The sequence below is a fragment of the Strongylocentrotus purpuratus genome, unplaced genomic scaffold (genome assembly GCF_000002235.5).
Source record: "Strongylocentrotus purpuratus isolate Spur 01 unplaced genomic scaffold, Spur_5.0 spur5_scaffold_12, whole genome shotgun sequence".
In the NCBI taxonomy this organism is placed as follows: Eukaryota; Metazoa; Echinodermata; class Echinoidea; order Camarodonta; family Strongylocentrotidae; genus Strongylocentrotus; species Strongylocentrotus purpuratus.
Window position 1 is genome coordinate 10272348 of NW_022145597.1, and position 144179 is coordinate 10416526.

The 144179-nt window shown below is 37.4% G+C and overlaps 11 protein-coding genes and 3 long non-coding RNA genes across 14 annotated transcripts; 9 read left to right on the forward strand and 5 right to left on the reverse strand.

The window, feature by feature from the left end:
- Positions 1 to 2517: 2517 nt before the first annotated feature.
- On the reverse strand, positions 2518 to 3903 carry LOC115922849 (ubiquitin-protein ligase E3A-like). The gene is made up of 2 exons (XM_030982581.1): positions 3804 to 3903; positions 2518 to 2921 (listed from the first exon to the last, which is right to left on the reverse strand). Exons 1-2 carry the CDS (start codon positions 3856 to 3858, stop codon positions 2641 to 2643), a joined length of 336 nt encoding a protein of 111 aa, XP_030838441.1. The 5' UTR covers positions 3859 to 3903; the 3' UTR covers positions 2518 to 2640.
- Positions 3904 to 4199: 296 nt separating this feature from the next.
- On the reverse strand, positions 4200 to 15158 carry LOC593161 (probable E3 ubiquitin-protein ligase HERC4). The gene is made up of 6 exons (XM_030982604.1): positions 14931 to 15158; positions 13860 to 13967; positions 8666 to 8790; positions 7207 to 7368; positions 5535 to 5767; positions 4200 to 4237 (listed from the first exon to the last, which is right to left on the reverse strand). Exons 1-6 carry the CDS (start codon positions 15156 to 15158, stop codon positions 4200 to 4202), a joined length of 894 nt encoding a protein of 297 aa, XP_030838464.1.
- A 7439-nt stretch (positions 15159 to 22597) lies between these two features.
- On the forward strand, positions 22598 to 23848 carry LOC115922850 (probable E3 ubiquitin-protein ligase HERC6). The gene is made up of 2 exons (XM_030982582.1): positions 22598 to 22790; positions 23576 to 23848. The coding sequence occupies exons 1-2, from the start codon at positions 22622 to 22624 to the stop codon at positions 23782 to 23784; spliced, it is 378 nt and encodes a 125-aa protein (XP_030838442.1). The 5' UTR covers positions 22598 to 22621; the 3' UTR covers positions 23785 to 23848.
- A 143-nt stretch (positions 23849 to 23991) lies between these two features.
- Positions 23992 to 30145, forward strand: LOC115922862 (probable E3 ubiquitin-protein ligase HERC3). Its single transcript, XM_030982605.1, has 6 exons — positions 23992 to 24005; positions 24260 to 24336; positions 26033 to 26263; positions 27003 to 27091; positions 27815 to 27936; positions 29905 to 30145. The coding sequence occupies exons 1-6, from the start codon at positions 23992 to 23994 to the stop codon at positions 30143 to 30145; spliced, it is 774 nt and encodes a 257-aa protein (XP_030838465.1).
- A 3390-nt stretch (positions 30146 to 33535) lies between these two features.
- On the forward strand, positions 33536 to 35479 carry LOC115922851. Its single transcript, XR_004063637.1, has 3 exons — positions 33536 to 33706; positions 34445 to 34629; positions 35385 to 35479. It is a non-coding gene; the product is annotated as an uncharacterized LOC115922851 (long non-coding RNA).
- Positions 35480 to 36186: 707 nt separating this feature from the next.
- LOC115922621 lies at positions 36187 to 38506 on the forward strand. The gene is made up of 2 exons (XR_004063513.1): positions 36187 to 36284; positions 38137 to 38506. It is a non-coding gene; the product is annotated as an uncharacterized LOC115922621 (long non-coding RNA).
- Positions 38507 to 44365: 5859 nt separating this feature from the next.
- On the forward strand, positions 44366 to 48896 carry LOC105440950 (probable E3 ubiquitin-protein ligase HERC4). Its single transcript, XM_030981803.1, has 5 exons — positions 44366 to 44485; positions 45343 to 45498; positions 45967 to 46141; positions 47022 to 47124; positions 47700 to 48896. Exons 1-5 carry the CDS (start codon positions 44388 to 44390, stop codon positions 47978 to 47980), a joined length of 813 nt encoding a protein of 270 aa, XP_030837663.1. The 5' UTR covers positions 44366 to 44387; the 3' UTR covers positions 47981 to 48896.
- Positions 48897 to 53696: 4800 nt separating this feature from the next.
- LOC591566 lies at positions 53697 to 59186 on the reverse strand. The gene is made up of 2 exons (XM_030981804.1): positions 59171 to 59186; positions 53697 to 56554 (listed from the first exon to the last, which is right to left on the reverse strand). The coding sequence occupies exon 2, from the start codon at positions 56491 to 56493 to the stop codon at positions 55642 to 55644; it is 852 nt and encodes a 283-aa protein (XP_030837664.1). The 5' UTR covers positions 56494 to 56554; positions 59171 to 59186; the 3' UTR covers positions 53697 to 55641.
- A 4233-nt stretch (positions 59187 to 63419) lies between these two features.
- On the forward strand, positions 63420 to 69660 carry LOC115922864 (probable E3 ubiquitin-protein ligase HERC3). The gene is made up of 5 exons (XM_030982606.1): positions 63420 to 63597; positions 66355 to 66562; positions 66838 to 66914; positions 68748 to 68963; positions 69623 to 69660. The coding sequence occupies exons 1-5, from the start codon at positions 63420 to 63422 to the stop codon at positions 69658 to 69660; spliced, it is 717 nt and encodes a 238-aa protein (XP_030838466.1).
- Positions 69661 to 74838: 5178 nt separating this feature from the next.
- LOC115922852 lies at positions 74839 to 76889 on the forward strand. Its single transcript, XR_004063638.1, has 3 exons — positions 74839 to 74922; positions 75468 to 75687; positions 76823 to 76889. It is a non-coding gene; the product is annotated as an uncharacterized LOC115922852 (long non-coding RNA).
- A 3686-nt stretch (positions 76890 to 80575) lies between these two features.
- LOC115922865 (probable E3 ubiquitin-protein ligase HERC4) lies at positions 80576 to 87147 on the forward strand. The gene is made up of 7 exons (XM_030982607.1): positions 80576 to 80803; positions 81155 to 81262; positions 82321 to 82442; positions 83644 to 83805; positions 84169 to 84343; positions 85168 to 85270; positions 86873 to 87147. Exons 1-7 carry the CDS (start codon positions 80714 to 80716, stop codon positions 87145 to 87147), a joined length of 1035 nt encoding a protein of 344 aa, XP_030838467.1. The 5' UTR covers positions 80576 to 80713.
- A 23153-nt stretch (positions 87148 to 110300) lies between these two features.
- LOC115918550 (ubiquitin-protein ligase E3A-like) lies at positions 110301 to 113587 on the forward strand. Its single transcript, XM_030982609.1, has 5 exons — positions 110301 to 110396; positions 111205 to 111366; positions 111753 to 111927; positions 112482 to 112584; positions 113313 to 113587. The coding sequence occupies exons 2-5, from the start codon at positions 111218 to 111220 to the stop codon at positions 113585 to 113587; spliced, it is 702 nt and encodes a 233-aa protein (XP_030838469.1). The 5' UTR covers positions 110301 to 110396; positions 111205 to 111217.
- A 5729-nt stretch (positions 113588 to 119316) lies between these two features.
- Positions 119317 to 126662, reverse strand: LOC115922853 (probable E3 ubiquitin-protein ligase HERC4). The gene is made up of 7 exons (XM_030982584.1): positions 126446 to 126662; positions 126111 to 126218; positions 125357 to 125478; positions 124399 to 124560; positions 123826 to 124000; positions 121997 to 122099; positions 119317 to 119637 (listed from the first exon to the last, which is right to left on the reverse strand). Exons 1-7 carry the CDS (start codon positions 126656 to 126658, stop codon positions 119363 to 119365), a joined length of 1158 nt encoding a protein of 385 aa, XP_030838444.1. The 5' UTR covers positions 126659 to 126662; the 3' UTR covers positions 119317 to 119362.
- A 5084-nt stretch (positions 126663 to 131746) lies between these two features.
- Positions 131747 to 141633, reverse strand: LOC105440956. The gene is made up of 10 exons (XM_030982610.1): positions 141452 to 141633; positions 140717 to 140930; positions 139308 to 139384; positions 137904 to 138119; positions 137389 to 137480; positions 135189 to 135319; positions 133554 to 134649; positions 133014 to 133192; positions 132553 to 132643; positions 131747 to 132043 (listed from the first exon to the last, which is right to left on the reverse strand). Exons 1-10 carry the CDS (start codon positions 141627 to 141629, stop codon positions 131747 to 131749), a joined length of 2571 nt encoding a protein of 856 aa, XP_030838470.1. The 5' UTR covers positions 141630 to 141633.
- Between the last annotated feature and the right edge of the window lie 2546 nt (positions 141634 to 144179).

Sequence of the window (144179 nt, forward strand, 5' to 3'; positions counted from 1 at the left end):
TTTATAATGTTAAAACGGAGACAGACTTATTATACGGCATTTACACATGGGACGAAATTACATACAAGACAAGTAATGTAACACACAAAGAGATTAATTTCTTGCAAGTCGGAGGCTTCAAAACCATTAATCGGAAATTGGGAGTTTTTTCCATAACAAAATCCATCAAGTAAGCAAATTTTGTCATTAAAAAAAAAAATCTTTGAATCTTTCCCATGCATAATGTCCCTTCAGAGGTGTTTTGATTAGCAATTTAGAGCCAAAATAAAAGTACGTAATCATAGGGTAGACGGGTCTTTGGTGGAGAAATTGCAACCCGTTATGTACCTTACTTTAATAAATTAGAAGATTGATTTAGCCTATCAATCTAAAAACTGTCATTTTGTGCATAAATATTATTTAATTTAAATATTATCTTCGGGGTTCGAAATAGCTCACAGGGAATAGGGACGTCATCACATCGTGACAGAGGTGCCATTATGATTTATTTTGTCTAGCATTACGAATGCCATCGCTAAAGAAAAGATTTTACAAAGAATTCGATGTTTGCACTCTAAACATTGCAAACTAAACATTTTTAAAGCAAATTTTATGTTCATTCATCAATTCAGTGCAACCATAAGTTGGATTCCAACCTTTCACAAATTGTTGGCACAAGTAGGTCGATTTAGTTTTTATTTGGAGGGTCTGCGCCTGACTAGGGTAATAGCAATTCGTTGTCTGTGTAACATACCCGTGCTATGTAGGATGGATTCCCATTGGTATAATTCACTGACTTCATTTTCAGCTGCTAGGTAGCCCTGAAACCTTTTCAAAATTGGTACATTTGTAATACTGATTATAAATGTCTGCTTTACAATCCTGTGATAACCGGGTCTTCCACATTTAGACAACAGGCTCTGTTTCTGTAGGCAATCTCATTGTTAGGATAAAGAAGTATCGAGGAAGAGACAGATCACAGTCGAGCTTCTTGATTAGAATATTGAGGCACCCTAGAAGCAGGTGATGCATTGGATTGCGGTGTAGATATGGGGGGGGGGGGGGTGTGATATCCCATTTATAATTTCTGTCAGCGGTAAGTGAAACACTATTACTTTCAGTCCTTGTCATCAAGTTTTTTTAAAAAAACTCACAAACTGTTTTTAGCCTCGTTGACAGTTTCTTTTAATTTTAAATTTCTCTTTTCTTCAAGGAAAATGTTTTGCGAAATTGCTAGTGCATTACACTCTCCCCATTAACATCGTGTTCCGATCCTGGAGAAGTGAAATCACAATTCAACCTTGTTGGTAGGGAATATCGAGTGCACCATCATCATTTCTCTATAGTTTAAACGTTATAACGTTAATTAAAGAGAGGAATTCGAACGTAATTGTGCTCCTGAATTCCACCTGTTTTATGATTAAACGCATTTTGAATAAGAATATAGCCTCAACAAAATGTTTTTTGTTATTATGGTTACGAAATAAAATAATTAGTTAAACGTTGCTATTCCGCTTGTTATCTCTCAAGTAACAAAGACACATACACATACGCACACACACGCACACGCGTCACACACGCACACGCACACACACACACGCACACACACACACATACACGCATGTATGCGAGAGAGAGAGAGAGAGAATGAGAGAAAGAGAGAGACATACAGAGAGAAAGAGAGAGATGAGAGAGAGAGAGAGACCGAAACAAAGAGAGAGAGAGAAAGAGAGAAGGCCAGGGAGAGACAAAGAGAGAGAGAGAGAGAGAGAGAGAGAGAGAGATCGAGAGATCGAGAGGGACAGAGATCGAGAGAAAAGGGAAGATAAATGTATATATAGAGAGAGAGAGAAAGAGAGAGAGGGGGGGGGGGGGGTAAAGTAAGGAGTGACACATGATTGCACATATCATTAATAATAATTCCAAACATAACATTTCATGACTAAACAGTATCATGAGAAAGCATCATTCTTTTTACTGCTACTTTGAATGCAAACTCTGAGTGAATCTTTCATTTGATCCAAATGCAGGGAATTCCGGGCCACTTTGTATTTATTGATAAATGTGCCGAAGCAGTTTTGGGATTGGATAGGTGAAATTTATTAGACTGTCTTGTTGGATAAGAATGTAGGTCTTTGTATATCTTTAAAAGGGCAGCTAGAGCAGGAGGCAATTGGGAGTGGTAAAGACGAAACATAAAGAGTGCATTCTGTAAAAATTTGATACCAAAATTTTGAGGGAATTCAATTTAAAAAAAAAGGGGGCGCTGTGATCTCTCATAGCGAGAACCAGTACAAATACGTCTTGACTCTTTTATATCCTAGAATTGAATCGTTTAGACATTTCGAATTTGCCCTTATTAATAAGAAAAACTGAGTATCCTATGTGCCTTTGTCACTCGCAGAAATATAAGCCTTTAATTATTTATATATTATCCACATTTCTTTTAGATCCCTTGTTGACCATACATTGCGATACAAACGAATATCACTAGCGATATTGTTTTCGATACTACATCCGCAATAAGTAATATATTTAGCATTATTCCCTAATTTCAGTTGGGTTAATACAGGGACCACCAGTTTCCAGTTGGGGATTGGTTTCAGGGTTTCGCTCAAACAGTCTCTCCCTCCAATCCTCCATCATCTGTATTCGTCACTGCTAGGCAATATGAAATGGGCAGTTGTAGAAAGACAGAATAAACATCAAGCGATCCTTGACGACCTCTTTACTCGTGTACATAGGAAGTTTCAGTGTGCGGTCATAGTCGTCGTTATCGCAGCAGTGGGCCACTGGACACAATCTCGACAACCTGTCTTCGCTAGACGCCTCGTCGTCGTGATCGTCGACGGCACGGTCTCTGGGGATCGGGAGTTCAACGATGGTGAGGCTGAGGTTCTGCAATCCACCGATCGGTACGCGATCAGACCCCGCCACAAACACTGCATGAAAACGAAGCACAGACATGCATTGTAATTTTGGGCCACAGACAAAACGTAACTTTGATTTTGCTTTAAAGGGAGAGGATCGACAGCCCGCCCCCCCCCACACTCAGTGTTATTTAGGGTAAGCATATGCATGTTCCCTCCTTTTGAAAACACCCCCTAAATCCGGTGTGTAAAGTCAATACGGGCCGGATTTTTGTGTACTACGAGCCGGACTTTCGTACGTGAAAAGTTCCCCTTTACCGGACATTTTGAGAACACGCATGGTCTCCTTCCGTTCATGGAGTGGGGGAGGGGGGGGGGGGGATGGGGTCGAAAGTTTACATTTGTAGAAGGTCGTAATTCGCCGACACCAGACTTTGTGGAAATATCATTAATGGATGTAAAAGTCTGCACATAGCATATTCGTACGTAGTCCATGAAGAAATACCACCTAGTCTCTCGGAGAGTGTATGGCTAAGGAAAATGTAAGATAATGACTTTTATGGGGAATGGGTGGAAAAAGACATAGCATTAAATAAGGTCTGTTATCATTATTATCATTCTCATTATTATTATCATTAAAATTAATACTGTGGATTTTTTAATTTTTGTTATTTGTTAGATTTTTTTTTATTTGTTTGGGTGTTGTTGTTGGTGATCCAACAGGTGTCGGCAACAGGATTTCAATGAGTTAAATGTTGGATAAACGAAAAGCACAACAATAGGTGCTCGGGAAGAGAGGAAGTCGGGGGGGGGGGAGGGGGTTGGGGGCTTCTAGTTTTTGTAGAGAGGCAGACGTTGTGGGGGGGGGGCAACATGTCTGTCTGTGATCTCGTAGCAGGAAAAGATGTGTCTGTAGCATATAGTATCAAGACTCAGCCAAAGTTTCCCTCTTACCTAGAAACTTTCTTTTCTGGTCATCGTCTAGAGCGTGAAAGACTTCCCAAAACATCTTGATGGTTGAATGCGAGTCCGTGTAGGGCGTTATATAGCTTGTAGACTGGAGAATTTTAAATGAAAAAAAAATAACGCTTACTCTTTTTACCTGGAAATTATCCATTTCAAACATTCTGAAGCATTCAAAGTTTCAGGTCTCACAGTAATGCGTAAAGCGTATGGTCTACATGTCACGTGTTCGAAAGACTTTTTGATATATCAACTAAGGGCAATGTCAACACCCCGTTGTATTGCCTAAAAAAATCGTGTAATTTCATATTATTGTGATGTTCACATATTTCAATAGATGACGCATAAGGCTATACCGAAATTGGCCAAGGTTAATATTGAGCAAATCTAGGACATCCTGTTCTGCATTGTTGTCTCCTCAGTTACTAGATAGCAAAACCTAAGGATTTAAATTTATAACAATTTTTAAAAATAAAGTGCCTTCATTCGCCGTTCTCCCCGAAGATATATAGGGTAATTAAATGATGTGATCTTACAACTGACAAACTACTGGGTAAAAAAGTGCCATCGATAGTAATTATATTTTTCCCCAACTTTAGGTATGGGAAGTAAATATTCTATATTTTGGCCCCTAATTGGACAAACATTTACCCTAGTTGTGTAAAAAAAGAAATGCCTATAGTTGGTTGGATACGTAATTAACCTCGTGCCGGGCAATTTTGTATCCAATTACTTAGGAGTGATCTTTGGTTTTGGAAAGTGGCAGATCCATGCGTTTAATTTAGCTAGCCATTACTGACATCATACGAGACCGACAGCTCATATCATTGACAGCCCACAAGACCAACGAGAAGTCAGTCTTGTGTCAGTCTCGTAGGCCGGCCGTCACCTGTGAGAGTCTGGTAACTTCGGCTAAGAGCGATAGACTTTCCTCTCAGAACATACCGCTTGAATTCATTAGAATTCAAGAACGGGACATCGTTCTTTTAATAAGGGTAGAATAGAGGACCGTTGTAAAATAGGCCTATAATAATTTCAAGTTTCCACCTTTAAAACATTTCACAAAATACAGTTGGTTATTGTGTTTTGAAAATATATACATCGTTTTGCATACGGATTTATGTTTATGGTATCGTAGGCCTCTCTTATGGAAAAATCACAGTGTTACCACATAGTGAACCACACTATGTACCACATAGTCAAACACAATGTGGTACCACAGCGTGCTACCGCATGTGGGCCACATGTGGAAATATGCTTGAGGACCGGTTTAATATCAAATGGTCCAACTGGAGATATGTTATCAGTCAGTTATCGACTGGTCCAACAGGAAATAAGCTCACAGACTACGTGGATATTATTTTGTGGTAAACCACATACATGCTCTCAAATTCTCACACTGACAATATACTGTGATCACAGAGTTTGCACATAGTTAAATACAAACCATACTGTTGTAAATATGTGTCACGTTGTGTTAAATATGTACGACTATGTGGTAAACCACATGATTTGAACCCCAAACTGTGACTATACTGTGAACATAGAGTTAATACATAGTTCAATACATATACCACTGTGGTAAATATGTGGTACTCTGTGTCAAGTATGTCAGTTTATGTGGATATTATGTGGTAAACCACATGGTTTGAAACTTCACACTGTGACAACAATGTGAACACATAATGCCCACACAGTTTACACATAGTGGACTATGGGAACTTAGTGTGGCAACACTGTGATTATTCCATAAGGGCTGCCATACTGCCATACAGCCTACCTTCTCAAAGGCAACCCAATCGAAGTATTTCTCGCCATTGACGAGGGCCTCGAACTCGACAGGACTAAAAGTACCCAAGACTCCGATGTCACAGACTTTGTTGAACCCTTGTTGGAAGGCGGCAAATTGCGATGGAGCAAGGTAATCTCGTACCTTCTTCTTCACATACAGGTGTCTATGAGAAAAACGAGGCAGATCAGATGTTAAAGGTACTTTGTCCCATTTGCAGGCCCCAAAAATGAAAAGGTTAAATTCCAATGGCATTTTAAAGATAATACTAATTTAGAAATCCCCTTAAACAAAAGGGGCTTGAAAAGGTCTTTAAGTGGGAAAATAACGACTATTAGTTGTCAAATTGACTTAGGAGCTATAGAGCCAATAAGTTATAGTCTTGATTTCAAGACCATTGTACCGCATGGTCGTACGTTATATGCTGCGCAAAGATTCAATCAGTTTATTTTTGGCCATTACAAGAAGTGGGTTATTGATGTAGACAAATGCTCACGTACCCTTACAGCCCATTTTATGTATGTTATTACCGAAGAAGAAAAAAAGCCAGTCAGTCACTCAATAGTGTCTGGCAGTGAAGTCTAGCAAGTAAACGGGTTTCCTTGCATAATTCGAATATTAGGACACTGCTAACGTTTAAATTTCAAAGATAGGACATACATGACATATTCATAATTCCTTCAAAGTTCTACAGAATTTGAGGGTGACTGCAAAAGGGACATAGTATCTTTAAAGGAAACCTCACCCCAAAAAATAACTTTACTTATTCTAGATTTATTATATTCTTGCCCATTAATCTACAAAGTGTATGGGAGAGGCCTGAAGCAAGAATAATGTATAGTTTCTCAGCATTACATGGGCATCGACATTTTCTTGATAACGTGACGTACTATGTAAAGTCGTTTATGAAGCAAATGCATCGACATTTATGGATGCTTCCTTCTCAGGTGTGTGTGGTGATCAAGCATTTCATTTACCTGCTACATGTATTATCCTTTTTACTACAATTGCCAGAACGCAAATTGCATACATAAGTTGGTGCTCTTCTCGGATGAAGGTTTCCCATAAATGAAAAAGATTTTCAACTGCTTTAATTAAGTTATTTAATGAATTAGTTACAATATTATTGTTTCTCTGTTATATATTTTCCACTAGTTGTAATTTCTATCTTGTCAGCTATGATCGTCTTTACGGCCTTACGAAGAGCAACATGGACACACGAATTCAACACGAAAAGGAACATTCGCAAGGTCTTCGGGCAATTTTTTGGCATGCCAAAGATTTTGCCACCGCTCACGAAGTACTGTTGCTCCTGGAGCCTGAAAAACTCCACTAGCGGTCATACGATGGCTTAAGATGCCCTCACGAATGGCCCGATGTTTTTACGGTCAGAGCCGAATTTGAACATTTCCTACATCGTGTGTCCATGTGGTGTCAACTTCGAGACTGTGGGACGCGGGCATTGAATGTGAAGTACAGAGCCTTTGCAGTATGCTGTCAGCCTAGTCTCACTGTGCAGACACTGTTACGCACAGCGACTGACATGAGTTTGTGGCTGCAAACTATTTGACACGGCCATTTACAGTGCAACCTAGGTTTTCTTACACATTTGCTTTGGTGACCTCGACTCTGTCTCCATTTTCTACCTGTAGCTCGTCACCACGGCAACTCCCAGACACCTCTTCCTCCGTCTCATGCAGTCGTTTCGACATTTGATCTGCGAAGTCCTTGTCCAGCTCTCTAATCTCCTCCATTTCTTCCTTGGGGCTTAAGATCAACCATTTAAATAAAGAAACAGGCATGCGTTATGTAAAGAACATATATATATTTCAGGACATTGTCTCAAAAAGAGTGTCGATTGGTCAGAATTAATTTCAAGTCCCCCAGTCAATACTAAACGTAGTTGCCATTGATATCTAGTTGCAGTATATGCAAGGCTGACTGTGTGAACAATTTCTTTTAAATCGAGTAATAGGTACCTGGAACAGTTTACCAGCTACAGGTGTTGATATCGATCAGTACCTTCAGTGGATTCTTTTCAGAATCGGCATGATAAACCGCGGATGAATGCTGTTTTTGTGTATGATTTTGATAAAGTTAGACTGGTAACTTACATATACTCATGTCACACTCGGAGTGCATTTCATACTGATTGGCCTCACCCCTTTCATGGTTGTTTTGTTCTTAGCTTCGATTTTCTATTGGAACCACACTTTCTCCTTGCCACATGCGAATATGCAGTGGAATTTGTTTCTAATTACTCGAGAGGATGAAGAAGCTGTTTTCATTCGAAGTGATCGAAAAACAAGCTTTCTACGTCTTCAAAAGCATCGTTGATTAAAGTAAAGTAAGTAGTAGATAATTAATGAGTGATTGAATTGAAACACAACTTCTTATTAAGACGGTAAACCCTAGTATTAAACAGAAGAAAGAATACTATAGATACTATATTATCTTGGTCCTCATTGTGTTACTTGATAGGAGCAATGTACGACACCAAGTTTTAAGCATTGTCTACTTGGGGGCGGAGAGGTGCCTGAATAAGTAAAGTTTAGTTTTTAAAACAGGCCACACCCCCATTCTTTTGCAATTTGGTTTGATTTGATTTGATTTGATTTTCTTCTGCATTCATGTAAGTGAACAGTTTTTTGATAACAATAATAATATATAGTACAATACATTTTTTTTTACAATGAATCATAAATAAGCAAATACATACATACATACATTATATATATATATATATATATATATATATATATATATATTGTTATTTTCAAAAACAAAATGATAAACTGTCATGAATATAAAATTACCTCAAACATTATGAAATTATTTGCGGAATAAGGACTGTCATTGTAAATTGTGAATTTGCCGCCAAGGCTTGAAATATCCCACTACTATTAACCTCACCTGGGTGGATTGTGGGAATCATGGCAACAGTTTCGCGGTGATGATTCGAAACCCACCATCTATGGTTCAAGGTACAGTAGCGGACTCATCCATTGACCACGACACTTCTTACAATTATTGTAAAATTATTTTAAAAACAAACTGTTCCTACCCTTTTCCAAGCAGCTTCGCATAGAGTAGTTGTGGGAAAGCTGGCAATGGTACAAGTGCGTTGTTGAACAACGACAGCCCAAACAACAGACCACACATCTTCGCTGTATCCTTGGTGGGACATTCCTGTTATATTCAAAAAATTATTATCTGGTATAAAGCAATGATTAAATTTAACGTGCATTATTGCACACAAAATGATACTGATTGCATGAAATGGTGTACTTAGTATTTAGAGCGATACTGAACTGATGTACTTTCTGCCATAGCGTACTGTTAATTGCACAGCGTCATCTTATAGTCAACGTTCATGGTCTAAGTTCACTGAATATGCAGTTGGTCAGGAAGATCACATTTTACTATTTAGTATATCCTATGATATTCTATCCTTTATCTATTTTCACAATTTTGAAGTACATAACAACATTTTTGACAGTTTTTGAAGACCTATGATTGTCAGTTCTTGGTTTTTGTTGTAATAACTTTAATTTCTTCATGATCTTGGCTACCGATCTATAACTTTATAATAGAGTAAGCCGTTATAAGTTTGAGGACGATTTGATAATCCCTTCACATATTTTGTCTGATGATATATAATCCTTGTTTTGTTACCTTGCAAAACTTTTCGTGAGGCAGAGTGCTTGAATATAGCACAGGCTTTAAATGCTTCTCTAAAGTAACATTTTATAAGACTGGATTGGAGGTTAATGGGGTTCGGAACCAAATGTGATGAGTTACATGTATATATCATTTTAAAGCTTAGAATGTTACCTTTTAGAACCAAAAATAAACTAGATTATCGTTTATGGCGACTTTTCAGTGGTTTTGTGGTGCCTGATCTTCACGATAGTTACATAATTATTTCTCATGAAATTATGGATGAGGTATATTCAATCGGATGCCACTAAAACCATTGACATTGATTAACACTTGAGGAAACTATGGCTAATTTCGAAAAAAATCGCGAAAATAGGTTAAGCCAAAATAGTTCAGTCTGGAATTTGAGCAAAGCGCAAATCAGGCATCAGTTGCAGTTAGCAATAATTGATTTCATCCATCAGTTTATCTTTAGCTTTACATCTGCAAGCGTGCACCCCTACCCCTCCCACACAAATATGCACTCACACGCACATGATGTTCCAGATCATTGTCTTCTGCACTGAATTTCCATTTTCCTTTAGCGTTCTGACAGAATGTAACACAGCACAGAAGATGTTACATATGGTTCCGATTGTTATAAAAGAAAGATAAAACGAATCATTTCCTTTGTTACATGTCTATCATCATACTTTCATGATGTGTTGCTCTCTGACGCATGTGGAAACATGTAGTGTAAGGCATGTCGATATAGTTCATATCGACATGTCTCTGAAGAAAACAAGGTACTACCTGTGTCAATTAATGTTTCCTTTCTTAACCCATTGCCTACTGGGACTCTATGGCAATAAATTAATTTAGTAGTCATTGGGTTAAATGCATCGTTTAACAATGTTAAATATGATATGCATGGCCCTACGTGTTATCAGTGTCTGTGATATGGTGTAATATCTGAGCCCTAAACAAATTGCGCTTCAAAATGATCAAGAAGTGCCTCAAAAACGTAATAATCTTTGAATAACCGGTTTTACCATACTCGTTTTGCCGAATAGACTTTAGTGTTAAAAATTGGTAACTCCAATCATAAATATCTTGATAATCAGACAGGCGATCGGCTTGTAAAAGACATGGAGTTCCTGACTGACCTGAAGGTTTATAATTATCATTGCAGCATTGCAGAATCTGAGACAAAGTTACGGATCCCTTTAAATTTCTAATTCACCTTGCACCCGGACCCCACTCAGGGTACGCATATGCGTGTTCCCTTCTTTTGAAAACACCCCCTAAGTCCGGTGTGTAAAGTCAATTTTGTGTATGTACGAGTCGGACTTTGGTGCGTGAAAAGTACCCCTATACCGGACATTTTAGTAACACGCATGCGGCCATTCCGACCCCGGAGGGGGGGGGGGGGGGGGGACTAACACTTTGTCTCTCGGATATGGTGAATTTTAAGATGAACTAGAAATTTAAAGAAGAAAATAATGTCAATGTGAGAATCTCTTCCTGTCCCTGCATTCAATCATTCCAACACTATCCAGACAAAAATGGGTAATGATCTCTCAAAGATCATCACCCAATAAACAGAACACCAAAAAGTAACCTCTTTTGGGAGTGTATTTTAAGTGATTTTAAAGTATAGTGCCTTTTGAACTAGATTTAAACGTTATCGACACGTGCCTTCATTTAAACAAAAAGGTACACCTGTTCACGTTTTCATCTAACCTAAAAACCACCAGTTTATCACGCGACTGGAGTAACGTGATTCCACTTACCTCTGTAAATCAAGTATTTATGACCAAATAACCACTTGACCAAGCCACGAGTTTTTTGTCAGTTAACCGATGGTGGCGATAAATACGTAATTAGTTGGTCTTGTAAGCACCTTTATTGATTGGTTTCATAGGTTATCCAAGGTTGATGGTAATAATCACGTTACTTACACCGGCTAATCGTCTTATTGTTCTGTCCGTGAATCTCTGGTTATATTCAACTAATAATTCTGAGGTGTCTTACACACCTCTTTAAAAGGTTTCAAAGTTACCATAAATTTCTTGGTTATGATCACGTGGCTCAAGCTGATTACTAATCTAAGCTGTGAAAACGTGATATGTAGGTGTGAAAATTATTAAGTGTTTTAAAACACCTTTTCAAATGTTAGTCAAAGCTGCCATAAGTTCCGCGGTGATGATCTCGTGACTCAAACGGATTATTGATCTAAGCTGGTCATACGTGACTTTTAGGTGTGAAAAATTAGTCATTATTAGGTGTCTTAAAACACCTATTTAAATGGTTTCAAAGTTACAATAACTTTCTTGGTGATGATCACGTAGTTAAAACTGATTACTAATCTAAGCTGTGAATCCGTGATATTTAGGTGTGAAAAATTAGTAATTATTAGGTGTCTTAAAACACCTATTTAAATGGTAGTCAAAAGTTGCCAGCAGTTCCGCGGTGATGATCTCGTGACTCAAACGGATTATTAATGTAAGCTGGGCATACGTGACTTTTAGGTGTGAAAAATTAGTCATTATTAGGTGTCTTAAAACACCTATTTAAATCGTAGTCAAAGTTGCCAGCAGTTCCGCAGTGATGATCGCGTGACTCAAACGGATTGTTAATATAAGCTGGATATTCCGTGTTTTCCATGTGTGAAAATGAGTTATTCTTGGGTGTCTTGATGGTTTTACAGTTACCATTTAAGTTCCGTGGTGATAATCCCGTGACTGTTGGCGTATTTCTATTTTCACCAGTTGATAACTGACTGTTGGCATATTTTCATTGCACCAGTTGATAACTGGAGTGTGCATATTTCCAGTTGCACCAGTTGATGACTGAGCGTTGGCATATTTCGAGTTGACCCAGCTGACACTAATTCATTTGCATATTGAATATGGGGTGCGTGCAGATCTATGTTTTTTAAACAATTTATCTGAATTTACAGCATATTTCTTAATTACTGATGATTTAGTTATATGCAATTCATTTCGAAAATACTACAAATATAAATTACCAGTTATTAGGACATTTCGCTACTTCGTATAAATAGTTAAACATGAATAAGGGAAACATTAACTGTGAACTAAAATAATTTCAATAAAGTACAAGTATACGATTTTTTTTCGATTAATTCAATTATGTAAGTCTACTTATTACCAATGCCCTTACATTGGAAATACAGACGTACCAGTATTGAAGTATTGTTGCTGTTCAACTGGTTGGAAGTTTTACCAAATGGTTCTAATGGCTCAGCTAGACCAGTTGAATTATAACTGGCCTGGATCAACTGGATCATTTAGCCCATTTCAATTTCCAGGGTTACCAGTTGGCATTAAATGGTTCATCAACTGGACCAGTTGCAACTAGCTTTCTCTTCTGGGATGTTTGCACCCCCCCCCACCCAACCCCCTCTAATCCCAAACTGCTTCCGGCGCGCCTGGACGTAATTATGGAAGATCCCAGACACGATGTTCAGAAACGGGATGAGAAACGTCATTATTTTGGTTCATTTATTGTGTAACATTTGCGTAATTATTGGGTTGAACGCGGGTTACAGTAACAAACTTCCTCTTCGACGTAAATTTCACGTGAATGAAGAACATGATTCATCTCAAGTCAGCCTCGTAATATTCACGTGAATTTCACGCAGATATTTTGACTGAAACTATCACTAACGCTTCACGTGTTTCTGTGACGCGATAATTTCGTGTATGAAGATGTAATTTCATAACCAAACAAACACGGGAGTATTAGGTTTACAAACCATGGTCTCCAAGGTAGGGATAATCACGTTATCATAATGGTGATATTGCAGTGACAATTGCGTGATTCAGTGTACGTGTGTTTCAAGTTACCTAATGCAATAAACGTATTAACACATTTACGTAAATGTCCGGTGTTTGAAGAACGTAACTCTCCTCAAGTCGATACCTTGATATTGACGTGATTTTCACGTGATTTTGTTTATTGGGCACAGAGATCATTACCCATTTTTTTCTCCAACAGACTGTTGGAAAGATATCACAAGCAATGATAGTGGTGACGGGGGCAGTGGCGTATCCACTCAGCAAGGGTAAAGGTAGCTAGTGGAGTTCGTCCTTGTAATGAAGGATAAACCCAGTGCTATTGCGGCAAAATGAAGGGGCTACCCATTTACACTAACGGAACCCCTGCCCTGCATGTACTAGGTACAGTGTTTAATATCAAACGATAGTTCAAATCAATTATTGGTTGTAAACAGAATTTATGCAATCAATAAATGCCTGATTTGCTCTTTGATCCATTCCAAGGCTTTTTTCCGCAAACCAATTTTCGCGAGGTTTTCGAAATTAGCCAGTGCACACTCAAGCGTAAAATATATTTCCATACTTTTTGTGCCATACGATTGAATAGATCATCACCCATAATTTCATAAGCAAACTTCATACATATTATGCAGATGATATTACAATTTTTGAGGATATTTTCAAAGTGTGTATTTGTTTATACGCACTGTGCAGTGCAAAAATTGTTATATAACACACCAGTGCACGTATTAGAAATGTGTAGTGTCACGTGATACCTTCTCACCCAATAGGATGCTCTCTAAAAACAAACATTACCTCTCTGAACCAGACTTGTGACTGGGTCGGGTCATCTTCGTTGATATGTCGGAAAAGGACGCTCTTTTCCGGGTCCAGAAGTTCGTCAAACACGAGCCGGAAAAATTCCTAAAGTTTCAGGAAGGAAGTCAAAGTACACAATGCAAAGTCGTTTTTTTTCACAGAGAAAGAACAAATATGAATTTCATAACTAATTAAATGATATTTTCGTTCACCATTGGGTTATCTACTTTCATTTCATAATTTCTCATACTAGTTTTAATGCAATTTACATTTTTTACATTAAAAATTATTCAAGTGTGTATAATTATAATGATAGTGGTGGCACTGGGGATATCTTGACCAGATCTTGACCAGACTACCCCCCCCCCCCCAAAAAAAAAAAAAAAAAAAGCAGCACATACTGTTGTACAGTAGAACTAAAATATGTGAATGATTCAATACTCAATTTTGTTTGGTAGTCATTTTTTCTGTTGATTTTCAAGTTTCGGAATATTATGTGGAGGAATTTCATCGGCGTTATCAACTCGTATGTGTATGTTTAGGAAAGATATTATCACCTTTCATTTATCAAAATAGAATCCGGAGAAGATTTGTTTTACCTTACTAAACCTTTATAATACTAATCTCTTACAATATTGATATCTTTAAAATATTTATCACTTACGATGCCAATTTCTTACCACACCTATATCTTACAATGAATATCTTAGCCTACTTATCCCTCATAATTATCATCACACTGATAGTTACAGATATATACTTACCCCGTACCAAACTACTAATCCCAAACCACGCTAATCTTTCACCTTATATAAATATATGCTATATTAGTCCCTTACCATACTATTCTCTTACTATAATAATCAATAATCTCTATTTAGATTACCATACTAATCTATCATATTAATTCATTATCGTACTAATAACTCACCACATCAGTCATTTCAAAATTAATTTTTTACCATGCGTATCCCTCAGCACATTTATTTGTTACCGCACTTACCGCACTTATCCTTTACCACACTATTATTTTACCATATCCAATCTGTTATCCTACTAATTACTTACCACACTCAGTGCTCCCTCGTCAATGCCCCTTTCCCCTTCAAAGATAACCCTGAGAGGTTTCTGAAGGGTAGACTTGGGGAGACTAAACATCTTAGCGAGTTGCTCCCGGACACTCCTCCCGAAGATGTCATCCCGCTTTACCTTGAGCTTAAGGTGTGGATGAGACTTGGGAGAGGTGAGTGGGACGAGATGACGGAAAGAATAGTACAAGTATTGTTGCCATTCCATCCTTTTTCTTTCATGTTCCGTGGCAATCTGATAATTTTTATAGATATTAAAGGTAATAGTTTTAAAGTTAAAGTAAAAGTTGAGCTGTGTTCATATTGTTGCATTGTGAGATAAACGGTGTGGATGCAATTGGAAATTATTTTTGTATTATTATTAATATCTATAATTACCATTATTAATATCTATTATCATTATTATTATTATTGTAGTTATTATTGTCATTATTATCATTATTGTTATTATTACTATGATTATAGTTGTTATTGTCGTTATTATTATCATTATTATTATAATCATTATCATTATCACAATCGCTTAATAGACGTCGAAATACCGACTGATATGTGCCTCCACACTTGAATTTTGTTCATTAACGCCTACACTGTACCTTTTGCTGGCTCTTGTGGCTGCTTTCTAACAGATTTGCCTTTTCCTTCAGATCAATTAGGAATGGATATGACATCGAAGAAAATTCTGTCGTCTTCTTTGTGCATGTTTGATCGTCAACTCTGTTTGTTGCTACGACAAGCAGCCAGTGAAAACGAATTTGTAAAATCAAATAATGGAAATGCAAGCAGAACAGAACTTTGTTATTCCTGGCTCATTTTTCATCATATGAAAGGACAGAAAATACCGCCCGCCAAATGACGTTTTGGTTTCCTCTCTTCAAATTGTTATTGATCACTCATGCGTGAAATATGCATCATATGAGTTGCATCAAATAAAAGAGGAGATTCTAAACTGTACAAATATGTGTCATTTATTGATCATAATTGTGATTAAGTTATGATAAAACATCGATAATTCTCGCTTTCGTTTTTTCTGGGACGCAAAGTATAGGCCCTAAATTTGCTCCATCTTTTCAGAGGCAGTTAATGGAATACCTGTAACTAGTTTACTATAAATTTGGGCATGTCATCCATGACCGATGGCGTATCCAGTATGATTGTGCCAGTTTCCCCCGCCCCCTCTCCCTCGCCCGGCACTCCCGTCTGAATGCCTTTCCCTATCATGCCTATACTGCAAGATTTAGAAAGTACATCGGTTACATTAAAGGCCGGTAAAGACCAGTTTTAGAAACGCCCCCCCCCCCTCTCAAAAAATGAAATGGTAGCTCTTATTACCAATCATATGAAAAAATATGTTATGACTAATACGTGATGATACAAGTTTTGCCGAGAAGCCGCCTACTTATTGATATATTTGGTAAATTAGTTTATTTATTTGGACGTGATAGATATTACGCACGTGTCGGGCACGTATACATCTTTCTGTGTACAGTGCTTGTAACATTACCAAGACAGGGCCAAATTTCTTTTTATTTTGATGATTCCAGAACTTTCCAGTACACACCAATACTTATATGCTACATGATCAACCTTTTCTGATCGATTCCACAACGTTTCTTTCACAATGCAATCGCATGACCAGAACTGATCTTCATTTAAGCGGGATTGTCAAATTTACATTATATTACGCTACCTAACCCACCCCCTCCCCCCCCCCACCACACCCTCCCCCCACCACACCCGGACCGAATACTACCGTTTAACAATTTTAAATCTGAGATGCATTTCGATTTCCAATCATAAATATCTTGATATAATCAGACAGGTGATCGGCTTGTAAAAGTCATGGGGTTCCTGACTGACCTAAAGGTTTATAATCAATCATCATTGCAGCACGAGCTAAATCCAGGATTTTGTTTCAGAATCTGAGACAAAGTTACCCAATCCCTTTAACCACAGCTCCACCTGCAGTTCTGGACCATACAAAGGCCACTTTATATATATATATATATATATATATATATATATATAGGGCATTTGTCTACTCTCCCTTTAGAATCAATTCAGAATTATCTGATTTTGGATGTAACAAAAACATGTAACTGATGGTATCTAGACTGAAGCAGTAATTGCAAGGAACCTCAGCCGAATGGGTGACGTTTAAAAATCAAAACATGTCGTCTCGCTAAAAGTAAATTTCATGATATTTCAACAATACACAATGATATTAAAATGGTAAAATTTGGAATTTAACGTAACTCACCACTGAATTAGCGTTTCTGTGGCACAAAATTTTGCACTGAGAAGTAGTCAAGATTTGAGCTCTATGCTTTACGACCTACGTCTATTCCTCATTTCGGTACAGCAAAACATGTCCAAGATAATCATCAAAGTAGACCCATGAACGAATATGGTCGTAACTCGATGTTGTAAACCTGTTTTTCTCAATGATTGTGGATGGAGGTTTGGGAATTCCCACGTATTGCGAAATGTAGGCATACAAGTACTTGCAATCATTAGTGTTTACAAAGCAGTTATGCTCAGGAACTGGGGAATCCCCGCCTGCTCTCGCTCTCTCTCTCTTTCTCTCTCTTTCTCTCTCTGCCTCTGTCTCTATCTCCGTCTCTGTCTCTATCTCTCTCCATCTCTCCCTCTCGCTGTCTCTGTCTCTAACTCACCTTCTCTCTCTCTCTCTCTCTCTCTCCCTCCTCATGCACGAATGCGTGTGTGTGTACGTGTGTCACGTAGCCTGAATGCAGTCCATGTTCACATAGGTTTTCGTGTATATAATAATGTCCAAAAAAGAAGAAGAAAAACACCACTAAATTTGAAATCAACTTTGTCCACCTCACTGACATTTCAATCGAGTTAGGATCTCATGGTGAATATTTATCAAAACGCTGTTAAACGTTATAAATTTATATATGTATTTTCACATCTGTTTTTATTTGAAAGCACGATAATAAATTAGCTCCTTTATGGCATCCGTCTGTTTAAATGTTTTGCTACAGTGTGGTTTCGTGCCATCTAGAGTTTAATAGTGGTTTAAACGTCGGCATTCTGTTCGAGGAGGCACGTTTCCGTTTTAAACAATAGCTAAATATTCATCACTGCTTCATGCAAACTGGTGCCGCAGGAGTCTTACTGCAAATGTATGATCGTGCTTCTCGCCATTAAAATCATAAATCACCCCTAAACATGTCTATGGTAAATAGAATAAATGGGTTTCTTTCCGTAAACTGACAGTGTGAACAAGAAATGCAATAAACGCTATTACCAACTGTATTACCAGCTGGAAAATATGAATCTAGCAAAATTCACACCATTCAATTTCAATTAAAACAAAATCAACAACAACAAAAATCAGCCTCATGCCGTATATATTACGTTTCCATCGATTGAACCCACGTACAGTGAGTAATTCAACAATCGGGTTGAACCCTACTTTACAGCCGCAAAAGTGACATTTTTACCGAATTCCACGGGCCGTTGTGTAAAACGGAAAGGCGCCTCTTTGGGGGGGGGGGGGGTCGAGATAAATGCACTGTAGCGAGAAAGAGAAAGAGAAAAGAGACGGCGGGAGAAAGAGAGGAAGAGTGAGTGAGAGAGAGAGAAAGAGAGAGAGAGAGAGCAGGCGGGGATTCCCCAGTTCCCGAGCATGACTGTTTTGTAAACAGCTGTGCATTGCATGTACGTTTATGCCTACATTTCGCAATAAGTGGGAATTCCCAACGCTCCATCCACAATAAAAGCGAAAAACAGGATTATATCATAAAGTTACGTACCATATTTTTTCATAAGTATACTCTAAAATCTATATTGGACATGTTTTGCCATACCGAAATGAGGAATAGACGTAGGTCGTAAGCATAGAGCTGAAATCTTGACTAATTCTGAACGCAAGATTTTGTGCCACAGAAACGCAATTCAATGGTGAGTTTTTATTTAATTCAAATTTTGGAATTTTTGTTATCCTTGTATATTGTTGAAGTATCATGAAAGTGACTTTGAGCCAAACGCCAGCCATTTGGATGAGGTTTGTTGCAATAACTGTTCCAGTCTAAATACCGTCAGTTTCATGTTTTTTTACATTAAAAATCAGACAATTCTGAATTGATGTTTAGCGGAGAGTGGACAAGCGCCCTATGAGTGGCATATTTATAGTCCAGAAATGCAGGCGGAGCCGTGGTTAATATCCTCCAGTCCATTTTTTCAACTGGTAATCATCTACTGGTTTCCAACTGGTAATCATCTACTGGTTTCCAACTGGTATCTACTGAAAACAACTGGTCTCAAATGGTCCACTCTTGTTTTATGGGTTTAAAACTGGAATCAACTGGTAGTGTACCAGAAAGGCCTATTGTTTTTAACTGGTATTAACTGGTGTAACAATTTAATACCAGTATGGCTAATTGGTTTCATCTGGAATTAACAGCATGCCAGTAGGGTCGATGGGTTTTAACTAGGATATACTGGTGCATGTGAAGTTTACCAGTTGTATCAACTGGTTTCAACTGGTACCAGTTGAATCCAGTTGAAACCAGTAAAATAAACTGGCACATATCCGAGTTCCGTCAACTGGAATCAACTGGTACCAGTTGATTCCAGTTACTGGAGTTACCAGTTATACTTGTACAACTATACTGGATACACCATTATACGAAATTCGTAAATCTATAGTAAACTAGTTATAGGCATTACCTTCATTACCTGAAAAGATGGGGCAAATTATTACGCTGTACATGTGACATGTCAAAAACAAGCAACGAATGACAAACAAAATGTGCCCTCTTCCCGGGCCGGACAATTATGGACTCGCCAATGGGTGTGGGTGTGTGCATGTGCGGTTGTGGGGGAGGACAACCTTTGACCCTAGACATCGTTACCCCCTTAATGTAAATATTGCCTCACGGTCCTTGCAAAATTATGCCATGTAAATCTTTTATTTCCTCGAACACAAAAAAATCTAACAAAATGCTTAGCATAAAGGTAATACTATTGATGTAGGTAAGGGTGAGGTGAAAGTGAGTTTTTTTTTTAGAGGGGGGGGGGGGGGGGGGGGGTGGTCTAAGACCAAACCGATAATCTTTTTCTTAAAGGTAAAGACCAGTTATGGTCATGCGATTGCATTGTGAAAGAAACGTTGTGGAATCGATCAGAAAAGGTTGATCATCTAGCATCTAGCATCTGCAAGGCTCTGGAATCATCAAAATGATAAGAAATTTGGCCCATTTTTCGTAAAGTTACAAGCACTATACAAAGAAAGATGTATATGGGACTACCCTATATCTCTCACAGACCATGAGAGAAACAAATTTACCAAATATATGAATTAGTAGGCGGTTTCCCGGCAAATTTTTTATCATCATGTATTATTCAAAACATATTCTTTCACATGATTGGTAATAAGAGCTTCCATTTCATTTTTTGAAATTGGGGCGTTTCCAATACTGGTCTTTACCTTTAAGTTAGTCATTTTGAAAAATACTTGTATATTCTTATATCCTACAAATTATCCACCGCCATTTCCCTTTGAATACAGTGTTTCCCCTGCAACACGATCCCGAATACTTTCGAGAAATCAATTTTAAAGCCCCACTGTCCTACTCGTAGCTACTTGCTCCTTCTATATAGAAAACTTCCTAAATCGGTGCCTGTTGGTCCCCATGGTCCTCTTTTTCTTATGTTAGTTGAGAACTGAGTTAAGGAGATAGCCACCTGTCAGTGACCTCGCTGTGTGGTCTAATCCCTTCTGGCCCAGTAGTAATGACGGTCTTTAAGTAATTTAATAGCCTTGTCCATAACCCAGTATAAATATTGAATAAGCGTATCAATGTGAATCTAAATATAATTTCAATGGAATATGCAAGGTACTGAACCTGCCCTTGAGTCGAATATTCAAATGCCTCTGTCATTTTCTTCTATGGGAATTCCCAGCTGTTGTTATTTCAAGATTTATTGACATAAAAAGAGACTGTGGGCTGTACGTGCAGAAGATATTTCGTCTATAAATAAGTACATATTGTAACAAAAAAATCATGGTGGAGTAAACCGGTTGCGGGAAATATTACCGTTGGTTTATGATGCGACAACACTGTGCAGTTTTTATACATACATCCTCATTTTTTGATGGACTTCGCTCCATAGTTCCTATTTTATAACTGAATGTAAATTGACATTTTCAAATTGAATGAATGCATTGAATCATTTTTTATCAGTTTGAAAGACTTTGATATGTTCATTAGTATTTAGTTTGTTTATTCAAATGCTACATGCATTCCAATCAACGTTTATTATTAAACAAAGAATTAATATGTTTAATATATGCATATAACAATGTCGGTGTCTTAAGTGTGGATCTGTGGTGAGCCAAGATCGTCTATTTACTTTCTTTCTGCATTGAGCTTAGGACATTATATGAGGCTATTTTCGAAAAATGCAAAGGTCTATATTTCACCTGATTTGAAAACAAATTACCTTCTATACTTGCAATACGTAATTACTATATATAAAACAGTATTTTGTTGAAACAGTCCACACTTCTGAAGAGGATACCACAAAATTTGTATACATGTACATAATACTTTCTGTGTGTTTTCTTCTGTTACTGTTATGAGTTTATATTCATGATTGTATTGCATGTATTGCGCCTCCTGGAAGTCCACCTCTACTGGTGAAAATGTGCCGCCCTCTAAAAATGTCAGAAACAAATAAATAGAGAAATGAATGTGCATAATAATGTCTCAAAAAGCACTTGCGTTTCAGAATTTGTTCGACCCGCAAAGGGATATCCATATTTTGTCCCAATCCACGTTTTAATGGCATTATCCTTTTGTGTTTTCTTAATTTAAGGGTGTAATTTGTCGTCATAAACACGTGTCTTTGCTAATATCACAGACGTATACAAACGATATTTATGTAAATGTTGTTAACATAATTAAAGGTACACCTCGCAAGGGAAGCACATCATTACGATAAGGTTCGGCCTACAAATTATTTTAACTGTACATGAGAGGCAGTTATGAGTTTTGAGAGGTAGTTTTTGTGCAAAACTAGTGACTACGCAGGGAGTCAAAGAAAGCAACCGAAGAGTTAAACTTGTAGTTCACTAAGAGTGTTGGGTATATTGCTGCTAGAGTACACAAATCTGCTTTGCATTGACAAATAATCTGTCTGGTTGAAGGAGTTTTTAGCATCCTTTGACTTTTTAATTCCCCCCCCCCCCCAACATTCGCTTGAGCCAGATGTAGTCCCAGCGGAACATATGCCCGAATGAGAGAGACTGAATATTATGTCTACTTCCTATGCTGTTATCCATACATTTCGAATAATATTTTCTTTCTTCTTTTTATCAAATAATGATTATGACAATATTATTCATTCCTGAGAGAACATTATAAATTAATCTCATTGACTTTTATTTTAGATTGACCAGTGAAGTTCTAAGATCTAAACTTTATCTATCAAGAATAAGTCATAATGTTGTCCCAATTATTTAATGATAAGAGGTTAAGAGAAATCATTCTAACTTCATGAGCAACAGTAAATACTGTCCTCAGATTATCTATATGACAGGTGCCCTAAGTATAGACATACAAGTATTTAATAAAAATTTATAATAAAGATTATTGTAACGCGATTCTTATTAACTGTTCTCAAATTAGAAACAATAAAATGGCAACATCGGAGGATAGTGATGTTGCCATGGTGCTTAGGAGAGGACCTTTAGAGAAGACACCAATAAGAGATGCATGCAGTAACTCAGAGTGCATCGCCATGGTTACATCCGAAAGGCGTGTCTACGTATGTGACCTGACAGATGCTAGCAAACAACACAAATATGGTAATTAAAAAGATATTAGGAATAACGATGATGATGGTGGTGATTATAAAGTCAATGATAATGATAGTAATAGCAATAATAATAAGAAGATGAAAAACAGGAACAAAAACAAGAAAAAGAAGAACAGCAAAAGAAAAAGAACAAGAACAAGAAGATAAGAAGAAAAAAAAGGAAAAAGAAGAAGAAGAAGAAGAAGAAGATGGGGAGGAACAAAAACAAGAAAAATAAGAACAAGAAAAACAAGAAAAACAACAATAATAAGAAGAAAAAGAAGAAGGAGAAGAAGAAGATGAGGAACTAGAACAAGAATAATAAGAAGAACAACAACAACTACAAGAACTAGAAGTAAAAGAAGAACAGCAACAAAGAAGAAGAAGAAGAAGAAGAAAGAGGAGGAAGGGGAGGAGGAGGAGGAGGAGGAGGAGGGGCATTTTTTTTTAAAACCCAGGGAGGGTATCCTTATCGGTAGTATACTTCTCTCCCTGAAGGCTTGCAATTAGGGGATAATCATTGTTTTATTAAAACTGTAGTCGTTGTGGGTCCAGATTGGCTTTGTATTTGATACAACAATTTATGAAGTTCACACGAAATATTTCATAAAATCTTCTAAGACCTTTAATAGACACAATTATAAAGGACGAATATTCATGCTTGTTAGTGCTATTTTGATTACTACTTTTCGTTCAATCTGAAGGTAAAAGAGAAGGTTTTATGTTTTTTTAAGTGGCCGGACATCCAACCCCGAATCTACTATTATCATAAACCTATTTTTATCATTGATAAAGTCAAGGTGAATTTCACGACATCGGAAGGCGATGGCAAACCTGATGTTGACATCGTGAGCGTGTGTTGTGGTCGACATCACTTCCTTGCTCTCTCTGCCGGTGGCAGGGTCTACAGCTGGGGCAAGAATAACTACGGACAACTCGGAAAGAAGAAACAAAAACGCTACAAAGGGCAGGAAAGAGAAAAAGAAGCTTTAGAGCCAAGGTGAACCAGTTTGACCATAATTCATTCATTCATTCATTTATTTATTCATATTCCACGATTTATTCAAGTTTATGACAGGGGATGTTACTTGATTTGAGAAAAAATGTAGACCAAAACAAACAGATTGAAATCTTGAACAACAACGTTATCGGAAAATGTGAAGAGGTCTACTGAGAAAATTATAGTTTATAAAATCTACCCCCTGATCATAATGTATGTCTTGTCGTATTTTTTATATATATTTATAGATATTTATTTGAAAATATTTAAGTGAACAAATGCAAGATAATAGTATACAGCAGCTATCACACTAACTCTGACGGTATCGTACGATGTCTAATTGGGAGAAAGAAACATAAAGTGATCTCCAGAGATGTTCTTGTATCCTCATTGTTAATGGAACGTTCGTTCTGAATTCATTCGTTCGAGTCGATAGAATCCAGTTTTTTATTTTTAACTTCTCTCTCTTTGCCATGCAGGCTAATCACAGAACTATCAAGCTATGGCGTCATCAAAATCGCATGTGGGGATAACCACTCCCTCGCCCTCACTCGAGGTAAGTGTTTTTACCATGATTGCACAGTTATCACTGATACTGAAATATATATATATATATATATATATATATATATATCAGTGGCGGGTTCAGGGGTGGGCACAGGGGGCACGTGCCCCCCCCCCGGTAACAAAAAAGGGGGGGGGGCGGAGAAAGAACCTGAAGGGAGAAAGGGAGAACAAAGGAGGGGCAAATAAAAAGGAGGGGAAAAGACTGAAAAGGGGAGAGAGAAAGAAGAAAAAAGAGGGAGGAGGAAAAGGGGAGAGGAGAAAATGGAGGGGGAAAGGAAGAAAGGGGAAAAGAGAGGAGGAAAAGGAAGAAAGAGGGGGGGGGGGGGGGGGGGATGGAGGAGCGAAAGGGGGGAGAATAAAGAGAAGGGAAAAGAAAGAAAGGGGGCCAATTCGTTGGAAAATATTTAGCGGCGAAATTACAGCCAGCCGCTGAATAAGCGGGGGAGGGGTAAGGAGCACTCATTTGTTTTGCCCCCCAAAAATATAAAAATTCGCATCCCCCTTGAGGCCCAGGGGAGGGGGCCCGTCACCAAATAAAAGTAAAAATAACGTGTTTTTAACTGTTTTTCCCAGAGGAGGGGGCCGGGCCCCCTCTCTAGATCCGCCTCTGCTACACCCCCCACTGTAAAAGGTCTAGCGACGCCCTAAGCTTATAACAACACAGTTTATACGCTAGATAACAAATTTGCAAGTACTCCTGGTGAAGTACCAGACCACCGTCTTTGTGTATTGTGCAGCAACACAGCATATACTACGTTTCGCGACATGAGAGATCACTTTTCTCTAACTTCTAACCAACCAGAAGGCCTCGTTTTTTTCAGGAAGTGCCGATGGACATTGGGGTGGTGGACATTAATGCGCCAAATGTGGTTATCAAATTGCAAATGCTTCCTACTCAGGGAGGGGGTTCTGACACTGCTTGAGAAGAACAACAAAGTCCACCCAGTACAAGTAAACATATTTAGAAAGAGTCCAATACCACCATATCTTATAGATCTTCTTAATAATAAATAATTGGAATCATGCATTTTTGTATAATGTATATATTTACAATAGTTGAATAATATTTTCATCATTATTTAATGTTTAATACGCACCGAACTATGATTTAGTTTTAACGTAGGAGACTACATGTTTCACAAACCATATTGGAATATGTTTATCTTTGTACAGAGCTATAAATATATAATTATGTACTTACCATTGATGAACATGCAACATAGAGCAACATTTTGCTGATTTTAAATTTTCAATGAATTTTAATTGTAAAGGACACAGGTGCAATAATTTCAGCATAAGCTTTTTGACTGATTTATATATTATGTATTGTATTGATTATTATAACTATTGTTAATTTGAATGAAATGTAAATAGTATTATAGTATAGTATACTATAGTAAATAGTATGTTAAGTACTACCAATGCTGTTTGAATGATTGTAACAAATGAAATAAGATTTTACGTAACCATGCACAATTTAGTATTTTTGCCTTGAGGCATTGTCTTTCAATAAAATCCATTATTGAATTGAATCCATAATCTGTTTTCCACTCATATGGAATAAATTTTAATGTTCGAATGTAATACATTTTTAGTTTGAATATATTTTAGCTCTTTGTTTACCCCCCCCCCCCAACAAAAACAAAACAAAACAAATCTGTATATTTTCCCGTTGTTGTTGACAGATGGACGCTTATTTTCCTGGGGGAGTAACGGCAATGGCCAGCTCGGCATCAAGCAGGAGCGGAGTACTCGACACCACAACGCCGTACCGACTCAAGTTGAAGGCCTCGCAGATGTTACATTGCAACATATTGCCGCTGGGGGCGCTCACACTGCCGTTGTTTCCTTAACTGGTTCTGTCTATGTATGGGGCAGTAACTCGCACGGACAACTAGGCCTCCTAGTAACACAAGGTAAGGTCAATGGCTTATATGCTATACAGTGGGTGGAACTAGAGCCATCTAGGCATGTATGCAACAGTTGGACACAATATGGCGACTACTGCTTTTTGGGGCAAGCACAAAACAAAAGAATATATGCCGTGTTGTGACCCATTGAAACTAAGTTGGCCAAACTCTGTGTATAGATGGCTCTGTGTGATACCAGGGCGAAACGCCCCCAGCTTTTAAGAAACAAAACAAAACAAAACAATCGAACAAACAAAGTAAAATCAAAAGCTTTGGGGAAAACCATCATGCGCCGCTTATCCATAAGGCACTTAGGAAAAAATCTATAATAATCTGGTTAAAAGAAAGTTATATTCATTTTTTAGTTTGTCTCTGTAAAGAGGTATGTATGTTTATTTGTACCAATATTTGTTCCACCATATTCGTATTATTATGTATCCATCGAGGGTAGTCATGCTATCAAGATTTGCTTACTCTGTCAACCCTCCTGTTTGATGTTTTCGATTAGTTACTTTATTCAACATTATATTTTTCTGAAATGTGTACAATTTGCAATGTTTTGTTTGTTATATATTTGTAAAAATGCAAAAGAAAAAGGAAATCAAACAGAAATAAATAAATCAAATCAATCAAATAAAATAAAATCAAATGTGAAACAATAAACTGACACTAATATACTTTATCTCTTTGAAGACAAAATGAGAAGGCAGATAAAGATATTGTTACGCCATTTGTTTTGGTCTAGATGTGAAGATACCTTACAAGTTAAAGCTAGTTAGGGAAGGAGTGAAGCACATCTCTTGTGGAGAAAATTCTACCAGTTTCTTGTTTAAGGTAGGTTGACTCTTTTCTAAAAAGATCGAAACAAATTGTTTTTTTGTTTTTTCTGGTCTAAAATTATCAATTTAACATCAAGTGCGGGTATTTGGAAGCTATAAAGGATTTAACAGTGGGATTAACACTCATAAACTGTGGATAATAATAAATAATAAAAATAAATAAATTAATTTTGGCCTTTGTAAGAAGTGGGTTACTGATGGGGACAAATGCCCATGTACCCTGAACAGCTCAGTTTATGTATGTCATTACCAAAGACAAAAAGAATTCGGTCAGTCAATCAATAGTGTGTAACAGTAAAGTCTAGAAAGTAAAACGGGTTTCCTTGCATAATTTGAATATCAGTACACTGATAACGTTTACATTTTATAGATAGGACATAGGTGGCATATTCATAATTCCTGCAAAATTCTACAGAATTTGCTGTTGGCTTTCATTTCGTTATATAATTTTGAATAATAATTATTAAAATAATAATGATAATACTAAATGAGTGAATGTATAAATGGATGAACTAATGAATGTATGGATGTAGGAATGAATGTATGAATTTATGTATGGATGAAAGAATAAATGAACGGATGAATGAATAAATGAATAGATGTGAAACAAATTGATGTATTAATTAATAAAAAAAGAATGAATGAATAAAGGAAGAAAGACGGAGAGAAAGAAGGAAACATGCTACGACGTAAAAATATTTTTCTCATGTATTCGCAGAATGGCGAGCTGTATGTTCTTGGAATGGGTGTAGGAATGCATCCACACCAGTGGTACAAGACTGAACTGAGCCCGGGACGAACAGATAAAACTCATCTCTACTCATCCTTGCAATCATACGGGTGCGTCTTTGACATTTCAAGAAATGAACAGAAGAACAAATTTCAATATTCTAGGCATGTTGTATATCTTACAGATATATCTTCCTCAGATGATGAAATATGTCATTATGACGTCATTCGCATAGGTGATGGATAAGGCTATACAAATTGCGTTAAGATGACTTTTGGAAGTCCCGGGAATTAGTCTTATTTCACAACGCCCCCTATCGTCAGAGCATGGTAAGAGTCAGCAGCCTAACATGTTTGCCTATGGACGTTTTTTTTTTAAAATCGTTAAAAATTCATTTTTTGTACGAAAAGCACATCCACCCCGACGTACGTTATCACTAGCTCTTTCATTGAAGCCCTCATGTCTCATTGACTTTTGAAAGTTCACGCACCGTAATTTTTCAAAATAGGTTGCACGCTCGTCATTGCCTATTATACACATGTGAAACAAGTCTAACTTTGGACTCAGTTTACCAAGCGATTTGAAGATTATAGGTCGAGCACACGAAACATAAAAAGCATGAATTATCATAGATCACTTCTGCCTATTTCATTATGTCCATTTCATCCAACCCCCCACCGTAATTTTTCCATTTAGTAAAAGCAAACATTTTTCCGAGTTTAGCAAAAACATGAATATTCATGAACGGTCAGACAATACAGCCTTTTAGTACGTAACGTATAGTGAATGGGAATGGGCGATGATCCGTTCAGGAGGTAGAGGTCAGTGGTTTGTGCTGGCAATGTTCACGCGAGCGAAAATGAGACAATCGGAGCAATATGCGCGTCCTGTCGGGCGGTCGTGTTTCCCGACCTTCTGTGAAAACATGCCCCTTTATCCACGAAATGTTGGGGTTATTTTTGTTAAATAGGCCTAAACCCCTTTCATCTACAAGTGGTCTGGTCCAATTCACCAGACACTTTGTGAAAACTTTGCGGCAGATCTACAAAAGGTCTCGTCCTAAACGTGCATCTTTACATTATTTTCCGTTTTTGTTTCACGGAAAGTGGTGTAACGCGACCACCCGACCGGACGCGATGATCCGATGAAATCGAAGTAAGCCTGCAATAAAAAAATTGCGATTTATCCGAACTGAGAGCAAACTAATCCCATCAAACTTGCAACTCCCATCTCTTTTTAGTACAGAGTTGCGATTGATATGAAGTTATGATTGATATGAATCAATCGCAAATGTGGATAAGACGGGGCCAGATGGTACCAACAAAAGTAAACGTCTTCAACAATAGGTTTCAACCCATATGATACTTTATGTTCTAATGATTTGCTAATTTGCCTGGAGCAAATATTGATAAAAAGATAAGATAAGGCTAAAGTGATTCATGTCAGACAAAATATAAGACAAGAATTTAACAGATACATAAAAACAAACGTATTCAAATAATTTTTGTGTGAAGATTCATTATCATTCAATCTCATACGTAGCATTGACGAAGACATGCGAATTCATCTATTTTAAGTTAGGGTATAGGGGGATCCCGGTTAATCAATATATTTGTAGCTATTGTGTTATTGCTAAATTTATCAACAATATCATTATTGCTAAATATATTACTCATTGTGGATGTAGTATCGAAAATAATATCGCTAGTGATATAGGCCTTGTGCGTTATTGTTCCAATTATTGATCGAATTATTGACCGCTGCGCCGGTCCTCCCGTAGAGTATAGAACACGCTTGCTTACATTAGTTTTTATCACCTGACGAAGTGTTGCAGCGGCGCACGAAACGTCGTGATCTTTTAGATTCCTCATTGACCACATTGCGAGACAAACGAATATCACTAGCGATATTATTTTCGATATTATCATTATTGTCATCATTATTTATATTATTATTATTGTTATTATCATCATTATCATTATCGTGAAGAATGTTATAAAAATTATAATTGTTATGATGATGATTATGATTATTCCTACTATTTATTATTATTATTATTATCTATATTCTGCTTGCAGTCGCTATACTTTCGTCGTCGAGCAGTCCAGCGGTAGACCGTTTGTTCTGGACCACGGAGAGGTAGGCGATCTAGATCTAAACGGACCTTCCCAATACCTGCAACTCGATCCCCTGGAAGAAACCCCATTCGCTGATGTCTTTGGACTCCAATCGCTCCCGGAATGGCCTCCCAGATGGGATAACGTTGACATGGAACTGTATAAAGTTCAGAAGGACGGTACATTTGATAAAATGTTTTGATAACTTCAATTTAGTATTCATGTTTCATTCAGTTTAAAGGTTTGGAAACGCCCCCTCTCAAAAAATGAAATGGAAGCTCTTATTACCAATCATGTGAAAGAATATGTTTTGACTTATACGTGATAGTACAAATTTTGCCGGGGAACCGCCTACTAATTAATTTTTTTTCCGTAAATTATCATATCGATCCGGCCTGCATATAAATCGTGAATGCACTTTAACATTGAACATTTTGGCATATATTTCTGTTTTTTTGCTGAATTCAGGTTGAAGTATTACCATCTTAACCTCTGAAGGCAATATTTAAACAATATTGAATGGATATTTGGCACCCAAAACCCTTGAACCGCAATTTTACCACTGCCGGTCTATATCTTTAAAGTTTGCTTTTACCGCCCATGCCCACTTAATGCCAACTAAGATGATGATGCTGTTGTTGTTGTTGTTGTTAATGATGATGGTATTAATAGTAATAACAATGATGATACTATAACTAATTCACAGGGAGAGAAAGAGAGATAGCAGGAGTTTGAGAGAGAGAGAGAGAGAGAGGCAGAACAAGAAAAGAGAAAGATAGATAGATAGGTAGAGAGAGAGAGAGAGAGATCAAATGCTCAATGCGCACTTGTTCAATGAATTCACATAAAGGCATCTGCATATAAAACAAAAGACAAAATTGTAAAATAAAACATAACGAATTATGAAAGCGAACAATAATTTGTGACGAATCACGCAGATACGTTTTGAGATCTTTATTCCAATGAATTACTTGAATTTGAATTTAAATTTGCATTAGAATCAGCCGACATCGGAGCTGGTGTCGTTGGCAACCAAGACAGCAACAACGAAAGCAGGCGGCGAATTTTCATCATACAGCGCAAGATGGTATGTGTCATTTTTAAATTTTTATTATCGTTTTTTTAAATATATTTTAACAAGATCAGACTTTCGAGAGATCATCTTAAAAAACAACAAGAATTCTGCTCTACCAATTGCATTGTGAAATGTAGTGAGTGGAAGCAATGGGAAAAAAGGTTGATCATGCATGTAGCACAAAAGATTTTACTGTAAAGTTTTGGAAACTCGTCCATTAGTTTTGTTCTGGTTGGCCTTTGAACCACTTTTGTAGGGTTTGATTTCACTTCTGGCTCCTTGTCAGTCGGCTCACTTATAGTCCTTCTCATTACATTTCTGAACATTCTTTAATTTTACTTTTGCATTTTGTGTCGGTATTGTGGGAGGTCATTTTGGTACAATTAATGACCTTAATCTGCCCATGGGCACATTGTATCTGTAAACTCCCTTATTGTCATGTTACGTATTAATGGTTCTTAACATCATGTTTTTTCTTCTTCTAATGTAACATTTCGAATTTGTTTTTGCATTGTTTCACATATTTTACTGTTTGTATTAGTTTTGTGGAACTAAATCAGAAATGAATTAAATTTAATTGAATGAATATAGTTGCTGCTCTAAGATTATTCTACTCATACGTCCGTTATGCTCTCCTCGTCTTATATAACAGGAGAAACAGTTGAAGAGATCCGTCTCTGTACGAAGTGAGATGCCAACACTCTCAATCGAACTGCTCCAGGAGTTGAGCGATCTTGATGAAACTATCTTCAGGGGGATGAACAAGAACGCATCATTTCAAGAAGCGGAAATAATATTTTCATCAACAGTCTGTCTGAATGCATCCTTCCCAACGACAGGGTAACAATTTATCCCCCACCTCCCAAAATAACAACAAAACAATCAACAACAAAAATGACAACAAAAAACAACAACAACAAATATAAATCAACCAACTAACAAACAAACAAATAAACAACAACATAAAATGTAATGGTAACAATAACAATCAAAATAATGAAGATGGTGATTATGATATTTATTATGACAATGATACTGACTATTATTACTAATATTATTGTTGATAATATTAAAGATGATAAGAATTATAATAATGAAAGTGATAATGATGGAAATCATCGTCATCATCATATCACCATAATCAATAATAAACAATAAAAACATATACTATCACAGTATCACCACATTAGTAACCATTATCATTTTTATTATCATTTTCACTACTATTCTCATTGTTAATTGCATTATATTTTCATTATGTTCATAATCATTATTTCATACCTCTCTTTAGAAATCTAGCCATCTGATTGGTCGAAATTGAACTCGTGATTTTAGCCATGCCCGTAAGGAAACGAACAATGCCAGTAACGGTCAATAGTTCATGAAAAAGCTTCCGGGTACCGGGGAAAATGGTAAAATTTTGCTTAGGTCCCCATTGGATTACATGTTTCTTTGTGCGAGCGCGGATACCATATTAACATACAGTGTGTGTGCGATTTGGTCGCTTAGCGTGTGCGATTCCCGGATGATTGTAACATTCAGGCAATATTTCCAGCGAAGATTAACAGACAGTGTCTCAGATTTTCTGCGATGTTTTAACCAATCTTTACTCAAGAAAAGGATATGGCAAGAATTCTTTGTAGATTTTCTTGTGAATTCGGTATATAAAAGATATAAAGACTACTTTGACATTGGTGGCATGGCTGTTTCTATCACTAGAAACAGCGATGCCTCTCATAGCAGTCAATATATCTATATAATTATCATTATATTTTCCATCATTATCGTTGTGATTATTATTTTCATTATTATTTTCATTTTCATTACAATTTTTATTATGTTACTTTTATTATCATTATCATTATCATAATGATCATTTTCATTACTATTATTATTTCTATGTTCATTATTGCCATTATTGTTGTTGTTGGTATTGTTCTTGTTCTTTTTTTTTTAGGCCACACGAAGTCAATGACTTAAACATGGATCTGAAAGCAGCAAGAAACGCATTCGAATTGATCTTCAGAAAGAAGAGGCTCCTTGAATGGGTAATTTCTCTTATGTTTCATGAAATTGATCAGAAAAGGGTGGGAATTAGGAAGTTAGGGAATATTTAAATTTCCTTCTGCTCTTTTTCTTTAGAAGAAGGAAAAAAAATCATAGTAAAACTTTTTGCAGGTGATTTAGACTAATATATTACATGCTTACAAGTTTCGAGTAATGCTCCCTCCTAGGGCTCAGAAATACACTGGTTAAAACCATCTATGCCCCTGCCTAACCCTAACCTTAATTATAGCCTAACATTTAATTGCAATATTCACCCTATAACTCTGTAACTTTGACGAAATAAAATCCGGAGAAAAAGACCATTCTCATTAATGTAAACAAATTTATTTCATAATTCTTTGTTAATTGCCATGTTACAATTTTTTTTCTTAACCTGTTCAAATTTGATGCATTACAAAACGGTCCATTGGCACCGAAGCTAAATCGCGGGTCATTATGTCATTATTTAATAGATATCGGAAGTCGTGCGCATTGACCTGTGCAGTTACATTCAACTTGAGCATCGGTGTGACGAGGATCTTCGTTTCTACCTCATCCTTCTAGAGTGTCCGGTCTTCAGGTATCCTCATTTTGAGTGGTGCCGGAAGGTTTTGACCGCTATAGGCAGGTTGATGATACATGGTAAGGATTACTATGACTCTGCTATTTCCGATTCAAATTCACCTTTAAAACTCGCTTATTTCTAGCCATGTATGTTTTTAAATATTTCAGAGAAAATTTTTAAATCAAAGAAACACTTGCTGTTTTTGTTTTGCTTGTTAAAAAAATATAATATTTAGATTTATTAAAACAGCTCAATGATGTAAACTGCTTTCGTAAAAGAAATCAGATTTAGGCTAAAAATGTTAATTTTGGTAACAAAAAAGGACATATCGGTACAAATTTTATTAGCCCGATAAAAATATAAATTATTGCATATGTTTATTTAACGTTCATCTCAATTTATAAAAAAATGTTTTTATCTTCCCTTACTCAAAATCGTAATGCGTGCATTAAAATATTTAACGCAAATGTCGCCTTTATGCGAATTCCGTGATTTGAACTGAAATTATTACAACTTGCGAGTGGGCATCTTCTCACGAAACCGTCTTTAATACAAGTTCGCGGAAAATCCATTGGAAAAGCACGTATATAAATTGACACTCATTTCAATATGATGTCTGTGAACTTGTACTGATGAATGTTTCGTGAAGATATGCCCAGGAAGCCAATGACCTCAATGTTCGGGCACGTTTTTTAATTTTTTAATTATTTAGATACACGCTTTCTCAACATTTGAGTGACAAATTGATTAAACTGGGCGGAAAAACTTAAACCATAGATTAATTTTGCTATCATTTATCTAAACTTCATGCGGAGATTCCGGCAATGGGAATCATTTGAGCCGACTGGTCTGCTGGTGGAAATTCGAACCCTTGTCATTTCGCGAGACAGTCGTAACCTATCGGGAAGCTGTTGGCACTTTCGTAGAAATCCCTTCGCTCCTAGACCTTGAAAAAGATGACTTCAAGATCTATCTAGAAGTACTGCAATGTCTCAACCAGGTAAATACCTCTACAGTTATGGACAGTAACAACCATGATGACGTATCCAGGACTCTGCGACAGGGGGAATGGGGAGAGGTGCCCAAGTCAGTAAATTCTATGGCAAGCCAAAGAAAAAGGGCATCGGATTTTTATTGCGCGTTTGGCAGGCAAACAATAATATTAACAATAATAGCTCATATTTATAATGCGCCTAATACTTTGTTTCTAGGCGCTGCACGTATTATAACCCCGGTCATCGGATTCAGGCTTACCCGCAACTCAATCAATGCTGATTTTCCACTCCCTGGGGAGCATACCAGCCAGTCGACATTTTACAAGCCATTTCACAAACACAATGAAATAATCATTTAAAAAAAGGCCATATGCATGATGAGCACAATTTTTCCCCTCTGGCCTCTTTCCCCAACCTTTTTGTTTGATTTTTAGGGATTTATTTTTGGGGGAGGGGCACGTTTACCTAGCGCCCCCTGGATCAGCCACCAATATTTGAACATAAGAGCACAAGCAATACAACATTTATATATCTTTGAAAGTTGTAGTTACTATACAGTCACATGGAATCTTAAAATGGCCCATAATTGGCAATATCACTGTGTGGTAGTGGTGGACAACTCTCCAAATAGTTTAGGTTCCAGTACAAAAATATGACCGAAAAATCTTTTTTGTTCAAAATGTATGAGTCCTTCTAGGTGCAATGGCAGGTCGGCTTTATACGACAATATTTATATTTAGTTTGTCTTAATTTGCTTCAGATAAATATCCAGCATGACCTCGTTTCTATTAAGACGTTCTACATTACCGATCTGACATTCGCCGACCTTATAAGTGCATTAGATCACTTCATGCAGCCTCGTTGGATGGTAAGACTCTTTCGGGGAACTACGCCAAGTATTTTCTTATTCTGCCCCATAGATATGATCATGAGCCAAACGGAGGCATTTTGTTTTTCGGGAAAAATACATGTATACAGCTTAAAGTGGAATTATCACGATCGAAACTACCTATGAAAACAAAATCAATAATACGCTTTCATAATTATGATACATTGATCGAATAATCCATACCCATTTAATTGAGCAACATTGTTTTGTAAATGGCATGCCAAAATCGATTTGTGCAAGATTTTGTAAACCTTGAAGACGTAAGGATCACACGTAAACTTGACGGAAGTTTTACCAAAGGATATGCACGTTATCTCACAATGACGAATTTGCCTGACCATTTACCATAGCTTATTTATCTACAAAATTATATCAAGACGGCAATGCCAGAAATAAGGTATAAACGCCAATTAGTAAGACTGAAAAAGGGGATTCTTAGACTTTTGAATAAACATAGGTATAGCAAAAATTTAAATCAAAAGTAAATTGAACGACAGGGCCAAATCATTCAAGCTGGAGAAGAGAAGACAAAATAAGTTTTGATGCTGGTCTGACCGCCATAAAAATGTGTAGCACAAAGTTGTATGGAACCAGCGAAGGTGACAACTTGGCCAGTATGACGTCACACTTCGGTACACTATCCTGCTTCTTTTTACTTTTTTCGTCCCGTTGCAGCGATCCCAGGAATTGTCTTTGATGTCATATCCATTCCTCATTGATCTGAAAGAAAAGGCAAAACTGTTAGAATACAATTACAGGAGACAGCAAGAGGTAGGCGTCAATGAACACAATTTAAGTGTGTGTGGGCACATATATTTCAGTCGGTGTTGCGACATCGATTTAGTGATTATGATAATTATAATGATAATAGTAATAGTAATGATGATAGTGGTAATAATGATAATAATAATAAACATGATAAGAATGATAAAAATAAAAATGAAAATATATATTATACTAATTTGATTTGATTTGATTTATTGGTTTCTGCATCTTTTTTCTTTTTTCATCATACATTTTCATGAACATGATATGGTTTGATACAATATTTTAAGTGTATATAATTTAATACAGATAATAAATGAATTTAAACAAATATATTGAATGCATAATTAACATACATTACATCTACAGAAATAAGCAAGGTAGCTTGACGTGCCCGCAGCCCTCAACTTAGATACAACAACAATAACAAATAAAAATAGAAAAGACTGACTTGCAGAGAAGAAAAGGAAAGGGGAGAGAAGGAGCGTTGGTAATAATACAATAAATCTCGTACATCATGATTGAATGCAGGTTCATTCATGAATGGCTAAACGATGCTAGGTCATGGACGATTACACATCATTGTTGAATATACAGTCAATGTACACACGAACATGAATACAGAACAATTACACACGAAATGATCAATACTTAGACAATAACATAGTTTTAATAATAATACATAACATTTATTAGGCGCTTAATACTGATGTTTCTAAGCTTCGTGATTAACTGCCTTCTTAAATGAATACAACGTCCCAAGGTTTCTTATTACAATGGGCAGAGAGTTCCAGATGTCTGGGCCGGCGTGTCTTATGGATTTGAGAGCCAATGCGGTTTTTGGATTTCTTAAAAAAATGGAATTTTTCAGTTTGCCTTGTAGGGTAAGAGTGGATGTTTTTATTCAAATTAAACAATGGGGGAAAATATGAAGGTACTAGACCATTTTGTAAACGAAACATGAAAAGTGCTATTTGTAGAATAAATATATCATCAGCTTTTAGATTTTTTAGTTTTGAAAACAAGGGATTAGTGTGGTCGCGATAGGAAGAATCAGTACATATACGCATTGCTTTGTTTTGTAACAGTAAAATGGTGTCAACGTTACTTTTCGAATTTGCCCATATAAAGTTAAAATATGAAATATATGGCAGTATTAATGAATTATATAACATAAACAAGATATTTGAAGGGACATAGTATTTCAATTTACAGATAATACCAATATTACGTGAAATAGTATTAGAAATATATTGCACATGATTATTCCATCTCAGATTTTCATTGATAAAAACACCAAGGAATTTTGTGCTATCCTTTTTTCCCAATAATTCACCATCCAAAGTAATTTCAATGTGAGGAATATCATTATTTTTTCTGTTCTGAAAGTATATATATATTTTGTTTTCTTTAAATTAAGAGACAGTTTATTACTTCTAAACCATTTTGATAATTTTGGTAATTCAGCGTTAATAATTTTTTAAAGGATCTGAAAATCTGAATTGGAACAAAATGCATTGGTGTCATCAGCAAATAAAATATATTGTAGTGCATTTGATGAATTATAAATAGCATTTACATATATCAGAAATAACAAAGGGCCGAGGATTGACCCTTGTGGCACTCTACACGTTATAGATAATAATTCTGATTCATTTTAATCATAACGTACATAACATACATATTGTTTTCTAATGATAATAATAATGATAATTGTCTTGAAAAAAAATAGAACAATAATAGTAATAATGATGATTTCCAATTGCTCCAAACAGTCTATCTCACAATACAACATTACGAATATAACTAAACTTTAACTCTACAACTATTATCTTTGAACAATTTTAAAACTTATTAGATTGCCATGGAACCGGAAAGGGAAGTGATGGTATCCCTTATGGAAAGGCTATGGATGGAACAAATGTTCAACCCTTACATGAATTTGCTCCTACCCCCTCCAATGCCTAATCTACACCTTGAGCTCGTCGTAAAGCGGGATGACCTCTTTGGGGGGAGAGTCCGGGAGCAACTCGCAAAGATGTTTAGTCTCCCCAAGTCTACCCTTCAGAAACCTCTCATGGTCTTCTTTGAAGGGGAAAGGGGTGTTGACGAGGGAGCACTGAGTATGGTAAGTAATTAGTAGGATAACAGATTGGATATGGTAAAATAATAGTGTGGTAAAGGATAATTGTGGTAAAAGATTGGATGTGGTAATATATTAGTGGGGTTTAAAAATAAATGTGCTGAGGGATACGCATCGTTTAGTAAGGGAAGGGTAGTTTGTAAGGGAATGGTGTGGCAAATTTTTAGTATGGTAATGGCATAGTATGGCAAGATGTTAGTATTGTGAGAGATTAGTGTGGTAAGGGCTTAATATAAACGATTAATATGGTGCAAGACAGTGGGGGATCCAGGGGGGGGGGGGGGGGGAGGTGTGCACATTTTCAAATTTTCAAGGGCCAAACAAAAAAGATGTGCTCACTCCCCCCTTCCCCCCCCCCCCCCCCCCCACTGAGCGAATTTTCGGCCGGCGCGATTTTCAAATTTTCGGGAGCAAAACAAATAGAAAAATTGGTCGTGTTTGGTATTGTAATATATAAGTGTGGTAAAGATTATGGTAAGTGATTAGTAATTTAAAGTCATTATTTTTGTAAAAGGTAATAGTTAGAGTACGATAAATTTCTGTTTATATGAAGTGATTAAAGATGACAATGATATTTATAATGATAACGATGACAAAAATAATAATTATTATTATTTTCAATGATGAATATCGTCATTTGCAATAACAATGATAATGATAATGATAAAATGATAATAATAGTAAGGATAATAATATAGTGGACATGTAGCTGAGATACTCAAATGCATTGTGGTATACTATTATATTGGCATTAGTCCACCACAGCACAGTTGAGTATATTAACATGTATGTGAGCAAATGAGGAGGCATCTTAGTATAGTGGTTCATTCACTTGACCAATGGTTGAGGGTTCGAATCTCAGCTCAGTACTATCTTCCTTCGGCAAAGCATTAATCCACATTTGCCACCTCTTCACCCAAGTGTAAATGGGTGCCTGGCCATTGCTAGGGTACTATTTATTGCATTGCAGGGCAAACATCATCTTCATTATTATTTGTATTGTTATTATTATTGATATTGTTAAAGGTAAAGACCAGTTATGGTCATGCGATTGCATTGTGAAAGAAACATTGTGGAATCGATCAGAAAAGGTTGATCATCTAGCATCTAGCATCTGCAAGGTTCTGGAATCATCAAAATGATAAGGAATTTGGCCCATTCTTCGTAAAGTTACAAGCACTATACACAGAAAGATGTATATGGGACTACCCTATATCTCTCACAGATCATGAGAGAAACAAATTTACCAAATATATGAATTAGTAGGCGGTTTCCCGGCAATTTTTTTATCATCATGTATTAGTCAAAACATATTCTTTCACATGATTGGTAATGAGAGCTTCCATTTCATTTTTTGAAATAGGGGCGTTTCCAATACTGGTCTTTACCTTTAATAATGTTATTATCATAATTATTATTATGAACAACATTTTCGTCCCTTTACATCTCACAGTCTACTGTCATGTAAAATTACAATTATGCTTTTGTCATAAAACCCTTCTGTGGATTCTATTTCGATAAATGAAAGGTGACAGCATCTTTCCTAAAAATGCAAACAATAAAATAGGTAAAATTTCTCCACATGATATTTCAAAAGTTTAAAGTCAACTGAAGATATAAAAATTAATATAAAAGGAGATGTCTCAATTATTTACGAAACTGTTATGTAATAACTTATGAAATTCATATTGTTCTTCTTCCGCAAATATACGACTTTGCATTGTAAAATTGTATTTCCCTGCTGGAACTTTAGGAATATTTTCGACTCGTGTTTGACGAACTTCTGGACCCAGAAAGGAACGCCCTTTTCCGATATATCAACGAACATGACCAGTCCCAGTCACAAATCTGGTTTAGAGAGGTAATGTAATAAAGTCCGGTGTGTAAAGTCAATACGAGTCGACCTTTTTCTTTTGTTATACGAGCCTTTTTCAGCACCACCCCCCCCCCTTTTCAGCAAAAGTCCGGTGTGTAATGTCAATACGGGTCGACCTTTTTCTTTTGTTACGAGCCGGACATTTTGGTAACACGCATGGGGTCCGCCCGTTCTCGGAGTAGGGGGGGGGGGGGCGGGCCCTTTATAGAGAGCCTCACATTGGCTGAGGATAAATGTTGGTAATGAAATTATAAGTGATGTATTCAATCGTATGGCACAAAAAGGAAAGAGCATATTTTACGCTCAAGTTGAGTGTGCACTATCTATAATTTCGAAAAACTCACGACTTGGTGTTTCAGCCTTAGATTGGATAAAAGGTAAAACAAGAACAACCCCACTGAACAAACAGACGACATAAATGTGAAAACAATTGAATAGAATGACACGGGCTTACTTTTTATGATATATAAACTATAGCTTTATCAGTTTAATGAAAAACTTACATTAAATCAGAATTTCGAAAAACCAATATAAGTTTAGATTCAATAGCCTTGTGCTAACAGATTATATAATCATTACATAATCTGAATATGATTAGTAGAGGCAATATATTAGGCATTTGAAATGCTCTCAAGTTTTGTCTTAAAAGTCCACGCGATCGTGATCAAAATACTTCATTGTTCTATTAAAGCCATACTGTATTAGAACAATTACGCAAAATCCCATCAGGCCCTATAAATCGCTGCTTCCCTTCCTGCGCTGTTAGTTCGTTGGTTCTCACAACCCTTATCAGGACAATTACCCCCTGGGCAATCACCCCCGGAAAATTACCCCCCGGAAAACTACCCCCGTAGGACGATTACCCCCCGGAAAATTACCCCCCGGAGAATTACCCCCCCCCCCGAGGACAATTACCCCCCAAGGACAATTATCCCCCGGAAAATTACCCCCCGAGGACAACTACCCCCGAGTAAAATTACCCCCCGAGGACAACTATCCCCCATGGACACTACTGGGCATGGTGGCTCAGTGGTTAAAGCGCCCGCCTCATGAACGGGAGGTAGTGGGTTCGAACCCCTGCCGAGTAATACCAAAGACTTATAACAATGGGACCTTCTGCCTTCTAGCTAGGCGCTCAGCATATAAGATTGGAGAAGGATAGTAATAACATTTGATGATATACAGGGCCCGCTGGAAGAGCAGTTTCATAACTGAAGTGACTACCCTGGGTAAATAAAACGTTAATATTATTATTGTCATTATTACCCTCGAGGACAACTATCCCCCAGGAAAACTACCCCCGAGGACAATTACCCCCTCCCCCCCCCCAAGGAAAACTACCCCTCCCCCATTCGAGGACAACTCCCTCCCCCCGAGTAACCCCGGAGGACAACAACCCCCAATGACAATCAACCCCCGAGGAATTTATGACACTGTGAGGTATAACGAATTAAGCTTCTCTCCAAATTGCTATTTACAGAAAATTGCATAAACCTTCATTTTCTTTGTTATTTACGAAGTTAATTTCAGTCGTTTTAAATTATTCCATTCGATATGGGGGGGGGGGGGGGGGGGGGGGGGGGGAGGGTGGAGGTTGCCCAATTCCCCTGTAGTTTTGCTACGGAGTAAAGAACAGAAAATAAATTTCTTAGAAATTGAACAATACTTGGCGGCAGATGAGTATGCGTTACAGCCTCTCTCACCATCAATGGCACAACAAAGAAATTTGGATGTAAGATTTCCTTTATGCATCCTCTGTAACTTTTTTAATCAGCTGATCGTGTATTTGTCTTTGTATGTATAATGGGCCCTCAGCCATGCCATGATCCATAATCAGGCGCGTACGCAGGGGGGGGGGGGGTTTCAACCCCCCTTTAACATTTTTAATGTGTACGTTTTGCATGAACCCTCCCCCCTCCCCCTTTGGTTTAAAAAAATAATAATAATTTATTTAAAAAAAAAAAAAAAAAATTTTGGTAATTGGTGACCCAAAAGAGCAGACCTCACCCCCCCCCCCAATATCGATTTTCAAATTCTGGGACACACACACACACACACACAACACAATTGCTCTTACCCCCCCCCCCCCCCCCCCGCTTATTCAGCGGTCGGCTGAGTCGTAGCGATTTTTTTTTGAGACAAAAAAATAAATAAAAAATATGTCGACTTACCCCCCTCCCCCCCTCGCTTATTCAGCGGCTGGCTGAGTCTTTGCGAACATTTCGGCCCGATTTAAAAATGTGAACCCCCCCCCCCCTTCCACCTTGAACAAATCCTGCGTACGCTACTGTCGATATCTAAGGTTTTCTTCACGTTATCTATTTATTTATGTTGTCATGCTGAAGTATAATATGTTTTCGTGTACGTTAAATTATTTTGAAATAGAATTTGCCTTCAAGTTATATGTACGGTGCCATGTCACAAGAAAAAAAATATCCGCTCTCTGGTAATTCACCTCATTTGATTTTGTTACTCCAGCACAGCGTTTTTTAACCGGGGTGCCGCAAGAGAATAATTTGGAAAACGTTGATTTTGTAAAAAAATCAAATACCAGAAACGGTTAAAATATGTAATTAGATGAGAAAATAACAATTTGAAAGAAGATACTAAATTGTCTTCCTTCCTCGCTCACTACCAATATTTTGATAGCAAGGCAAGTAAGGGCAACGAGAGGCCCGAATATCCTCATATTTATGTAACAAGGTCATGACCGAATATATCACTTTTTATTTATGTACATTCGGCGGCAAGGTGCCCGCATACAGTACTTTAAATAGTTTCTAGTGTGTGGATTACAAACTAATTTTTTACCAGTTTGAAAATGTCTTCTCCTTTTTTTTCTTAAATGTGCCCATACGTGTGTGCATAGCACTTGACGAGAGCCAGAGTCGTGCAAAATAAATAGTCTGTAAAGACTTTGGGATTTGGGAGAAACTTTTCATTTCTTAAGAGGGTACCGTGACTAACAAAAAGTTTAATTAACGCTGCTCCAGAGAAATGTATTTCTCTATGCATTTTGAAAAGCGCTGGACAATTACCTAAAACTTACATCCTTCGTGTAAATTAGCAACCGCACTGGCGTTGCATAAATTATAATAAAAGGGATATGTAATGAGGAAGACAACGTGCTATAGTATTTGAAATAATATGGGTTCATGCAGGGGATCTTATGGGCTCGTAACCATCTCTCAATATGTCAGATCGTCTTTTGCTATTGAATCCTGATTGTCCTTGGGGGTAGTTGTCCTCGGGGGTGATTGTTCTCGGGGGGTAATTATCATCGGGGAGTAGTTGTCCTCGGGGGTAATCGTCCTCGGAGGTAATTGTCATCGGGGGGTAGTTGTCATCGGAGGGTAGTTGTCCTTTGGGGGTAATTGTCCTAGGGGGTAATTGTCCTCGGGGGGTAATTGTCCTCGGGGGGGGGGGGGTTATTGTCCTCGGGGGGTAGTTGTCCTCGGGGAGGGGGGGGGAATTCTCCGGGGGGTAATTGGCCTTGGGGGGTAGTTGTCCTAGGGGGTGATTCTCCGGGGGGTAATATTCCAGGGGGTAATATTCCTTTGGGGGTAGATTTCCGGGGGGTAATTTTCCGAAGGGTGATTGCCCAGGGGGTAATTGTCCTAGAACCAAAACAAGTCCTCTGTCTACGAAGTGGGAATTAGAAATTGGGTTACGCACTGTTGGTAAGTTGACCATGAGATGACGTTGTGCAATAAACAGTACGCTAGGGCAGAAAGTCCATCAGTTAAGTATCGCTTTCAGTTTTTACTAAGTACACCATTCCAAGCAATTAGTATTTGTTGGTGTGCAATAAGGCCTTAAAAAAAAAATGTTGTTTTGCTTTGCGACCGACCCCAAAATCTTGAAATCTACGGTCGGCTTTTAATTTTTTTTTAAACCGTTTTTTAGAAGGAAAAAAACAACATTCAAAACTGAGAAATATCATTCCAAAGAGGGAGTAAAAAAAAAGAGAAGATTTTCGACCGACCGACCGACCCTTATTTTGGCACCTATAAAGGGCAATACAATTTTTTTGTTAGAGATAATAATTATTTGTTTATAACAGGAATGTCACAACAACGATACACCGATTATGTGTGGTCTACTGTTTGGGCTGTCATTGTTCAACAACGCACTTGTACCATTGCCAGCTTTCCCACAACTACTCTATGCGAAGCTGCTAGGAAAAGGGTAGGAACAGTTTTTTTTTAAATTGTACAATAATTTTTAGAGGTGTCGTGGTCATTGGTTAATCCTTAAATAATTAAGCACTTTCTTCTGATAGTTCAAGATGAGCTCACTTTTATTTTCTTATGGCTTTCGTCAATTACCAATTTCCACTTGAAATTTGTTATTTCAATAACTATTTTCATTTTTTTTTTTTTAATTTCAAGCAATTTGTTTTGACATAATGCTTGTTATGCCAGGCTACAACATAATATTGTTTGCTAATACCAGGGTCACCATCTTAATAAGAATTTTGTTTCAATTCAATCGCTACTTAATTATCTACTACTTACTTGAATTTCATCTAACGATGCTTTTAAAGACAAAGCTTGTTCGTCGATCATTTGTAATGAAAACAATTTCTTCACCCTGGCGAGTAATTAGCATCAAATTCAACTGCATATTTGCTTTTGCAAAGAGAAATTCCCCCCAAAAAATGTGATAGGGGTGTGGCCAATCAGAATGAAATGCACTTCAAGGGTGACATGAGTCAATTACCCTACTGATTTATCAAGGTCGTACACAAATGCAGCATTCATCCATGGTTTATCGTGCCGATTCTGAAAATAATTCACTGAATGTACTGATCGATATCACCACCATTAGCTGGTAAATCGGTACCAATACTCGATTTGAAAGAAATTTGTTCACACACTTAGCCTTGCATATGCTGCAAATAGATATCAATGGCCTCTACCTTTATAATTGATTGCAGAACTTGATATCAATCCGGATCAATCGAGAGGGATTTGGAGACAAGATCCTGAAATACATTTACTTTACATAGCGCATGTCTGTTTTTTGTTATGCTTGATCTTAAGCCCCGGTGAGGAAATGGAGGAAATTCGAGAGCTTGACAAGGACTTCGCAGATCAAATGTCGAAACTACTTTCGACAGAGGAAGAGTTATTGAGTGAGCTGGAGCTAGAGCTAGAACTACGCAATGGAGACAGAGTCGAGGTCACCAAAGCAAATGTGTAAGAATTTTGTTTAATATGTAGACACGATCGCAAAGATTGTCGACAAGTCATCTTTGGGTGCTTTATCATATAGTTTGCAGGTATCAAATCCTTTTAGTCGTAACAGTGCCTGCCGTTACAGGCTGACATCATACTTAACGTTCTGTACTTGAGCTGAGACGCAGCCAGATGAACTGGCCTTTCAGTATCCTCTACTTATTATTATATACTATTATAAGAATACTTAACTGTTTCCAGAGCATGATAATTCTATACCAGTGTTGAAAGGGTTGCCCTTAGTGGAGCTAATCAAGACCAGAAATTGGTAAATATGCAAAGCCTTTGACATTTATTGCACATAAAAATACTTCGGTTGCGTCAATTGCTGATGCCGTCGTACATTCATTAGCGCCACTTCTGTATTAAACGGCCATTACTGTGCATATGTGCACCGTTAACATTTTATCTGCCTTGTTTTTCTCATAGACACCTGTATGTGAAGAAGAAGGTACGAGATTACCTTGCTCCATTGCAATTTGACCGTTTCCAACAAGGGTTCGACAAAGTTTGTGACACCAAAGTCTTGGGTATCTTTAGACCTGTCGAGCTAGAAGCCCTCGTCACTGGCGAGAAATATTTCGATTGGGTCGCCCTCGAGAAGGTAGGCTAATGGCAGAAAAGCAAGCCTCCAAAACTATAAACATCAATCCGTATTCAAGGATGCATATATTTTCAGAACACAATAACTAAGTAACTGTATAGTTTGATGAGTTTAGGAAGTTGAATCTTGAAATACTTGTTTACTGTGGTCCTACCTGTTTCAAAAGAATGATGGTCCCTTTCCTGAGTTATAAAGAATTCAAGCGGTAAATATCTGAGAGGAAACTTTATCGCTCTTATCTGTGTTAGCCGAGGCTCACCGCGCACTCACAGTGTTACTGCTCTCGAGACCAACATTCCACGAGACTGACAATAGACGGACATCGTCGGTCTAGTTGGCTGTCAGTATTATGAGCCGTGGGTCTCGTTTAGTGTCAGTAAAGGATAACTAAATTAAACGCATGAATTTGCCATTTGCCAAAACCATTAATCTCTCTGAAAAATATTGGTCATGAATTTGCCCAGCACGAGATTAATAAAGATATCCATCCAACCAACGTTGGGCATTTTCTTTACTCCATTTAAAAGTAAAATTTTGTCCGATTATAGGCCGAAATATAGAACAGTTACTTCCAAAAGTAAAATGCCTAAAATTGAGGGGAAACATAATTACTCTTGATGACACTTTTTTAAATCCAGTGTTTTTGCAGTTGTAAGTTCATATATTACGTAATCTGAACATGATTCTCTTAAGCAACACAACATGGTGTTGACATTGACCTAAGTTGATATATCAAAAGTCTTTTCAAATATTTGACATGTAGACCATACGCTTCACACAATTCTTTGAGACCTGAAACTTTGAATGCTTTAGAATGTCTGAAATGGATAATTTACAGGTGAAAAGAGTAGGCCTAAATTTTAAATTTCATTGTCTCCAGTCTACACGGTACAAAGATCCCTACACAGACTCACATTCAACCATCAAGATGTTTTGGGAAGTCTTTCACGCTCTAGACGATGACCAGAAAAGGAAGTTTCTAGGTAAGTGGGAAACTTTGGCTGAGTCTTGATACTCTATGTTAGTACATACACACCTTTCTCCTGTTACGCCATCAAAGGCAGGCAATATGCAGTCACCCCCCGGTCTGCCTCTCTACAAAACTAGAAGCTTGACTTTCCCCTTTTTCCGGCACCTGTTATCTTGCTCTCCGTTTGCCCAACGATTAACTCTTTGACATCTTTCTGCCGACATCTGATCAACACCACCAACAACAAACAAACACAACTATACAAAAAAAAAAAAAAAATAATAATGGTAATAACGATAATAATTATAATAAGAAGAATAATAATGATAATAACATGCCTTATGTGATGTTATGTCTTTTCCCAACCATTCCCCGATAAAGTTATTAGTTGTTAAATTACATTTATCCTCACCCGGAGACTCTCCAAGTGACTTTTGTGGCATTTCTTGATGAATGACGCGTATGCTTTTGCAGACTTGTACATCCATTAATGGTATTTCCACAAAGTCTGGTGTCAGCGAATATCAAAGCTACGTTTTTTGTGTGGGCAAAATTTACAATGCATGCCTGTGCTCCGTTTTCATGCAGTATTTGTGGCGGGGTCTGATCGCGTACCGGTCGGTGGATTGCAGAACCTAGGTCTCACCATCGCAGAACTCCAGATCCCCAGGGACGATGCCGTCGACGACCACGACGACGAGGAGGCTAGCGAAGACAGGTTGTCGAGATTGTGTCCAGTGGCCCACTGCTGCGATAACAACGAGTATAACCGCACACTGGATCTTCCTATGTACACGAGTAAAGAGCTCGTCAAGGATCGCTTGATGGCCACTTTGTCGTTCTCCAACTGCCCATTTCATATTGCCTAACACGACGAATACAGAAGGAGGGAGAGATCAACTGCTTGGGCGAAACCCCTTAACCCATTCCCTACTGGAAACTGGTAGTTCCTGTTAAGCCATTTGAAATTTGGGAGTTCAGCAGTTGACGGGTTAAGGATCCTTCATGATGACGCGGTAATCCGCTGTTTTTTGGTTCTTTTAAAAACATGACTTTTGTATTGGTCCGTAGTTGAAAGTATAATGACATATGATTCTGTAGTGTGGTATAATAGTGCCAGAAATAAAGACCAAGGAAAAGTAAAAACCATTGTCAAACAAGCAGCCTAAATAATGAATAGACCAATGGAATTTGATGAGGTTTGTAGAGACAGAGCAGTATGTGTACGGCTGTCAAGGTGTCAAGGGATTTAAGTTACCCCTGAATGAAAATTATGTCAGGTTAAGAAGTGGTAAAAGGTGGCAGTTGAAGAAATCCCGCTCTTCGAGGTACATGAAATCTTGTGTTCCGTACTCTATCCGTTTGTTGAATGAAATGTAAAATGTATATTCTTTTCTATTTTATTGTAGGAAATGATCACACATCTATTTGTATTCATGATAGGACAATTATATTTACTTTCTTATAATAGCCATCTTCAAGTTTCCCAAATGAAATGAAAAGGCTGTTTTCTATTTATACTCATAATGTCATAATATATTCCTTGTTTATTCATAATTATTTCATACTGACTTGAATATGTATTCATATTGCATACATACTGCACTGAGTGCACTCATATTTAGGTTTCATTTAAAGGGACAATAATTGTTGTGGATCTATCAGAATAGGGTATTGCATTCCCATAGAAGATATGAACATTATTTGTAATTTTCTAGGATATAATATACATGGTTATTTTCCCACCATATAGACAATAATCATAATAAATCTTTTTGATTGTTAAACTGTTTGTGGTTTATTATCATAATGATATAATGAGTCAAACGAATAATAATAACAATATACATAATAATAATAATATTGTTAATATTGATAATGATAATAGTAATAATATGTTATATTACTCTGGATATATGAACAAATATTGTCAATAATGTAAATTAAGAGGAAATATATATATATATGTAATGAGAATGTTATGTATGTGATGTATGTTTATTCTCTCTATATACTCGTTTTATGTTGTATGTATCATGTCACATGTACATTTTATTTATTTCTTTCAGTGAATAATGCATGTATACGCATCGAATTTCCTTTTGGACCAATACAAATTTGAATTTGAATGAATATGGCAAATATGGATAATATGTTATTTGTCTGCGAGTGGCAAAGGCCCAACGCGTATTCACTATTTCTAATAATTTAAGATTTAAAAATAATTAATGCATACACGCAGTTACGTCATTGTGAGGAAACAAAAATGTCCGTTTATCCGTCAAATGTGACAAACCCTTTTAAAGGGAAAGTCCACCCCCAAAATAAGTTTGTTTCGATAGAGGTAGAATAATAAGAAAATCAGGAGAGTGGAAGTTTGAGCAAATTCTGAATGAAAATAAGAAAGTTATGAATTATTGAAGTTGTGATCAATCAAATACAAATTGGCAACTCTGTGACTTATTATACGAGCTCTCCTTCATTTGCTTTGTGCATAATATTCCATAAAATCATGTTTTCTTCGTTATCGATGACGGAATATATATTTGTTCCTTGCAGGGGGAGTATAGAAACATATTTGCAATTATTATATTTAGGGTGCATGTATGCTTGAAATTTTTCTTGAGGGAAAATGAAAATTTTAGATTTTTTTAGTACTGAGCAAATGGAAGTTGAGCTCGCATGATACGTCATAGAGTTGCCAATTTGTGTTTGATTGACCACAACTTCAAAAATCCTAACTTCCTTATTTTTAATCGGAATTTGCTCAAACTTTCACTGACTTGTTTCTCTCATTTTTCTACTCCTATTAAAACTAACTTAATTTCAGGGTGGACTTCCCCTTTAAAGTTGGAGAGGCGCGCACCCCTTTTAGTGGGGGGCTACTCCCATAGCATGCATGACTGTAAACGCCTTTTATTTAATTACCTAGGTACAGCTAGTGACTGTCTCAGTTTACGTTCTTGTATTACATATATTGAATGTATTCAGCTAGATCATTTCACATTCGATTGCTTTCGTCGCCTCTCTGTCGGTCGCTTGTTTGCTAGACGTGCAATTTTGCACAAGTCATAGCCACCAACTGACCGAAGTAAGGCTATGCAATACCTTTTCAGGTCTTGATTGGTTCTATGAAAACCTTTTTAACACCGGTATAAATTAATCTTGCACTGGAAGCATTGAAACAATATTGAAGCCTTCGATATATCTATCTCACGATATAAATTATGGCACAGAGAGGCAAAGTTATCTGAAGATATATAAAGATGACTGGTTGATCCTATGAAATATATTAACTAATGTGAAATGGAGAGGATCTATAATTCCTCTTAGAAAAAAAAAGTAGATTTCTGTTTTATTTCTTCCAACGCTATTTTGAAAAAGACTAATGAAATTTAAAGTAAATACTGAGGCAAATTCTTATTTCATCGCATAAAGTGTCTAAAATTTTCGATGTTTGCACACAATTCCATCCTTTTTTATATCAGGAAAAATCTCTTACTAGTTGTCTTTTTTTCTTATACAAAGCAAAATACATATCTAGCGATGTAAGATCCCGAGTACTGATAACAAAATATATTGCTGCAATATTTATAGCATAAAAACATGTATGTGTATTGTATTTATTAAACTTCATTGATGTATATCAATACTTTGTTTATAAACATATATATAATATACCAATTTACAATGCAATGTAACAAATCAATATTCTGTTTGCAAACATTTATATTATATAAATCAATTTGCAATGCAGTGTATATAGCAAAACAGAAGGAAAATTATATACAGCACAAACACTCTTTTTGTTCTTGTAATAACATGACATAATATTATGCATAAAGTAAATAATATAATGTACCATAACTCATGCTATACAAGATAGGTAAATGAGATACATGGAATGCCCAAAATAAAGGACGTAGTAGTATATGCGACCTTTGGTAAACTTAAACCAAAAACATAAGATTGTAAATTTTTACTTTGTAATTACATAGTATCTAAAAGTAACCCTCACTGCAATTATGTTTTTGATGAGCGAAGAAAAACTATCTGTTAAATCTGTGAATACCTATTAGAGAAATATTTTCATGTTGAAATGTATTAATCACAACAAAACATACTTTGATTTGTGCGCTAGTAGTTCTACGTTGTATTATTTAGTTTCGAAATATTATGTTTAAATGACCCCGAAGCAGAATTATTTAAATCAAATATCACATCAAACAAGAAGATATCAATGCATTTGTGTGTGTATTTTTATGCACACTATACATTGTTTTGAAATACTCGAGATCGTGTTTCTCTTGCCTCTGCGTTGTTGAAAATCTTTTAAACAGACATAAAACTGTCCATATTAAATATTAACATGCAATAAATGTAGTCGTTTGCTTTAAACACTGGTTATCAGAAGACGGAGTTTTGTTTCATTTGTGAGTGCTTACTTCCATCTGTCGGACAATATTTTAGTATAGAAGAAGCAGAGCGTTTGATTGAGAACAATTAAAGGTCTTACAACGTTTTGGGATGGGGTCATGAATTTGGTTCAAATGAACATATTAGAAGCATATGCGATTTTACAATATTCAATGATCGTTGTCGCGGTTGAAATCGAGTCTAAAGTGATGAAACTGTAAATAATAAACTCTTTATGTTGAATAGCGCCCTCTCAAGACTGATATTACTTTAGCTATGAAACAATGTTTATTGACTACAATCGACCACCGGATTGCTTTTCCCGTTTGGAAATTATATATCAGAACTGCATATTCTCTGAGATTTTCATGGTCGCATCTACCAGTGGCCTTAGGCGCTATTTAAAATGTTTGAAATTTACCGGGAGCACCGGTAAATTTTTTATTATTCAATTACTCGAAAGCAGAAGTGTTTTAGGGGCTACATTTTCTAGTGATCATGATACATCAACAGGAGCATTCAAATATATCCAAATTCTAAATAATTACTATCAACCCAATTTTCATAATTTCCCAAACTTTGCATTACCTTTAAGAAGACGAGATCACAGATTGTTTCAGCGCGGCAAGTCGACTTGTTTAATTAGGTCGAGTAGAAGAATTGTTGAGGACGACGACAAGGCGTGATGATTAGTTGTTGAAGTCGACTTTTCTTTAACGAGAAAACAAGACTGATCTCGGCAAGTCGAGATGACGATATTATGAGCAAACCGATTTCTAGTCCAAACAACTCGTCACCTCGTATTCTCGTCCTATAAATAAGTCGACTTTAAAGACACATATAGAAGTGGGGTCTCATAACTACGGGTAGGCCTATAATCCGTCACCGTTCGGGTGTTTACCCAGCAACAGGAGTACAGGACCCTGTTTCATAAAACTTGATATCAATAAGAAGTTACAAGCTATTGTTATAAATACTGAAATCATGGCGTCTGATTGGCTGAGAGCAAATTTGTCATAGAAATTTAGCATTTGTTATAGATAACCATTAAGTTTTATGAAACAGGCCCCTAGTGTTGTATTTCTCCAGGATTAGCCTTCGGTTGATGGCCAACATAATATGTAATATGTAATGCTCTGCATGTTTTATCCATTCCCCCACCACCCCCCCCCCCCATATGGTAAAGTCGTTATCTTACATTTCTCTTACCCAAAGGCTCTGGGCTCATTTCTTGATGGGACTACGAGTTTGCTGTTTGTTTCGACAAACCTCCTTTTGTCTTTTACAAACCAAGGTTTGTAAAACGCGTGGAAACGCGTCGTATGACGCACATAAACCTCGGTTTGTCGACAAACCTCCTTTGTAAATTCGGGCCCTAGTGTCTGCGAATTGTGACTTTCTGCGCATGGAAAATGACGACCATCTCTCTTTTATTACCGAGTTCCGACAATTCGTCATCTCGTCTGTTGACTGTTTTTTTTCCTCATAATATCTTGTCCTAATTTCGGCACTTGTTAAGTTTCCATACATAGGAGAACCAGACGTGTTAGACAAAGTATCTGACATTGGCAACAGGCACATATTTGGGAATGCGATAATTGTGTGAAAGCATCAATTTTCTTCTTCTTCTCATTTTGTCTCCTCTTTGTTCGCTAGTAACTGCCCCCATTTCTTTCTCCCCCCCCCTTTCTGGCATTCTCTCCTTCCTCATTTCCCTTTTCTCCATCCCTATTTTCTTTCCTCAGCCTCATGGCCACTGTGCACTCCTTTGTAATACCTGTCTGATAATTCCCCGTTTATATTCACTACTCTGTCACTCTCTCCCATCTGATATTACGCTACTCTTTTTTTTCTGTCATGCGTTCCCCTCTTGGGTGTCACACTCTCCTTTTGTCTGTCTGCCTGCATAGCCACCCCCTCTCTCTCTATCTCACTCTTTCTTTCTACCTCTCCTGTGCCCCGTTGCATCAAACTTACCATAGATAGTGACTTTGACATTGATGGTAACTTCCATGGAAACTTTAAAGTGATGTTGCCATGGTAGTTAATATTAATGACAAAGTTACTATCAGTGACAAGTTGGTTTAATGCAACAGGGCCAACTCCCGTTGTCGATCCCTTTCACATTTCTCTTGAAATCACACACCGTATTTGAAGAAAAAAAATCAATTTAATTTCAAATTCGTGTTTTATTAATATAACTATAAAAGCAAATCAAACAAGATTTCACAATATACAATAATCTTCAATTTTTTTTTTATGGAATATTTGGGAAATGGTATTACACTTTAACTACAAGTAACCAACAATGTTAATAGGAACCTTATACATATTCATGCTTACATATGTTAACTATGCGCTTGATAGACGTGGAGATGAAGGGAAATTAATTAAAAGCACATCAGTCATAGTCATATGTAAAACTTGATTGGGTTGTTTTAATACTGTTGCTGCTTTTCGTGCGTAATGAAAGGCAGGAAGGTTCAATTAAATAATGTAGAATCAAATTGTGGTATATATGGGTACCTGTCTGGAGTTGAACCCGAGACTTGCCCTGGGACTTGCCCCGGACAACAAGGGGATTCAACCGTCATGCACTTCTAAGCACCCGAAAAGCAGCAACAGTATTAACATTTATAAAAATACCAATAAAAATACCAATATAAAATATATATATATATATATATATATACAGTGTATATATATAGTTCATATTGGTATTTTAACTAACCAAATAAAACAGACACTATGTTGGGTAAAAACCCAAGGCATTTAGCATTTAGAGAATATCCGAAGATTAATAAACTGTGTGGCCTAAAGAAGTTTTAAATGTGCCTAAAATAGTTGTTAAATCAAGCCAAGCAGTTCTTTATCTGTCAATAGAATAATTTCTTATGTACATATAGATGGATAATTGCGCTGCGTGCAAATTGAACAACAACGAAACACAAGTAGACAAGACATCCGATCTGAAAAATATGAACGATAGTATATGTATATTGCCAAACAATTATAACACACAATGTTAATTTGGTAAATTTATTCATAATAATTTTTAATAACAGATATTTTGTGAGCTTTCAGCCTCTTCTTTTATTGTCAGTTTGAAAGAAAATCCTGGTAATGTGTTCCTGAAAAGAATCGCTCTTCAAAAGCCTATCTGTTTTTTTAATTTTAAATAAAACAAATCAATTAAAATCTGATGTACAGAAATGAAACAGCAAAACACACCATACATTACATGATATAGGAGTATATTAGAAGAAAACATCTTCATGAGAAAAACAGGATCGACTTCTAGGCTAATTTAGGAAAATGGAGGGGGCCTTAGGGGGCCTTTTGCATTGTGTCAATTAATTTATAATAAGAACAAATTTTTGAGGCTTTAGCTTTTTTTTTCATTGTCAGTTTGGAAGAAAATCCTAGCAATGTATTCTTTGAAAAGGATTGCTTTTTAAAAGCCGTTTTAGATGGGTTTAAAATACGAGACAAATATTTGACCATAGTTAAAATGACCGCAATTTCTTCACTGACACTGTGCATTACATATTATAAATTTGTCATCATTTTTTTTCTGAGCTACACATAATACTGTATAAGAGCACCTATACAGAGATACTGGAAATTAATATTGGAAATAACCTGGTTCCCCTACATGAACATAGTCCGAAAGCATAGACTCTCATTTGAAACTTTGTCACAATTCCTAAAGTCTAGAGCGGAGCCTACATGTAGATACGTCAAGAGTCAGGACTGACTGTGTCTGGAGTATCTACAGTACAGAGCCAATTGTCTCATAGAGCAGACACTGTTACACACGACTGATGAGGGTTTTTGCCTACGTAATTAATAACATGCACTGAATAGCAGTACCTGTCAAATTCCAACAATAGATTTTGTGTGTATTCGTGGCCATTGGTGGATCCGTAGCATGGCAACAATATATTTATTAAAGTGTAGTAATTAACTAGTAATTACCTAACAACAAAAAATATGTATCACTAGGTGTATTGCCTGTAATTTTCTTTTCTTTAGCCCCTGATCTATCTGTTCCTAATAAAAATCTTAAACTTATTATCAATTCTTATGCGTAATCTCTTTTCATCATTTAAACTTATTGCAATGGATGGAATACAACAGGGGTACTGACATTACCCTCAAGTTGCTTTTCCAAAAGTCTTTGATATCCTAAGTTAGAAAAAGACCGATCAGGCAGTTTGGGATCTGTCTGGGTAGCTGCATCCTCAGTTGGGCATCTGTTCTTCTGTTTTTTAATGTATCTCACTGCGCCCACCGTCACCTCTCCTGCTGCAACCAGACCAGTGATAGCTGCTGCACCCCCAATACCTACGCCAGCACAAGCAGTAGCGGCTAATCCGCCTGCTGCTCCAACAGATTGCAGTACAGCCACAGCACTCCCTGCAGCGACTCCACCTCCGCTTGCAATGGCCGATGCTGACATCATGGATGCACCTATAGAGCCGGATGCAATGCCAGCTGCAGTAAAGCCCATGCCTGCTAGTACGAAAGGCGCTGCTACAAAAGTTCCAATACCGATGGCAGCTGCCCCTGCGGTAAACCCAATAACATACTTGGCGACTTTCTTGGCTTTAGCATTCGGATCTTTAGGAGCATTTGGACCTTTGCCAAAATTTCCCCCTGCCCCTCGATCTGTCCCTGAATCTCCGCCATGATCTGCTCCTGTACCTCTTCCACAAGGAGGTTGTGCTGATGTGCCATTCAGTGGCTTCTCATCCTCCTGCCTGCCTTGGTTTGTATCGGTGCCATACAGCAAGGGCTGATCTTCTTTCCCTCCTTTCTCGTCTCTTGACACGGATGCCTCTGGTTCTCTCTGGTGATTCTTCGCGTTCTCTGCTGCCTCCATCGATGCCAGCTCTAGCTCATCCTGACTTAAGGTCTGGGTCTGACAATCTCGAACAGATTGGAGTCCTGTCCAGGACGACATCTTTCCTGTACTTTCTTTCTTTCTTCAAGCCGCTAGATCACCAAAGGAATGTACACCTTCCCTGATGGAAAATTAAACAAAATCAAACAGTAGTTAATAGTAATTACTCAAAAAATTCTGATATTTTTGTGTGAATTATGACCTCGGAAAACTGAGTACAGGCAAATACATGTATGTACATGCACTTGGATTGGCAAACAGCAAAAATTGAAAAGCAAACATAATGCCCTAATTGTTCAATGCATGGCACTGTGTACAATATGTCTTGCATAGTCAACCTGCTTTTGTTCGACATGTTTTGTGTAAAGTAATGCCGTGGATCAATTATCTTCAAAATCCACCATCCAAAACGCAAACATATGAAATACATCAACAAAATCATTACCGGTATTTAAATATTATATATCTACAGCTTGTTGACTTTGCAGTATATTCTTAATGCTTTTGGCTTTTGTACACACTGCCACAAATGGAAGAATAACAACACTTTATTGACTGTGTGTTATTTGTTGTTTTGTATTTGCCTGTACCGGTACTCGGTTTTTCTGAAGTTGTACCTAAATGATGACAATAACATGTTCATCTGGAACTATAAACTGCGCTTTATAGTGCATTTTATGCATGTTATGCCCTACAGCCTTCATGGTCATACTCGGACACATTATGCATCATCTCCACTGCATTGTAGAGGTGTTGTGGTCGAGTGGATACGTCGCCGGACTGTCGATCACAAGGTCCGCGGTTCGAGTCCCGCCGCCGCGCTAATGTTCTTTGGCAAAACATTGATCTACATTTGCCACACTCCACCCAGGTAAAGTAAATGGGTACCTGGTAGGAATTGATTCCTTGAAATGCTAGAGCGCCGTATGGCAGCCGTGCTAAAGCCAGGGTAATAATCGGGAGCGCCAGGAGGGTCAAATCTGACTGACATGAGCGCTATACAAGAACCCACTATTATTATTATTATTATTATTCCTAGCTTTCTACCAACCATACGGCCGCAATGAGGCCATACAAAATGCTAATTTCATGCATCATCTCTACTGCATTTCTAGCTTTCTACCAACCATACGGCCGCAATGAGGCCATACAAAATGCTAATTTCATGTATTCACAATGGCTTTTGACATCCTACTCTCTCCTGGGTACGGAGTGGAAAATACACTAGGAAAATATAGATTAATTTAAATAAATATATTACCAGAGTACATCAGTGCCTAGTGTCTGCTTGGTGAAGTTTAAAAAAACTTACTTTCTCTTTTGACAAGGGATTTGGTGATGCTAGACGTAAAGTCTCAGCGGAACAAATCTCAAAGTCATATTATAGAAAATTGACTGAATTTTCAGTCTCATCAGTGGATCAAAGTATAACCGAATGCCATCAAAATTGGGAACATTGATTCATGTTATTTTAAATAGCATCTGTTGAACTTTTCCCTTACCAGACGATTATTTCTGTATAAATTTGTACACTGTACGTGTATTTTTTAATGATTGGACTAATTGAAGACATTTTATATGATCGATATATGATAAATCAATAATAAAACAGTCAAAAGACTGCAAAGTGCAAAGTGCAAAGATCAGCCCTACACTCAGTCTCTACAGCCTTTCCTACCTCAACTGTACATAGACAAACAAATCTGTCTGTTTGGAGGAGTTTTTTAATATTATGAGATTGGGTGAAACATTATATGTGTATAAATAAAATAGACAGATTTTGTTGGTCTACCACCACACTCCAGCGAAGCATAGAGAGTAAACTAATACACCTCAGCGAGGGCAATAGTAAGAATTACCCAAACGAGGTACCTTTGGAACAGTCTATATCGCCTCGGGCGTTTGGACTGTTTTGAAGGTACCAAGTGTGGGTAATTTTACTAATGCCCAAACAAAATGATGTGTATTATTTGTTTTATAAGATTATGTTTTATTTGTTTTATAAAATGATGTTTCCTAACATGATTTTGATAATTACCGGCCATTACCCAAATTACGCGCGATTACGGATTAGGCAAAATAAATACCTGGTCATGTTTTAGACAGAAATAACCGTCTGATATGGTTAATTTCTTTAATAAAACTGACATTTGTTGACATTCTGTAATCGGAGGTCTAGTGGAGCCAGACGTAGTCTCAGTGGAACAACAACGATAGAGAGACTGAAGCTTTTGGTCTAGTCATGTATATGCTTTCAACCAATCATTTGATTAGGATCCACGTCATCATCTATCAATGCTAATGCGTATTGACCTCTAGCACTGTACTACGTGCTGAGGCAGCAATTGCACACATGAATAGTCAATACACTTATTGCACACTAATGCAAACAATGAAGATGATGTGGCTGATCCCCAAGTTTAACATTAGATTTTCTAGACTTACAATTTGAATTTTTAAATTATTCTTTAATAACATCGGTAGACCCTAGTTGAAAAAAAAAATGGATTTTACTGCTCTTTAGATAAGGTGTCATCAATATTGTCACTAAGGTACCAATGTCTTGTGAAATCAGTTCAGTTTTGCACAATGGTGTTTGAAATGATGAGAATCAATAGCACATCTTTTAATACACATGCACAGTCAGAAAAGTAATGCAGCTAATACCGCCATGCACATGCGCCACTGGCACTGCTGCATTGTGTTGCCTGAGCTGATCTGAGCTGAGCTGACTTACCGGGTTCGACGTGTAGCCGTCCGGCACCGGCCGCTTAGAAATTAGATGCACCTCGTCCTCGGCACCAATAAGTTTGTGTCAGATTCTGGCGTGAAAACTCGTGGAATGTGCCCTGAGAATTTAAATTTTAGGTTAAATATAATCCTCTCTTGATGCAGAAGTCGTCAAACCAGTCAAAACTAACTGGATTTATTTTCTCGACACGGGCGGGTTCTTTGACTTTGGTGAGTTGACGTGCCAGTTTCAAAGGTTGCCTAGCTCCAGCTCCGCCACACTAGCTACGTGATTACGTTTGTTTGCATTTGCGCACACCCGGTACCGCAGAAAGTAAGTCCCTGGTTTTATAGACCCTGGCCTAGCGCTTAGCGGACGGTGTGCCGCTCTAATGGCCTTGTAATGCGTCACTTTTTCACGAAAAATCTCTAAACATGGGTCCATTTTTAACAAAATAAAATATCCATGGGCCGTTTTTTCAAAATTATGAAAATTGTGCTTTAATTCGAGAAAAAATCCCCCATAATGCCTCTGAAAAATGGGTAGGGGTTTCGAGGGGAGGGGGGGGGGGGGGGGGGGGGGTCCTATTTTTAAGGAAATATGCTGAAAAATGTATTCAAATTATGTCAGAATTTAGCCTCAAACAGCCAAATTATGCCAGACATAATGCCAAATGCTATAGAGGGTTGACCCCCCCCCTTGGTATTTTTTATGTGTATATTTAAATTGAAAAAAAAAAATTATACCAATGGCTGACCTAAAAAAGTTGACCTTACCCCCCCCCCCCCCCAAAGGAGCAAAATGTCAATTTTTCAAATTTCGAGACATAAAACAAAAATGTGTACTCTTACTCCCCCCCCCCCCCCCCGCTTGACGCTTCATTAAATTATTAGAGAAAGAAGGAGGCGTTGCACCGTTATCGCCTCTGGATTTTCAAAAATGTTTTTTTGTCTGCTCCTTTTCTTCCTACGTCATCCTACTTTTTTTTCTCTTCTCTCTCTCTCTCTCTTTTTGGACGGCGTTTGTTTTGGGGTGACCACCCCCCCCCCCCCCCACCGCCCCCTTTCCTGGCTACGCGCATGGCTTGAGCGGCACACCCCTGTCCAAATCAAATCTTAATACCGCACCCCCCCCCCCGGGCTTCATTTGGGATCATGTCAACGTCACTTCTGATAAATGGATTTTTAATGATAATCAGAGAATTTAATGTGCATCAATGAAGAAAAAGAAAATCAGGGTAATTTAAATACCCTATTGTATCGATAATTATATAAAAATCACTAGTTCTATTGTATGCCCGAATATCAACTTTCCAGATTGGAAAGCAAGAAAACAACATAAATCACAATGGCAAGGATATCTTATCAATATTATACAAATAACAATTCATAAAATGATATAGTCTACCCAAAATATGAAATATATAAAAATTTTGTTGGTCTATGTTACCCCCATCCAGGGCCGTAGCCAGAGTTTGATGTTGGAGGGGGGGGGGGGGGGGGGGGCACATACATGTAATTGACCGACGTCCTGGGGAGGTGTCTAAAAAAGTTAAACCGATCTTGTTTTTTTATGGGGGAGGGGGTATGTGCCCCCCTTGGCTACGGGCCAGCCCCCACCCCCTCCCGTTTTCCCGCACTATACGCCTAATGTCGAATGGCATGAGCATTCTCTATACACGATCAAGCATCAACCGAAATAAAGGGCCTGAATTATTAGACTAATAAATCACTTCCTGCCTGGGAATCCCAATGCGCTATTTTTAGCTTAAAAGCTAACCTTGAATTGAACGTTAGATATCCTGCATCCAAGTTGTTCCAAATATCATTATCAAGGGACGAAACAGTGTGATATTTGAAGATAAAAATAATAGCCTCCACTGCATTTAAAAAATAACTGATATTTGTGTAGCCACTCTGGTTGCGCTGATATACCCGGCATTGCTCTGTAGTAGAAAAATACACATTTCCTGCGCCTTTACACGAGGCGAACATTGTGAAGGCTGTCAGATGTGTTGTTTGTCGTGACGTCAGGGGGATTCCCCGTCTGGCCGCTACGTTGACTATAAAATAGCGGTACATGTGCTTATGTACATCGCGATATAGCAGACCCAAATAATTCGAAAATAACAATCAATATAATATTCGGAGTACTTCAAGTTCCCAATAACATCCTAGCTGGCTCATATTTGGGTAGCTATAGCGAATCTGTCCAAATCATTTTATGTGTTGTTCTGTGCATTTTATTGATGAAATATTCTTACCATAGTGATTTTTCTTTCCTTGTCAGCCAGACCTAAGATTATAATCTGGAATACCCCTCCCCCTAAACAAATTGAGGGGGACGTGTGCTCCCCCCCCCCCCGCCCCCGGGATCACCGCCACTGCTAATGTCGACTGGCATGAACCATCCTCTATAGAGTAAGGTCTGAATTATTAGACTAATAAGTCACATGACACCCTGTCTGGAAATCCCATAAAGTAACCAAACCTTGTTAACAATGATTGCAAAATAGATGTACGTGTCCTTACATCGCGATATTATCATTGCGCAATGTAAATGTAAAGAAATCCCAGTCCTTGTTTATCTCGAGTATGAATATCATGTTTCTGCACTGGATGTAGGCCTACAGGCAGACGCAGGATAGATAGGTTTCATTTGTGATTTGGCTTAGTACTCGATCAATTCTGACCGAAAAGTTTAATCTACAGATAAGGAGAGAGGAGACGAAAAGTGAGAGGTAAGCTAAAACAGGTATTTCAATCAAAATGTTTATGTTATTTATGTGTATTATTCTACTGTAGGGCCCCGTCTTGGTATATCGCAACTATGTTCATGAGAGATAGGAGACTGTAAACTTGCAATCAACTCTTTATAAAACAGGAACCTGACGTGGAGATAGTCATCCACTTATGTGGCATGACGCATTGCTAGCAGGTTACTCCGCTAAACAGGCTACTTATAGAGATGTCGTGGTCGACGGTGGATACGTCGCCGGACTGTCGATCACAAGGTCCGCGGGTCGAGTCCCGCCGCGGCACTAATAAGCGCTTTCGGAAAGACGACGGGAGAATTCACTCAACCGAGATCAATTATTATATATGCAGTTAGGATTCTGTTTATTGTAATACATGTACTATTATTTTGTACTCTTATCAGGTGAATGAAATAATGTGTATTGAGACACTTCACAAAGACTTGTGCATCAAATTTGGTTACAAAAAAAGTCATTACGAAAAAATCCTATTGTTAGGCGATACAGCTCTTCCGTAGTTAGGGAACGAACGCTTTTATGGCCGAGAACGGTCGTGAAAATCAACAAGACGGAGAAAATTCTGGTTCGCGCATTCGCAGATTGATTGTTTCGCTCGGTTATATACCCTCGTCTTTGCCTTCCGTCGTGTTTGCGAAAGCGCTCTATATATACAGGTTATAAATGAAGACGGGAGCATAGTACAGGACGATGTCGGTTGAGTGAATTCTCCCGTCGTCTTTGCTTCCGTCGTGTTTGCGAAAGCATTCTAGAGTCTTTTGGCAAGATATTGTTCTACCCTTGCGACAAACCCAGGTGACATAAATGGGTACCTGGCAAGAATTAATTACTTGAATTGCTAAAGCGCCGTATAATGCCCCCCCCCCGGCCTTATTAGGGTTAACACGTATCTTGTGAGGCCCCTCCCACTGTTTGCTCTGTACTTTCTTTCCTTCCTTATATTTTATAGCTGAACATTCGTAGGCCTATATTGTATTTCATATCCTACGGTTGTTTAATTTTCGTCTGCACTTACCAGCAACCAGCCCCTTGATCTCCTTTGTTGACTACCTACCTGATCTAAACCTTGAAGTTTAACGCTTTAAGTTATCCCTGTGATTTTAACCCTTTTCTGGGAGATGGGGATCGAGAGGGAGGGGGGGGGGGGGATACTGAAGCGGTGTGTCCGGACAGTTAACACAAATAACACCTTTACTATTTTTTTGCCCTTGGATTAATTCATCAAATAGCACTAATATTCATGAATATTCTGTTCTTTATCATGTCGTACATCATAATTCTAAAACAAGATGTAAGAAATGTCACTGTCCCTGTGTACTGTCCTCTTAGGTGCTGAGCAAGGAACACTAGTAGAGCTAGTATTTCATTAACAAAAAAAAAAGAATTGTAATGCGTGGTCTGTCGTCCGCAGGTTTTTTTATTAATCCTTTCTCGGTTTGAAGAAAACTTATGGTGCCACTTTGCTCTGCTAGAAACAAGACAATGGCTTCATCTGATCATTTGGATGATGGTGATGCTATCATGATGCTCAAGAGGACATCTTTAGAGGGCTATCCGATCAAAGATGTCTGCGGTAACCCTGAGTGCGTAGTCATGACAACCTTCAATGGGCGTGTCTATACTTGTGACCCGACGGGTGTTCGCAAGCAGGAGAATTATGGTGAGAAATTGATAATTACTGAATAATAGGCTTAATGCAAAGAGAAAAGGGTTCCCGGAGGCAATGGGTTAAATATTTTTTTTTATCCAGATTGTTTCATAATGGAGCTTTCACATATACACTCCGGGGCCCGTACGGCGAGTAAAAACAGACATTTTGGGAATTCTCGGCCGGCATCCGGCCGGTTGCCGTAAAGTTTCTACTGGCGCCGGGACAGTTTTTTTAAGCCGTACGGGCGCCGTGGTGCTGAGTTGGCTGCTCCCAATTCTCCCGGCGTTTTTATCTGTCCGTTAGGCCGTAGAAAGCCCGTAAAAGGCCCGTAGGGCACCTTACGGGTCCCATGCGGGCTCCGGACGGTGCCCGGACGGCCCCTCACGATTTGGGGGGTCAATTCTCATGAAAACAATTTTCGGGCCCCTTGCGGTGTTCAAGGGTTCCGTACGTGTACCATACGGCGCCCTCACGGGCCCCTCAAGAGACCCGGGTGATATGCACAACAACAGGCGTCTGCCAGCTGGGGGCCATTTAAAATGAATATTGCCCGTGCGGGTCCCTCACGGCGGTATCTCGAATTGTACAACGCATTTTTAAATACAGGAAGACACATACAGAGTGAGTCAGAAAAAATGTCCCACTTTTTAAAAGTTGTATTGTTTGAAGTATGAATATATAATCATGAGTTTCCTGATATGTCTTGATAGAGTTATCCTCCCAGTACATTTAGGTACCATTTTCATTTGAATATCTGCATGCATGACTGAACATCAGACAATCTTTAGAAGACTGCCAGATCTCACTTGCGCCAAGTTGCTAGGTGAGGAATAAAATCATGTTTTGAACAAAGACAGTCATTTTTTGCTTCAATTATCCAATTAGCCAGACAGACAAAGACACACAAAGACACACGCACACACACGCACACCACACACACACACTCACGCACATGCACACGCACACAAATGAGCATTCCATTCCCTTCAAGGCCCACCCAAACTGTTACTTTTTGTCGGGAATTCTTCTTATCGTACGAAAAGTTGAGTGGCCGCTGTCCTCTTGGTGCGTATTGGCGGATGTTGTGGTTCATGATGATGATGATGATGACGATTATTAAGATGATGACAATGATGGTGGTAGTGAATGTGTACAAAAGGGAAATACTTTAAGGGTTATGCCGCTTAAACATTCAGCGATCTTGATAAAAATTCAATGCTTAATCAGAAAAGGGGTAATTATGAAACAATTGTCACCGTGGGTGTTGTGTGTGTTGTATGTGCGTGTGTGTGGGGGGGGGGTGTGTATGCATGTGCGCGTATCTGACTGTCTTTGTTCAATGCACTGTTTTATTCCTCACCCAGTAACTTGGCGCAAGTGAGATCTGGCAGTCTTGTAAAGATTATCTGATATTCAGTCATGCATGCAGAAATTCAAATGAAAATGGTACTTAAATGTACTAGGAGGATAACTCTATCAAGATATATCATGAAACCAATGATTAAATAATCATATTTCAAACAATACAACTTTTATAATGTGGGACATTTTTTCTGACTCACTCTGTAGTACAGTGCACCGAACGGCACCCGGCCGGGCCCCGGCAGGGCACCTTCCGGGAGCCATCGGTTAGGCCCGTTAGGCTACCGGCCGGAATCGGCCGGCACCCTGCTGGCACCCGTACGGGCGCCTTGCATGTTACTCGACCAATTTTCTCCGGGCACCTCTTGGGCGCCGCAGAATATGTGACCACACATGCCGTAGAAATGAAAATCGGACGGTTCTCGTACGGTCTCTAAATCCACGGCACGCCGCCGGGTAGGGAAAACCGTACGGGGCCCGGTTTATATGTAACCTAGGCATTAACAAGCTCACAAAACTAGTCAAAAATCAAATAATGCCTGGATTACATTTGGCCTGCGATTAGTCTACGGAGCCCGTATCCTGCCCGTATCCCCTTTTCCGTGCGGCCTCTGTGCGGAGGCATGAGGCGACTGTGAGATTTTCGTACGGATTCACGGGCTCCGCAGCCCTTACGATTTTGTTTCGCGAGAAGTTAAACAAACTTGAAAAAAAATCGTAAGCCCGTAGCCTGTATACATGTCGTAGGTGGTATTGCACAATCCCCGCACGGGCATCGCCCGGAGGCCTCGCACTGATTGTGCAGCAAACGTACGATTTTTCGGTGAACATGGGGGCAAAAAAAAATCGTACAGAGATTGTAGACTCGTGGGGAATTCGCACGGCCATTGCACAGCTATCGCAAGGTTGCTGCTCGCTGCCCTTGCAGTATCCGTGATATTGAGCAGTCATCTTTGCACGGAAGATGCACGGGCTCCGTACGATTTCCGTACGGAGGCTGCGGAGACTGCACGGCTACTGTATTCAAATTGCACGATTTCCGTACAATCTCCGAGCAGCCTCTGTACGGATTTGCCCTGGCCTGCCCCCGCGGGCCAACACAATATATGGCACGATGCTCGTAGATAATGTAAACACAAACATCGTACCCCGTAGCCTCCTACGATGTCTACGAAAATTCTTTGACTAATTTATCGTACGGCGCCCGGGGCAAATGTAATCCAGGCATTAAGAGAGCTAGAGAGAGATAGAGAGAGAGAGAGAGAGAGCAATGATTTATCTGTTCTTCTTTTTTTGCGTAGAAGGAATTCGATACCCTTACTATCTTTATTTGCAACAGAGAGCCTGAAATTCACCAAATAATTTCATTTGAATATTCCTTCTGTCAACCTCCTCTTCTGCCAGTCGAGATGATCTTTCCGACATCCGAAGAGGAGGCTGGATCCGGCGTTGACATCGTGAGCGTATGCTGTGGTCGACATCACTTCCTTGCCCTTTCTGCCGATGGTCGGGTCTACAGCTGGGGTAGGAACGATGTCGGGCAGCTTGGCATTCGGAAAAAGAAAAAGAGACATCACAACCGGAGCCAAACAACACAAGACTTAAAACCAAGGTAGGTTCACTGCCTGATCCAGGATTGTAAATGTAAACTTAAATTCGTCTTAAAGTCAGGACATTCTACTCACACTATTTCAGATTTATGTATACTGCCATCTGCTGCTCACATCGTCCCAAATGGACAGCCATGTCCCACAATGCATCACCAACTGCGCGACAGGAATCAGAAATCGTTCTATTTGCCTTCACCAAATTGATGGCGCAATTGAAAATTGCGATGTCGGTAAAATATTCTACCTTTATTTATTTCAACAACATTCATGTTTTCAGATTGATCGAAGAACTCTCAAACTATGACGTCATCCAGATTTCGTGCGGAGACGATCATTCACTCGCACTCACTCGAGGTAATTAGTCTTTTCCAGTCGGACACAAGTTATTTCGGAGAACCGCTGACATGCACATTATTAGTAAACAGCGAATAACGCACACTACATATGAAGAGCTTGATTCCAAAAGGAGCTAAATCCATATTTTATCAAAATGGAGTTATTTGTCTTAAAATAATGATTTCCCACATGGGGACAAAATGCACTATATCAACTTCGAAAATTTTACCAGGAAGTATGAAAAAAATTAGGTACAATATCATGTTTCATTCCAAAAGGAGCTAAATCCAAATCGGTTTCATTCCAAAAGGAGCTAAATCCACTTTGAGTAAATCACCTTTTCCCCCTCCACTTTCCCTTTAGCAATGTACCTTCATGTTGTTATATACGTTAAAGGTGTCGCCCTGGACCAATAATATATGATAAGACAAAAAATCTACCAGTCATTTCTAATTTTTACTAAATTATAAGATTTTGTGGATTTAGCTCCTTTTGGAATGAAACATGGATTTAGCTCCTTTTGGAATGAAACGGATTTAGCTCTTTTTGGAATGAAAATGTGATATGTTGTCTACATTCGTTTCAAAAGTTTGTTTTAGTTGTGATTTCATTATTATTGATTAAAAGGAAAGGTTTGCTACTAAATTTTAATAAATTTCAGTGACTTTATTGAGAAAATATGAAATTTTCCAGGTACAATATCATGTTTCATTCCAAAAGGAGCTAAATCCACGAAAACAAAAAATTCAAAAAATTTAGTAAAATCAGGAAAAACTGGTAGATTTTTTCTTATCATATATTATTGGTTAAGGGTGACACTTTTAAAATATATAACAACATTAAGGTCCACGGCTAAAGGGAAAGTGGAGCAATAAAAAAAGTCGATTTACTCAGAAGTACCCAAAGTGGATTTGCTCCTTTTGGAATGAAACTTTTCATATAGAGCCCTCATCGTTTAATGCAAGTCAGTGTGTGTGTGTATAAAGATATCCAAGTGGCAATAAACCGAATTTGGATTGGATGTTGATACTTATGTTATTCTGGAAATTAATACTGTAGATATATTTATTTAAAATGTTTGTTATTTGAATGCTTCACGTATTGTGTATGATTACTCGTTCAAGTACTAAAAGGATAATTTAGACTCTTAAAATATCAAACCGAGTTTAAAGGGCATGCGTCATACATATAGAATGACTTAATCCTCCCTTTATTATAACGTCAATGTACTGCATCTGTCGTTATTTTGTTTTTGTCTAACTATTCGTCCTTTTAATGATTTAAAGTGTCCTTTACACTATATACAGGGCGTATCATAATAAAGGATATTGAAGTTTAATGACGATTTATATGAAAACTACTGATTTCATAATCAAGCATTTTATGTCTGTTGTAAAGGACAGAATGTCCTCTTGTTAATGACACCCCGATCATACTACTACTGTCACAGTTGACTGAATAACAAAGCATTGCTGTCCACCATGTGAAAGGTGCACTGTGCCAAGTTTGATAACATTTCCTTCTTAGACACATAATCCACTCATTGTTCAGCATTTCAATATGTCTGGGCTGACACAAACACTAATCTTTAGAATTTATCTGTGAATCATATGGTGGACAGCAATGCTTTGTTATTCAGTCAACTGTGACAGTAGTAGTATGATCGGGGTGTAATTAACAAGAGGACATTCTGTCCTTTACAACAGACATAAAATGCTTGATTATGAAATCAGTAGTTTTCATATAAATCGTCATTAAACTTCAATATCCTTTATTATGGTACGCCCTGTATGCGTGTGTGTTTACGTGTGTATTATAAAGATGGAACTGTTTTCACTGCCTTTTCGCTAGATCGTCGGCTGTTTTCATGGGGTTGCAACAGTCATGGTCAGCTAGGTGTAAAGACCAAGGGGCACGCGAAACCAATAGAAATCAAAGGTCTCTGGGGAATCCCATTACAACACATCGCCGCTGGCGGCGCTCATTCCGTTGCTCTTTCCACTACCGGGTCAATCTTTGTATGGGGCAGTAACTCGCATGGGCAGTTGGGATTACAGCAGCTGGATGGTAAGCTACAGTCATTGCTAATAATGCATCTTTGTTTCAAAAAAACTTAATTAAACGTCTTCAAGCAAGCAAGCAACACACAATCATGAAGAAAAATAAAGTCCAAAAATCTTTAAAAACTATGAAGCTAAAACCAGAGAGCAAGTGAGGGCATTGAGTACCAGATTGTGTGGTGGATATACATGCTATTTTATATCGTATTTTAATATGAATTCTTTTTTTAAAACGTTCAGTTTTTGACGTAACTCATCCTCCACCCCCGCCATTTTTGGATACACCCTTGCTTGATACCAAGAGGTATAATATCTTTCCATTGACCTATTTTTGTCTTCTTTTCTTCTTGTTGTCCTCTTACCGAGGTGTTTTATTTCACATATTTCACATTTCAAGTACATTTACATCAATTTACATGTTAACATAAAAAAGACAAAAGTAATGAAATAAATAGTTATAGCCTTCACATTTCTTGAAAAATTTCCTTCTGTTTCTTCAATAAAATCCTTTGTTTATTTGCTCTGTAGCTTGTAGTTTTAATTTGAAATTAATGAACAGACTTTTACTACTGTACTCCAATTGCATAAATTATGTTTTGATGGAAATATAGTATGCAATATTCTAAAATTAACTTGCTTTATCCTATTTCTTCCATTGACCTATAGTAAGTCTTATTGTCTTATCTTCCAACCATTATCTCTAGATGTGAAGCTACCGGTCAAGTTGGGTTCCTTATCACAAGACAATGTCAAGGTTGTCTCGTGCGGAATGTACCATACAAGCTTCCTTCAACAGGTAAGAGCACAGAGGTGTTGCAGTCGAGTGGTTTAAACACTGGACTGGAGATTCGAAGGTCATCGATTAAAAACTAGTATGACACTTATGCACTTAAGCAAGGCATTTTTCTGCATTGCTTCTCCCCACCCAGGTGTTCAATGGGTACCTGTACGGAGGCGAAAGTCTTGTTATTTGCTCAGCACTGCGACCTTCTTTTACATAGATAGTGGGGAACGTGCATACATCGATAGTGGGAAAGCCTTAATCCAATGACCGGGGTAATATTATTTCTGTAAAGCACATTTGGACATCACGAATATATTGAGCTTAATCTAAACACAGTATACTATCACTGTTATTATTAGGTGATCCGCGAAGCGTGTTATTTTTTGTTTTTCTTTTCTGTATGAATTTTATTACGTAGATATCTCATGAGTGGCATGATAAATGACCAAGAAGCTTTCATGTCATGTGGCATAATGATTATTGATCCCAACAAAGAGATTTTTCTTATTACTGATGCGTGACGTCATCAAGGCGCCATTTTGTTAATTTCTAATATTGGCCATATTTCATTCATACATTGTCATTTCTTAATGATATTTTATATGCAATACCTTTGAGGTCATGGGTAAAATTTTGATTACAACGATGTCCGTACGCGCGTCAAAATTTGAAATTGGTCGAATTGCTTATTAAACCAATTATTCTACACGTTTTAGACCTTTTTGAACATTTCAAAACTTTGAGCGAGCGGACGCATGCACACTTTTTTGCGCGTGCCGTCCGTACTGAATGTATTAATTCAATTTTGTTCATTTGCATTGTGTTGCTGATACTATTCTTATCATTCTGAAATCATTTTACCTTAATTTAGCTCATAATCAACGCTCCTTCAAGTACCTATTTTTTTAATTCGCTGAAACTCTACATAATTGCTATGTTGTATGCATTATGATTCAATCTTTGATCAGAAGACGACCGGCAACGTGGTTACAATTCCGATTAAAGATGAAAACTGCAAAATTTGCCATTATGGTTTCTACTTGTACAGTGCGTGCTATCTCCCATTGAGTTTGTGTTTTATTTACGGCATAGTCTGTACAAGACCAAATCTCCCATTGAGTTTCTACATATGTCTCGATCAAAGCGGCAGATCACCTAAATCGTCGCCGTGACGAATTCAATGTCTAGTATCGTGATCAGAAATGATCATTTCCTAAATGGGATGAGCTTTCATGTAGCCATTTATCTTTGTTGGGTACTATTTTTTCAGCAATGTCATGATAATTGTAGATTTAGAGTAAAGGATAGCATTTACTTGAACAACTCCCTGATTCTGATGACTCTTTGATTTACTCCTGATATAAGTGGAACTAGTCGCAAATGAGAGGTACTCCTAACTTCTTACTGTTAATGTTAATACATGTTACATTTGGTTACTCCTTAAAATATGAGATCATTCCATGATAATATTTCATATTCAAAATATGAACTTCAAATAATAGATCTCCGTCGAATCTTTAACAATAAGAAATGCCGATGTAGCAATCCTGAGACAGGTAGAAAGACCAGCCAACGCACCTCTTGCAAACGTTGGCGCTCACGCTACTTATTTTCGACTCCATACCAGACTAGTATAAGTGAGGATATTTCAGGTCTTCCAAAATGTAAATGATTGTTTTGTGATCGATCTCCTTGAGCTATAATTTTCTTTGATTTTGCGGTTTATTTTCCGTAGAATGGCCAGCTGTTAGTATATGGTAGGGGTGTAGACAGGTGCCCTTGTGACTCTGATGAATGGGGCGATTCTGAACTGAGACCTGGACGACCCAAACGGTTCCGCACGTTCTCTTTTCTACAGTCAACCAGGTGTGCATTTATGTATTTTGTTGTTATTACTTATTGTTGTGTTCGTTAATTTGTTTTGTTGGTGTTGTTTTTTGCTCTATAGCTTTTTAATGTATTGATTTTTTTGATTATTTCCACAAGATTACCATTATATCACCGCTTTTGATGACAAACTGATTTTATTAATCTGTTGATACTTTTGGAACTAGTAGATGGAACAGTATTATATTAATTCTACATTGTTGTCCACAATAAAGAATTTCCTTTATTGAAATCAGTGGCTGAAACGACTAGAATGAGCAAACGATTAACTTTGTCTTTGTGCTTACCAAAGAGTGTTTTTTTTCGTGGATCAAGACCCTTAACTTCCAAACAATTTCAAAAATACTAACATAAGTCAACATAAATAAGATAAAATAGTTCAATGATATTCTCTTGTGTAACCACCACTGATGACAAAGAAAAAATATACCGCAACATATTTCGACACCTTAGACTTCTATCTTACCGTTCCATGCAGTCGATGTACATATGCTGTTGATGATTTCACCCACGGGATCTTCGTTCTTGATCACGAGAAGGTCCAAACGGATGGAATTGTACAGCTTGAACACCTTGAAGGAGGTTCGATGATTGATGTGTTTGAACCTGAATCGTCCACTGATTGGCCACCCGGTCGTTACGTCTTTGACCCAGAGGTCTGGGAACCAGCAAGGCCTGTAGAGGACTACAAACATTTCGAAAGGTTCGAAGAAGGAACCCGCAGAGACGATTCCTTAAACGATTGTAGATTTGTTGCATTTCAAGACGACGGCGATGAAGATGGTGATTTTGTCGACTGCAGTAGCAGCATCGGTGACACGCACAGTGATGATGATTCCTTTTTGACTTGCGATGAGGATGATGTCAGTATTTCCTGTGATGCTGTTCATGATGACCCGGGAGTTGGGTGTGCCTATATTGATAACCAAGAGGACATGTCATGGAACCACGCAGATTCAGTTGAAACATCACCTAAGCCTGTCGCACAATTTTCCCACGGTACGTCTTCCGACGAACAGTACAGTCAACCCACAAAGGACAAAGAGAGAGCGCCTACGGACATGGATAGAACAGCAACTAAACTCCACTACCAACAGTCAGGAAGTGAGATCCCTCAGTCCAACTCTTGGTCAGAAGAGAGGATCGTGACACTTTCATCTGATGCTGCAACACATCCCACCACTCAAGTGGGTGTATCTCTAATGAATGAGCCTGCCTTTTATGCTGAACACCTTGCTCCTATTGAGGACGGCATTACTGATCTTTGTGCTGCATTGGATGCGATTTCAACCACCAAAGACCATGATTGTCCTGCGAGAGAAACGGTGGAAGATTTATCTGGAAAAGCTGGTGTTGGTCAGGAGAACAATCAAAGGCCTCCAAAAACCTGGCGCCGACTGTGCGCTGGACAGGAAAACATCTTTATCATAGAGCAGGACGAACCGATGGTAAGTTTACTTTAAGTTATATGTTGTGGCTTTTGTCGTTGTAGTTTCCTGATCAACAACCGAGGAAGGTGCAAAAAACGTGAAGGTTAGTTGGTCATGTTTATGGGGGCCTGTATAGACATTTCAGAGTTTGAGATGAGTTTCACGTACAATTAATATACGAATCGTCGAAGATTTACTTTTTGAAAAATAGAAAATGATACAGAATATCAATAACAAATAAAAGGCTAGTTGTTAATAATTATATTTTGTCCCAAACTTAAAATTTACCTGACGTACTTTTATTTAGTAATCATCTAAATCGCTGGTTATGTTGTCTTTTGATTTTGATAGCATTTCAAGTCTGAATATGAGCGGGTATTCATTCCTTCCTTTATATTTTTCACCCACAGAGGAAAGATGTCCATATATCAATTACCCCTGGAAGAGAGATCGATACACTGTCTGCCGAACTGCTGCAGAGTTTAAGTGACATGGAAGGAGACATCGCTGAAGAGGACGCCGTATTCCAATATGCAAGCATGGTGTTCTCATCTCCCGCCTGCCTAAATGCATCCTTCCGCCAAACAGGGTAAAGATGATGTTTTCCAAGGACAATCATTTCACAGGTCATACATATCGTCTTAGCATCTACATTTAAGCTTTACCACAGGTGGATTGGGTTCTTTAAAACCCGCCACACCCGGTGTTTGTCTTTGAATTGTTTTGGTGTAGACTGGTTTTATTTACGATCATAAAATATATAATACAAACATCTTAACACATACAGAAACCAAAACCTAATATATTCTACAAGGAATATTTTAGGAGGTTGAAATATTAAACTGAAAAAGAAAATCGATGGATCACCCGCTTCAGATCATCTGACAAAGTTCACCTGTTCTTCATCGGGGTCCCTAAATAACAACAATAAATTGATTATTCAATTAAAAACAATATTGTTTATTCATTTTTATTCATGAAAGTACATATAATATAATAGTAAAGATGTGACATAAAACCCAGGAGAGAGATTTAAATTACACTAGATGCATCTCATGTAGGGTAACAATGACTATACACAATAACAAACGGAAAAAAATAATCATATAAACAACACACATGAACCAGTGCGTGTACATATTAATGATTATCATCATTACAACAACTATATATTCCCATAAACTACACCACCTACCCTTTCCACCCCTACCTTAATTCAATTTCAGTTTTATTGAAGGGTCTATTTTCTGAAAATAAAATATACTATATTAAGATTGCAATTAAAACTGTTAGGCTACATAATATATTTAATGTTTTCTAGGTATTCATTTGTACTTCTTAAACAATTAAGTTCAAAGTTTTCTTATTTTCGAACATTATGAGGTAAGATATTGCACAATTCACCACAACGATATAGAAAAGTACGTTATCAATTTTGTTTGTGTTCGGTCTTGGTGAGTGCACTTTGTAGCCATTTCGTTAGCAGTATTCTAATCGTGTACAAAATATTTTTTTTACTGCAAATAATGTGGAGCATGTTCCAAGCGGTTTCTAATATCTCTGCTGACCTACAGTCGCATGGAATTTTCAAAACATCACCCAAATGAACTTTAATAGCCTTAAACTTGTTCCTTACCTCGTATAATGAGCGACAATACGGACGTCGTTTTTCAAAGGCGATATGATAAGGCATTAAAATCGTCCTTAAGTTAATTTCCTAGAAGTATTCGCGATGATTTAATCTAGTTTTAACGTTTGTACTTTATATTTTTAGACCTAACGAAGTCAATGGTCTGAACATTGATCTAAAAGCAGCGAGAAGGGCGTTCGGAGTGATCAGTAAGAACGACAAACTCCTTGAAAGGGTAAAAATGTTTATAGTTTTACATTGCACGTTAGATTTCGTCATTATATTTATATGATTTATAGCCATAAAGATTTGTACGGAACTCCATATTGATCACATCTTGCAGTTTTTAAAAGGATAACATTTATCAATCAAACGAAAATGTATTTATTCAGCAAGAAAACACACGTTTCCTAGGAAAAAATACGAACATCTATTTAAAACAAATTGTTTTGGGTAAACTCAACAGAGGAAGTTGATATCAAAAACAGCGATTTCCAGTTTCTGTTCTTTCGTGTTAAATGTTTTAATAATTTGATTATCTTGTCGGATGGTCGAAATATTATGATTTGCTGTAAAGATCAAAAGGATCTTTTTAAAAAGCGACCAAAGGTAACAACAAATTAACAACTACATACAACATGATTGAATTGAAATGTAATACACCTTACTCAGAAATGTTAAGATATCAGTTATGTTGTATTTTTTTAAAAACAACTATGCATATCTTTGCAAGTAATTGAGTTCTACAAAATAAGTTTTTCACATCATCATCTTCCACAGCTCTCCGATGTGATCTCTGTTGATCTGTGTACCAGCATACCCCAGTCGACACCCCACACCGAAGCCCTTCAGTTCGTATTTATTCTGATGGAATGTCCTGTCTTCAGTAACCCTCACCGCCACTGGGGGCGCCGTGCCCTGGCCGCTGCAGAAAGGTTGTTAGGATTCCTTCACACGGCATCGCAGGCCGCATACAACAATTCCAACTCGGCAACACCTGGTAAACAGTCAGACACAACTTCAGGAAAACCGAGTAACAGGCATCGGGGAAAATAGTGCAAAGTCAAACTTTTGTCAATATATGTTTATTGTTTAATGCTTTGGGCTAATTATCTTCAAAATCACTAAATGATTTATCATGTAAAATATTATTTTGAAATGGCAAAAAACATATGAAATAATAAATATCCAAAGCAAGATTTTATTAAATGACTTTGGATGAGTTTAAACATGCCTTTCGTACGGCGTACTGCCACTCATGATGAGAGCACTGTGTTTACTGTGAGGTTTTCCAAGTATTTGCCTTCACTCGAGTTTTCCAAAGTTGTTTCTAATTAATAAATACCTCTGTAGACAATTTCCTTATGTCATGTGATGTTTAGAAAATACGAAGCAAAGGCAACATGATCGTAAAAACTTAAAGAGAAGGTTGAGTTCTGGGAAGAGGTGAAAAATAATTTGTGAGCGTTATCATTGTATTATGCAAGTGTGGAAGGACATTAGATAAGACATGTTCCTTAAAAAGCATGGCTCTTCAAATGCCTTCATATTCTAAATATGTCCTGTAACATCGTAAAAATTCAGGATAGCATTTTTACGCCACGTGTTCGTGTAGTCCCATATACATCTTTCTGTGTACAGTGTTTGTAACTTTACCAAGACTTGGCCAAATCTCTTATCATTTTGATGATTCCAGAACCTTGCAATACACACATATTCTTATATGCTAGATGATCAGCCTTTTCTGGTCGATCCCACACCGTTTCTTTCACAATGCAATCGCATGACCAGAACTCAACTTCATCTTTAAGGGAAATCATCCTTGGACAATTTCAACAGCTAAAGCTTGACGAAAGCCTTTCGCAATGTGCAAACATTGTAATGCATCATTACCAATCCGAACGTGAATTTCTATAGGCGATACAGTATGTATTTAAATTCCCATAGAGTTTATTTCAAGAAAGTCATTGCGATCAGGTTAATTAAACGATGTAAATAAAGATTGCTAAGCGGGTTCGTATGACACGTGTTCCGGCAGCAATTTCGATATAAAACACTAATGTTATCCTTGATTTTAACCCTGCAACTAAACACCATATCTAACCGTCATTCTATCTCCATTTGCCACATTTTAGCTCGTTGGTGGAAGTTCGAACCAATGTCATTTCAGCGTACAATCACGGCTTACCGAATGTCCCTCACAACCCTATTCAACGACGGAGCACTATTGGAGAAGGAACTGGACAACTTTCGGAGCAACCTGAGAGTTCTGAGCTACTTAAATGAGGTAAGAAAGTTAATACTATTTGAACCAGTTCTGTTAGTTTTTTTTACGGCTGTTAGACACTTGCTCCTGCAACAATTGCTCTGAATTAATTTCCTACACTAACAGATTTCCGAACTTCAACCCTGGACCAATTTTAACGAATTGCATACAGGTCCACACCCACATACACCCACACCAGCAAACCCACACCCACCCACCCAAACACCCACACACACACATACACACTAACCCTACTCTAATTAGCTTTTTGAAGGGAATATTTCACATGTAAAGGGGTCAAAATACCCCCCCCCCCCCCCGCCACCATTCTCCTCTAGATCTCCCCATATCCGGGCCCTACACAAGGTCAGATCTTGAAAGAAGCCATGGATTCGCGATCTTTATTTCCCGACCGCCAACACAACCACCCTTGATGTGAGGATAATTTTCAACACGGTTAAGGTGTCTAATTAATCATATTCACTTTGATTATGTGTAAATGTTTTCAGAGTAATATGTTAATATGTCTTGTCAATACTTTTGCGTATCTATCGACATCTGTATTTCATTCAGCAAGAATATATGCCTTATATCTGTGTTATCCTTTATATTTTGTCTATATTAGATTAATCTCCAGCAAGACATCCTTTCCATTCAGACGTTCTACATCCAAGATTTAGACAAAGTCTGGAAACATCCACCTCCAGTAAGTAATACCTGTCTGATCGTCCTTTTCAGTGGAGGGGGAGTTCTAGTTTTGCCGAAGAATCGTTTTTTCCCTCGAAGGCTCTATAAAAAATTGCCACACAAGAGAGTTCACAATTCCGAAGTTGATGATATAGGGTTGTATTCTTTTCAGAATTATAAACAATCGGCATAGTGTGTCAAATTTATTATTTTTAGTTTTGTTTTGGTAATAGTTACGTACTTTTATTAAAATTAAATTTTTGTAGTATCGAACAAGAAAAATTGAACTTTCGGATTACCGAACATCTGAAAATGAAAAAGCGCCATGTATCACATCGAACCACCCTTGCGAACTTTTGCCATTGCAACCCCTAAATTATGGAACAGTTTACCTATTATTATTCGTCAATCCCCATCTGTAGAGTCTTTTATTAGGCAAGTCTGAAGTATTTTTTGTTTACCGGTAATAGTAATTGATAGGGCAGTTTTAATTATCTGTAATGTTATTAGTAGAATTATGTATTTTTTTGCTTTATGTTTATTTTACGTTGTACCTAATTACTTGTATGTTAAGCGCTTAGAAACATTTTATAAATGTAACTTGTTATTATTATTATTAACATAGTTGATATCACTACAGAACTGTCATGAGTAATGACTCTCGTATCCTAGCAAGGATAAAGGAAAGATCTCGAAGTGCTCATGATACATTTTTGTTTTTATGTGTATTTAATACATGCAAGATAAATAAATGACGAACATTTTCAATTGAATAATTGTTATGTATGGTTAAACTAACATGAAAGGAAAACAGAGCGTCCTTACAGTGATGCCATTATTTTAAAATTTGTTTTGCTTAAACGAAGTGCAGATTATGTCAATCCAATTTGCACCGTTAATGCATGTACTATTTGCAATGTTTGACACGTTCCCATAGAAAACCAATCTTTCCACAGTGTGGGCTATTTACCGTAAATTAATTAATTATTTATGTTCAATCCAGTGTTATTATAAACAAGAAGAACGGTAGTGTACTTTTTCTTGATGGTTATAGCCGTTGCAGAAATTCTCCTGGGCGTCGTATCCATTTCTCATTGATCTAGAGATGAAGACAGAGATGATTGAATGCCATAACATAAGTAAACAAGATGTGAGTATAATTTTATTTCTTTGTGACAAGTTGGGATCAGTGAACAAATCTTTAAACAATACACTAATACTAGACCATGTAAGCGTACAAAATGCCAAATCGTACTTTTTACGAATTCATCAGAATTCCTTAGCCTCTGGTATATTTTGTCTGTATTTTTAAAGGGATAGTTGAGCTTTGGTACAGAGGGCGCTACACAAAATATTCAAAACACTTAAAACGGCACAAATGACATAAGAGTAATAACCATGAACTTTAAAGGCATCTGCGGTCGTAACAAGAACTTAACTGCCCCTTTAAATGGTTCATATATTCCGTTTAACCAGTTCCAATTACATCTGTATTCTTTGCAAGCTTTAAATTTTTTTCATAATCAAATTATACGATTGAAGGCGTCGTGGTGTAGATAGTAGGAACTTTTAGATTGAGTGGATGAGAACGGCGTAGGCGTCTACAAATCATGCGTGTCGACGTAGTCAACTTCTACAGAAAGAGATATTTTAAATTTCACTCGTAGATATACGTCGACAGGAAGCAAGCGTGATAAAGTCATGAATGGCGCGCCAAATTTTAAAGGATATTCCACGCGCCCCTATCAAATGCAAAAAGTCACCAGCTGGTTGGGCGGTGCGAAGCGAAGCCCATGCACACTGCCACTACAGCCTTTCTACGGATGCTATAACATACCAATCAAACTTTCACAGTTCAAGACAAAAGAGTTGTAATGGGAATAGAGAGAATTAAGGATACCACAAAACTTACTTCAGGTTCGTGAAAACTGTGGTTACTCAAAGACAAAAATAAATCTCTGACTTTTTTTTCCCCATTCATCTTGAGGCTTGCGATGACGTCACATATGTGCAGAAACAAGTGCAATGTGTTCTAGAATTGGGACAACGGGAAAATCAAGGTGGACACCTTCTCGATTCTGATAGTCGACGACGGAGAGTGCCTTAAAATGACATTTCACGTAGCAGTCCACTGTGTCGATGTGCACATCTAAAAGTCCCTAGTACCTCGCCACCAAAGAGGCGCTTTCGCGGGAAAGGGGAATGCCTCCACTTTTTCAGGTTCCCCCATAGTGCCCCTTTTTTACTTTAAAAAGTGCCCTTTTCCATTGTTATAAGCGCCCTCTTCCCCTTCTGATAAGTACCCCTGTTTTACCTTTGATAAGCGGCCCTTTTATTTTGATAATTGCCCCTTTTCCTTTCTAAAAAATGCCCATTTCCCTTCTGATAAGTGCCCTCTTTCCTTCACATAAATGCCCCCTTTTCACCCCCAATAATTGCCACTATCATATTCTTACAGGAACCTCTTTTACTTTATGATAAGTACCCATGCTTTATTCTCATAAGTGTCCTTTTAACTTTGCAAAAAGTCCCTTCCCCTTTTCAAAAATGTCCCTTTTTACATTTGAAAATTGCCCCTATTAAAATCTGATAGGTGTCCTTTTCCTTCAACAGATACCCATTTCAATTCTCATAAGTGCCGTTTATAATTTCTGATGCCAGTTAGTGTCCTTTTTCAGGTGCAAGAAGTGCCCCATTTCACCTTTGATAATTGCCCTTTTTACTTTTACACGTGCATCTTACTTTTTTCTTCTCCCTCTCTCTTTCTTTCGGACCGTTCTTGGGGGAGGGGGGGGGGGTCGCTATCCCTGGCTATGCGCCTGCTGTATACTTCTGCAATATATTGTATTTTTGTTAATATTATGACAAATAGTTTTGCTTAATATTCAATTTCAAAGTTCTATTTTTTCCAACAATTGCTTTTTTTAAGGATGCCAATGAACAAACAATTAGTCTACACCCAGTGTTTGGATTATTTCCTGTCTTGGGGATTCCTCCACCACGTTTGTCTCTTCCTCTTAAAGTTAACCGGGATGACATCTTCGGGAGGAGTGTACGGGAGCAATTAGCTGAGATGCTGAGCTTCCCGAGGTCTATGCTTCAACTACCTCTCATGGTAAACTTCATGGATGAAATTGGTATTGACGAGGGTGCTCTAAGTATGGTGAGTGATTATCGGAAGCCTTGTAATGGCCACCGTTTTAATACACCTTGATAGAGAGAGAGAGAGAGACAGAAAGAGAGAGAGTGATAGAGAGAGAGAGGAAGGGAGAGAGCGAGAGAGCGAGAGAGAGAAAGAAAGAGTGATAGAGAGAGAGAGAGGGAGGGAGAGAGCGAGAGAGAGAGAGAGAGAGACAAAATATTTAGAAATGTTTAGGACAAAGGACAAAGTAGTGCACAAAGCAAGAATCGAACTCGGGATCTCACATTTGAGAGTCAAGAGCCTTCACCAGTTTAAAAAACACCACACTGCTCAAGCTTTAAAATGTATGTCTTCTTATTTGAACAAAAACAGGATTTTCTCCGGCTTGTGTTTGAGGAACTTGTTGATCCGGAAAAGAACGATCTTTTCCGATATGTCAACGATCTCGACAAGACTCACTCGCCTGTCTGGTTTCGGAAGGTAGGCAGGCCTACATCAATCTTTTTGGCATTTCTACTGTGATCAGAACCTGCATTTTAAAGACAATTTATTGGTGAATTTGAGTGAACATCTTCAAACTAGTAAATTATTTATAGGTTAAAGATAATGGTAAGTTCTGGGAAAAAAAGAAAATGAATTCTCTCAGGATCAAACCAAAATACACTGAATGTTCAAGATTACAAATAAATGTCATTTGACAAACAATTTTGGTAAACAATGTAGACTAGCTGAGAAAGAGCATAGAAAGATTATGAAATGAAGGTTAGTAGCCCCGACACCATTTGTGTAGTCCCATATACATCTTTCTATGTACAGTGCCTGTTACTTTACCAAGACTGGGCCATATTTAGTATGATTTTGAGTACCCCAAAACCTTGCAGTACACACCAATACTTACATGCTACATGATCAACTTTTTCTGATCCATTCCACACCTTTTCTTTCACAATGCAGTCGGATGACCAGAACTCACCTTTATCTTTAACTTCCATAATTATTTGCCATTGTTTATGTTGTATTTTGATACACACTTTAGATTTAGATACAATCCAAGTTTCACCTCTTTTGTATAGTAAAATATGTTCCAAACATACTTGGCCTATATGTTTGGACATTTCTCGTAAAATAATATTTCTAAAAGCATTGCATAAGTCAATTGCTTTTTTAGGGAATTTAACAGGTATCAAGAGAACGATACTCAAAATATGTTCTTGTTATGATTTAACTGATTTATTTGAAAATAAAGTGGAGTTTGATTTTGGGGGTAACATGTTATTGCTGCGTTTTACCCATAACAAAAAAATATTCGATCTGTCTTTTTCATTTTATTATGACATTCAAAAGTTTGGCTGTTTTTTGTTGAGGACTCATAGTGCGTTTGTATTGTAGTTATGCTTCTTCTTTTCTATTTCAGAAAAAGCAATACATTAATGAAACTCACTTTGCTTTGTATATAACATCAAATATGCATGTGCAATACACATTCAGTGGTACGAACTAAACCAAAACCACTCTTCCTGATAACCTTTGTAAAACAGGACTGTGAGGACTCAGAGCTGGCCGAGATATGTGGTCTCCTGTTTGCGTTTTCATTGCACAACAAGGCAATAGTTCCATTACCGTTCCCACAACTCCTCTACGCCAAGCTTCTAGGAAAGGGGTATGTTGCTCTTTATACATCACTACCACCACCACCAACAACAACAACAACAACAAAAACAATAGCAACAACAAACATTAACATTAACAGCACACGAAAAACGCGATAGCTCTTTCTCGGTGTGACGGAGGAAATATTGGCTCTGGATTTGATGAAGCACTTATTGGTCGTATCATTACATGTCACAACAACAACAACAACAACTGGTATCAAAACATATGATATTTAGAATCTGAAGAAAAAAATGTATTCATTGCAGCACCTTCTCTTTGGAATAATTTACCATTCAATTTGAATCATAACTTCCTTAAAGACCTTTAAATTCATGCTGAAATCTTTTTTTGTTTAAAAAATGCCAGTACTTGGCACTATGACACCCATCCAAACTCTCATTCTTTCTATTTTTGTTGTGCGCCTCGAGATAGAATTGTCTAGATAGACGGCGCTTTATAAATGCCTATCATTATTATTAGTGACACCACAAAGTGATCTCCAGTTAATTTTTTGTTGATTTTATCAAGGGCCTCGTTACATAAAAAAGATATCGAGTTTATACGAAAAAAAATTAAAATAATAATGCTTAGCCAAACGAGTAGTACTTCATGAGATCCATGGTAACTAGCCGAACTCACGTCGCCTTGTGTTTTGGAGAAGAAAACGAAGCGACTATCTGTTGAATTAAAATGAAGGTGATGTTTTTGTTATGACCATGCGATACAATCAAGCCTACACACACTGTGATCCCGAATGTCAGTGCATATAATCACATGTTTGTGTGTAGGCTTGATTGTATCGCATGGTCATAACAAAAACATCACCTTCATTTTAATTCAACAAAATTATATAGATGTTATGATATTTTGTTTCGACATCTAACGTGAGTTCCTCCTGTATAGAGGCATACGGTAGAGCAGTGTCTGTAGTGTCTATTGTCTAGAATCATAAACCCTCAAACTGGTGCCAGCGCTGGTCTATTATTTATCACATGTTTATAGGTTTATGATTTTATTTATTTGTTTATGTTTATATTCATATTTTATCTTTGTTTTATCTTTGTTTTATCTTTTTTATTTGTTATCTATTGTTTTTCTTGTCTTTTTTAATGTATAGATGAAGTTGTGTATTCATTTTTTCATGTCTCTTTAAGATATTGCTTTGTTACAATTTAATGAACTTATTTTGATTTCTCGTTGATTATCAGCCCTAACAGTAATATGGAGGAAGCAGCAGAGCTCGACAAGGAGTTCGCAGATCAGATGTGCGAATTACGAACTGGAACAGAAGATTACGTGATGGAGTGTTGCTATGGTGGTGAGGTTAAGCTGGAAGATGGGAGGAGCGTCGAGGTCACGACAGAAAACATGTAAGGAAAACAGGCCCAACGACGTCTGAAGGCAGCTTGATCTAAAACTGGGCATATAGTTAAAATGGCAGATTTGTCAAAGGTTCTTGGACGATTACCCCCTGGGCGATCACCCTTCTGCAAATTACCAGCGGGGAACTACCCCCAGGGACAATAACCCCCAGAAAATTACCCTCCATGGGACAACTATCCCCCCTCCCGAGGACTATTACCCCCGGAAAATTACCATATAGAATTTCTTACCACAGTATGTGCAGTCGACTTCATGCTTCTTTTGCATGCCCTTTCGTCAGTCCTCAGTGAATTAATGTTTTCTGATATTCTCAATCCTCCAACTATTATTTTATCTTCTTTGTGCCAAAGTGATCTCTACGTGGACAACAGGGTTCGAGAGTACCTGGTTCCGTCACAGTTTGCAGCCTTCAAGCAAGGATTCAACAGAGTCTTCAATCCCGCGGCCTTTGATATGTTCAGACCTATCGAGTTAGAAGCGCTTGTCATCGGAGAGAAATACTTCGATTGGAAAGCCCTTGAGCAGGTAACTTCACTAGATTTCTTTAAAAACCACTGAAAACATACTTCTACAACTCCTCTTAAATGGCTGATATACTAAGAGACAGAGACAGCCTTGTATCATTTGGAAAAGGCGCTATATAAATCGAATATTATTATTAGATATGGACCACACTAAAAATACATAATAGACCAGTTTAATGTATCAATGGCCGCAAATGTCCACAAATCTTTGAAACACGGGGTTGCACCATTGTACATTTAAATATATCTTATTGAAAAAAACACTCCCAAAATAATGAGACGCTTCATGAATAACATGAATTTGTTTCCCCTTTTATTTAATAGCCGAAAGCTTTTAAAACGGTGACAGAAACTCCACTGACAGGTCAATACTTCTTTACGTGAAATGGCGCGGTAAACAGCTGTATGAACGAACCTTACTCTGACACAAAAGGGTTTGGGAGTTAGTATAAATTTATACATTCCTACTTTTCTTAATGAACAATAATTTACAAATGTAGAAGTTTCCAAGCAAAACAATGCAAAATGTAAAGGTACATACATGTTATATTTTATATCCTGTTTTTTATAGTAACGAATCGAAATTGTAAAATTATATGACACTGCAAAGAAGTTTGCTTGCCATCGATCTTATAGTTAGAGCAATTGGTTTATCTGGTTATTGATTGATTGTTAGAGAATTGGAATTTGTCAAAAAACGTTTATTGTGTTTGACACTGAAATTGTGTAGTAGTAAATGAAAAACTTTCAACAAAATATGAACCACGTGGGAAATCTGCTTAATATTTTATTTTGTTAATGATTTATAATTTGATTTATTATCAGTCGACTCAGTATATACAACCGTATAAAGACTCGCACCCAACCATCAAGATGTTCTGGAAGGTATTTCATGCTCTAGACGATGACATGAAAAGAAAGTTTCTTGGTAAGTCTAAAATGTTAGATTTACCTATTGTTTATATGCTTAGCCACCCATTCAATAATGATATCTATAACGACCATTAAATGGAAAGGATACAGAAGGTCAGTGTTGAGATTCTAGATTTATAATAATGACAACTTGGTCTTTTTTCAGTATACCCACACCAATGGTAATACTGCTTGTTCCATGGGCACTGCAATTATGAGCACCCCATCAGTGTCAGATCCCTAGTACACCCTGGTTGAGAGGAACAAATTAATGTGGGCGAAACAACATGCTAAAACTAAGATGTAAGCACCGAGCAAGGATAAAACATGGGACCTCTCATATTAGAAATCACAGCCTTTACCAGTATTCAACAGTGCTCCTCAGAGGCCAATTAACAGAAATTGCACGAGGATAAGGTTCGCGTGGCCAATATTGCCCACCGGCAGGAATTTTTACGAGACTGAACACTTTTGTCTCGTTAATCTTGTAGCAACTAGCCAGTCAGAAGGTTCACGAGACTGAAGATCGAGGCCATCTTTGGCTTCATGGTCCTTCGGCCTTCCTTGGGTTTCCTGTAGCTTAGATTTCAGTTCCTGTGCTTGCATCCTTGGAACAGTTGTTTGCCCGTACTTGCCCGTTACTTCACGGGCAAATGGGTGCCTGGCATCGCTGGGGGTAGCGGTAATTAAATGGACCACAGGAAGAGCAGCGTTGAAACTGATTAATAGTGATTAATTTGATTAGTATTATTGTTATTACCATCACCATCATCTTATCATCATCATCATCATCATCACCATCACATGATTATTATTATTATCATTATTATTATCTGTAGAGGTGTGGTGGTCTATTGGATTCGTCGCAGGACTGAGAAATCTCAATCTACTTTTTCCACTCTGATCCACCCAGGTGTAGTAAATGGGTACCCGGCAGGAATTAGAAATTCCTTGAATGCTCGTGCGCGGTAGCCATGCTAAGCCGGGGGTTATAATACGATTGCAGGGCTTTCAGGGATACAGTATTAATAATGATTATTGATTTACTGATATTATCATTATGATTATCATCATCATAATTATTCCTAAAACAAGATCAAGTCCTTTTTTTTTTCTAAAATCACTTTGCTGTAACAAAAAGCACTAAGTGCTATTTACTTTATTTTCTGTTATACTCTATTGTTCTACTGTCCAAGAGTTTTCCCAATTTCTCGTTGTGCTCAATATAGCTATCTTATGCAAGTCGTAGAGTCGTAGAGTATGGATTTGGGAAGATCTTGGCGATGAGACCTTCAATGCCCTTCTTCACCATGCCTATGTGTCAGATGGTTTAGCCTATTGGACTCACCTCTCCTTTGACGTTCCCTATTCTCTTTATCTCTATCCTCAGATCTGTGTTATTAAGCCTTTTGTCTCTAGCTATCCTGGACTGCAATGTTGATGTCATGAGGGTTATAATTATTGTTTTTATTATTATCATTATCATTATTATTATTATTATTATTATCATTATTATTTTAATTATTATTATCTTTATTATCATTTTTATTAAATTATTTTTATTATGATTAATATTATTATAATATAATTCATAATATTATGATTTATCTTGTTACAGTATTTGTCGCGGGGTCTGATCGCGTCCCGGTCGGTGGACTAGGAAACCTAGGTCTCCACATCGATCCCCTCCAGGTACCCATGGACGATTCCGTGGACGAGCAACCGTGCGACAACGAAGACAGACTCACCCTGCTGATGCCAGAGGGCCATGGTTGCGATAACCATGGCTACCGCCGTACCTTGCGGCTGCCTATGTATACCAGCCTTGAACTCATGGAAGATCGTTTGACCGTCGCCCTGTCTTATTACGACTGCCCATTTCATATCTCTTAAGCCCCTTTCACACCGGATCTGCGTAGAGTTGCGTAGTGTTGCGTACCGACTACGCCGAAGTTAAGCTGCGTACTCATGAATAAATTGATGCTTCGGCGTAGTCCCTGCGTAGGCTTGCGTACGATCGGCGTATAGTTACGTACCCTGTGCGTAGGCAATTGGCGTAGGGTTACGTACGCTTGCGTAGGCCTGGCGTAGGGTTACGTAAGCTTGCGTAGGCCTGGCGTTACGGTTGCGTACGGTTGCTTACTGTGTGCGAAAATGCCATGTAAACATGCAATAGACGCTTTGTAGGAGCCGCGAGTATAGCCATTGGCGCTTTATAAGCATATATAATAAAAATAAAAAAATGTTAAAAAGACAGTTCAATTTATTGTATAAATGAACTGTGCAGTGTACAAATAATTGTACATGTTATTACATGTGAACATAACTTGATCTTAGTATAATAATAACATTCTGACAAACTGTGACATCCAAGGGGCAGTGGGTCTCTTTTGCATGCGTGAAATAGGGCTGAAACGCCAATTTGCGTAAAATAGTGAGTGTAGAAAATAACATTTATAAACCTGCCATAAGTTTTCATAGTAAAAAGGGGCATTTGGTACACGTTTTTGACCGTTAAATTTTCAGTTTTTTTAGTAGGTATTAGCAACTGCTGAGGTTATTTTGCAGTAATGTTAATTTGTTCAATATTTTATTTTCCAAAAAATGCAGACATTTTTGTTGATGTACTACATTATTGTACTATGTATCATTCAAAAGGGTAATACATGATTTTTCTTTTGATGAACATTGCAAGGTCACGTGATGTGATTTGAACGCCAACAAAAGAGAGCGCTTATTTTGATTTGTGAATAAATGTGGACAGAAGTCTGATATTTGTTGATCATATCCCTTTTTATCACTCATTTGTAAAATATCATTCCATAACAGTTTCCTGAAAGTTTGAAGACGATATCTGTTGTCCTTGGTCCGCAGCGTATTTGTGTGTGACAATGTAATGATATCAAATGTTAGTCATTTATTAGATTTAAAGAAATACTTCTGACATACACCATGGAGTTACTAATCTACACTCACTCAGTCTCACTAACAGAGTGAGACAAAATTATTTCTTTGCTCATTTCAATTAAACAAAATTATATTACAAACATACAAACAGGACCACAAACGTACACACAAGCAAACAAACCGACACAAATACATACAGATTTCCGCAAAACATAATAACATTTCGCATGAGGCATCAGTTTATGAATCTTATCTCTGTTTGTTATATCAACAGCCTGAGATGTCAATTATCACAAATTGAATAAACCATAACAAAACAAAACATGTCAGTCTGAAATACCTTGTAGTAGTACAAACAGAATTACAAGCAAGAATGATCAATGATCAATACCTGCCAAGTTTACATCCAGGTATATACCCAAAAAAATCTTTATACCATACGTTTTTAATGCTTCGTCGGACTGGCGTAGGGTAGCGTATTGTTGCGTAGGCTTGGCGTACATTTGCGTAGGCTTGGCGTACAGTTGCGTAGGCTTGGCGTACAGTTGCGTAGGCTTGGCGTACAGTTGCGTAGTAAAGCCTACGCCAAAGGTACGCGAAAAAAATTAAACATGTTTAATTTTTTGCGTTCATCTCGCGTACCCATTCGCGTCCCTCCGCGTACAGTTGCGTAGGGTTGCGTACGATCGGCGTAGGGTTGCGTACGATCGGCGTAGTCGCTACGCAACTCTACGCAACTCTACGCAACTCTACGCAAGGCCCGGTGTGAAAGCCCCTTTAGGTTTATAGGATATTTCTTTATCATATTTTAGTCGTGTATTTTGTATTGGTGTATTTTTATTCATTCATTTATTCAGTTATATGTCGTTTTTCTCATTCATTTATATATTTCTTATGTAATTAAAATTGCTGTCTTTCTTTCTTTCTTTACTAATTTACTTAATCATTCATTTATCATACTCTTTAATTCATGTATTCATTATTTCTCCAAGTTATTTTCACAGCCTCTTCAGTTTAAACGTAATATTATGTCACTATTATTTATTATGAAATAGCAGATATTCATATAAAAGTGATGCTACAGGGTCTCCTCGGAGCGCTTCATAATCATTGAATATTTGGCATGGTTGGAGTCAGCAAATATATACATTCCTTTTCAATCATTCAAGTGTGTTTTCCAGTTTGGATAAATATGTTTCATGATACAAATTATCTTTCTGGATGAAACAAACATCTAAAGAAGTACAATGAAGGGTCCTTACAAATCCCTCACACACGCACACACACACAAACACAATTGTGTATACATATAGTGTTTCTCAAGGATTTCTTAGCTCCACTCTTATCTTTGTTATATAAAAATGATTGCTTTATACTCAGAATACCTAATATGAAAGAGAAATATCCTAAATTTCACACGGACTTTTGGAAGCTACAAAGTCTGTATCATTACACACTTTTCAAGGTTCTTAAAACATACCCCGGATGGAGTAGCGTAATGACACATCGAAATAAAAAACAAGGGGTTGGTGGCACAATCGGTTCATTTCATAATTATATTATAGTTACTATCAGAAGATTCTTCAAACGCTGTATATCTATGGGGAATGTAAAGCTTAATATCAACGATAATGTATTTCGTGTCAAAATTACCGGATTTCGGAGTTTTTATCAATTGAAAATAGATCATAGACAACTACCTGGTATTTTAATAGTTTAACTTTTATATTTACATATATTATTTAATGCAAGAATATTGCTGTTGCAGTTATAAGTACTCTCTGTTTTTATCTTTCTACACAATCATACCCTTACTGATTATGCCTTTAAGAACGTTGCTTCCTCATGTCGTGCAATCAGAATAGGAATTCCTATGACAAGAAAATGTTTTAGTATTTGTTAACTGGAGGCTTGTCCAATGAGGCTACCAAATGTGAAATTCCTGACTCTAGTGAACCTGATGAATATCTTAATTCGTTACTAATTCTTCCTCTTGCTCCTGAAAGATGAAGTTGAGTTCTGGTCATGCGATTGCATTGTGAAAGAAACGGTGTGGAATCGACCAGAAAAAGTTGATCATCTAGCATATAAGAATTAGTGTGTATTGCAAGGTTCTGGAATCATCAAAATGATAAGAAATTTGGCCAAGTCTTGGTAAAGTTACAAACAGTGTACACAGAAAGATGTATATGGGACTACACGAACACGAGGCGTAAAAATCCTAACCCCGAGTTTTACGATTACATGACACATTTAGAATATGAAGGCATTTGAAGAGCCATGCTTTTCAGGGAACATGTCTCATCTGAAGTTTTTCCACACTTGCATAATAAGAATGATAACGCTCACAAATTATTTTTCACCTCTTCCCAGAACACAACCTTCTCTTTAATTTGACATTTTGTACTCCCCAAGAGAGTTTGATTCTTACAATTTTCTACCCTCACTTTTATAAATACTCCTACACATCTACGCCCTTCGTAGTGCCATATAATGTTATCAGTAGTCTTGTAGAGTGCATGAATTATTCTCCATTTTAGGGGGCGCTTGCATAAAATCTCTTTTAATTTGTTTTTCTTTTTGATTTTATTTTTGAATTTGTCAACAATAGAAATTGATATACAAACCAAGTCCATATACGTTATTAACAAAAGTTAAAATACATATTTAATCGTATTGGCCTTATCTTTCGAAAAAGAAAAAAAGCAGGAGATCACCTAAAGCTAGAGCTTGAACGTGATGGCGGCCTCATGAAAGGAACCTATATGGGCGACGAAACCTATAACACATAGTATAATCAGAAATAAAGTCGTCATAACGGCCACGTAATGAAGTACATTTTTTGTCTCATCAGGCATAACATATAAGATGCGTTGAATGTGTAAATGTGTATATTTTGTAAATGTATGTCTTTTGTGAAACTTAAAAAAAAAAATCTTTATATATGTACATGCGTAAGTGTTTGTGCGAGTGCTTATTACATTATGAATTGTAAGCTGATAATAATTTACGATTCATGGCAGCAATGACAGAATTTATCGTAGTACATGATTTAACATTTGGAGACTATTCCATAAGCCAGGGCCATAGTGTCGGAAATCTTTATGCACAGTTAGCAATTGGGGATTTATCAAATGACAGTTCTGAGAGTTTCGTGTCGGATAAGGGTGGATTGTGTTGTGTAGAATAAACAGGTTGTGGAATGTCGGACGAAGTAGGCTATTGGATTATTTGAACATAAACATTGTAACCTGCAAAATATTGATATTACAAAAAATGTTAACTGCCTGCAGCTTCTGAATGGGTAAAAAAACGAAACCGTTTTAGTGAATTCTTTAATCATTTTACAAATATAATTTCTACACTTTTAGATACAGATCTGTTGATATAATTTAGATCGGCATTCCACGTTAGACATTCATCAATAATCACTCCTTAAACCTAGAGTTACGCTCTTGTTCTAAGGGTAAGTTATCAATCAAAAAGCTAATTGTCATATTTGCAGTTCTGTATGCATTAGGGCGGTTGAAGTGTATCAAATGAGTTTTGTTTATACTAAGAGGTAACTTATTGCTCTTAAACTATGTGGACGCTTTTGGTAACTCCAATTTAAAGGTTTTCATTAGTATTTCAATGTTCTTGTGTGAGTAAAAAAAAATATGTATGTCGTATAGCAAAGAGAACCAATGACATAACATAATTATGATGCGTTCATTATATCGTTTACATACAAAAGAAAAAGAAGTGGTCCCAGAGCGAAGCCTTGAGGGACATCATACCTATTCGGTAAAAGACTAGAGTCAGTATCATCACATAAAACATATCGATGTCTGTTCGACAAGTAGTCTTTCAACCAGGATAGAGTTTGCCCTCCAATTCCATAATTATGTATCGTATGTTTTTGTATAAATATAGCATGGTCGAGCGTATATTCGTATTGTTCTTTTTTGCCATTGCACTGGTAATTCAGTCGTTTGTTTGTACAAGACCTAAATTTGTATAGTGGTTATTTTCTAAACCCGTATTTGTTTGGATTTAAAAAATTTGTATTAATAAAAAAAATCATGCAACCTATTGTTAAAAAAAAAAAAAAAATCAAGAATTGTTGATATACTTCAAAGTATAGATATTGGGCGATAATAGCTTATTTAATGTTTTATTTAAGATATGGACATACTCCTGTTGAAATCGATACGTGTGCGAACTAATGGGGGGTAGAATGAAGTATAAGATTTGTTTAAGAAGCGGGGTGCCAATCCTAGCATGCCCTTGTGGTTATATAATATTGTTTATTTCTGTTGAGTTCGTTGTGTTAAAGAATATAACCTTGTGGTTATATAATATTGTTTATTTCTGTTGAGTTCGTTGTGTTAAAGAATACAGATTTTTTCAAAAGAACTTTTGTAGTATTAATTTATTCTGCCAGGTGTGGGCTAATATTACTAAGAGGTAAGAGGACACTGTTTTGGAGGGGGGGGGGGGAGGGGGTCTCGAAATTTGAGAATTTTACATTTTGTGCCATTGGGGGGGGGGGGGGGGAATAAGGTCACCTTTTTTAGGTCAGCCATTGTCATGATTTGTTTATTTTTTTGTAATAAAAAAAAAAAACTCAAATGGGGGGGGGGGGGGGGGGGTTGCCAAAAAACATACACAAAACATACACAAACAAAAAACTCAAGGGGGGTTTACCCCCCCCCCCCCCCCCTGCGTACGCACCTGTTCCACATTACCGATGACACGGCAAACAAATAAAAAATACCAGCTACGTGAAACGTAAAACACCCATACAGCTTTTATATGTTTGCCTCTTGTATAAAAGGCGCACGAAACGTGCATTATCTAGTGCAGAGTAATAACATGTTTATCAACTAGAGTAGCTAAAAAAAAATTAGTTGTATTTTTCAAAAAGCAGTGGAGGTTAATAAATTGTTGTCCTCAAATATCATACGGTGTCGTCCCCTGATAATGGTATTTGAATCATCCTGGATGCAAGATATCCTATCAAGTTGAAAAATAGCACATTGGGATTCCCAGGTAAGGTTAATGTGACTTATTAGTCTAAAGATTCAGACCATTTATTCTGGTTAAAGCTTCATTGTACATAGAGAATGGTGCAAGCGAGTCGACATTATACGTAGGTGCGGGGGGTAAGAGAGAGAGAGAGGGGGAGGGGTAGCATACCCCAACAGTTTGAAAATGACTACCGTTAGAAAAATCAACCTCTAGGCCTTGTGCTTCACATAGGCCTAGCTTATATTGCATGCCCGAATATCAGCTTTCCAGAGTATAATTTTACGTTTTCCATGCACAAATACATAAATCACAATGATAAGAATATTTCATCATTAAAATACACGGAACAATACATAAAATGATTTCGGCAGAGTCGGTAGCGTCAACCAGAATAAAGGGTCTGAATTATTAGGCTACATCGCTACATTACACCCTGTCTGCGAACCCCAATGCGCTATTTTTAGCTTGATAGCTAACCTTGAACTGAACTGTTTTCACCCACTCTGGTTTATAAACCTCTATCTTACTCTGTATTAGAAAAACAAATACGTAACATGCTCCTTTACACGAGGCAATAAGTAAACACTGTCATTGTGTTTTACGTTGCACGTAGCTGGCAGCCTGGCTTTGTTTGTTGGTTTTGCCATTTCATCGTTAACGCGGGGATTCCCCATTTTGAGCGAAACTGTGTCGTAAAGCGAACGTATATGTTGGTAATATTCAACGTTGGTTACAAAATAGCTCTGTGTGTGCTTAGATCGCGATGTTATCATTGCGCAACGTAAACATGAGGGGAATCACCGCCTCTTGTTTATCGTGAATATGAGCATCATGTTTCTGCACTGGATGTAGTGCTACAGATGTACGAAAGGCTTCATTTGTGATTTTGCTTAGTGCCAATCACAGCTAACCAAAAAGTTATATCTATACAGACACAGAGGAGGATAGAGAGAGGAGTTGAACGGGAATAAGAGGTAGGCTATATAGAACATATATTGCAATTACGATTGTTATGTTATTTGTCTGTATTATTCTACGTTATTATTCTCGTCTTTTGAGGAGTTGATATCCTTTGCGATTGATATAAATCACAACTATTATGTACATCAGATATAGGAGACTGTAAATTTGCTATTGATTGGAGGACTTGCGATTGATTTGGATCGATCGCAACTCTTTTTTAAGAGTCAGGCCCTGACGTGGAGTCATCCGTGGCATAAGCGTTGGCAGTGGGTTACTTCGCTATAAAACAGGCTAATTATCCATGTTACCACGCATGGACTTAATTATAAACTAAGAAAGTCCATGTACGGATCGACCTTGTACTTATACTATAGTGGAGAAAACCTATGCTCAATCTCATTTTTGAGGTGGTGTGTCACACGTGCCCGTGTGAAGGAGAGTTAAACGCTAAGCACGTTAAAGGTATAGACCAGTTTTGGAAACGCCCCCCCCCCCCCCCTCTCAAAAAATGAAATGGAAGCTCTTATTACCAATCATGCACGTGAAAGAGTATTTTTGACTAATACGTGATGATACAAATTTTGCCGGGAAACCGCCTTCTAATTGATATAGTTGGTAAATTATTATATTTATCCAAACTGGATAGATCAGGGAGGTGGGAGGACACCCATGAATAGATATAGCGTAGTCCCATATACATCTTTCTGTATGTGTACAGTGGCTGTAACTTTACCAAGACGGGGCCAAATTTCTTATCATTTTGATGATTCCAGAACCTTGCAGTACACACAAATACCTAAATGCTAAATGATCAACCTTTTCTGATCGATTCCAAAAGGTTTCTTTCACAATGCAATCGCATGACCAGAACTGGTCTATAAACATTTTGCGCACTGGGCCCATGTGCGGCCGTCTTGTGTGCTGAGCAAGGAACACTAGCAGAGCTAGCAATAGATGTTGGATTTCAATTTTGTTTTAATGAATTTGAATGCGTGGTCTATCGTCCGCACGTTTTTTATAAACCTTTTTATCGGGTTTTTACTAAAATTATGGTACCACTTTGCTTTCCTAGAAACAAGACAATGGCTTCAGCTGATCATTCGGATGATGGTGATGCTATCATGATGCTCAAGAGGACGTCTTTAGAAGGTTATCCGATCAAAGATGCCTGCGGTAACCCAGAGCGCGTAGTCATGACAACCTTCAGTGGGTGTGTCTACACTTGTGACCCGACAGATGTTAGCAAACAGGAGAATTATGGTGAGAAATTGATGATTACTAAATAATAGGCTTAATGCAAAGAGCAAAGGTTCCCGGTGGCAATTGGTTTAATATGTTTTTTCTTCTCCAGATTGTCACATTAACAAAGTCACAAAGTCGTTCAAAAAATCAAGTAAAGAGAGAGGGGGAGAGAGAGAGAGAGAGAGAGAGAGAGAAATAGAGAGCAAAGATTTCTCTGTTCTATTCACAACTTGTGAATCAATAATATATGTCATACTGACATAGGCCTATCAGGTTCAAGTTTGATAGTGGTGCAGAATGTTTGTTTTTTTCTCAAGAAGAATTAACAGTTATTACAGATGATTGAATATCATGAGCATGGTGGGGAATAGAGAGAGAGAGAGAGGGGGGGGGGGGAGGGGGAGGGGACCACGGAGTCCTGACTACATGTTGTGTTTGTCATCAGCTCTGCGCCTTAAACCCGATCCTCTTTATTTTTTTACTTTTTGATAGCACCCCCTCCCCTCCCGTTTTTAATCCGTTTTTTCTATATTTCTTTATTTTGTTTTGTCTTGAAGGGAATTTTATCCCACTATCTGTATTTGCCTTAACTTGAAAACAGAGAGCCTGATATTTACCAAATAATTTAAATATTCCTTCTGTCAACCTCCTCTACTACCAGTCGAGGTGATCTTCCCGACATCTGAAGAGGAGGATGAACCCGGTGTTGACATCGTGAGCGTATGCTGTGGTCGACATCACTTCCTCGCCCTCTCTGCCGATGGTCGGGTCTACAGCTGGGGTAGTAACAATGTCGGGCAGCTTGGTATTCGGAAGAAGAAGCAGAGATATGATAACCAGAGCCAGACAACACAAGACTTCAAACCAAGGTTAGATTCACTGCCGTATAAAAGGATTCTATGGGGTCGGGGGGGGGGGGGTAGCAAGAGAGAGAGAGAGAGAGAGAGATAGAGAGAATGAGAGAAAGAGAGAGAGAGAGAGAGAGAAAGAAAGAAAGTATGCAAATTGTCATACACCTGCCTTTTTTGTGAATGTATTACTTAGGTTCTAAAAATAAATGTTTTGCTAAACAAGTTACCCAGTAGAGCAAGTATACAAGACTACTATTAGTATCGTATGTAACATGTGCCTTTTGGAATACGGAATTACCGCCAATGGGAGGGGGGCACAAATTGGAGCACATTCCCCTTTTAATATTCGATGTGTACTTGTTTCAACTTGGTATGGAATTTAAATTGAAATAGTTATTGAAATCAAATCCTGCCATACAGATAATTTGATAATCATATAGCCTATGCACTCAATTATCTATGTTACAATATATTTGAGAAATTTGTTATCCAATGTTACGAAAAAAGAAATTGAGATTGATCCTATTTGTTCGGATTTTAATCAATATAATTTGAATTGAGTTGAATTAAATTTATAAGCCGAATCGGGTTTGGCGGGGGAACAAGAGGAGGGGGAATCGGACCCCTTTGTAACCCATGCATTAAAAGACGATATTTCCTGAAAATATTAAAACTTTGGTTGCTTTCGTTGGCTCTCTACCTGGTCGCTCGTTTGCCACGCGTTCAAGTTTGCACAGAACAATAGGCTCCCATCAAAATTATTAACTTTGTCAGTAAGTTTGAAGAATACTTAAATAGTACTACGTTACTTTAGATTTAAACAAAGTGTAAATGATGATATAGATTTTCCGTTCCACTGTGAGATTGAAGTAATTTTAACTTATGAATCAGGAAATTAGTTTGGCAGCCTACATCGCTCGCAACATATTCATTGCATGTATCTACGACCCACAGTTTGATTTTGAAGTTTTATATATATATTTTTTTTGGTCATTTACACTCGATTCAGAAGTAAACAAACCCTGATGATTGGAGATCAAAAAATGATCTGTTATCAATTATTATTTCATATTTTGTTTCTTCAGCCGATGTTCAAAGTGTACATTTAAATTGGTCTTCAGGTCAGAGTATTCTACTAACACTATTTTAGATCAGAGCCATCTAAATACAGAGTTTGGTAAACTTAGTTTCACTGAGTCACAGCATGGCGTATATTCTTTTGTTTCGTGCTTGCCCAACATAGCAGTAGTCGCTATACTGTGTCCAAAACGAACCGGATTGGCCTAACTCTGTGTATAGATGGCTCTGCTTCAGATTGACGTATACTGCCATCTGCTGCTCACAATGTCCCGAACGGACATCGATGTCCCAGAATGCATTACCAACTGCATGCCAGGAACCGGAAATCGTTCTATACATGTACATGTATATGCTTTCATCAAAAGATGGCGCATTTGAAAATACAAATGGTGGCGATGGCGGTAAAATATCCAACCTTTAATTATTTTATCTTCATGTCTCATGTTTTTAGATTAATCAAAGAACTCTCAAAGTTTGACGTCATCCAGATTGCATGCGGAGACGACCATTCACTCGCACTCACTTTAGGTAATTAGTCTTTGTTTTCCAGTCAGACACAACTTCAGAAAACCGCTGACATGTGCAGATAATTCGAAAACAGCGAATTGCGCACATATAGAGCCCTCAACGTTTAATACAAGGCAGTGTGTGAATAACAAAATTTATGTGGCACATAATCTGAATGTTGATAGTTGATACAAATATTTTTCTGAAAATTAATATAATGGGGATATATTTTGTGTAATGTTTGTTATTTGAATGCTACACGTATTGTGTTTTAACTTCTTGTTCAAGGACTAAGATGATTATCAACAGCAGGTTGAATTTACAAGATTTACCCTTGGCTATGTCTTGACGATGAGGGCTCTACATTCACTCAAGTCAAGTGTTCCCTGTATTTGCCTTTTAGCGGTTTTTGGAACTTGTGCCTGACTGTTTACATTTTTTCTCTTGTCATCTATGATTCCTTTTGATTGCATCTTTGATTTACGGTAATGCTTTACTCAACACATATACTTCGAAACGTGTTATGAAACAATTACAAACCTTTGATGAGAAAACAAAGAGCAAAGCTTTTAAAACAACATATCTAAGTCGTTTATAGATTTTACCATGTTATTTATTTTTTGCCTCCATGATTCTGTAATCATTCCCCATCTTGCCAGTTGTAATATACTCTTATTAATTTTACTGTTTCTCTATCCCTCTCTCTTCCTGAAAACCTACAAATTAAAGCAGATCGTAAGTTTGTTTGTAGCTTTGCAATTATTTTTATTCTGTATATTATACGAGTAAGATTAAGGGGCGTGCGTCATACGTGACATGACCTTTTCCTCCCTTTTATATTAACGTAAATTTACTGCTTTCATTTGTGATTTATTTTTGGTCAAACTATTCGTGTTTTTCTTAACTATGTCCCATTTGCAGGCCAAAAAATGAAAAGGTTAAATTCCAACGACATTTGGAAGACAATACTAATTTAGAACTTCCCTAAAAAATGGGTGCTTGAAAATGTCTCTACGACTATTAGTTGTCGAATCGACTTAGGAGCTATAGAGCCAGTAAGTAATAGTCTGATTTTTTCAGACCATTGTACCGAATGGTCGTACGTTTTATGCTGCGCAAAGAATCAATCAGTTTAATTTTGGCCTTTACAAGAATTGGGTTATTAATGTAGACAAATGCTCATGTACCCTTTATAGCTCATTTTATGTATGCTAGTACCAAAGATGCAAACAGCCAGTAAGTCACTCAATAGTGTATTACAGTGAAATCTAGCAAATACGGGTTTCCTTGCATAACTTGAATATTAGGGGTGTACTGGTGTATGTGTTTGTTTGTGTGTGTATTATAAAGATGGAACTGTTTTCATTGCATTTTTGGCTAGATGGGCGGCTGTTTTCGTGGGGTTGCAACCGTCATGGTCAGCTAGGTGTGGAGACCAAGGGGCTCGCGAAGAGAGCAAAGCACCACGTGGAGAAACCCATTGAAATCGAAGGCCTCTGGGGAATCCCATTACAGCACATTGCCGCTGGCGGCGCTCACTCCGTTGCTCTTTCCACTACCGGGTCAATCTTCGTGTGGGGCAAGAATACGCATGGGCAGTTGGGATTACAGCAGTTGGATGGTAAGCGACAGTAATTTCTAATATCACATGTTTATTTTTAAATACTTCATGACTCGTCCTCAAGCAAACAAGCAATAAAAAACATGAAAAAATGAACAAGAAAGCAAAAAGAAAATTTTAAAAAGTCAACGAATCTCTGACAAGCGGGAAGGTAGAGCAAGGTAAAAGGTGAGGACATTGATTACCTAATTACGTGGTGGATATGGACGCTATTATATATCGCATATTTGTATTAATGTTATCTTCTTTTAACGGTTTACGATTTTTACGTAACCACCCCCCCCCCCCCTGCCTCCCCCCCCCCCACCCCGTTCGAATACACCCTTGCTTGATACCAGGTCCCGGTTACAAAGGGTTGCGATTGATGCAAATCAATCGCAAGTCCTCCAATTAATCACAAGTTTGCAGTCTCCTATCTCTTATGTACATAGTTGCGATTGATATCAATCGCAAATACGTTTTGATTAATATCAACTCTTTGTAACACGGGGCCTAGGAAGTATAATATGCATTTTTCCATTGAGATAATTCATACTGCCTTATCTTCTTACCATCTTTCTTAGATGTCAAGCTACCGGTCAAGTTGTGTTCCTTATCACAAGGCAATGTCAAGGTTGTCTCCTGCGGAATGCACCATACAAGCTTCCTTAGACAGGTAGGGACATGTGTATATAGGTGTTGTAGTCGAGTGGTTTAAACACTGGACTGGAGAGTCGAAGGTAATCGGTTCGGTCCCCAGTATGACACTTATGTACTTATCCCCCCCCCCTCAAAATAAAAAAAAAATAGGCACCGATCGATGGAATGATGATTTTCGCAACACTATAAATGTGTAAAATTACCAATATTCGGTCTTGATTAGCTCAACAACTTTATGTATTAATTGGAAACATTACAATAATCTTGTAGCCTATATATGGTATATCTATCCCATGATAGATACAATGCCGCACATGGAGATAATTTGTGAGGCATTTAGTAAAAGGGCAAGCCAAACGCCTGCTATCATTTTAAATTCTACGAAATCAGAAAAATAGGTTAAACCGAATGGTGAAAGTTTGATACAAATCGGACCAATACTAAAAGAAAATTTCGAATATTAGTACTATGAGATTTCCAATCGTATGCCAATCTCAAATTGGCAGTTTTGGCACTGAATTATCGTGACGTAGCTCCGGGTAACTTTCCTGTTTTGAGTGAACAAAAATGTCATGAACTACTGTTTTCACCTATATAAATGCCTTCTTCCTTGGGGCACTACTAAAAATGTATTATGGATAGGATGAATTTTTTGAAAAATATAAATTTTAGTCATTTTTAGTGTTCCAACAGATGGGAAAGTTGTTCGCCAATACATCACAGAGAAATTACCGATTCAGTTAATGTGCAGATTCCATACATACAGTGATTACAAATTTGTAATATTTTTTTTGTCCGATTTCTTAAAATATTTCTACCGTCTACTATTTTTATTGTCTCTAAATGTGGTTCGCTATCAAAGTTGGATTTTCCTGTAATATCATGTTTACCCTGAATCCCCTGTATATGTTGACCATTTAAATGCCTGATATAGTTTTAGTGAGGATATTTCAGGTTTTCCAATAAATATATATATATATATATATATATATATATACAAGTATTGTTTTCTGTTTGGTCTCCCTGAACTATGTTTTTCTTTGATCTCGCGGTTTCTTTTCCTCAGAATGGCCAGCTGTTGGTATACGGTATGGGTGTAGACAGGTGCCCTTGTGAGTCTGATGAATGGGGCGAGTCTGAACTGAAACCTGGAGGACCCGAACGGTTCCGAACGTTCTCTTTCTTGCAATCAACCAGGTATATATTTATGTAGAAATGTTTTTCGTTGTTTCAGTCAAACCTGTCTTAATGGTGGCCACCTCTCTTTACATGTCTATAAGGGCCATGTATTTCACCTCCCTTGATACAGAGATATGTGTTGTAGAATCTGTCTAGAAAGGCCACTTTTTTTGTTTCACTTGGATATTGCTTTCATTAAACTGTAGTGTTCATTTTGTTTGTCTGTTTGTTCGTGTATGTTGTTGTATTTTACAACATATTTTTAATGTTTTGTCATTTTTAATGAATTTTGTCATCAACCTAAAAACACCGACTTCGATGGCAAACTGATATTATATATATGTTGATATTTTTAAAAACGAATAGATGTACAGTAGTAGGATAATTCCGTATTGTTAGCCGCTTTGACTTACCTTGATTGAAATTGGTGGCTGAAACGACTTAAATGATCAGATAAGACGATAATTTTATCTATGTACTTAATACCAAACAGTACACATGATTTCGTCGTGGTTACTTTGTGGTTTTTGTGGATCAATACCACGAAATTTCATTTTCCTTCTGCAAATGATACTAAAATGAGTCAACATAAATTAGACAAAATCGTTTTAATATTAACATTCTCTTGTGAATCCCCAATTAAGAGGAAAAAAACATCGCACTATGTTCTGACACCTAACACTTCCTGGTAAGTCAAGCCTAACAAGACTTTATCTTACCTTTCCCTGCAGTCGGTGTACATATGCAGTTGAAGAAATCACCCACGAGATCTTCGTTCTTGATCACGATAAGGACCAGAAGGATGGGAATTTACAGCTTGAACCCCTTGAAGGAGGTTCAATGATTGATGTGCTTAAACCTGAATCGCCCACTGATTGGCCACCCGGTCGTTACGTCTTTGACCCACAGGTCTGGGAATCATCAAGGCCTCAAGGCGATTACGAACTCGTCGAAAGGTTCGAAGAAGGTCCCCGCAGAGATGATGTCGCTGACATCAACATTTTTGTCAGAGAGACAGAGAAGCAGGAGGAAACAATTGCAGAGGACAACCATGGTGATTCAGATGGTTGTACATCTGAAGCTCAAGACACCGCAGAGCATGATACCATAATCGATAGTGGATTTGGTGGATTTCATGACGACCGCAATGAAAATGATGATTTTCTCGACTGCGGTAGCAGCATTGATGACGCGTACAGTGATGATGATTCATTTGTGACTTGTGATCAGGATTTTGTCAGTATTTCCTGTGATGGTTCTCATGATGTTCCGGGAGTTGGATGGACGCAAATTAAAGAGCAAGATGACATGTCAATGAACCACGCTGATTCAGTTGAAACATCCCCTAAGCACAGCCAATCCACAAAGGACAAGGAGAGAGCAGCTACGGACACAGATACAACAGCAACTGAACTCCACAAGACTGTGCCTCTCTCATCTGATGCTGCAACACATTCCATCGCTGCCACCAATTCTACGGGTCAAGGTGCCCTAGACCTTGCAGACACTGCTCAAGTGGGTGTATCTGTAAAGGATGAGCCAGCATCACACGATGAACACCCCGTTCCTACTGAGGACGGCATCACTGATCTTTCTGCTACATTGGATGCAATTGCAGTCACCAACGACCATGACTTTCCTGCGAGAGAAACGTTTGAAGATGTATCTGGTGAAGCTGTTGTTGGTCAGGAGAACCATCAAAGGCCACCAAGAACCTGGCGCCGACTATGTCCTGGACAGGACACCCTCTTTATCATAGAGCAGGACGAACCGATGGTATGTGTACTTCAAGTTGTATGTTGTAGCTTTTGTTTTTTATTGCTCCTGTTGCCCGACAAGCCAGAAAGGTGGAAGAAAAAAAAAGGAATTTTTTAGTTGTGTGTAAAGTGTCCTGTTTATATATTTTTGAGTTTGAGATGAGCTTCATTTTTTGTTGATAAATTCATTTTCAAGGATGAAAAAAAAATTGTAAATGAAATATAAAAAATACATTTTTAATAGGCATATTAATAATTATGACATTTTGACCCAAAGTATTGAAATTAACCTGACATATTTTATTCAATAATGATCTTAATTGCAGGTTATGATGTCTTTTATTTTGATACCATTTTGAGTTTGAAAATGAGCAGGTATTTATTCCATGCTTCCATTTGAATTGTATTTTGAATTATCATATCTCTCGGATAATCATCTTTATATAAATATATTTTTAAAGAAATGTTAACTAGGTTTAAAAAAGACTATTTATTAATTTGAAAGTGTATTACAAAATTGCATATGACATTTAGAAAATGATAACAACATATTTTACTATTTAAACGTTTAAATTGCATAATTAAAACATGTATTATTTCACGATTGTTTGAAATTAGTTGTTTAGTTCATTAGAATCAGTAATTAATATTAAAAAAAGATTGCTAAAAGTATTGATTTTTTATTCTTGTATGTATTTATAATTTGTAAACTGAATTGTATGAGTCTCCGGACTTTTTATTCAGTATGTTTTTATTTACAATAAACCAGAATTGAATTGAATTGAATGCTTCATTTTTTTCTTACCCACAGAGGAAAGATGTCCATATCTCAATTACTCCGAGAAGGGAGATCTATACTCTATCTGCCGAACGGCTGCAGAGTTTAAGTGACATGGAAGAAGACGTCAATGGAGAGGTCGCCTTATTCAAATATACAAGCATGGTGTTCGCATCCCCCGCCTGCCTCAATGCATCCTTCCGCCAAACAGGGTAAATGGTGATGTTTTAAAAGGATAATGATTTCATAGGTCATACAACTCGTTTATGTATTTACATTTATCAGTAAAGCTTAACAACAGGTGGATTGGGTTCCCTCTAATCTGCCACACTCTTAGATTATCTTTTGATTTGAGAAGTGCCGTGGTCGAGTGGTTTAAGCACTTGACTTGCAATTCAAGGGTCGTGGTTCGATCCCCGATACGGCTCTAATGTCCTTGGCAAGGCATTAATCTTCATTTGCGACAATCGACCCAGGTGAGGTAAAAATGGTTACCTGACAGGAATTAATTCCTTGAAATGCTAGAGTGCTGTAATGACAGCTAGTCTAAAGCCTGTAATCAAAGCTAGTCTAAAGCCGGTGTAATAATTAATGGGCCTGGGAATAGAATTTCTAGATATACGGTGTCTTGGAAATGCCTATAATTATAATTATTATTATTAATTATACATGTTCCAAATGGACTAGTATCTTTAATATACTTCAGTTGCACGTACTTTTGTAAAAAATCAAACAAAAGCAACACCAATTTCCTTATACTTTCTGTAGGCGATAATAAACGGTATTTGAAATCTCTGTTTAATAAGCTTATTTCTTGAAAGCATTTGTGTTCGGTTTGTAATGTTTGTACTTCATATTTTCAGACCAAACGAAGTCGATGGTCTTAACATTGATCTAAAAGCAGCAAGAAGGGCGTTCGAAGTGATCAGCAAGAACGACAAACTCCTTGAAAAGGTGATCATGATAAGTTGATAACATTTTTAAATTGCACGCTAGGTTTCATCATTATTATTCGTATCATTTGTCACCTATTTAAGATTTGTACCAAATTACAAATTAATTAAATACTGCAAGGATAAAATTTATTAATCAAACGAACACGCATTCATTATTCAAAATAACACACTCAGGTTTCGTGGGAAGAAATACGACTTTTTTTTAAATGTTTTTTTTGGGAGTGAAGTCAAATTTAGCCATTTACATTATCCTTACTTACGTTATTTGTTTTTGACCATGTTAGCTATTTTTTAAATTATGTTATTTACTATGTTAAGTTAGTCATTTCAGTAGTTATAAGATTTGTACATTTACTTTTGTTGATTCCTTTTATGTGATTATATTTCTCGTCATTCATGCTTGTACAGCGCATAAAACTTTAAAAAAGCTTTATAAATATTGTATTATTATTATTATTATAGAAAATTGTTATCACACATCGCGATTCCTATTTATTTCTTATTAATATTTGTATTACCTTGTCTGGACGAAATATTATGATTTGCTGTAAAGATCAAATGGATCTTTCTAACACACAACCACAATTAACAACACATTAACAACTGAAATACCACATGATTAAATTGAAATGTTATACTCCATACGCACAAATGTTGAAGACATCAGTAAACTAGTGTTTTGGGGCACAATCATGCCATATCTTTACAAGTAATTGAATTGTCCCTAATAATTTCTTTATTTACAAAATCATTTTTCCACAGCTCTCGAATGTGATCTCTGTTGATCTGTGTAACAGCGTACCTCAGTTAACACCCCACGTCGAAGCTCTTCGGTTCATCTTTGTTTTGATGGAATGTCCTGTCTTCAGTAACCCTCACCGCCCCTGGGGGCGCCGTGCCCTGGCCGCTGCAGAAAGCCTGATGGGGTTCCTTCACCAGTCATCGCAGGCCGGAGACAACAAGTCGAACTCGGCAACACCTGGTAAACAGTCATATGAGATTTGTATTATGTATACATGGACTTGCAGAAGAACAGCTATTGGCTGAAGCAAGTGATCCGTGTTGAAATAAAATTAAATTAAATGAAATTAGACACAGTCAACTTCGGGAAAACTGAGCATTAGGCATCGGGGAAAAAAATGCAAAGTCTACCTTTGTTACTGCATTGGGCGAATTATCTTGAAAATCCATAAATGATTGGTCATTTTAAAAATTGTTTCGAAATGGCAAAAAACGTATAAAATAATTATTATCAAAAACAAGATTTTACAAATTGACTTTGGAGGAGATTAAAAAATATTTTAGTGCGTACTGCCTCTCATGATGAGAGAACTATGTCCACTATGGGGTATTCGCTGTTTTCCAAGTATTTGCCTGTACTCCGGGTTTCTCCAAAGTTGATAAATACCTCTGAAAACAATTTCCTTATGTGATGTTTAGCAAAAATTCAAAGTTGTGAAGCCAGTTTGTATGACATGAGTTGCGGCAGCAATTTCAATATAAAAAAACTATTGGAAGCCTTGATTTTAACCCTGCAATGCACCAAACACCATATCTAACTTTTATTCTATATCCACTTGCTTCATCTTAGCTCGATGGTGGAAGTTCGAACCGATGTCATTTCGACGAACAATCACGGCTTACCGACTGTCCCTGACAATTCTAATCAATGACAGAGCACTGTTGGATAAAGAACTGGACAACTTTCAGACTTACCTGAGAGTTCTCAGCTCCTTGAATCAGGTGAGATAGTTAATAGTATTTGAACCAGTCATGTGATTTTGTCACGGTTGTACTAAACTTGCTTCTGCGAGAATTGCTCTGAGTCAATTTCCTACACTCACCAAATTCCGAAATTTAACCCTGGATCCTACACTATATCTTACAACAATGCTAACCCTACATCTACCCTAACGCCGAATTACAACCCTAACCCTATACCTCTGACGCAATATAAAGCGCAGAACAATTATCGTAGGAGCAAATGTCGGGTCACTGTTAGAACATTTATCGGAATGCTCTCACCTCACTTGCGGGCAATGGTAACCTTACGGGTCGTTTGATTGATTCGCGTCAGCAAAGAAAAGGGAAAAGAAGAAGAAGAAACAATCAAAATAAAACACAAGGATACATTATAACCACTTGTATACTGGTTTACACCCACATTCAACCGCCCTATCACATCCATACCCACCCACCCACACATCCAAACACTCACCCACCAACCCACGCTCACGCACTCACCGGCAGCGTCTCATATTTAGCGTGACAAACTAGTTTAATCCTATTCTAATTGACTTTTTAAAAGGAAGATTTCACCGAGAATAAGGGCTCAAATTACCCTCTTCCCCCTTCTTCTCTACGCATATCCCCCAGACAAGTTCCGAGCTAAAATGTTACACTGTACTTGGAAGAAAAAAAATCATGGATTCGCGATATGTAACTCACTACCGCCAACACCATCACCCTTCCCGTGAGGATAATTTTCAACACGGTTTAGGTGTCTGTAATGAAACATATTCACTTTGATCATTGGTAATTTTTTAAAGAGAGTAATATGTCTTATCGATAATTTTGTGCATTCAGAAAGAGACCATGCATAATCTTTGTGTTATCCTTCATATTTTTTCTATACTAGGTTAATCTCCAGCACGACATTCTTTCGATTAAGACGTTCTACGTCAAAAATTTAGACATAGTCAGTTTTCAGCCACTGTTGTCAGAGTTGTTTGGAATGAACTGTGTACCTCCACCTCGAGTAAGTGATACAGGTCTTACCGTTCATTTTAATGGAGAGAAGGGGTGTACTTGTTTTGCCAAAGAATCGAAGGTTCTTACAAAAATTGCCATACAAGGGAGTTCACACTTCCGAAATGGATGATCTAGGGTTTCATTATATATGCTGAATTGTTAATAATCTGCATAATGTGCCCAATTAGTTATTATCATTTGTTGTTATAGTTACAAACTTTCTTTATATTTAATTGTTGCAGTATCGAACATGAAAAATTGAACTTTCGGATAACCGAACGTCTGAAAATAAATGAAAAAGCGCCATGTATCACATCGAAACACCTTTGCAAACATAATTGACATCACTATAGAACTGTCGTACTCTAGTACTCTAGTATGATAGCAAGGATAAAAGGCAGATCTCGAGGTGATAACGAGACTTTTTTGTTGGTATTTATATTGATTCATTAAACCTCATCGTCATATCACCAATATCTTACTTGAATAAAACATCAACACATATTTGATTTAATTTAATATCATCCAATAAGAACAGAGTCTCTCCATTGTGATGCCTTTGTTTTTTTTTTTCATTTTGTTTTTGTTTTAACGTGTAATTTATTATTCTCAAATTTGCAATGTTTATGAATTTCTTTACTACATTCGACACGGTCCCATCGTAAACACATCTTCCCACAATGTTGGCTTTTTACGTGCATGAATAAATTCGTTATCATCACTCTCGTGTCACTATAAACAAGAACAACGATCGTGTACTTTTTCTTGATGGTTATAGCCTTTGCGGAAATTCTCCTGGACGTCGTATCCATTCCTCATTGATTTAGAGTTGAAAACAGTAATGTTTAAACACCAGAACATTGATGAACAAGAGGTAAGTTTAATTTTATTTCTTGTGAGAAGTTGGGTCAACAGTTCTGTAAAACATTGCTAATTGACCGTGTAGGCCTACAAAATGCCAAATCATTTTGTTCCCAAATTTATCTAAATTTCTTAGTCTCTGAATTTTGAAAATTCTGCATTTTGTAATGGTTCATCCTTTAATCAGTTCTTAATTACATCTGTATTCTATGCAAGAATATTTTTGAATTTGTCATAATCGAATTGCAAGGTTCGAGGCGTGTGGTTTAGTCAAAAATCTCTTCGGACTTTGAATCACATGGTTCGGGGTTGGATCCTCTGGGGCGGAATGACGTCGGTTGTCAATTCAATGATCTTCATTACCACTCTCTACCCAGTAGATAATAGATACCTATGAGGGTTGACGAAAGCTAATGTGACTACTTTCGCCATTGTCCTAAATATATGTGCGTAAATCGTGCAAAATGGTAGAAAAACTACCAAATGAATGGAAATGGTGCACTCCGTTTGCGGGCTTGAAACACATTGATCAAGAGTAATGATAATGCCATTGTAATGCGCATTGAAGTATTAACGTGATGCTGGATACTAGTGTAATATATTGTCATATTCTTAAGATTATTGCAGCAATTTTTAGGTAATATTCTGTAATTTCAAAGTTTTTATTTTTTTCAACAATTCTTTATTTCAAGGATGCCATGGAGCAAGAAAGGAACCTAGACCCAACGTTTGACATACTTCCTTTCTTCGGGTTTCCACCACGTGTGTCTCTTCACCTTGAAGTAAACCGGGAGGACGTCTTCGGGAGCAGTGTCCGAAAGCAGTTAGCCGAGATGCTGTGTCTCCCGAGGTATATGCTTCAGAAACCTCTTAAGGTCCACTTTATGGATGAAATGGGCATTGACGAGGGGGCTCTGAGTATGGTAAGTGGAAACCTTGTAATAGCCATCGTTTGAATACACCTTGATAGAGAGAGAGAGAGGGATAGAGAGAGAGAATATTTATAAATGTTTAGAAGGACAAAGTACTGCACCAAGCAAGGATCGAACCCGTGATCTCACTTTTGAGAGACAAGAGCCTTCACTATGATAAAAAAATACCAAAGGGTTCCAACATTGATATGTATGTCTTCTTATTTTATTCAAAACAGGATTTTTTCCGGCTTGTCTTTGAGGAACTTCTCGATCCGGAAACGAACGATCTTTTCCGATATGTCAACGAACTCGACAAGACTCACTCGCCTGTCTGGTTTCGAAAGGTACATGAATCTTTTTGGTATTTCAATTGTGATCAGACCCTTTTTTTTAAGACAATTTACTGGCGAATTTGAGTACATCTTCAAACTCGGGAATTATTCAGAGATTGACTTTCACATTAGCCATTGTTTATGTTGTATATTGATACAAATTTGAGTTTTAGATAAAAACAAAGTTTCACCTCTTTTGTCGGGTAAAATATGTTCCAAACATACTTTATTTCTCGTTTAAAAGATTTTGCATGAAGGTATTGCTTTCTTCGGAATTTCGAATAACAAGTATCAATTGAACGCCACTCAAAGGAAGTTCTCAATATGATTCACTGAGTGGTTGTAAAATAAGTTTGCGTTTGATTCTTTTGGGTTGACATGCAATATAGCTGTGTTTAACCCAATTAAGAAAAACTCTAGCTATTCGATATGTATTTGTCTTTTTATCATGAATATTCAAGATTTTGGCTGGTGTATTTTTGGAGGACTCATAGTGCTTTTGTATTGTAGTTATGTTTCTTCATTTATATTTTAGAAAATGCAATGAATTAACAAAACTCACTTTGCTTTGTATAACAAAAAAAGAGATATGCCTGTGCAATACGTATTCATTTTCATGAACAAAACCAAAACCACTCTTTCTGATAACCTTTGTAAAAAAAAAAACAGGACTGTGAGGACTCAGAACTGGCCGAGATATGTGGTCTTCTGTTTGGGTTTTCATTGTACAACAAGGCAATAGTTCCATTACCGTTTCCACAACTCCTCTACGCCAAGCTTCTAGGAAAGGGGTATGTTGCTCTTATAACACCACCACCAACAACAACAACATCGTTACCATAAAGAACAACATATGTGAAAAACGAGAAAGCCCTTTCCCTGTGTTTCCCTTCTCGACGTGATTGAACACTTAAGGGTCATATCCTCACGTGTTACAACAACAACTACAAAACCACCACCTACAGCATCAATAATGACAACAACTGGTAACATAACAAATTATATTTAGAATCTGAAGAAGAAAATAATGTAATCATTGTAGTGACACTCAGACTTAGCTAAAGACCTAATTCCCTTTTTGTTGTATCTATACAGAGCATCGTTACATTGAAGAAATATCCGGATAAATAAGAGAAATAAATAATGATTTGCTAAACTAGTAGTATTTCAGAATATCAAGGGTAAATAGTCTAAATGATGCCGCCTTGTGTTTTTTATAAGCTTAACAAAAACCACACACGCCCATATGCAATATAGTTGACCGTGATTCTATCTCTACAACTAATTGACTTCATCCTTTATAGAGGAATACGATTAAGTAATGTCTGCGGTGTCTAGAGTCAGAAACCCTCTAACACTGGTGGCAGCGTTGGGATATAATTTCAGATACGTATATATAGAATCATTGTTTTATTAGTTTCTTTATGTATTTATTCACCTTCAGCTTTCACCTACATTTTTAATTATTTCCTTTTTATTTATTGTTTTCTTGTTATTTTCAATCATAGACTCACACGTTTATTCAGTTATTCATGTCTCTTTAAGACAATGCTATGTTAAAATAAAATAAACTTATTTTGATTTCACGTTGATTATCAGCCCTAACAGTGATATGGAGGAAGCAGCAGAGCTCGACAAGGAGTTCACAGATCAGATGTCCAAATTACGTACTGGAACAGAAGATGACGTGATTGGGAGTTGCTATGGCGATGAGGTTAAACTGGAGGATGGGAGGAGCGTAGAGGTTACGACAGAAAATGTGTAAGGAAAACAGGCTCAACAATGTCCGAAGGCGGCTTGATCAAAAGCTGGGCATATAGTAAATATAGCAGATTTGTCAAAGGTTCTTGGACGATTACCCACTGGGCGATCACCCTTCTGCAAATTACCAGCGGGACAACTACCCCCCAAGGACAATTACCCCCAGACAAATTAATCCACATAAAATTGACCTCCATTGGGTCAATCAATCCCCCCCCCTCCCGAGGGCAATTACCCCCAGAAAATTACCCTACATAATTTCTTACCACAGTATGTGCAGCCGACTTCATGCTTCTTTTGCATGCCCTTTCGTTAATTATCATTTCACTAATGCTTTCTGATATTCTCAATCTTCCAACTGTTATTTTAACTTCTTTGTGCTAAAGTGATCTCTACGTGGACAACATGGTTCGAGAGTACCTGGTTCCGTCACAGTTTGCAGCCTTCCAGCAAGGATTCAACAGAGTCTTCAATCCCGCCGCCTTTGCTTTGTTCAGACCTATCGAGTTGGAGGCGCTTGTCATGGGAGAAAAACACTTCGATTGGAAAGCTCTTGAACAGGTAATATGGACCAACCAAATTAGATGATAGGCCAGTTCGTAGTTTTTTAATAGCACAAAGTGTCAATGGCCACAAATGTCAACGGATCTTTTAAACACGGAAGTGTACCACTATGCATTTAAATATACATGTACACTATTGGTCATGAAGGTGGAATAATTTTTTTACCCCAATTTATGGAATGATAATGACAAGGATTTATTCCTAATAGATCTATTTGTATACATTATCATATTGTATTGAATAAAAGTGTTTGTTTTGCGTGACTGCTAAAGCATGTGTATGCTACTTTGTTTATCATAACTGACAGTAATGAGGATTAATGCCTCACAAAAGGGCACTAATATAAAAAGAGCACAATGACACAGTTTAAGAACGATTCGTTCTCCGGTTATTGACTGAATATTAGAGCATAAATATTTGTCAAAAATGTTTATTGTGTTTGACACTGTATTTTGTATAGTAGTCAATGACAAACTTCCCAAAAATTACAAACCACATTGAAGATTTGCACATTCTTTTTTTCTTATGATATATAATTTAATTTTTTTCAGTCGACCCAGTATATACAGCCATATACAGACTCACACCCAACAATCAAGATGTTCTGGAAGGTACTTCACGCTCTAGACAATGACATGAAAAGAAAATTTCTCGGTAAGTCTAAAATGTTTGATTTACCTTTTGTTTATTCCATAATATAGATATTTTGACTACTATGAGAGGCATCGCTGTTTCGATAGGCTCAAGGGGACGTTACATCCTGATATGACCCTGAGGCGCGCCGGGGTTGGCGGCGCCCCGAGTGGTCATATCAGGATGTAACCTCTCCGAGAGCAGGTATAGAAACAGCTATGCTTCGAATATTAAAGCAGTCGATATATAACTTTTATATACCAAATTGACAAACAATTCTACAAAGAATTCTTACCTTATCGTGTTCTTGGCTAAAATCACGACTCCAATTTCGACCAGTTAGATGACTAGATTTATTCAACATACTAACGAGAGGTATAATTATATTTGATGTATATAACGACCGTTTTTGTTTCTAGAAGGAATTTTTAAAAAAAAGCACTAAGTGCATTCAAGTGCACCTTTTTATTATACACTTTTATTGTAATTTCCAAGTGTTTTCCTAATGAGTCTCGCTGTGCCCAATATAACCAACTTATGCACGTCCGCAGTATGGATTCGGTAAGATCATCAGATCTTTGTTATTAAGTCTTTTGGCTCTGTCTTTGACTGCAATGTTGATGTCGTGAGGTTTATCAGTATTTTTCATTTCATCTTTTTTATTATTATTATAATTATTATCATTATCATCACTACTATTATTTTCATTATAATAATAACTATTATTATTATGATTTATCTTGTTGCAGTTTTTGTCGCGGGGTCTGATCGCATCCCGGTCGGTGGACTACGAAACCTAGGTCTCCACATTGACCACCTCCATGTACCCATGGACGATTTCGTGGACGAGCAACCGTACGACACCGAAGACAGACTCACCCGACTGTTGCCAGTTGGCCATGGCTGCGATAACCATGGCTACCGCCGTACCTTGCGGCTGCCCATGTATACCAGCGTTGAACTCATGGAAGATCGTTTGACCGTCGCCCTGTCCTATTACGACTGCCCATTTCATATCGCTTAGGTCTACTGTATAGGATATTTCTTTGTCATGTGTTATTTGTGATTTTTTTTATATTATTTAGTTATTCATTTATATATTTCTTATTTAATTTAAAGCGCGCACGTATCCGAAACATTCGATCAAGGCGCGAAAAAAATGAAAATGCAATTTACACAAAACAGTTTATTGAAAATTGAGAAAAGTAGGAGACCACCTGAAGCCAGAGCTTGAACGTGATGGCGGCCTCAGAAAAGAAACCTTTATGGGCGACCAAACCTGTAACCCATAGTATAGTCAGAAATATAGTCATCATAACAGCCACATAATGAAGTACATCATTTTTTGGCTGGAAAATTAGAGCATTATGGAATAAGGGGCCCGCCTCTCCAGTGGTTTAAAGGTTATCTTTGTAATAGATTTCAGTTTGTGAACTATCATGGACATAGCTCATTGAAGCAAATAATATCGTGTGGTGTTCCTCAGGGTTCCGTGTTGGGACCTACACTGTTTTTGTTGTACTTAAACGATTCGTCAAACTCAACAAATTATTTTAATGTTAGACTTTTTGACGATGATTCTAACTTGTTTCATACGTTTCCACCAAGAGAGAATTTGATTGATATAGATATAGTTAATATGCATCTTGATAAGGTGACCAAATGGTGTAAGGTGAATAAACTTACAGTAAATCTCTTAAATACTAATTATTTGTTAATAAGAGGGAGTAGGCAATCAGTAGTAACCCAAGGGGTGCTAAAAATAGCAGAGACTGAAATAGCCCAGGTTGATGTTACATCATTTGTAGGAATTTATGTAGATCAACATTTGACGTGGAAACCTCATTTCCAAAGGGTTAATAAGTGTATTAGGAAAAGAGTTGGTGTTTTATATAGATTAAGACAGTTTGTGCCAAGGAGTGTTTAGTTGTTACTGTATAAGACATTAATCCAACCGCATATGACCTACGGAATTGAGGTTTGGGGGTAATTATGAAATGAACATGAAGTGTTTATTATAAAGCCAAAAGATGGCACTAAGATTTATAACGTTTAGTCCAATTAGGACTCATTCACAACCGATATTCCTGGTGCTAAATTATTGAATGTGTATCAACTCCATAAATTATCTATTTGTGTTTTTATGTATCAATTATTGAATGATAAATTGCCACAGTCTCTAATTCAGTATTGCTGTTTCATAGAGCACAACTATGAGACTAGACAAAGAGAAAGTAAGAAGTTAAATGTGCCTAAAGTAAAGACAACGCAAGGTAAATTTCCAATGTCATTCTTGAGGCACACGCTATTGGAATGATCTACCCCTATCTGTACGGGAGAAAGCATCAGTGTCTTGCTTTTGTAGAACTCTAATGTCAAAAAAATTAATAGAATAGGTGTTTTTAACTTTGAACCAAGGCTCTTGCCTCTTTGTAAATATTATGTTATATAATTCTTTATCTGTTATTTAGTGTAAAATACCAAAGCTTTGTATTTTAGCACAGAACATATTTACCCTAGATGTAGAATAGTTTGTAGCTTAAGTATGTAATCAACAGTTATTCATATTTATTCATTACATTATCATTTATTGATGTGATACTTTTGTAGAGGTACCAGACACGATTAACATTAAATGCTATTTTTTGGTCCCATTTATCCTTTCAATGTTAATCATTCACATGTTATTGTTATATTGATGTAATTTTTGTTTTGGATAATAAACTTCAAACTCAAACTCAAACCCATTCACACACTTAAAGGCTTTTCTTTTACAAAGTCTCGAACTTTATTGGGCTTGTTCTATTAAATATATAAAGGCAAAACGTAAATTTACCTGATTTGGCGCCACGTTATGTAACTGACCTCTTTTTTGTCATTTTATAATTTATATTCTCATCTACAGTATGCTTGGTTTTACAATTATGAAGATTACTTGGGTTTGCTCTTTTCAACTATCTGCAGTTGAATCGTATGGTGCTTAACCTGGTGCCACGCTGTGTAACAGACGACCATTTTCGTGGTGTGGCCGAATTTGGCTGTTTTGTTCAGTTATGATAACTGTCTCAACATCGTTTACTCAATAACATACACATTTAATAGGTGACTAGAATATAAACCTTTTTTTTTTTAAAAAATTGTATTAATTTAGATAAATTTGTCGATTTCATGTAGGCCTTCTTTTATGCTTTTTCCGTTTATATAAACCAACCTACCAGGATTGACACGCATTCCTCAACTTTGTTAAATAACGTTTATTACTGGTGGTCTACATTTTCCCAAAATATTTGACCACCAACAGATATTTGTAATATCTCAGTTCTGTTTAGTTTATCTTAACAAACTCGACAGTTTTTTTTACAAAATAGACACTCCTAATAAATTGAGTCATTTAAACAAGATTTATTATTAGAAGAACGTACAAATGTTTTAAATGAACATGATGTGAATACAATACTATCATTATACAAAGTTTCCTCTTGTTAGAGAGAAACGTAACTCTTACATCACAAGAAACCCATGGATTATAAAAGGTATTATGAAATCAATCAGAACAAAAAAAAAAAGGTTTTTACAAATTACATACATGCAAAATCCAACAGACTTAACCAGCACACATTACACACATATCGTAATGAATTGACTAGAAACATTCAATGTTCTTGGAAGTTGTATTACTCTGAACAATTAAGTATAGTTAGCTCCAATGTTGGATCAACGTGGTGTGTCATCAACGAGACAATGGGGAAGAAAACCGAACCTCTACCAAAAGATAATATGACGCTAAATGATAATGAGATATCCAATACAAATGAATATGCTACTTCGTTCAATACATTCTGTAGTAATATTGGCCCACAACTAGCAAACAAAAAAGATGATACTACAAATGTTGATCTTACCATTTTTCTTCCAGGTATTTTGGAAACATCTTTTTTCTTTAAGCCAACATATTTACCAGAAATAATCAATAAGACAAAATTACTAAACTCCAGTATTAAATCAGAAGGTCGTGATAGGATTCGCACCGCACTTCTTAAACAAATTATATACTTCATTGTATCCCCATTTATTTAGTTCGCATATTTAAATTTTAGATTTAAACAGGATTATGTCCATATCTCCTTAAAGTAGCGAAAGTAATTCCTATTTATAAGAAGGACAATCCACATGAAATAAGCAATTATCGCCCAATATCTATACTCCGTAGCAAATATCAAAACTTCTTGATTTTTTTTTTACAATAGGTTACATGATTTTCTTAATAAAAACGAATTGTTGAATCCAAACCTATAAGGGTTTTAGAAAAACCACTAGACAGATTTAGCTTACATACAAATATACGACAAAATTACCAGTGCAATGGCAAACAAGAAAAAAAAGTACATGTAATATGAATATGTTTGGATTTAAGTAGAGCGATTGATACGCTCAACCATGCTATATTACATTATGCTATATATACGAAAACTTCGAGGAATTCGAGGGCAAACTCTATCCTGGTTTAATGACTACTTGGCGAACAGACAGTGATATGTTTCATTTTATGGTACTGACTCAAGTCTTTTGCCGATTAGGTGTGGTGTCCCTCAAGGCTCCGTTTTTGGACCACTTCTTTTTTTTTGTATGTCAACAATGTAACGAACGCATCATCTGTTATGACACAAATATTTTTACTCACACAAGAACATCAAAATACTTATGATTCCCTTTAATGTTGAGTAACCAAAAGTTTCCACATGGTTTAAAAGGAATACGTTATCTCTTAATATAAACAAAACTCATTTAATACACCTCAACCAACCCAATGCATACAGAACTTCAGATATGAAAATTAGCTAATTGACAAAAGCGTAACTCTAGGTTTTAGGAGTGATTTTTAATGAATGTCTGACATGAATGACCATTTGAAATATATTAAAAGATCTATATTTATATCCTAAGGTGTAGGAAATATTTGTAAAATTAAACAATATTTTTACTCAAAATATTTTGTTTCTTTAATTGCATAATACAATGGTATTTCCATATTTTACGGTATTGTAATATGGTTTGGCAAGTTATACGAAGACAAAACTAGATCCTTTTCATATGGGGCATTAAAGGACGTTTTTTTAATTTGTACCGGATCATCCTTGCAAATTCAGAACCCTTATTTCAGAAGCTAAAACATTAACAGTTTCTTATATCAATTCTTTTCAGATAGCAATCTTTATGTTCAAATACTCTAATAACCTTATTTTCCCCGGCATTCAACAACCTGTTTGTTATAAACAACACAATCAATTATTATCAGACAGGAATCTGTCAGGAATTTCATTTGATAAGCCCCAAAATTGAACTCAACTAATTGCGCATAAATCTATCCGACACCATGACCCCGACCTATGAAATAGTCTCCCAATTACTGTTAAATCATGTACTACGACTTATTTTTTCAAGGCTGTCATGAAGCTTAAATTATTACCAGCATACAAGTCATATTTTAATAAGAGCCCCAAACCCATGCACTCGCACACACATTTTGCATATGTACATATACATTAATAACCTCATTAACAAAAAACATTTTACATAAGACATACATTTACATAATATACACACTTACACTTAACGCATTTCATGTCATGCCTGAAAAAAAGATTTACTTCATTTATATGCGGCTGTTTTAATTACTATATTTCTGATTATACTATGTGTTAAAGGTTTGGTCGCCCATATAGATTCCTTTCCTGGGGCCTCTATCACCTTCTAGATCTAGCTTAAAGGTAATACAAAGTTTTGATATGGGGTCACGAATTCGGTTTAAATTAATATATTGAAAGCATATGCGATCCTACAATATTTAGTGATCGTTGTCGCGGTTTAAATCGAGTTTAAAGTTATGAAATTGTAAATAATAAACTCTTTATGTTGTATAGCTCCCTCTCGAGGTAAAGATATTAATTAAGCTACAAAACAATGTTTCTTGACTATAATCAACCAATTAGCTATTCCAGTTTTGAAATTACATATCACAGTTACATATTCTGATATTGTCATGGCAGCAACTACCATTGTACGGCCGTAGGCGAAATTTGAAATTCATCAAAATTTACCGGAGCACCGGTAAATTTATATATTCAATTTATCTCGAAAACAGAAGTGTTTTAGGAGCTTAATTTGTTAGTGCTTATAATACATCTACAAAAGCATCCAAATTTATCCAAAATTGTAAAGAATCACTATCCACCCGACTTTCAAAATTTACCAAAACTTTGTATTGCCTTTAGGTCTTCTGCTTTATTCTATTTTCAATGACGTGTTTTGTGTAATCTGAATTTTTGTCGCGCTTTGATCGAAAGTTTTGGATACTGCGCGTTAAAAATTCATATTATTCTTATTTTCATTTTTTGCTATTTTAATGTTAATACATGTACATCATATAAATAATAATAATAATAACAACATTTATAATGCGCACATATCCACCCCAAGAGATGCTAAAGGCGCCTAACAAGGTAAGGACATTAAACTTAAGAGAATAAAAATAATTAAACATAATTAAATATATTTCAACAACGTTAATTACATCAGATTGTGAGGTATAATACGCTTCACTAGAAGAGGCTATGAAAATAACTTGAAGAAATAATAAATACATGAATTAAAGAATATAATAAATGAATGAATAATCAAATACGTATTTTTTGCATGAATAGGAAATATATAAATGAATGAGATGAAATATATATAAATGAATAGATACAAAAATTGAAAAATTCATGAATAGAATATGATAATAAAATATCCTATAAACCTAGGCGATATGAAATGGGCAGTCGTAATAGGACAGGGCGACGGCCAAACGATCTTCCATTAGATCGAGGCTGGTATACATAGGCAGCCGTAAGGTACGGCGGTAGCCATAGTTATCGCAAACATGGCCCACTGGCAATAGCCATGTGAGTCTGTCTCCGGTGTCGCACGGTTGCTCGTCCACGTAATCGTCCATGGGTACCTGGAGGTGGTCAATGTGGAGACCTAGGTTTCGTAGTCCACCGACCGGGACGCGATCAGACCCAGCGACAAATACTGCAACAAGATAAATCATAACAATTTATTATTTATTATAATTCTTATAATAATAATAATAATACTGATGATGACAATGGTAATAAAGATTGTATCAAAAATAATATTAATAATTAAATTAAAAAATAATATTAAAAATAATAATAATAATGATATTAATACTAATAATACAGATAATAATAATAATAATAATATTAATAATAATATTATTAATAATAATACTAATTATAATAATAATAAGAATAATAATAATAACAATACTAATAATAATAATAATAATAATAATAATAATAATAATAATAATAATAATAAGCAATTAATAACCGTTGGTGAAGGTGATGGGCCGAACTATCACTTCCGAGGCGATCTTGATGTAGCTATCTTTCCGAAGCGAAGCTGGGGAAAGATAGCGTATACATTCTGATCTCCGAGGAAGTGATAGTTTGCCATCGCCTGAAACAAAAAGGTGATTATTTGCATTACATTTCACATCTGAAACAATTTCTCTACATAAGGAAAAGGACGTGTGTTCGTGTACATAAAAGAAACCTAGGCCCAAATTCACACCAAAAAAGGTAAAGTTTAACCCAACCCCTTGTGAGTACGGTGTGCGCATTGGTTATTTTATTGCGCTTTTGGATAACATAGTATACTACTATCTTAAATGAAAGTGCGTTGCACTGCGTAGATAGTAGTACTATCTACACAGTGTAACGAAATTTTCTTCTCCCATCAATGATGGGCGAACTATCTTTCATCACGTGATTTACTTTTGACCAATCGTAGAGCAATATTCTTAGTATGTGGAATATCATAATTATAATATAATAAATAACCCTCATGACATAAACATTGCCGTCCAGGGGGTGTCTCACAAAGATCCTAAGTTGAACTTAAAACTCATGCAATGCCGTTATCATCTTTGTAAATATTTTGTCCAAATTAGAGATAAGTTTGACTTAAATTCTTTGTGAAACACCCCCCTAGATAGAGAAAAAAAGCTAAATAACAAAGATAATTATGTTGGAACGTCAAAGGAGAGATGAGTCCAATAGTCTAAACCATCTGACACACAGGCATGGTGAAGAAGGGCATTGAAGGTCTCATCGCCAAGATCTTCCCGAATCCATACTCTACGACTCTACGACTTGCATAAGATAGCTTTATTGAGCACAACGAGACTCATTGGGAAAACTCTTGGACAGTAGAACAAAAGAGTATATTCGCGCTTGATAGCACTTAGTGCTATTTGTTAAAGCGCAGTCCTTCAAGAAAAAAATAACGAACTTGATCCTGTTTTGAGGAATGATTATGATGATGATAATAATAATGATAATAATATCAGTAAATGAATAATCAGTATTGATACTGTTCTCCATGAGGGCCCTGCAATCATATCATTACCCCTGTTTAGCATCGCTTTACCGCGCACGAGCATTCAAGGAATTCGTTCCTACCGGGTACCCATTTACTACACCTGGGTGGATCACAGTTCAGCGACATATCCAATAGACTCACCTCTACAGATAATAATAATAATAATATAACCATGTGATGATGATCATCATCATAACATGATGGTGATGGTATATACTAAAAATAAATAATCACTGTTAATCAATTTTAATTTTGCTCTTCCCGCGGTCCATGTAATAACTGATACCCCCATCAATGCCATGTACCAGTTTGCCCGTGAAGTAACGCGCAGGTATGGGCAAGCAACTGTTCCAAGGATGCAAGCACAGGAACTGAAATCTAAGCTACAGGAAACCCAAGGAAGGCCGATGGAACAGAGGGACCATGAAACCAAAGATGCTCTCGAACTTCAGTCTCGTGAACCTTCTGACTGGCTAGTTGCTACTAGGTCAATGAGACATAGGTGTTTAGTCTCGTAAAACATTCCTGCCGATGGGCCAATTTCTGTATTTGTCTTGGAATGCCATCGTATTCGTGCAAGTGATAACTAAACTGTTATGAATTCATCAGTGGAATTATGGGCAACATTGCTGTATACTTGTAAAGGCTGATTTTTCTATTCAGAGAGGTCAAAGATTTTATCCTTGCTCGGTGCTTACATTTTAGCTTGCACAAGGACTGGTGCTTCCCCACATTTTGCCCTCTCGACCCGGGATTGTGGGGACCTAGCGATGCCTGGGGTGCTCATGATATGGCAGAAAGAGCAGTGTTAGCATATTGGCGTGGCTATACTGCAAAAATAAGACCAAGTTGTCATTTTTGTGATCTAGAATCTCGACAATGGCCATCTTAAACCTTTTTATTTAATGATCGTTATATATATTATTATGATATGGATGGCTTAGCAGAACAACAGTAGATAAACCGAACATTTTAGACTTACCGAGGAACTTTCTTTTCATGTCATCGTCCAGAGCATGAAAAACCATCCAGAAAATCTTGATAGTTGGATGCGAGTTTGTATATGGCTGTATATACTGAGTAGACTGATAATAAATCAAATTATAAATCATAAGAAAAAAAGAATGAGCGGATTTTCAATGTGGTTTTTACTTTTTTAAAGCATGTCATTTACTGCTACACAAATGCAGTTTCAAACACATTCAGCATTTTTTTTGACAAATTCTACTTCTCTAATATTCAGTCAATAACCAGAAACCCAAACGTTTTAACAATTAGATCGCTGGAATACTCATATACAGTGTCAGATCAAAGCATAATTTGGATTCGTTACCATACAAAACAGGGTCTAAAAATACCATGTATGTAGGCCCCTACCTTTACTTTCTGCATTGTTTTGCTTGAAAACTTCTACTTTTAAAAAATGTTCATGAGTTTTATAATCTTGATTAATGAAATGCTGTTCAGTGATTGGTCAACATAGCATTATATTACTAAACATAACATTGTCATGATGTTACCGCTATGAAGAATGTTCTCTGAAGTGATGTCATCCATTGTATTATACAAATAAACCAAGCTGTGAGTAAGAATGGTGGAAATTATTTATCTGAGGAGGGACTTGTATAGTACTATTTTTTCCAAGGGGCGAAGCCTCGAGGAAAAATAATAACTATTGCTAGTCCCTCCGAAGATATATAATTTCCACTATTCTTACGAACTAAATGCTTGGTATATTTGTTTTATATCACTTTACGATCCGAACGTTTGATTTACATGAATGGCTGGCAAATGTTTTTTAACTTTATCCTTATTGGGCGGGTATTGGAGAAGTTTAAATTTGTCCTGCGCACAATTATATTAACGCGCATTTAATGAGACCCGCTAATTTCGCCTTACTTTTGACTGAACATGATAAGATGTCACAATGCTTATCTACCTGAAAATCTCATAGAGCATGCGCAGTTCTGCCCATGTAAAAATAGTGGAAAATATTCGGAGCTCTGGCACAGATTTGTTTCAAATAGTAAAACTATATTTTATTACGTGACCCCCAATTGACCAATCATGTATTTAGAAAACTCATGAATATTCATAGAAGGGATATAAAGTGCAATATACCATGGATGACGTCATAGATATTCAATCGATTTATATTCCTCGGTTACAGAAATTATTATTTTTATTATTATTATTTTCATGAAGGTTGGTTTGAAAAATATAAAACAAATATATCATGCGCTATTTCAAGCCACTCGTGAAATTATGGATTTCTCGGCGACAGAAATAGCACTATTTTCTTCGGGGCTACGCCCTCAGAAAATAGTGCTATTCTTGCCACCTCGATCAACAATTTCAACTAGAGCCTCTCAGTGCATGGTATATTAGTTTAATAGGAATGTATAGAGTTATAATAACTACAAAAACACTTTTGTGTCAGAGTAAGGCTCGTTATTAGAGATGACGCGGCAAAATCGCAGCTGTTTAGCGCGCCGTATTTTGAAAAGTGTACTTATAAATATAATATGCATACATTTAAATCATGTTAAGAAGTATTGAGCTGTCAGTGGAATTACAGCTACCGTTTTAAAAGCCTTCGGCAAACAAATTAGAAAACAAATTTATGCTATTCACGAAGCGTCTACGTATTTGGAAGTGTTTTTTAAGATATTAGATAACATATATTCAATAAGATTCGAATGCACAGGGGTACATCTCCGTGTTTAAAAGATCTGTGGACATTTGCGGCCATTGGTACCTTGTGCTAACTGTGAACTGGTCTATCATCTATTTTTGGTTGGTCCGTATTACCTGCTCAAGAGCTTTCCAATCGAAGTGTTTCTCTCCAATGACAAGCGCCTCCAACTCGATAGGTCTGAACATATCAAAGGCGGCGGGATTGAAGACTCTGTTGAATCCTCGCTGGAAGGCTGCAAACTGTAACGGAACCAGGTACTCTCGAACCATGTTGTCCACGTAGAGATCACTTTAGCACAAATAAGTTGAAATAACAGTTAGAAGATGATGAGAAAATCAGAAAGCATTAGTAAAATGAGGATAGACAAAAGGGCATGCAAAAGAAGCATAAAGTCGGCTGTACATACTGTGGTAAGAAACTATGTATGGTAATTTTCTGGGAGTAATTGTCCTCGGGAGGGGGGGGGGGGGGATGGTTGTCCCATGGAGGGTAATTTTCTGGGGATCAGTTTTTCTGGGGGGGGGGGGGGTAATTGTCCTTGGGGGTAGTTTCCCGCTGGTAATTTGCAGAAGGGTGATCGCCCAGGGGGTAATCGTCCAAGAACCTTTGACAAATCTGCTATTTTAACTATATGCCCAGCTTTGGATCAAGCTGCCTTTAGACATTGTTGAGCCTGTTTTCCTTACACATTTTCTGTCGTGACCTCGACGCTCCTCCCATCTTCCAGTTTAACCTCATCACCATAACAACACCCCATCACTTCATCTTCTGTTCCAGTCCGCAATTTAGACATCTGATCTGCGAACTCCTTGTCGAGCTCTGCTGCTTCCTCCATATCACTGTTAGGGCTGATGATCAACGAGAAATCAAAATAAGCTTATTTTATTCGTCCATAGTAGTAGTGTCTTAAAGAGACAAGAATACATAAATACACAACTGCATCTATTTATGAAGATGACAAGAAAAACAAACAATACGAAACAAACAAATACAAAATGGGTTAAAGATGGAAATAAATAAAAAGCCACAAACAATCATGACAAAAATATATCTATATCCATGCTATAAATAATATCCCAGCGCTGCCACAAATTTGAGGGTTTCTGATTATAGACACTACATACGCTGCCCTACCGTAAGCCTCTATAAAGAAGGAACTCACGTTAGATGTCGAAGAAAATATTATAAAATCTATTTAAAAAACAGTGATACAAGTAAAGCTTACACACAATGATGTGATTAAATGCACTCACATGGGTAATCACGTTAAACGTTTTGTTTGCACTTGGCAGCTTTTTATCTCTCTCCAAAACACAAGGTGACATGATTTGGGCCAATGAAGCTGTATCTCATGAAGTACTAAAGGTTTAGCAAAGCATTTTTCTTTTCTTTTTTTTAACTTGATATCTTCCGATGTTACGATTAAAACAAAAATGAACTATTGATCATTCTGTGTTGTCACCGCAATGATTTTTATCCAGATTCTAAATATCTCTTGTTTTGATACCATGTGAGGAAACGACCTATAAGAGCTTCATCAAATCGATCGAGAACCTACATTGCCTCACACAGAGAAAGGGTGTTGTTAATGTTGGCGTTGTTGTTGTTGTTGGTGGTGGTGGTGGTGTTTTAAGAGCAACATACCCCTTTTCTAGAAGCTTGGCGTAGAGGAGTTGTGGAAACGGTAATGCAACTATTGCCTTGTTGTACAATGAAAGCCCAAACAGAAGACCACATATCTCGGCTAGTTCGGAGTCCTCACAGTCCTGTTTTACATAGATATTCAGGAAAGGTGGTTTGGTTTAGTTCATACAAATGAATGCTTCATGGACAGGCATATTTGTTTTAATATACAAAGCAAAGTGAGCTTCATTAACACATTGCTTTTTTCTGAAAAGAAATGAAGAAGCATAACTACAATACAAACGCACTATGAGTCCTCCAAAATACACCCAGCCAAATTCTTGAATGAACATAATAAAGAGACAAATACATATCGAATACATAAAGTTTGTGTCATGGGTAAAACAAAGCAATATCATGTCATCCCCAAAATTCAAACGAAACTTTATTTTCAACCAATCAGTAAATCATATTGGGATCTTCTTTTCAGTGGCATTATCTTGATACTTGTTATTCGAAATTCCCAAGATAACAATTAACTTATGCAATAACTTAAGAAATATTGTGTAACGAGAAATGAAGAAAACACATAGGCGAAGTATGTTTTGAACCTATTTTACCAGACAAAAGAGGTGAAACTTGGATTTCTTCTAAAACTAAAATGTGTATCAAAATACAACATGAACAAAGGCAAATATGGAAGTCAACCTCCGAATAATGTACACTCAAATTCGCCAATAAATTTTCTTTAAAATACGGAAGAAGATTCATGTACCTTCCGAAACCAAACAGACGAGTGAGTCGGGTCGAATTCTTTGACATATCGGAACAGATCGTTCTTTTTCGGATCGAGAAGTACCTCAAAGACAAGCCGGAAAAAATCCTGGTATTAATAAAAAAAGAAGACATACATATTATTGTTCGAGCAGTGTGGTATTTTTATAAAGATTAAGCTTTCGACTCTCATAAGAGATATCCCGGGTTCGTTTCTTGATTGGTGCAATACTTTGTCCTTCTAAATATTTATAAATATGTTCTCTCTCTCTCTCTCTCTCTCTATCTAGGTTAAAAACAGTGGCTAAAAATACAAGGCTACCAATAATCACTTACCATACTCAGAGCCCCCGCGTCAACACCCGTTTCATCCATGAAGTTGACCATTAGAGGTGTTTGAAGCTTAGACCTCGGGATGCTAAGCATCTTAGCTAACTGCTCCCGGACACTCCTCCCGAAGATATCCTCCCGGTTTACCTCAAGGTGAAGAGACACATGTCGAGGATCCTCCAAGACGTAACTCAATCCAAACAATGGATGTTGTTCCATGGCATTCTTGTAAGAAGCAATCATTGAACACAAATGAGAACTTTGAATTACAGGATATTAGGTAAAACTAACTGCAATAATCTCAACAATAATTCAATACACTAGTTTACAACATTACGTACATACTTCAATACGCTTTACAATATCATTATCATTACTCATGGCCACTGTATTTCATTCAGGCGTGTACTATCTCCACTCCTTAGGTAGTAGAGGTGTCGTGGACGAGTGGATATGTCACCGGACTGTGGAACACAAGGTTCGCGGTTCAAGTCCCACCGCGGCACTAATGTCCTTTGGCAAGACATTGATCTACATTTGCCACTCTCCACCCAGGTGTTAAATGGGTACCCCGGTAGGAAAGCTAATGTGGTTAGATTAGCAAGTGTGCGCTTGTAAAAAAAGACACCTGCCTGGAATGCTTCCCAGGGAGTGGAGAATGTGCATACATTGTGTGCGGGTAAACCTGAATCCTATGACCGGGGTAATAATAATATATATATATATATATATCTGTAAAGCGCTTTGAGAGGGCCTTCGGTCCTGAAAAGCGCTATATAAGAACTAGCTATTATTATTAGTTTTCCATACCATTTTCGCGATTCACGCACATTCATGTATGGCAATGGCTAAAGTAGTCATACTGGCTGTCGTCAACCCTCACAGGTACCCATTTTTTCCAGGGTAGAGACTGGTAATGGAGATTAATGTCTTGCCGAATGACGTCATGCCTCCGTAGGGAATCCAACTCCGAACCATAAGACAGGACCACGACGCCTCCGATCTTGTGATTTGATTATGACAAATTTAATAAGATGCTTGCGTAGAAAAAACAGATGTAATTGTATCTGATCGAACGGAATACATGAACCATTTAAACATGTAGACATTACAAAATTCAAAGGCTAAGAAAATTTGATAATTTGGAAAAATACAATTTGGAATATTTTAGGCCTACATGGACTTGTATACCTGTAATGTTTGACAGATTTGTTGACTGATCCTAACTTTTCAAAAAGAAATAAAACTGTACTTACAACTTGTTTACTTTTGTTATAGAATTGAAGCATCTTTGTTTTCATCTCTAGATTAAAGATGAATGGATACGACGTCCAGGAGAATTTCTGCAACAGCTACAACCGTCAAGAAAAAAGTACATGAGCGTTTTTCTTGTGCATAGTAACACGAGAGTGAACATAACAAATTTATGCTTACACGGTAAAAAGCTCAAAGTGTGGGAAGATTGGTTTTCAATGGGAACTTGGCAAACAATGAAAATACATTCATTAACATTTCAAATTCGATAACATAAGCTGCAGTTCGTTAAAACGAAAATAAAATGACAAATAAAGGCACTAATATTGAGACACTCTGTTAGTTTAATCATGAAAAACATTTTTCAATTTATAAAAAGACTACTTATTAATTTGAAAGTGTGTTACAAAATTGCATATGACATTTAGAAAATGGTAGCAACATATTTTACTATTTAAATGTTATAACTGCATAATTAGAACATGTATTATTTCACGACTGTTTGAAATTAGTTGTTTAGTTCATTAGAATCAGTAATTAATATAAAAAAAAGATTGTTAAAAGTATTGATTTTTTTATTTTGTTATGTATTTATAATTTGTAAACTGAATTGTATGAGTCTCCGGACTTTTTATTCAGTATGTTTTTATTTACAATAAACCAGAATTGAATTGAATTGAATTGAATCGTCATTTATATTTATTTACTGCTGCTATATTAATAAAATATTTAGATGAAATGCCAATAAGGTTTAATCAATAAATATAAATACACATAGAAATATAAATGTATCATGACCACTTCGAGATCTTTCTATTATCCTTGCTATCATATGAGAGTCTTCACTCTTGACAGTTCTATAGTGGTATCAACTGTAATTTACAAGGGTGCTTCGATGTGATACATGACGCTTTTTCATTTATTTCCAGAGGTTCTGTAATCCGAAAGTTCATTTATTTTCCCCTGTTCGATACTTACAACAATTCACCAATCCCCTCCACTAAAATGAACGGTCTGACCCGTATCACTTACTCGAGGTGGATGTTCCCAGACTTTTTCTAAATTTTGGATGTAGAACGTCTGAATGGAAAGGATGTCATGCTGGAGATTAATCTAATATAGAAAACATATAACAGATAAAGATTATGCATATATTCGTGCTGGATGAAATAAATATATCGATACATACGCAAGAGTATTGATAAGACATATAACAATACTACTCTGTATCAGGGGTTACGGAGCGAGTTCCAAATTAGGGGGGGGGGGGGGGGGGGAGGGGGAGGCATCGGGCACCAGCAAAAAAGGGCACCTACAAAGGGAAATCTCAATACGAAAATAAATATTTTTTTGTCATCGGTATATTGCTTAAATAATACAAAGTTTTGGTATGGGGTTATGAATATGGTTCAAATTAACATATTGTAAGCATATGCAATTTACAATATTCAATGATCGTTGTCGCGTTTGAAATCGAGACTAAAGTGATGACATTGTAAATATTAAACTCTTTATGTTGTAAAACACCCTCTGAAGACTGATATTACTTTAGCTTTAAAACAATGCCCCTCGGCAATCACCCCCTCCCCCTTAAAACTACCCCGGGAGAATCAACCCCGAGGACAATTACCCCCGAGGACATTTCCCCCGAGGATAATTACCCCCGAGGACAACTACCCCCGAGGAAAATTACCCCCCCCCCCCCCCCTCCGAGGAAAACTACCCCCGAGGACAATAACCGGTAATTGTCCTCGGGGGTAGTTGTCCTCGAGGGGTAATTCTCCGCGGGTAGTTTTCCTTGAGGTAGTTGTCCTGGGGGAGGGGGGGGGGTAGTTGTCTTCGCGGAATAATTCTCTGGGGGGTAATTTTCCGGGAGGTAATTGCCCTGGGCGGGGAGGGATAGTTTTCAGGGGGTAATTTTCCGGAGGGTGATTTCCCGAGGGGGTAGTTGTCCTAGAACACTGTAAAAATATGTTTCTTCACTACAATCGACCGATTTGCTATTCACGTTTGGAAATTATATTTCAGAAGTGCATATCCTGAGATTTTCATGGTCGCAGCTAGCATAAAATGGCCTCAGGCGCGATTTGAAATATTTGAAATTTACCGGGAGCGCCGGTAAATTTGTTGATTATTCAATTTCTCAAAACCACAAGTGTTTTAGGGGCTTAATTTTCTAGTGCTTTTCTATTACATCCACAAAGTTGTAAAGTATTACTATCTATCCAACAATTTCACAAAACTTTGCCTTACTTTTGAGTATCATACTTTGCAGTTGGGTGTGATGGTCTGAATACCCATTTGCAAGCGAGGAAAAAAGTTAAGATTCGTGAGGTCGCAGTTCGAAAAATCACATCTTTTAAAAAAGAACAAACCCAATCTTGATTGGGTTATAAGTACAGTCTCCTAACGGAAGAATGAAAAGACCTTTGATAAGTAGCATAATCATACCATAAATGCGAGCGAGCGTAGCGAGCTAGCTGTGGGGGAAATCGATCTGTATCGCTTTAAACTAGGGTCACGTTAAACGATGAGAGGAAAAGGTGCGCTTCATATGGAAAGGGATAAGACTCTTATTTGAAAAGAAGGAAGCACGTGTCGTGTACTTAACGAGCTTTTTTTTTAATAGGGGTAGTTATTAAAAGGGAAATGCGCACTTATTAGAAAGAAAACGGCACTAGTTGTCAAAGTAAAAGGGGCATCTCTCAGATTTTATTAGGGCAATTATCAGAGGCGAAGGGGGCATTTATCGGAAGTAAAAAAGGCACTTCTCGTACCTGAAAAGGGGTACTTAAAGATAACGGACAATGGACACTTATTGCAAAGGAAAATGGGAACTTGTGGAAGGAAAAAGGGCACGAGTTTAAAAATCGCGAATCCATTACTTCTTTCTTTCAAGATCGGACCTTGTCTGAGGAATATGAGGAGAGGGTGATGGGAGTATTTAGACCCCAGCCTTACCACCTGTGAGATCTTAATTTCCAAAAGCAAATTAGAGTAGGATTAAACTTGTATGTCACGCCAAATATGTGAGTGTGTCTGTGTCCGTGTGGGTGTTGGGTGTATGAATTGGTGGGTCTGGATGTGTTCAGAGATGGATGTGTGTTGGCGTGGACCTGTATGCAAGTGTTTATAATTGTTTGTATCCCAGTGCTTTATTTTGATTCTTTAATTTTGCTTGATTTTTATTTCATTTTTTGCTGCGTACATCAGCCAAACGACCTTTAAGAGTACCAACTCTGTATGCGTGCCTGCAAGCGAGGTTAGGACCTTCCGATAATTATACTAACAGTGACCCAACATTTGCTCCTTCGATAATTGTTCAGGGTTTTATCTCGTAAGAGGTAAAGGGTTGGGTTTAGGGCTGCATATCGGCGTTATAGAGGGTTTATGATTAGCATTGCTGTTAGATATAGTGTAGGGTCGAGGGTTGAAGTTCGGAATTCGGTTAGTGTAGGAAATTAACTCATAGCAATTGTCGCAGGAGCAAGTTTCGTACCACTGTAAAAACCCATATAACTGGTTCAAATAGTAGTAACTTTCTCACCTCATTCAAGTAGCTGAGAACTGTCAGGTTGCTCCGAAAGTTGTCCAGTTCCTTCTCCAGTAGTCCTCGGTGTTTGAATAGGGTTGTGAGGGACAGTCGGTAAGCCGTAACTGTACGCTGAAATGACATCGGTTCGAACTTCCACCAACGAGCTACAAAGTGGCAAATGGACATAGAATACAGATTAAATATGTTGCATTGCTTTGTATTTGCTAAACATCCCATGCACAAAATGTCTTCAATGGTAATTATCAATCAGAAACAACTTCGAAAAACCCTACTTGGACAACAACGAATACCTCAAAGTGGACATAGTGCTATTTATCATTAGGGGCAGTACGTACGAAAAGCAAATATGAAACTCTATCGAGTTCAATTTGTAAAATCTTGCTTTTGATATTCATATTTTACATGTTTTTTGCAAGTTCGAACGAATTTGATAAATGATTAATCATTTATGAATTTTTAAGATAATAAGCCCATAGCATTAAGAAAATTAAATAAATTTACAAAAGCTTGACTTTGCATTCTTTTCCCCGATATCGTTTGCTCGGTTTTCTCGAAGTTGTTTCTGACTGTTTACCAGGTGTTGCTGAATTGGCCTTGTTTTCTCCGGCCTTCGATGCAGAGTAAAGGAGCCCCATCAACCTGTCTGCAGCGGCAAGGGCACGGCGCCCCCAGGGGCGGTGAGGGTTACTGAAGACAGGACATTCCATCAAAACAAAGATGAACCGAAGAGCTTCGACGTGGAGTATTGACTGAGGTACGATGTTACACAGATCAACAGAGATCACATCGGAGAGCTGTGGAAATGAAATTATTTGTAGAATTTAATTACTGGTAAAGATATGGCATAATTGTGTCCAAAAGATGACATAACTGATGTTTTGAAATTTGTAGCATGGCGTATAGTAACGTTGTATTGTAATTGTTAATTTGTTGTTACCTTTGGTAGCGTTTTCAAAAGTTCCATTTGATCTTTACAGCAAATTAAAACATTTTTTCCGGACAAGAAAATCAAATAATTAAAAGTAATTAACACAAAACAAAAGTTTTAGGAATCGTGGTGTTTCATTTACTTCCTCTGTTGAGTTTACCCAAAACAGTTTATCCGTATCTCTTCCTAGGAAACGTGTGTTTTCTTGATAAATACATATTTTTTCGTTCGATAAATAAATTCTGTTCTCATCAAAAATAGAGAAAAATGGAAAATATGATTAGCTTGTAGTTCGATAACAATTTATATGGTTACAAATTATATAAATATAATGATGAATTATTAGGTAAAGTGTAAAAATATCATCAGGTTTACCTTTTTTAGGAGTTTTTCGTTCTTGCTTATCACTTCGTAAGCCCTTCTTGCTGCTTTTAGATCAACATTAAGACCATTGACTTCGTTTGGTCTGAATATATAGAGTAGAAATATTAAAATGCGAAGTCAAATATTTTCAAGAAATCAATTTAACAGAGATTTCAATACCGTTTATTGTCGCCTATATAGAAATAATGTTCGGATTGTCGCCCATTATACGAGGTAGGGCAAAATTTTTAGGCTAGTGATTTTGCTTTTGGTTGATTTAAAAAAATTAAGTTCGAGCGTAGTAAATTAAAGATACAAATCCATTCGGAACATGTATAATCAAAAGGTAAGCTACGCTGTGGCGGTTGGGAGGGAACCCAATCCACCCATCATAAAGCAATACTGATAAATAAAGATACTAAAACGAGATGTGTGCCTGTGAAATGATGTTACTTCTAAAATATCATCATTACCCTGTTTGGCGAAAGGATGCATTTAGGCAAGCAGGAGATGAGAACACCATGCTTGCATATTGGAATAAGGCGTCCTCTTCAGTGATGTCTCCTCCCACGTCACTTAAACTCTGCAGCAGTTCGGCAGATAGTGTATCGATCTCCTTTCCAGGGTTAATTGTAATTTGAACATCTTTCCTCTGTGGTTTAGAGAAAAGAAGAAGCTTGGAATGAATACCCGCTCATATTCAAAATGGTATAACAACTAAAAAGACATCATGACCAGCAAATTAGATTATTATTGAATAATTCATGTCAGGTAAAATGTATTATCTTTGGACAAAATGTAATTTTAAACAACTAGCCCAAAATGTATTATTGAAATTATGAAATAATATTTTTCTATTTGAGAAAAAAAAATCAATTCGTAAATCATATTTAGGACGCCTTAAACATGACCAAATAATTTCAAGGTTGTCTTCCTCCTTTTTGGGTTGTCAGGAAACAGGAGCTACAACAACAACAACAAAAGCCACCACATACAACTTGAAGTACACATACCATCGGTTCGTCCTGCTCTATGATAAAGATTTTTTCCTGTCCAGCGCACAGTCGGCGCCAGGTTCTTGGTGGCCTTTGATTGTTCTCCTGACCAACATCAGCTTCGCCAGATACATCTTCCAACGTTTCTCTCGCAGGGCAGGCATGGTCGTTGGTGACCGAAATTGCATCCAATGTAGCAGAAAGATCAGTGATGCCGTCCTCAAAAGGAACCGGGTGTTCAATATGTAATGCGGGCTCATTCATCACAGAAACACCCTCTTCAGCAGTATCTGCGGTGCCTAGGGTCAAATAAACCGCAGGATGTGTTGCAGCATCAGATGAAAGTATCACAATCCTCTCTTCTGAGCAAGTGTTGGACTTAGAGATATTACTTCCCGACTGTCGGGAGTGAAGTTCAGTTGCTGTTCTATCCATGTCCGTAGTTGCTCCCTCGTTGTCCTTTGTTGATTGTCTGTATTCGTCGAAAGACTTACTATGGGGCTCAGGTGACGTTTCAACTGAATATGTATGGTTCCTTGACATGTCCTCTTGCTCATCAATGTGCGAACATCTAACTCCCGGATCATCATGAAAAGCATCACAGGAAATACTGATATAATCCTCATCGCAAGTCACAAAGGAATCATCATCACTGTATGCGTCATCAATGCTGCTACTGCAGTCGAAAAAATCTTCATTGCAGTCTTCATAAAATCCACCAAATCCTCGATCGTTTATGGAATCATGCTCTGTGGTGTCTTGAGCTTCATTCGTACAACCATCTGAATCACCATGGTTGCTGTCTGTGACTGTTCTCTCCTGCTGCTCTGTCTCTCTGACCATTGTATTGGTGTCAGCGACATCGTCTCTGTGGGTTCCTTCTCCGAACTTTTCGATACGTTCGTAGTCCTCTACAGGCCTTGATGGTTCCCAAACCTTTGGGTCAAAGGCGTAACGACCGGGTGGCCAATCAGTGGACGATTCAGGTTCAAACACGTCAATCATCGAACTTCCTTCAAGGGGTTCAAGCTGTAAACCTCCACCCTCTTGGACCTTATCGTGATCAAGAACGAAGATGCCGTGGGTGACATCATCAACTGCATATGTACATCGACTGCAGTTAACGGTAAGATATAGAAGTCGAAGGTGTGTTGCGATATATACTTTTTGTCTTCAGTGGTGGATTAACACAAGAGTATCATTGAACTATTTCATCTCCTTTATGTTGACTCATTTTTAGTATATTTTGAAATAGTTTGGAAACTGAGGGTCTTCCTCCAAGAAAAAATACCACAAGATTACTACGATAGAATCCTGTGAAATCTTTGGTAAGCACAGAGACAAGGTTAATTGTTTGCTTACTTTAGTCGTTTAGTCAGCCACCGATTTCAATCAATGGAAGTCTCTAATGGTAGCTATTGTGGACAATAATGCAGAATCATTATTACAGTGTTTCATCTACTAGTTTTAAAAGTATCAACAGATTAAGAGGCCACCGACAATCAGTTTGCCATACAAAACGGGACTTTTATGCTAATTTTGTGGGGAAAAAATAAATTAATCAATACTTTGAAAAGCTATAGAAGAATATAACAACAACTAAACAAACGAACAAATCAATAAATAATAACAACAAAATACATGAATGCATACCTGGTTGATTGCAGGAAAGAGAACGTGCGGAATCGTTTGGGTCGTCCAGCTCTCAGTTCAGACTCGCCCCATTCATCAGACTCACACGAGCGCCTGTCTACACCCATACCATATACCAACAGCTGGCCATTCTACGGAAAAGAAATCACGAGATCTAAAAAAAATATATAGTCCAAGAGGACTAATCGCAAAACAGTACTTTATATATGATCTAAGAATTGAGAGATCTTGAACCTCTTTTCGTAAAAAATTTACAAAATTACTCTTAAGTGAAAACCACGAATCATAACCTTGTAACTATATAGTTGTATATAGTAACCAGTCTCATTTTAATATTATACACAAATCTTATTTATAAGATTGGAAAGCCATCATGTATTTTTCAATTAACTTTATTGTAGGCGTTAGATAACTAGAGTCAGACTCGACTAGCACATGTGCTATTTTTGACTCGATCACCACCATCGATCACAAAGTTATTGTAAATAGTCATATATTTTTTCACTCTTGAAGCAAAGTTTACTTTATATTTGTCATAATGCACATGTATATCGCTGTAGAACATGTATTTTTTAAAAATAAATCATGTTATATTGACATTGTAATTGTACATTTATCTTTTGTTTTAATGTTTTCAATGGTGGTGAATAAATAAATTCAATTCAATTCAATATATATATTTATTGGAAGACCTGAAATATCCTCACTAAAACTATATCAGGCATTTGAATGGTCAACATCTACGGGGGGTAGAGGCTGAAAATGATATTACATGAATATCAAGCCTTGATAGCAAACTATTTTGGAGAAAAAAAGGGAAATATGTAAAGTAGACGGGTGGCATTATTGAATGAAATCGGACAAAACATAAGAAAGTTGTGAATATCCAAATGTTGAAATCAGTGTATGTATGGGCTTTTCACAACTCCAATTTGTTCTTACACTGAAAATGATTGCTTCATTGTCAAAATCATTCAATAAATTGGGGTAAAAAGAATTATTCCACCACTATGACCAACAGTGTACATTGAGTAAAGCCTTTAAGGGAGAGATATTTAGGAGAAAACTTCAATTTACGATATTTTTGTACACGTCGAACGGTAGAGTTATTCGCATCAACGTAAAAATTCAGTGCCAATTCAAGATTTAAAAATCTCATATTACTAACATTCATAACTTGTTGTTGTTAGTATTGGTCCGCTTTATTTTAAACCTTCACCATTCTGTTAGACCTATTTTGCTGCTTTCATACAATTGAACTTATAGCAAGAGTTGGATTGCCCTTTTTTCTTTAATTCCACATAAATTTATATCCATGCGTCTCATTGTATTTATCATGGGATATATATACTATAGGCTGCAAGATTAGTTAAATGTTTTTAGTGCAAGATTAATCTGTACTGGTTTTTAAAGAAAACGATTGTCATGGAGGTAATCAACAACAGAAAGTTTTAATTTTGAAAATCCATTGTGTTGCATATATCCGTCCTTCCATCGATTGGTGCCTATTGTTTTGTACAAAATTGCACGTGTGTAAATCGTGCAGAGAAACGAAAATCAACCAAAGTGTTTAATTCAGGCTGGCACGGAGTCGAAAATAACTATAGAATGAGCGCCAAAGTTTGCAAGAGTACATTCACTGGTCGTTCTACCTGCCTCGGGATCGCTACATCGGCATTTTATCTTGTTAAGCTTCGACAGGGACCTATTATTTCAAGCTCATATTTTGATAATGAAATATTAGCATGGAATGATCTCACTTTACGAAGTAAACAAGTGTAAAGTATATGAGCAGTAAGAAGGATTATCTTTCATCTGCGACTGGTTCCACTTATATGAGGAGTAAATCAAAGAGTAACCAAAAATAGGTAGTTTTTCAAGTAAGTTGTGATCATTTGTATAAATGTACAATAATCATGACACTGCTGAAAAAATGTATACCAACAAATATAAATCACTACATGGAAAGCCTATCCCATTTATATGATAATGATAATGATCATGATAATAGTAATAATAGTTCGCGTCCTTCCAGATACCAATTGAACAACTGGGTGGGGAGAAGCAATGCAGATTAAATGCCTTGCTTAAGTGTGTAAGTTAGTGTCATACCGGGGATCGAACCCGTTACCTTCGAATCTCCAGTCCATTATTTAAATTACTAATCTACTACACCTCTATGAATTAAACGTGTTCCTACCTGTTGAAGGAAGCTTGTATGGTGCATTCCGCACGAGACAGCCTTGACATTGCCTTGTGATAAGGAACCCAACTTGACCGGTAGCTTCACATCTAAAGAAGATGGTTTAAAGATAAGACAGTGTGACTTAGGTAAATGGAAAGACACACATTATACCTCTTGGTATCAAGGGTGTATCCAAAGGTGGGGGGGGGGGTGTGGAGGGGTGGAGGATGGGTTACGTCAAAACCCTAATCCCGTTAAAAATATATATTAATAATGCGATACTTAACCGTGTTCTTATCCACCATGCAATGTGGTATCCAATGCCTTTACGTATTACCCGGTTCTCGCTTCATGCTTTCCAAAAAATATTGACCGTTACAAATTATTTTTACCTTCTTTCTTTAATACCACTTTCTTGTTCCTCGTTTGTTTTTTGTCTTTTTCATGTTCGTGTGTTACTTGCTTGCTTGAAGCCGTGTCTTGAAGTAATTCGGAACAAAGATGTAATATTAGAAATCACTGTCGCTTACCATCTAACTGCTGTAATCCCAACTGCCCATGCGTGTTACTGCCCCACACAAAGATTGATCCGGTAGTGGAAAGAGCAACGGAGTGAGCGCCGCCAGCGGCAATGTGCTGCAATGGGATTCCCCAAAGACCTTCGATTTCAAAGGGTTTCGCTTGCTCCTTGGTCTTCACACCTAGCTGACCATGAAGATTGCAACCCCATGAAAACAGCCGCCGATCTAGCAAAGAGGCAGTAAAAACAGTTCCATCTTTATAACACACACACTACACTCGCACACTCATACACAAAGTGTTAAATTACACTTTATATCAAGAAAAGGACGAATAGTTTGACCAACAAAAAAAATTCAACGCAAAGCGTAACATCCCCTCGCCGGGTACAAATGGCCTATAATTGTTGTTGTTGCATATTTCATGCCTTTGACTTTTTACGTACATGCTTAACTAAATTATTTACGTTATTGAATGAAAACCACATTTTCAGTTCGCATATATATAATTAGGTATTTTTTTCATTAAAAAAAAAATGTAATGAGCTATGACCTTTGGTCTTGTGGTGGATATATAGACCGACGTTTATACGTACTCGTCCTCTGGACGAGTTTGGTAGAGTTTTGCTTTGCAATAGTTCTCGAAAAGGTTCAACATGCAATGTTCATCTTACCCACTTTGTGTGACTATGTCCAGGGGCGCAGCTAAAGGGGGGTGTGTGTGTGGGGGGGGGGGGAGGGGGGGGGCTGTCAGGATATTGTCGGTAGCATTGCGCTGCCGTCGGGAAAATGAGAAAAGGGGGAGGGAAACAAAAACGAGAGAAAAAAAGGGAAAGAAGGAAAAAAACGAAAAAAACGAAAATAAAGGAATATTGAAAAGAAAGAAAAGGGGAAAAGAAAAAAGAAGAAAAAAAAGAGAAAAGGGAAACAAAAGAGACGGGGGATGAAAGAGCGAAGAAAGAGGGGAGGTATGGGTAAGAGCCTGAGAGAGGAGGGATGGGAGTAAAACAAAAAGGGGATTCTTGGGTGGTGTCGTCTAATCGACGGAGGGAGTAAGAAAGATACGCATAGATATGCTGCTGTGCCAGGTCAGCTGTGTCGGTATTCTTGATCGATCCTCGTGTACTATATTAATGCAGAAGTTTGAAGTCGGTGAGATGTATAATGGCGGTTGGCCGGGAAAACTTATCGAACTTTCACCTTCCCGAAATATCAGCAAAAGAAATCAGAGGTTTAAATTTTCGGGGAAACTAAATTCAGACAAGGATTAAGCAAGAACGCGGTACAACGAATCGTGTATCGACTTTCGGTTTATTTGACACATATGTATATTGTACGTTATTCGATGTTTTCGCATTATTTGCGTGTCAGCGGTTTTCCGAAGTTGTGTCTGACTGGAAAAGAAAAACTGATTACCTCTAGTGAGTGCAAGTGAATGGTCGTCTCCACACGCAATCTGGATGACGTCATAGTTTGAGAGTTCTTCGATCAATCTGAAAGCATGCATGTTGTTGAAATAATTAAAGGTAGGATATTTTAACCGCCATCGCTACCACTACTGTAATGTATTTTAAATTGCGCCATCTTTCGGTGGAGCATACATAGAGCGATTTCCGGTTCCTGTCGTGTAGTTGTGAGACATGGCTGTCGATTCGGGACATTGTGAGCAGCAGATGGCTGTATACGTCAATATGAAGCAGAGCCATCTATACACAGAGTTTGGCCCGCCCGGTACGAGTTGGACACAGTATGGCGACTACTTGCTTTGTTGGGCAAGCACAGAACAAAAGAATATACACCATGATGTGACTCAGTGAAACCAAATTGGCAAAACTCTGCATATAGATGGCTCTGATCTGAAATACTGTTAGTAGAATACTCTGACCTGAAGACCAATCTAAATTTAAACTTTGAAAATTGGTTGAATAAACAAAAATATGAAATATTACTTGACACAGATTTATCTGTAGATATCTAATCATCAAAGTTTGTCTACTTTTAAATGAAATGTAATTGACAAAATGAAAACTTCTAAAACTTCAAATTAAAACTTAAAGTACAATCAATCAATAAGTTGCGAGAGATGTATAGGCTGCCAAACTTATTTCCTGATTTATAAGTGAAATTTACTACAATCTCACAAGGGTACGGAGAAATCTAAATATTATAAAGAAGGTCAAAATCTGCTCTATATTATGTACATTTTGTTTTGATCTAGTACTAGTCAAGTATTCTTTAAACTAACTGACACAACTAATAATTGTTATGGGAGCCTATTGTTCTGTGCAAACTTGCACGTATGGTAAATGGGCAACCATGCAGAGAGGGGAAGAAAGCAACTATAGTCGCGAACCCAGAGGTCTTTTACATGGGTTGCAAAGGTGTCCAATCCCCCTGCCCCCTCCCCGGTCAATCCTACATTGGCTTACATGATAGACCTATATGCCAGGATCTAATTTCAATCACTATTTGAAATAAAAATTTCAGTGTATACCCAAAAAACATCAAACATGAAAAAGAAAATGTGCTCCAATTTGTAACCCCCCCCCCCTGGTGGCAATTGCATACTATAAAAGGCACCTGTTACATAATATTAATTGACTGATATAACTGGACTCTACTGGGAAACTTGTTTAGCATAATAGGCTGATCAGCCTCAAGGAAAATTTATTTTTAGACAATTAGGAGTAAATACACAAAGAAGGCTTATGTATGATAATTTACACACACTCTCTCTCTCTCTCTCTCTCCCCCTCTCTCTTTCTCTCTCTCTACCCCCCCCCCCACCCACCCTCCGGCCATTGAATCCTGGATCCAGCACTGACCTTGGTTTGAAGTCTTGCGTTGTCTGGCTCCGGTTATGATGTTTCTTTTTCTTTTTCTTTTTCCGAATACCAAGCTGCCCGATATTGTTCTTACTCCAGCTGTAGACCAGACCATTAGCCGACAGGGCAAGGAAGCGATGTCGACCACAGCACACGCTCACGATGTCAACGTCGGGTTCATCCTCCTCTTCGGATGTCGGGAAGATCACCTCGACTGGTAGGAGAGAAAGTTGACAGAAGGAATATTCAAATGCAATTATATACAGATTTAAGGCAAATTCCCTCCAAGCAAAAAACAAAGAAAGAACAACGGGGCAAAGGGGATGGCTATCAAAACAAAAGGATAAAAGGATCGCGTTCAATGTACGAAAATTATGAAAAGCACAAGAGTCAGGACTTTCGTGACCCTCCCCACCCCCCCCCCCCCCCCCAATGCTCATGATATTTAATTCTCTGTACTAATTCAGAATTCTTCTTGCCTGGGAATAAAGAAAAAATCTACACCACTTTTAAACTTGAGCCTGATATTGGGCCTATGCCATTATTATATGTATTATTAATTGATTCACAAGTGAGAATAGAACAGAGAAATCATCGCTCTTGACTTGATTTTTTGAGTGACTTTGTGATCTTGTTGATGCAACAATCTGAGAGAAAAAAATAAAAAATAAACCTATTGCCTCCGTGAACCTTTTACTCTTTGCATTAAGCATTCAGTATTCATCAATTTCTCACCATAATTCTCCGGTTGGCTAACACCTGTCGGGTCACAAGTGTAGACACGCCCATTGAAGGTTGTCATGACAACACACTCAGGGTTACCGCAGGCATCTTTGATCGGATAGCCTTCTAAAGATGTCCTCTTGAGCATCATGATAGCATCACCATCATCCGAATGATCAGATGAAGCCATTGTCTTGTTTCTAGGAGAGCAAAGTGGTACTATAATGTTATTAAACATTATGTTCTTTATTTGATTTTAATACCCCGTCTATGGTTTACCTACACGTTATGTGTGTGCACAGGTTGGTTATTGTGACATGCGATTTGAAAGAGATATTCGACGTAGTTTACAAGCAAAATTGTGCTCTCTACCCTCCCCTCACCCCTCCCCCTCCCCCCGTCCCCCCCCCCAAAATGCTCATTACCCCTCCCATCTTATTGGCCGCTCAGTATTTCTCACTAATTGCCCCCTCTCCCCCCCCCCCCCCCGACATCGTCGCCGGCTGGTTCCGCCCCTGATGCAGGCAAACTAAACACCAGGGGATGCAGGCAAACTAAACACCAGGGGGTGTTTCACAAAGATTCCAAGTCAAACTTAACTCTAAGTTGGACTTAAAAATTATAGGGAGCCATTTGTAGCCTTAAGCCCCTTTCACACCGGATCTGCGTAGAGTTGCGTAGTGTTGCGTACCGACTACGCCGAAGTTAAGCTGCGTACTCATGAATAAATTGATGCTTCGGCGTAGTCCCTGCGTAGGTTTTGCGTAGGCTTGCGTATAGTTACGTACCCTGTGCGTAGGCACCGCGTACCTACGGCGTAGGCAATTGGCGTAGGGTTACGTACGCTTGCGTAGGCCTGGCGTAGGGTTACGTACACTTGCGTAGGCCTGGCGTAGGGTTGCCAAAAGTGGCATTTGGTACACGGTTTTGACCGTTATATGTTCAATTTTTTAGTAGGTATTAACAACTGCTGAGGCTATTTTGCAGTAATGTTAATTTTTTCAACATATTATTTCCAAAAAATGCAGACATTTTTGTGGATGTACTACATTTTTATACTCATTCACAAGGGTAATAAATGAACTTTCTGTTGATGTACATTGCAAGGTCACGTGATGTGATCCGATACCTCAAAACGCCAACAAAAGAGCGCTTATTTTGATTTGTGAATAAATGTGGACAGAAGTCTGATATTTGTTGACCATATCCCTTTTTTCCACTCATTTGTAAATATCATTCCATAACAGTTTCCTCAAAGTTTGAAGACGATAGCTGTTGTCCTTTGTCCGTAGCGTATATGTGTGTGACAATGTAATGATATAAATGTTAGTCATTTATTACTTCTGACATACACACTCACTCAATCTCACTAACAGAGTGAGACAAAATTATTTCTTTGCTCATTTCAATTAAACAAAATTATTTTACAAGCATACAAACAGGCCATAAACGTACACACAAGCAAACAAACCGACACAAATACATACAGATTTCCACAAAACGTAATAACATTTCGCAAGAGGCATCAGTTTGTGAGTCTTATCTCTGTTTATTATATCAACAGCCTGAGATGTCAACATCGCAAATTGAATAAACCATAACAAGCAAAACATGTCAGTCTGAAAATTCTTGTAGTAGTACACAGAATAACAAGCAAGAATACAAAATAAAGTCATAGAAACACTATTTCTTCATGAACAGAATAATATGTGAGAACGCACACATGTAAATAAAAATAGCATTTCCCTTCAAAATAATGATCAATACCTGCCAAGTTTACATCCAGGTATATACAACAAAATATCTTTATACGTTTTTAATGCTTCGTCGGACTGGCGTAGGGTAGCGTATTGTTGCGTAGGCTTGGCGTACAGTTGCGTAGGATTGGCGTACAGTTGCGTAGGCTTGGCGTACAGTTGCGTAGTTTCTGCGTAAAAAGTCTACGCCAAAGGTACGCGAACAAAATTAAACATGTTTAATTTTTTGCGTTCATCTCGCGTACCCATTTGCGTCCCTCCGCGTACAGTTGCGTAGGGTTGCGTACGATCGGCGTAGGGTTGCGTACAATCGGCGTAGTCGCTACGCAACTCTACGCAACTCTACGCAACTCTACGCAAGGCCCGGTGTGAAAGCCCTTTAAAACGAAATATATTCAAAGGCAAAAATTCAAGTTTTTTTTAGATCAAGAACATGAAATCTCCTTGATAATAGAAAATATGAATCATTTGAATCAACATTTTATGCCTTTTAAAATAACTTTTAAAAAACATTTTCAATGACGCTAACAGCTTTCCATAATTTTTAAGTCCAACTTAGAGTTAAGTTCAACTTAGGATCTTTGTGAAACACCCCCTGCTTCTAAACTATACTCTTTGCGAGAACTGTATCGTAGCAATGTGGGCAAGGTTACTCTCCTACACTCGGAGCCCCTAGTTAACGAGTGTTTTCCCATGAACCCGAACCTGCTTCGAAAACGGAGGGGAGTGCGCGGTTACATTCATTCATTCTATTGATTACACATAAGACGGCGATAGTTATCCACCCCCCCCCCCAACTCAGTGTTATTTAGAGTACGCGTATCATATGTTCCCGCCCTTTGAAAACACCCCCCCCCCCCCCCCCCCCATATTAAAGTCCGGTGTGTAAAGCCAATACGGGCCGATTTTGTGTGTGTTACGAGCCGGACTTTGTTGCGTGAAAAGTACCCCTTTACGGGACCTTTTGTGAACATGAATGCGGA

What these genes read in the sequence shown, in the direction of transcription:
- LOC115922849 (XM_030982581.1), bottom strand. Translation starts at nt 3,858, where the DNA reads ATGTTTTGGGAAGTCTTTCACGCTCTAGACGATGACCAGAAAAGAAAG. An exon ending in CCAGAAAAGAAAGTTTCTAG is followed by an intron (nt 2,922 to 3,803) that starts GTAAGAGGGAAA and finishes GTTTTCATGCAG; the next exon opens with TGTTTGTGGCGGGGTCTGAT.
- LOC593161 (XM_030982604.1), bottom strand. Translation starts at nt 15,158, where the DNA reads ATGGAATGGCAACAATACTTGTACTATTCTTTCCGTCATCTCGTCCCA. An exon ending in ACGAGGGAGCACTGAGTGTG is followed by an intron (nt 13,968 to 14,930) that starts GTAAGTAATTAG and finishes CTGAAACTTTAG; the next exon opens with GAATTTTTCCGGCTCGTGTT. An exon ending in GAGGTCACCAAAGCAAATGT is followed by an intron (nt 5,768 to 7,206) that starts GTAAGAAAACCT and finishes TTTTTCTCATAG; the next exon opens with ACACCTGTATGTGAAGAAGA.
- LOC115922850 (XM_030982582.1), top strand. Translation starts at nt 22,622, where the DNA reads ATGGCAACATCGGAGGATAGTGATGTTGCCATGGTGCTTAGGAGAGGA. An exon ending in TAGCAAACAACACAAATATG is followed by an intron (nt 22,791 to 23,575) that starts GTAATTAAAAAG and finishes TCATTGATAAAG; the next exon opens with TCAAGGTGAATTTCACGACA.
- LOC115922862 (XM_030982605.1), top strand. An exon ending in AGGCCTCCTAGTAACACAAG is followed by an intron (nt 26,264 to 27,002) that starts GTAAGGTCAATG and finishes GTTTTGGTCTAG; the next exon opens with ATGTGAAGATACCTTACAAG. An exon ending in TCATCCTTGCAATCATACGG is followed by an intron (nt 27,937 to 29,904) that starts GTGCGTCTTTGA and finishes TTCTGCTTGCAG; the next exon opens with TCGCTATACTTTCGTCGTCG.
- LOC105440950 (XM_030981803.1), top strand. Translation starts at nt 44,388, where the DNA reads ATGTGTGGTCTACTGTTTGGGCTGTCATTGTTCAACAACGCACTTGTA. An exon ending in GAGGTCACCAAAGCAAATGT is followed by an intron (nt 45,499 to 45,966) that starts GTAAGAATTTTG and finishes TTTTTCTCATAG; the next exon opens with ACACCTGTATGTGAAGAAGA. An exon ending in CCAGAAAAGGAAGTTTCTAG is followed by an intron (nt 47,125 to 47,699) that starts GTAAGTGGGAAA and finishes GTTTTCATGCAG; the next exon opens with TATTTGTGGCGGGGTCTGAT.
- LOC591566 (XM_030981804.1), bottom strand. Translation starts at nt 56,493, where the DNA reads ATGTCGTCCTGGACAGGACTCCAATCTGTTCGAGATTGTCAGACCCAG.
- LOC115922864 (XM_030982606.1), top strand. Translation starts at nt 63,420, where the DNA reads ATGGCTTCATCTGATCATTTGGATGATGGTGATGCTATCATGATGCTC. An exon ending in TCGCAAGCAGGAGAATTATG is followed by an intron (nt 63,598 to 66,354) that starts GTGAGAAATTGA and finishes CTCTTCTGCCAG; the next exon opens with TCGAGATGATCTTTCCGACA. An exon ending in GGGATTACAGCAGCTGGATG is followed by an intron (nt 68,964 to 69,622) that starts GTAAGCTACAGT and finishes ATTGACCTATAG; the next exon opens with TAAGTCTTATTGTCTTATCT.
- LOC115922865 (XM_030982607.1), top strand. Translation starts at nt 80,714, where the DNA reads ATGCTGAGCTTCCCGAGGTCTATGCTTCAACTACCTCTCATGGTAAAC. An exon ending in ACGAGGGTGCTCTAAGTATG is followed by an intron (nt 80,804 to 81,154) that starts GTGAGTGATTAT and finishes GAACAAAAACAG; the next exon opens with GATTTTCTCCGGCTTGTGTT. An exon ending in GCCAAGCTTCTAGGAAAGGG is followed by an intron (nt 82,443 to 83,643) that starts GTATGTTGCTCT and finishes GTTGATTATCAG; the next exon opens with CCCTAACAGTAATATGGAGG.
- LOC115918550 (XM_030982609.1), top strand. Translation starts at nt 111,218, where the DNA reads ATGGAGGAAGCAGCAGAGCTCGACAAGGAGTTCACAGATCAGATGTCC. An exon ending in ATTGGAAAGCTCTTGAACAG is followed by an intron (nt 111,928 to 112,481) that starts GTAATATGGACC and finishes AATTTTTTTCAG; the next exon opens with TCGACCCAGTATATACAGCC. An exon ending in CATGAAAAGAAAATTTCTCG is followed by an intron (nt 112,585 to 113,312) that starts GTAAGTCTAAAA and finishes ATCTTGTTGCAG; the next exon opens with TTTTTGTCGCGGGGTCTGAT.
- LOC115922853 (XM_030982584.1), bottom strand. Translation starts at nt 126,658, where the DNA reads ATGGAACAACATCCATTGTTTGGATTGAGTTACGTCTTGGAGGATCCT. An exon ending in ACGCGGGGGCTCTGAGTATG is followed by an intron (nt 126,219 to 126,445) that starts GTAAGTGATTAT and finishes TATTAATACCAG; the next exon opens with GATTTTTTCCGGCTTGTCTT. An exon ending in GCCAAGCTTCTAGAAAAGGG is followed by an intron (nt 124,561 to 125,356) that starts GTATGTTGCTCT and finishes GTTGATCATCAG; the next exon opens with CCCTAACAGTGATATGGAGG.
- LOC105440956 (XM_030982610.1), bottom strand. Translation starts at nt 141,629, where the DNA reads ATGGCTTCATCTGATCATTCGGATGATGGTGATGCTATCATGATGCTC. An exon ending in TAGCCAACCGGAGAATTATG is followed by an intron (nt 140,931 to 141,451) that starts GTGAGAAATTGA and finishes CTCTCCTACCAG; the next exon opens with TCGAGGTGATCTTCCCGACA. An exon ending in ATACAAGCTTCCTTCAACAG is followed by an intron (nt 135,320 to 137,388) that starts GTAGGAACACGT and finishes TCTTTTCCGTAG; the next exon opens with AATGGCCAGCTGTTGGTATA.